This window comes from Peromyscus maniculatus, chromosome 20, assembly GCF_049852395.1.
Source record: "Peromyscus maniculatus bairdii isolate BWxNUB_F1_BW_parent chromosome 20, HU_Pman_BW_mat_3.1, whole genome shotgun sequence".
NCBI lineage: Eukaryota > Metazoa > Chordata > Mammalia > Rodentia > Cricetidae > Peromyscus > Peromyscus maniculatus.
This window is the reverse complement of record NC_134871.1, coordinates 12242293-12386471: the sequence shown is the minus strand read 5'-3', so window position 1 is coordinate 12386471 and position 144179 is coordinate 12242293. Positions and strand designations below refer to the sequence as shown.

At 38.9% G+C, this 144179-nt stretch overlaps 1 long non-coding RNA gene across 1 annotated transcript; it reads right to left on the bottom strand.

Annotated features, from left to right (window-relative positions):
• Positions 1 to 46399: 46399 nt before the first annotated feature.
• Positions 46400 to 121058, bottom strand: LOC143269663 (uncharacterized). The gene is made up of 3 exons (XR_013046247.1): positions 120861 to 121058; positions 103352 to 103506; positions 46400 to 46998 (listed from the first exon to the last, which is right to left on the bottom strand). It is a non-coding gene; the product is annotated as an uncharacterized LOC143269663 (long non-coding RNA).
• Positions 121059 to 144179: the final 23121 nt, after the last annotated feature.

The window sequence follows — 144179 nt, the reverse complement described above, 5'->3', positions numbered from 1 at the left end:
GGAAGAGAGAGATTCTTGCTATTAAAACTAAAGGACTAGAAGTTCTTTTAGTCAAATCTTAGTCGCTCATCTTAATTTTCAGATCATATCATACACATCACTCTAAATATATTTATATAACAGAGTGTCTATAAAGGGCTGAGGGGACACAACAGATTTCCAGAGGATTCAAAGCGACCTGAGAAGCAGAAGCAAAGCCATAGTGGTGAAGAGAGAGTCTTCTTTGGACTCAGATAACTAACCCTGCTAGGGGTCTGCTGGAGGTACAGCTGTAAAGTCAAAGGTGAACTCCAGGAGTGACATGTGACAGAGGCCAGAGAGGGGGAGGGCAAGAATAGGTATGTAGACAAATGGCCAAGCAGATGGACAGAGCAGGTCCAGACAGGTGAAGGAGCAAGTATGCGGAGGACAATTTGAGCAGCCCATGTCTACAGTGGGGACAGGCTGGCGGGAGCTATTGCCATCACAGTGTTAGGTGTCTTCCTCTTTAGGAGAGACTCAGACCCTTCCCTCCATCTGACATGTCTAATAAATTCTCAGGGCTAATTTTCCCGATATTACTTTAGTATGCAAATGTGCTCCTATAGTCTTAATTTATTTTGATGAATTTATGTACTAGCACCTTGTGAGTAGTGTTAGACAGATGATGTTGTCTATCCATGCACCTTGGTACAGAGTGATATGGCACTTCTCAGGGCACACTAACTTTTGGCATGAAAATGTCTGAAAAGCCATTGTTTTATACAGTATCTAATACCTTGAGCCAGTACCCAGCCTCTTCATAGCATAGGCCAATTGAAGGCTCCAACATGACTTGGTCTTTGGTGATCCCTGACCTACAGAAAGAGTGTGGTTATCAAGTCACTGACTGTTAGCATTTCCCATTCACAGTGGCATGTTACTTTCATTCACAAAACCACCCAAGCCACACATGATATCTAACAAGGAAATAACAAATACATTTAAAATACAACAAAAGATAATTGTATCACATACCTCAGAACAAAGCACTGTTTCTGGAAAAAAAAAAAAAACTCCTAATGTAGAACACTTGCCTCAAAAAAATAATATTTAGGAAAAAGTGAGGGTACTGATTCCTGGCTGTCATTACAGCACCTGGGTGGCAGAGGTAAATCTTCAGTTTAAGGTTTGCCTCGGCTGCAGAGTGAGACCATGTCTTAAAGCAAAACAAAAGTGAAAATAATAGCAAAAATTAGAAAAAAGGCAAGTTCCCACATTTAAGTATTTGGAAGAACCACTCCAAGAAATAAGAGAAGTTGTGGATGAGATAAAAGCCAATAAATTGCTGGATGAGACAGAAGGCATTGGGAGATGGGCGCATCCGTTTCTAGTGGAACAAAGGCAACATGCTGTCAGTATTTTCCTTGGGCATTCTCAGTGCATATTTCAGAAAAATAAATGAGGCAGGAAGTGGGATTGACTCAGGTTTGCACTTGAGCCAGAATGAGGTCACTCACCCAGAGAAGTGAGTCTATCTGTGACAAAATAGGACAAGTTCTCTTTTGTCAAAACAAATTGTGATGAGAAACTGACACACAAAGGAATAAGTTGACTTGAGAAATAGGGAGAGGCAAAGGAATTAGGGGTCATGATGATGTTGATGGGAGGGTCAAGTGTTCATAAAAGATCAAGAGAAATACAAATTTCTTATAGCTTTCACAAGTTGAGAGGCAGGTTACAGATCTTCCAAAGGCACAAAAAGGAGAAGACCTCTATATTAAAAGTAAATGAGGAATATATAGCTAGTCTTTGGCTTCATTTGAGCACTTCTCTTCTGTTTTAGATCCTGGGTTTAGTTTCCATTTAGAATTTGTGCTCAACTGTACCATCACACTTCAGTAAAATAGATGTATTTGAATTTGAGACATTCAGGCTTTGGGACAGAAGGCCTGACTTAAATCCTGCTCTAACATTTAGTGATGAATTATCATAGGTAAGTAATTTTACCTCAGTTTCTTCATGAATAAATATACAGTTGGTCCAAAAAATACAGATTGCTCATCTGCTTAATACTGTGTATTTATAAAAATAGCTATCATGCTAGGCATTTTATTTAGTCTCAAAATCTGAACTTGCAAATATAACACTCTTGTCTTTCATCGTGAAGCCCCAGATGAAAAGCTGAATCCTTAGACTTCTTACAATATGACACAGCAAAATAATCTTCAATCTGTACAGAATTCCTGTTATTTTAAAGGCATTCAACCACCAGACTCAGAAGCTGAACCATGATTGATGTCAACCAGTGTTGTCAATTTGGTCCTCTTTATCAACAGAGACAGCAGAGGAGCACAGTGCAGGCCAATGAGATGCAATTAGCATCATCTAGAAGGGTTCTAGAAATCCTTTCCCCGATGAAAAGAAAAATCCATGGCCTGGGGACATAGCTCAGTGATCTAGCTTTAATTCCTAGATCCACAGGGAAAATTTAAGATGGCTATGAGAATTTTTATTTCCCCCCTTGCCTCTTTTTTTTTTTTTTTTACTTATTATAGGCTCTGTCACAGGAAATCATGATGAGCTATATCAGCCATCTTGAAATTATAACAAAAAGCCACAAAAAAGGAAGGGATATCTATTGACTTTTCTAATGTTAATGAATGGGTGTATTATACATTCACAGCCAGATTTTTTTCATTTGTAAAATAACTGAGTGCCTTTCAGATTTAGAGAATTAAGATTGGCACACTGATGTTCAAAATCAAGTCATGTAAAATGATAAATCGTGATAATTAACTTTGCTCTCTTTGACATTTTATTTAGCTATTTATTAACTTGCCTTTAACATTGTTATCTGTGCTTTCTCAATAGAGAATGTACATTACTCTTGACTATTTCTTGTTTTTCTACAAGAAAAGAAGCCCCTCACTCTCTCACTTCATAAAATGATCTCCATCCACCCAGATCTGCAAGTCTAAACCTTCATTATCATTCTGAATTATTCAGGTCCCTCCTAGTCACATTCAGTCTACCTCCAAGACCTATAAGTCCTATTTCTCAGATGTGTCTATAATCCACTGGAGTTGGAGTTTTCATGTGTCCTGCCCGGCTTTCTGTGGCAAGATGAAGTTGGACATTCAAGGGTGAGAATGGGCCATGGCTGTTGTGGACAAAAGTACTTTTCATGATATGACTTTAATATGTCATTGTCCATGTTTGGTATTAATTTATTTGACTGATCTATAGGGTGATACTTTTTTTAATTTGTGGGAATAAGCTATTTATGATGCTGAGCCTTGTGATAGAACTAGACAGATGGAGTTGTTCATGTGTTCAAGGTACAGAGTCATCCTGCCTTTGCATTTCTACTCAAAATGAAGCCAGAGGCTACTTGTAAAATAGAATCACTCAGAGCAAGACAGTGCCCCAAATTCCATGGTTTTACACAATATGAAGTAGCTTAGATCAGGGTCTTATCTTAATGTATACAAAATGGTAAAATATTTTCACATTACCAGGACATAATCCTCTTAAACACTTGAAATCATCTCTAGATTACTGGGAACACCTAATGAGCTAAATGCTTTGTGAATAGTTGCTGAACTATATCAGTGTATAGGTTGGTCTGCACATTTTCAATAGATACAACTTTCCCCCCACATGTCTGCTTTTTATGGATGGTTGACTCTGTAGATACCGAACCAATGGATGTGGAGAGATCACTGTGCATCCATCTCATCCAACTAAAATAATAGTTTCACAAAAGCAAGTCTTTTCTAACTGGTCAGCTGCATTGTATCCTAGCGTTTGAAACAGTCCCAAGTACACAGTAACTGTTACTCCATTCACTTTCATTCTCCTTGTCCATCCCAATGTTCGAAACAGAGAATTGGGCTTTCTGGCTGCTCAATAAGTATTTATTTGTTCAAGATATTTTGATTTAGTATGGGTGGGGGTGATTTTTTTCTATTTAATTATCAGCAAAGTAGTTCTGCCCAATTACATAATTTTCTCTTAAGAATCTTTGTATTGGTACGTAAAGTAACAAATCGTACCATAAACAGAGTATTCATCTTCACCTTTTGCCACCTTCCTTGTTAAAAGACAGTGTTTTTATATGAAGAGCTTTCTGTAGAGCACCAAGTCTACCCTGGTGGCAAAGAAATAATTAAAAGCCTGTTTTCCTTCCAGCTATGTGGCAAAATATTCAGGGAATCCCTGTCTACCCTTGGTGTGTTGAGAGGTCCTGGTTTCTGCTGTTTTCCAAGGTATGAATATAGTTGAAATCCAAAAGAGCTTGGATTTTTATGCTTAAAATGCATGTACTTTCATTTTTTTAATGTCAAATGAATCACCACAATTTCAGCACTTGATGGTCCTTATTATCGTGAAATATTCTGCAATTAACGAAAATATTTAGACAACATTCATTTGTAGAATCATAATATAAAGTATTCTCTGTTTTAAGATGAAATTTTGCCTGAGGCTAGTTCTTACAGGAGTTCTGTGCTTTCACATTACACATGCGTTAATAGTTTGTCTGAACTCGGCAATGAGTTTTAATCCTTGGCAATGCAAATGTTCCTCTTCCATTCATGAATCTCAATGATCTTCTCTAGCTGTTGATCTCACGTCCACAGCCTCTCATCTCTTTTTAACACTGCTTTCTGTTCTAACTCCTGTTAGCTCCTTATTTCCAAGAGAATCCTTTTTTGTTGTTGTTGTTTTGACTAGCTGTTCTCCTCCAGTGCTAGTCATCTTCTTCAGAGAAAGGCAGAGATGTGATGTGAAACAGGAAGTGCTTCCCACTGACCTCAAATAATCTAGAGGCTGCCATCTTAACAGAACAGAGGACAGAACTCAAAAATGTGAAAATGAAAGAAAAATTCATTTTTGTTACTCTTTTTAAAATTTATCTGTAACAGTACACCCTATATAGAATATACATGCAGAAATCACACTATGACTTTGACATACTTCCCTCGAGTGTGTCTCTTGTATATTTCTTGTCCCATTGATCGTGGGCTTGGCCATGACAAGTCTTTGGTTGACTGAATGTTAGTGGGTGGGTACGACCCAGATATAAACATGCTTGTGTGATTTGCTTGATCTTTTGTGTTACAAAAGCACAAATAAGTAATCACTCCCCTTTATCCAGATCAGAGAATAAAACACAAGGGCCAGGCATGATCCTATGAAACTTACACTTTAGTTTGGCGCAGATACAGCAAGCCTGTGACAGCCAAATTATAACTGCCTTGGAGGACTGTGAGCACATAAGTTGATGTTTGTGGTAAACAGCTGAAATCTTGAAATAGTTTGTTACATGCAGAATTTGACTTCAGCTTATTTAAAACTCCTCCATAAAGAATTTTGTGTTCTTTATAATGTGTTCCCATGGTATTTTGAATCTACATCTATTACAGTGTCTCTAAATTGGTAAAGTCTCTTATTCAAATGTGTTTATTTCTTAAACACTAAGTAACTGCCATAAGACCATGTCTCAATGCATGTCCTCAAACTGGCACATGAAGTGGCTGAGAACAACTCCAGTTCCTTTGAGTATTTAAAGGTAAGGGTATACAACAGACTTAGAAACAAATCCAATATATGAGGTTGTAGAGAATGCATATTCTACTCATCATAGTGCTTTATTTCAGGGTTTTAAAAACATCTCCATCTGAAGAATAGAAAAGGAGGATAAACATTATGGTTACATGTTTGTGTCACTACAACAACATTCATAGGTTGAAATCTCAGTCTTCATCAAATGTGGCTATTGGAAGAGAATTGACTCATGAAGACAGTGCCCAGTGGGGTGACATGTTATATAAAAGGGACCACAGAAAACTCTTTTGCTCTTACTCCATCACAGTAAGTACAAGGAGTGAACCCTCTTCAGCTCAAAACAGGGCCCTTTGTAGAACACACCCCTGTGATATGCAACTCATCCATTAAGCTTCCTGCTGTGAGGAAGAAATTTCTATTGTCCTTGTCTCTTCATTACCCAATCTTTGGCACTTGGATATACAGACCAAACTAAGACTAAGACACAGAAGAGATGAACTCTGTGATATCACAACACAAACATTAGGTAGACTTCATGAAGTTAGTATTGCTTTTAAATGCTAAACAAATCTTAAGTTGTTATCATTTATTACAGCCCACTGAAAAGCTACTGATGACTCTAGATTTATATAACATAGTTTTGATATTACTGGGCAAGTTCTCTTTAGACATGAGTTTTTATCTGTTTGAACCATGTTTAAATTGACAAAAAGCTGTGATAAAAATAAGACCCAATTCAGAAGCTCAAGTTACTCACATGACTGAATAGGTATAGATAAAAATACAAGCTAGCATGAAAATGTTGAATTTGTCTATACTAGCTGAGAAACTGAGTCTTGAAGTTATGATTAAAATATGATAATACATTCTCATGTATATATACATGAGAATTTGATTCACAGCAAAGCAAATATGCTAAAATTCACAAAACATTCAGACCCTGCATTGTCAGGGAGGATAATTTGCATTTTTAAACCTGTGTCTGACATTAGACTATCAGGCATGAGTCTCATCTTATGAGAATTGAGAGACAATCTAGTATCTATTGTCACAGTACATTCAAACCCACTGTCAATGAAATAATACTGTTAACTTTCCATAAATGGTAGGAGGCACTTGTCCACTGAGCACAGTGCCCCTTTAGGATTGTGTAATGTGCTTCTGGGTATTTTCTTCAACTGAAGGAGACCTCCTCTTTCAGGTTTGAGCTGCCCTTCTCTGTGTCAGCTGCAATGAATCTCTCCTGTGGGTGAGTAAAATTAAAGACCCACACCCAAAGAAAGCTGTTCTTTCTAGGGATCCTGTGTTTGCATTGCCCATGCATTCATAACTGTCAGAACTTGGAAACAAATGTTCATCCTTATAATACAAGGGCATCTCTTTTTTATTATTTTTGGAGTTAGTATAATTACATCATATGCCTCTTCCGTTTCATCTTTCCCATCATTCCCATGCACCCCTCCTATGACATCAGGCCTGGCCACTTAGTATTAAATAATCAATTGCAGGGGGTGGGGTGGGGTTTGGTTCTTCCCTAAGTAAGATTGTTTCTTTCCCTGTCAACAAGGGATTCTTTTGCATTAGGGAAACTCAGTGAACTTTTATGGTTGTTTAAGTCCATAGCTTCTCATCTTATAAATGCGTCTTTTCATTTTAAGTTCATTGGGACAACTCTATTAGGCTACTTTACCTCTGTATCTTCCATGAGGTGAGCTGAGACTTCCACTAAGCATGAACTACTCAACTTGTTCCTACAATAGTCCTTCTCCCCTCTACCATATAAACTAATCCTTGGAGATTTCCTATTAAAGTACCTTTGTATGACTCTGTATCTCAGTTTTTCTGTTTTGTGGGAACCTTCTCTAAAACACAAAGGATGTCCAATTAATGTGAATTACAATATAGTCAACTTTAATTGAATTAGGTACTTGGAGAAATACAAAGACAAAAGAGTGGGGTCTTATCCTACAAGGGTTCTAAAAATGAAGCAACCTGTGAACATATGGTTAACATATAATAGAAGCACAGTGAGGAAAGATTCATTGGTTGCAACCCCCTCTTGTAGTTGTGATTTGTAGAAGCACCATTGACTATCCATATTTTCTCTATCCCTTTGTAGTTTTTCAGGAATACAAGACAAGCTCTAGCCAATGCAGCAAAAGGAGAGTGGGAAGGATGTTTAAGCTGAAAGCCATTGCTTTTCTTTTCTATTATAACAAAGTAGAAGTCTCAAGTCATTTAAGCAATATGAAAAAGTAGCAGTCATCAGAGTCACCAGATGTACCCCACAATGGCCTTTTCAAAAGGAAGAAAAGTTCTTATGTATAAATCTGTAAGGTAAGAGATTTGATTGTATGATACTCCCTAGCCCATCCTGGTGACCATATGACATTTATCCAGACCAATTTCAAAATAAAGGTGAGAATTTGTGATGATTTGAATGATAATAAACCCATAGACTAATTGATTTGAGTACTTGGTCACCAAGGAGTGGCACTATTTGAAAGAATTAGGAGGTGTGGCCTTATTGAGGAGGTGTGTCACTGGGGCTGGGCTTTGAGGTTTCCAAAAATCCCATTCCAAGCCCAAAGTCTCTCTATTCCTGCTGCCAGTGGATTCAGATGTAGAACTCTCAGCTAATTTCCCAGTGTCTGTCTGCCTGTGTGCCGCCATGTTCCCCATCAAAACGCAATAGGCTAAGCTTCTGTAACCGTAAATAAGCCCCAATTACAGCTTTCTTTTATAAGAGTTACCATGGTTATGGTGTCCCTTCACAAATATAGAACACTGACTAAGACAGACTTGTAGAAAATATTTCAGACCTGTGATGTTTAAACTGAAAACTGAATGACTGTGGATTGGTTCCTATGCAAGGAAGAGAATAAGTCTTTATTAGGAAGTGGAAATGGACAAAGAACTCATCAAACCTGGTGAGTCAGAAGGATTAAGCTGTGATAATGCATAGATTTTGTGTAGGGGTAAGCTTTCCTAGGAAGGGAATCACTGAGAAGGTTGAATGCAATTCACATGAGATGGAAATAATGGAAGTATGAAAAAAGAAACATGGATGTAGCATGTACAGAGTGTTGTCATTTATGTAGAATATTCAGTGTGACTATGAAAACAGTACCATGAAATTTCTTCTTAGTTCATTTTCTTTGTTTACTGTTTAGCCCAACATAACAAAGGTACCTCATACTCTATGGGTATAGCCCAATGTCTATAATGTGGACCTTAAGATGTTCTAGAGTTTTCTACCTTGTTCAGCTACAATATATTAGTATTTAAACCTTTAAGAACATAAATATTCTTGTGCTACAAATTATTGGTGGTGTCATTATCATCTTTAAACTAAGGGTAATAGCACCACTTACATGGAACATTTCCTAGGAAGATGAAACAAAGAAATGCATACAAACTATTTGTACCTCAAAAAGGACTGACTAGGTTTCCAGTACCGATTTCTTTATTTGTGACCAGGCCTTAAGTCCAATTAGAGAGCTGTTGGTTACCACCAAGGTATGCATGCCATTAGTATACCATTTATGGTTATTGTGCCTTGCTGTCCTTGCTGTGATTCATAGGAATTATACCTGAGTAGGACTGTTAGGTGCTTCTCTCCAATGGAAGCTTGCATGGTACCTTCTGACACATGGTACCCTTCTGGGGAGGAAGCTTTCAGATCAGTGAACCAGCAACCCAGGCGAGTAAAGTCACAGATCTTAGGAGAGAACCTACCACCACCACTGAACAACATAATCCCTAACTATTTGTCCTTATACCCACAGATAAGTGTAGTCTTCTCCCCTCATCAATGAAACTTCTCTTTGGAACAGATAGGAAATGTTAAAAAGCAACCACAATTGATCAAAAGTCATAGTTGTGGAGTCTAGTCCCAGTGGATACATCTACAAAACACTCATGAACCTAAGACTCAAGAGAACTTTGTGGAAGAAGCATCAGAAAATGGTAAGGACCCAAGGAACCAGGAGTTTGCTGTGAGATAGTGTCTCCTGGAAATGTCAGAAGCTATACCCACGAAGTCTCACCTATGTGACTTCTTAAACATGAGCTGAATAAAGATGACACCAACATTCTAACTTGGATAAGAGGAAGACTCAATCCCACACAAAGAATTACAAGCAAATAAGGAAGGCTGAGAAATGATCTTTCCCAGGGGAAGAGGGCTTACACACTGACCATGACATATGTGAGGTAGAGATAAGACAAGTCACTCTTCCCTTCTTCCACCATGGGGCCTCAGGGATCAAACTCAAGTCCTCGGGCTTGGTCACAGGTACCTTTATCCACCGAGTCATCTTAGTAGGTCTTGTATTTTTTTATAGGACAAATACCATGATATGAATGACCCAAAAGACAGAAAAAAATCAATAAAGCTGAACATGAAAGTGATAAATATAAAAAGGCAGTAAGATCAGGCTCTAAAATCAGTGTCTGGATTTAGGCAGAAGGATGGATACTTGGCTTCTGCTAACACTCCAGAGCCCCAATCTGGGGCACAAGACTGGCTGACAAGAGAGTGTGGTAGGAATTCAGGAAAGTCTTCCTCTTTACTTTCAGAGTCTTTGTGAAATAAGAGAGGAAAAAACCCTAGACTTTCAGAGTTGCTGTCTAGGCCCCAGCAGTTGAAGTAAGTACACAGCTGACCATTAATTGCCATTTATTTAGGAGAGAGCTTATACAGCACAATTAGTACTGTTACATTAGTTTCAAAATGAAAGATGCCCCAACTTTTGTTATGCTTTGTAGTATGACATCTCCGCATCTCCTGGCACATTTATGATTTCTATAAGAACAAATGCAGAAACTGTCTTGAAGATTGACACAGCCCATCTGCTTGAAAATAGCTGGTGTTGCAAAATGCCATATTTTCTCCTAACATTCTCTTACACTGAAGCAGACTGAAAAAAAACAGGTATTATTAAGAAATGATCTTTTGAAAAAATTTAATTAATAAAAAAAACTAAATTAGTTTGTTAATAGTAAATTAGCTAGTTCAAGTTTTCTTCCCCCAATGGATAATTGTTTGAATTTACCTGCTGAGGCATACCAATTCTTTTTTTTAGGAATGAATCTAAATTTAGTTTATAGTAGCACATGACAATAAAAAAACACAACCTCTGTTTTGTAAGAATGGCTTTTTATTCCAAAATTTAGAAATGAAATTAAGGACTGAGGCAACTAAAGGAAAATATAAGGGTTTTCTAAATATTATGCAGGTCAGAGATTTAAAAAAAAAAAGGCTTCCAAGTGCACAGGATTTTGTTGTTGTTTGAAATTTGACATCCATTGTTTTCATGTTTCAGGTAAAGCAGCCTCATGACTTCTGTGCAGACAAGCCACTCGCATTTCAATTTAAAGTAATGGTGTGAGCAATTTCACTCCATTACTTCTGTCTCCAATAGGTTCACAGCATCCATGTTAATGTCTACCAACAAAACATGAAAAGAACAACGGCTTCTCATTTGTATAATGGGCTTGAGTGAGATGGTGGTTGTTCTCATGGATGAATACACTAAGTGATTAAAATAATTGCTAGTACTCAGACACGTATGGTCGAACAGCATCCCATGCTATCTGATAGCAAATGGAACAGAAGCAAAACCCTTTATATCATATGGGAAGTCTCTTATCAGTGCACTGGAGAAACTCATTCTTACTCCATGTTTACCTTTCCAAAGGTCTCAGACATCTTTGACACTGAATCTAAGTGTAAGGAAATGTAAGGTTGAAATTTCCCACTAAACATAGTTTGTAGGACTCTTGCTACTAATGATATCAATTAAATGAATGTTTTCAGAGTAAATGCAAAATTAAATATCTGAAAGGTCTAAGTACATCAAAAGTCTGTGACTGGGTAGGTAAGTGTATATAGATGCATAGTAAGTATTGTGCCAAGATATTTTACAACTTCTAAGAAGAAATCTGGGTTACTTCAAAGACTAACACTCAATTAATATTCTGGTACATGACTATATATCTTAGTAAATGAATAAAAATACATAGATAGATATCTGCATAGTTGACTTTCTACATTCCATATTGAAATCATTGTGTGTTTTTCCTATGATGATTACTCCACTCTTTGAATACACAGTACACATACTTGTTCTTTTTAGTCAAAAATATTTTTCTTCCTGATTTTGATATTGAAGAATGCATTTTAAAATTCCTAAAGCAACAAGACCTATTGTTTATTATAGGCAAAATAAGACATTCAGCACCAAAGATATGCAAGTGTATTTGATATAAAATTTTTAAATGAGAGGTTAGCTCCTGGGAACCAGCCTTGCTCCACCATCATCAGAGTGGCTTACTCCTGCAGAAGATGGGAAGAAGTACAGAGACCAACAGCCAGACAACGCGCAGACAGTGAGAGATCTTAAAACACTCAGCCCTAACAGGATGTCTCCATCAAATCTCTCCCATCAGGGCTCAGGGAACTCAGCTGAAGAGGAGGTAGAAGGAATGTAAGGGCCAGAGAGGGTAAAGGACATCAAGAAGTCAAGGCTTCTGGACACAGCAGGGTTCGGTCACATATGAACTCCCAGAGACTGTGGGAGCATGCACAGAATCAGCAGGTTTCTACATCAGATGGGGTTCTAGAGCTGAAAGGCCAGGTGGACACATGTCCCCATTCCTAACCCAAAAGCTATCTCCAAAAAGTTAGTTTTCTCTGAAGGAGTCTCACTGGGGAAACAAACCATACCCAGGAAGCAGATGAGGACCCCATGATAAGCAGCAAACAAATGTAATAGCATCTTTGGAGGTTCCTTGTCTCATAACTTTAAGCTAGGGTATTTTTTCTACCCTACAGATCTTTTGCATACATATTTTGGTTTCCAGTTTTGCGGATACTTGTACACCCATTTTTTATATGAAGATTTTTTTTACATTTTATTTTTTTAATTTATTTTATTTAATTAACACTTTTTTCATTTATTTTACAAACTCACCACAGTTTTTTCTCCTTCCTCTCTTCTTTTTCCCTCTCATCTACCCGGCTGCCCATCTATGCCTCCACCGTCTCCATTCAGAAAGGGCCAGGCCTCCCATGGGCTTAAACAAAATATGGCTCATCAAGTTGAGGTATACCCATATTTTTAACAGCTGTATTCAGAACAGCAAGCGAATGGGATCAGTCTAAATGTCTAGCAACTCATGTATGGATAAAGAAGATGTGGCATATCATATAAACAATGCAATTCTGTTCAGCCATCATGAAATTTGCAGGAAAAATGGATGGAACTAGAAAACATTAAGTGAAGTAACCTGGACTTAGAAAGACAAATGCCACATGTTGTCTCACATAGGTGGATTCTAGCTCCAAATGCTCGATTATATGTATTTATGTGGGAATGAACGTGGATAGCAGCTATCAAACTAGAAATTGGAGCATGAGAGGCAAGAAAAAAGCTTGAAGAAAAGAGTTGGGGAGGGTAATAGAACATGTGGGGCATGAAGGTGGAAAGGGAATGCTAGGGGCAGAAGAGTCCAAAGGAGGGGGAGGACCAGGGAAATGAACAAGGGTAAGAGGTGTTGAACCCAAGTGTGTATGAAAATGCCACAAGGAAACACAATACCTTACTTGGTAATTAAGAAAATACAGCCAATTTTTAAATCCTATTACCTATAAGTGTTCAGCTTTCTATAAGAACAAAGTTAGGTTTTCTAAAAATTATAATCTGAAGAACCAAAATCTCAGACTCAGATATCACAGCGATTAAAATGGCCAGAAACAGATTTAAAAAAAAAAATAATAGTGTTAATATGTTGAAGGTTCTAATGGAAAAACCAACCAGTAGCAAGATCATGAGGACAGTACACTGAAATAATTGAGAGCAATTACTGGGATAAACCTGTTGCAATAAAATGAAAAAAAAGAAAGAAAGAAATGACTTCCACAGTTTTCCAACAGTCTTGACATAGCTAAACAAAGGATCCGTAAGCATGAATATACATCGAGAGCTATGCTGAAACTGAGCACAAGGAGAGGAAATGGTAACAGGGAGCAAAAGCAGAATTTATAAGAAATGTGGACACACGTACAATGTATAATTCACACGTAATTTGAATAACAGAGAAATAAGAAAGACAACACAGATTAAAAATCAATGAAATATTACTGACTGTTAACTTCCCCAAATAAACAAGACACTTAAAGACCAAAGGATACCAAGAATGTTAGAGAAACTCAAACAGGATAAATTAAACCAAACAAAACCAAGTGTCCACCCCCAGGCATGCCATGTACCTATTGTAAACAATCAAAGAAGAGATTATCTTGAAAAAGGCAGAGATATAGAGATATGGAAACCTCTTTAAACAAACAAGAATGGAGGATTTCATTATTCCTAGGCCAGCCTTGGAATTTGTTAAAAGAAGTTTTTCAGAAACAATGAAAATACTGTCATAAATCTGAGTCTTTATAAAGAAAAGGAAAAAAATCATAAAATAAAACTGGAAACTTTCATTCTTATTCTTAGCTGACTTAAAAGTCAACCTTACTCAACATTAGCCATGTAATTAGATAATTATGACATAAGGATACTTGGAAGTCATATTATAAGGAAGGAATCAGGAATATTCTGACAGACAATTGCAGCAAAATATGAAAACAGTGTGTTATGTTTTAACACTGGATTTTTAAGTTTTAAGATGGATTTAGGTTCATTAAAATGTGTGTTGTAGCTAGGCAGGGGTGTCACTTACTTTTAATTCCAGCACTTGGTGGGCAGAGGCAGGTGGATCTCTGAGTTCGAGAAGACCAGCCTAGTCTACAAAGTGAATCCCAGGATGGGCCAGGGCTATACAGAGAAAACATGTCTCAAGAAAAAAGAAAAGAGTGCTGTAAAAACCAGGATCACAAATAACTTTTTCCTTTAAACAATGTCATTTATATGCTGAGAGGATAGACAAAAGGAAGAAGAAGGAGACAAAATATACAAGGAAAACAGACAGTTACAAAAATGGTAGATACTAATCCAATTATGGCAAACAACTAATTTAAATGTGAATGGTCTAGACATTCTAACCAAAAACCAGAGATGAGAGTCAACTTAAAAGAAAAGGGGGGAAGGGAGACTGCTGGAAAGACAGCTCAGAGGTTAAGAACACTGACTGCTCTTCCACAGGAGCTGGGTTCAATTCTCAAGGCTCAGAGGTTAAGAGCACTGACTGCTCTTCCGTAGGAGCTGGGTTCAATTATCAGCACCCACAAGACAGTTCACAACTGTCTCTAACTCTAAGATCTGACACCTTCACTCAGACCTACATACAGGCAAAACACTAATGTACATTAAATAAATAACCTGTTTTTTAAACTCTTAAAAAAACCTAAAACAAGAATTCATCACTTATTATCTACAAGCACCCAACCTAAAGATAAAGACTAGAGTAGACAAAGATGAGAGAAATGGAGTAGCTACTTCTTGATAGCTTTATTAATTTATTACAATAGAAAGTATTGTCAGAGATAAAGGCTTTCTTCTTTCTTATTTCATTTATTTCATTGTTTTTGAGACAAGATCTCAATAGTAAGCCTTGTCTGGCCTTGAATCTGTGGCAATGCTCCTGTATTCACTGCCCTCCCCCCAAATTCTGAAACTATAGATATGCATTATCAGACATGTTCTTTTCTTCAAAAGCAAACTATCATAGTTCACACAGAAACATTGTCTGAATTGCTCAATGTTTGGCAAAGGAAGAGACTTACATTTAAACACTTCAAAACATGAGTCATCACACACAGATGTTTGATGTGTTGATTCTAGAAAGCATTTAAGGAAGAATAATGCCAATTCTTCATATTTTGTCCCAGAAAAGAGGAGCAAAGAGAAGAAACTTTCAATTCACTCTATGGAACCAGGATTTGCCAAAACCAAATAAATAAATAATTAAGATTACGGACCAATACATCTCACAGATATAGATGCAAAAATCCTCAATAAATTGTTAAAAGAAAAAAATGCAACAATGTATATTTTTAATTGCACATATTGACCACATGGGATTTATTCCTGTTATACAAGACTGGTTCAATAAGCAAAATTCAATAAATATAATCACCCTATCAATGGCCTAAGTATAGATCAATCCATATAGAAAGCACATATATAGAATATATATATGTGTGTGTGTGTGTGTGTGTGTGTGTGTGTATATATATATATATATATATATATATAATGTAAAGAAAGTAACATATTTTGTATCACTTACTTTCTTCTTGCTGTGATAAAACATCATGATCAGGATAACTATTTTTTTTTTTTTTAAAAAAAAAAGAGAATTTACTTGGGCTTATGGCTTCAGGGAGGCAGAATTCATGACGGTGGAATGAGGATATGGTGGTGGGAACAGCTAAGGGCTTTGTAAGCAGGAAAGAGACACTACACAGAGGGAACCAGGAATGGCAAGAGGCTTTGAAAGCCTCAAAGTGCACCATGGTCCAACCCATCCAACAAAGCCACACCTCCAAATCCTTCCCAGGTAGTTTCACCAAGGACCAAGTATTCAATCACTGAGCCTATACGGGCCATTCTTATTCAAAGCACCACATGGGGAAATATCCTGTAAGGAAAATAACCCTTATTTCATTTAATTATTAACAAATGATATTATTTTCTTAATAAAAATTACCATGAATCTATAAAAATATTCTGAAAATAATATAGCTGGAACATCCATGTAATTACATTCAAGATTAGGAAGCCTGTTGTTTTCTGAAAGGAAATGAAGGAGCAGTGGACCTGGGGGAGAAGGGAGGTGGGGGGGGGCGGGCGCTGGGAGACAGGGAGGCTGTAGTCTGGATGTATTGTATGGGAGAAGAATAAATTTTAAAAAATTATATGCACACAGACATACACAAAAGTCAGGTTGTTAAATAAAAATCTGTGAATTCACAAAATTTGAAATTTAAAAGATACAATTTATAATAACACCAAAAAGGAAGGGAAGAAATACTTAGCTACAAATATATCAAATGTAAAGGAGTCAAAGATAATATAGGATATATTCTATGATCATGGATTGGAAGACTAATACTAATCTGTCAATAGTTGATTTATGGATTGCTGCAGCCACAGTGAAAGCGTTCCCATGCTAATTTTCATATATGAAAAAAATGATTCCAAAGTTTATGTGGAAAGGAAACATGTAGACATAACAACATGGCACTAAAAAAAAGAGAAAAATTGGTAAACACACATTACCTTTTTTGAAAATTTACTATAAGACAACAATGACCATTGTAGATAGAGTGCTCTTGGTTAAAAAAAGAAAAGAAAAGAAAAGAAACAGAGACCAGAGGAATTGGACCTATATAAATCTAATCAACTGATTTTGGCAAAGACTGTTAAGTAAAGAAAGGATAAAAAATCTTTCCAACTGAATCTAGCACAATAATATGAGTTCATATGCATAAGTTGAACCTATGTAGACTTTTACTGCATACAAATTTGAGTTCAGAATGGATTGTGTAAAAATTTTAAATGTCTAGAAAAAAACATAGGAGAAAAACCAATGTGGATTTATTTTGGTTATGGGTTTCTATGTGTAGGACTAGAAACATGATCCAAGAAGTAGAAAATGGTAAATTGGTGCTTATTAAAATTAAAAATTATAAATTATAAAAGTCATTACTGAGAAGACAAAGAGAGAATCTAGACAATGGCAGAATCATTAGCAACAATGTATGTGTATCTACAACAAGTCTATAGCTAGGTATATAAAGAATTATTATAATTCAGCAGTAAGCTGATATAAAAGAAAGAAAAATAGGGTAAAACATTTTTAACTAACACTTCACTAAAGGAGAAACATGAATGGTCAATAACTAAATGAGAAGATACCATTATGCACTTAACATTATAACAAAGTAGTTTTAAGTGGCTCTACCAATACTGTGAAGAAGGCTGTGCAGCAGAGTCTGTCACTGCTGTGGAGAATGCAAAATCATGTTTTACTTTGTTCCAGGTAGTTTTTTATGAAGCTGAAGATAATCTTAACACACAGTTTGACAATTGCAGACCTGGGCATTCAACCAAGAGATCTGAAAACTTATATTCACACAAAGACCTGCATTCACATCTATTTAGAGAAGTTTGTTCATAATTGTCCCACAGTGAAAGCAGTCAGGATGACCTTGAATGGATGAATGGCTTATCATAACAATGGAATATTATTCCATGGTAGAAAATGGCAGGAGCTATCCAGCAACTCCAAACCACATTTGAACATTAAATATATATTGTTTAGTAAAAGAAGCCAATCTGAAAAAAGTGATATATTGTATAAATCTATGGGGTATTTTATTAAAAAGACAAAACTGTAGATACAATAAAGAGTTTATCATAAACTAGGCAGTCAGCAAATGAGGAAACATTTAAATCAGAAACACAGGGATTTTTCTTTTTAGGTCAGTGCAAACATTTTTAAGCTATTATATACCTTTGTCGAAACCCATAGAATTTTCAAGCACAAAGACTGCACCTTAATTCATGCAAATTTAAGAATACCAAGTGGGAAATCAAGAGATTCAAGAAGAGAATGCAGGCTGTGCCTAAAATAATCTAAATGTGTTATAAATATATAAACTAGCTTCACTGAAGAAGGTGACAGGAACCAGAGGAACAAGTCCTAACCCAGAGAAATTTAGGAAGATTTAGATTTTTAGGAAAATATGTAAGACCCAAGACAAAATAAAATGTGTATAATCATTCTGATTGATTCCGTTCTGTCCAATAGGTATGAATTAAAGATCAAAGCTTCTGAGAACTCTTTCTATCTTTCCCTCCACCCCTATCTCCTCTTAAAACTGAAATGTTAAGTAAATGAATGATCTGTAGTAGAAACCCAGGTTCTTTTTTCCCCCCAAGATATGGTTTCTCTGTGTAGCTTTGGAGATGTCCTGGAACTCACTCTGTAGACCAAGCTGGCCTCAGACTCACAGAGATCTGCCTGCCTCTGCCTCTCACGTGCTGGAATTAAAGGCATGTGCCACCACTGCTTGACAGAAGCAAGATTCTTTTTTTTTTATTTTAAATTTATATATTTCATTTTGCTTTCTTTTTTATTATTAGGATATTTTCTATTCATTTTACATACCAACCACAGATCCCCCTCTCCTCCCTCCTCTCCTTCTCCCCCACAGCCTTCCCCCCAACCCAACCCCAATTTCCTCCTCCTCTAAGGTAAGGCCTCCCATGGGGAGTCAGCAGAGCCTGATACATTTAGTTGAGGCAGGTCCAAGTCCCTCCCACTGCACCAAGGCTGTGTAAGGTGTCCCACCACAGGCACTGGGCTCCAAAAAGCCTGCTCATGCACCAGCAACAGATCCTGATCCCACTGTCAGGGGGCCTCTTTGACAGTTCAAGTAGAACAACTGACTCACCTATGAAGAGGGCCTAGTCCAGTCACATGAAGGCTCCACAGCTATTGGTTCACAGTTCATGAGCTCCCACTAGTTTGGTCTGGTTGTCTCTGTACATTTCCCCATCAGGATCTTGTAGTGGGTAGTCATTCCAGCTTGGATCTGGAAGCTCCAACCCCCATTGAGACTCTGGCAACTGTCACGCCTACGAGGCGGGGCGAGGGGAGGTGCTGGAAACCTGAGAGCTGGATGGGCAAAGGCTCGCTCGGGGCGCGCTCTCTGCGCCTGGACCCTGGATGGTGGAGATTGATTGTGCAGAGCTCCAGAGAACACCGCTGGATTGCTAGACGCCTTCCCCAGACCCCCGCGACCTATCCATTCTTTCATTTGTAAGTCATCCACTAAATAAATCTTCCTTTTAACTACGTGGAGTGGCCCTTATAATATTCTCCAATAGGATCTTGATGCCCCTTGCTCATAGAATCTCTCTTCTCTCTCATCAACTAGACTCCTGGAGCTCGGATTGGTGCTTGGCTGTGGATCTCTGCATCTGCTTTCATCAGTTACTGGATGAAGGCTCTATGATGACAATTAGGGTTCACCAATCTGATTTCTGGAGTAGACCAGTTCAGGCACCCTCTCCACTATTGCTAGGAGCTTAAGGTGGGTTCATCTTTGTGGCTTCCTGGGAACGTTCCTAGCACCCTGTTTCTCCCTATTCCCATGATGTCTCCATTTATCATGGTATCTCTTTCCTTGCTCTCCCACTCCTGTTCTCTTATGTTCTCATCCCCCATTCCCTGTCCTCCATTGCCCTCCCCATCCCCAGTTTGCTCATGGAGATCTCATCTATTTCTCCTTGTCAGAGAGATCACAGAAGAATATCAAATGGCTGAAAGACATTTAAGGAATCCCTCAACATCCTTAGTCATCAGGGAAATGCAAATCAAAACGTCTCTGAGATACCATCTTACACCTGTCAGAATAGCTAAGATCGAGAACACTGATGACAGCTTATGCTGGAAAAGATGCAGAGCAAGTGGAACACTCCTCCACTATTGGTGGGAATGCAAACTTGTACAGCCACTCTGGAAATCAGTATAATGGTTTCTCAGAAAATTGGGAATCAATCTACCTCAAGACCCAGCTATACCACTCTTGGGCATATACTCAAGGAACGCTCAATCATACCACAAGAACGCATGCTCAACTATGTTCATAGCAGCATTATTTGTAATAACCAGAACCTGGAAACAATCTAGATGCCCATCAATTGAAGAATGGATAAAGAAAATGTGGCACATATACACAATGGAGTACTACTCAGCAGTAAAAAACAATGACATCATGAAATTTGCAGGCAAATGGATGGAACTAGAAAATATCATCCTGAGTGAGGTAACCCAGACTCAGAAGAACAAACATGGTATGTACTCACTCATTAGTGGATACTAGATGTAAAGCAAAAGCTAACCAGACTACAACCCACAGCTCCAGAGGAGCTAACAAGCAGAATCAAGATTCTTGATATCAGACATGTAAGTCAGACAAGCAAGGGGGAAAAAATACCTACAATGAGCCATTTGCACACACATCTAAGACAACAATTAAGGGAAAAAGAGGCCATTAACTTGAAAGAGACCAAGGGTTTGGGTTTGTAGGGAGGAAAGAGAAGGAGAAAAACAGGAAGATTGAATCTTCCAGACTTAGAGAGTGTCTTATGATTCCAAAAAACTTTGAGGGAGATACTTTGCTTTGTCTAATTCCCTCCATCCAACTCACAGTAGTTCTAACAACTACTAGAAAATAGACTTTAATGAATCCTGGCTGAGGGACTGTCCCAATCACTGCTAAAGTGCCTGAACTCTGTGGAATTCATGACACCCACAATGACTCCTTGAAGCTTTAAAAGGTTCTTGGTGATAGTCTGAAAGTTACACATAAAGTTAATGAACTGAGATAAGAGTAGAATCGCTGTTACATTAATTTAATCTCAAACAAAACATGCATGATACAAGTACTCTTGGAAGAAAAGATATGTAATATCTTTCCAAGCCAAATGTATATTTTAAATTTTTAAAGTGTTCTTCTCATACAATAATCTGTCTGTGTTTATTTGCTTTAGAAAGTGAGCAAAGACAGGAAAGAGTAGATTGCTATTGACAAATGTCACTAATTTTATTTCCTCCAAACATGATCAAATCATGAGTAATATGTTCATATTCACAGGAACCACAAGATAGCAGATTTTCCCTAGGCCACATTGCCCTTACAAAAATAATTTCAACAGGCTAAACTGTCGCTCAGTTTAGAGCAGTGCAAAATACATTTCCCTTTTGGCAATCAGCAATTTTTTCATTAATAGACAAGATTGATCATTGTAAAATTCCTTTATCTTTTTATACAGTATTCCACAGCTCAAGGTAGTATCACAAGGTCAGAATAAATATAAAACCCACTTTATTCAAAATACATTAACAAAGACAGTAGGAACATTCTGTGCATAGCCCAACAATGAACACACCAAAATGTCAGAACTGCTTTAATTATGTGAGAGCACCAATTGTTCTCAACACAAATCAAACTTGTAACAAAAGAAATAAAATTACTTTTAGCTTCTTCACACACCTACTTATCTCACAAAATTTACATCTTCAGAGGCCTTGAACTCTCAAAAGTTTTTTTTTTTAATTTAGGCATGAGAATATGTATCTTCTCATGCCTTTTCCTTTTGAAAGGCCCTTCATTTGGCCATACCCACAGTGTAACTCCATTCTCTCAAAAATGGGTCAAATAAATATAGAATATTTAGCCAAATTCCTTCTGGCTCTATCTTTGTTTTCCATATGTAGCTGTAAAAAAAAATCAGATGTGCTCAGACAGCATCCACATTTCCTTAGCTTCTCCCAAAGGGATGGATTGACCCAGAATGGCAGCGGCTCGTTATTTCCAGAAATTATCTACACACATGCAACATCAAGTCTGGAAAGTCAAAGGATATATATAATTAATACTCTAAGTTTTAGTTCATGAACCAATAGAAAGTAGAAAATGAGAAGAAGCAGCCAGGCAGAAAGTCATATCAACAAACAAAAATAGGAAACACATGTAACTCAGTCTGCAGCAGATTAGCACTCTGGTCATCCATTTTTATTTCCAGTTTGTGTCCCCCTTTCTGGGGAATTACATCACAAAGAGGTGAATGTTCAGACAGGGAGTAGCTCGGTGGATGAAGCATGGCCTGTGTAAGCTGGCTCCCCAGAACCATGTAAAAGGTGGTTAGTAAGGCATGGCAGCCACCTGCATTCCAGAATGGGAGAGGAAGAGGATTCCACTGGGCAAGCTAACTCAACTAGGCGGAATTGTTAAATTTCTGTTCTGGGTAGAGACCTTGCCTCAACAGATTAAAGTAAAGAGCTGTGAAAGAACACTCCTGAGGACAATTTCAAGTCTTCATATATATGTTCACACATGTGTATCTTGCACACAGATCTATCTCCACACATTAAACTCATATATACATGCATCAAACACAAAAAAATTCAGAAATAAAAGCATCAAATGTTTAAATTTTCACCTTCTCTTCTTCCTCCCTGACTCATCCAGCTCAAGTCCAAGAGAGGCTAGGACCTTACCCTTTACCAGTATAATGTAAGAAGTTGAGACATGGGTTAAAACTTAGAGGACTTAAAGTTTGTATAACTGTCAGCAGACATAAAGTCTTAACTGGTAGATTCTAAACATATTTTTTATTTTTTAACCTAGTTTTATGTGGTGTTCAAATTAGTTTCAACCTAGAAAAATAAAACACTTTTAAATACATTCTTTCTTCCCTTGTGATCTGCATTCTCATGTATGAATGGATAATCACAGAAATTAATTGGTTTTTTTTTTTATGAGATTCTTTAGAACTGAATCAAAAACTGTTTTCCTATTTGGGGTTCTTCAAGTTTCTTCTCTCAGCCCACTCCTGCTACAGTCAAAGCAATGGGACCATTCAAGTGTTTGCAACAGCACATTTTGTTATGAAATTCAAAGACAAATATGTCTTTATCTTTCCAGCTCTCCAATTTCGTTTGTGCCAAAGAGTGGTAAAAGTGAAAAGGAAAATATTTGCTGGAAATTGGGTGAAAAATATTGAGAAACGTAATAGATACAAGTGGTATTGGTCAGGTTTGGATTTCCCAATGCCAATGTGGAAATTTTATTCAACTAAGTTTACTAGCTAAGCTACTTCAGGGATACCTTACACAGGGTGCTAGTTTCATAGCCTAGGGCTAACCTCAGCTTTATATCCCTGAAATGTGATCTTTATCTGTGCCACGTTAAATAAATAGGCTTCTGGGGACTGACTCAGGCTAAGAATATGCATGGAATACTTGCAATACAACCCCTGCTCTTAAAGCCCAGAGAACATCGCAAAAGAGGGAGTGGAAAACTTGTAAGAGCCAGAGGAACAGGATGTCTGATGTGAGATAATGTTATCTATATTTGACAGGGAAGATGCATCCACAAAATCTCAAGAATATGATTGCCTCTGTCCTGCTTGCAAGATGGGCTGGGGTAATAGTGGTGCAAAACTTGTGGGAGTGACCAACCAAAGACTGATCTAACTTGAGGCCCCCGCCTAGAGAGGGAGTCCACATCTGACACTGCCTGGATGACTAAGGACCAGAGGCAGGGCAGCCCAGAGACCCAGGATAGAAGTGCATATGACTTGAGGGGAAAAGGCAATGAAATGATTCCTAATGCTATTCTGCTCTACTCATACATCGGTGCCCAGCCCAGTGTCATCAGAGAGGATTCATCAGGCAACTAACTGATGGGAGCAGATGCAGAAATACACTGTGCCTGATTGTATGGCATTATGTTAGGACATATTTGTTGGTTATTCCTGGGAGGCCTGCTTTTTTTTTTTTAAGAGAGACAGAAGACAAGTGGATCTGGGGGAGAAGGGATGTTGGGGGAGGGACAGAGGGGAATAAAGGAAGGGGAAACTGTGGTTGTGATGTAATCTGAGAGAAGAATAAAAGAAAAAAATAGGATTGCCTAGACAAGACCTGAAAAATGACAATACCAGTTGGCATGCCAATGTAGATGGGTGAAATCTCACAGGACCACACCCCTAGATGAAGAGTTACAGGAAGTTAATAGCTGCTGAAGGAAAGAAAAATGGATCTTCCCCATCAGCAAATACGCTGATAAGTTATCCAGTCTCAAGAAGTCAGTTTTAAACACATAGACATAGGGAAAAAAAAAAAACAAAACAAAACACTGACAGCACCTGGCATGCTATGTTTATATCTATACTTACGTCTGTCTTTCTGTCTATCTAGCTATCTATCATCTATCTTTTTCTATCTATCTTCTATCTATAATCTATCATCTATCTATGTATCTACGATCAATCACTTATCTATCTCATCTATCTATTTTCTATCTATATATACGTTATCTATAAAACAATTATTTTAAAAGAAGTCCTGAGTTTGGTGGGAGTCACACAGGAGTTGGAGGAAGAAAAAGGGAAAGTGAGAATGATGTAATTATAGTACTTTCGTATGAAATTCATTCAAACATCAATTTTAAAAGGGCGCCTGGGAACTGATCAAAGCTAAGCATATGTATAGAATACTGACCAGAAAGTTAACAAAACATTGAAAAAAGAAAAAGTAGGAACATCCTGGGCTCCTGAGTTCCATTGGCTCTTTGATATATTGGTGCCTTAAGGAAAGAAATCTGTAAGAAAAATAAACTCATACAGGAAGACTACTCAATGAGCATGGGAAAGGAGCAGGTGAAGCTAAATTCAGTCCAGTGTTGTCTCCTACCATAATACAAATACTTAGAAGCTCTTGGTATATAGAGATGAATAAAACTCTATACATAGGAAGGCCATTTATGTAGGGAACAGGAACTTTACCACATCATTTCATACCAGTTGGAGACAGCTGTCCCTGGTCATCTAGTGGCTCTAACTTATGCTTTCATACTTTTTGCAATGTTCAGCAACGTAAGTTCATGCAGAGTAAGATTACTCAAGCAATAATGGAGTTGTTAGAAAGTAATTATTAGTCCAATGAATTATTAGGAAGGATTATATAAGAAGAAAAGATGTGTCAGACCTCATTGATATTACCTCCAAACAAAACTTGTACCCCTTGCTCCACCTGCACAATACTGAACTGTCCCCCTCCTCTGCCATCATACTGCCAGCAATTTAAGATGTTTTCAAACAATGCGAATTATTTCTCATGATACCTGTCACTTTTAGACAATCAATTGAAGGACCCCAGGTAGACTGCCTGTGTGTTCTGTCCAAGAGAACCTGATAAGCTAACACATGGTATTTTCATTTTTTAAAAATTCTTCTCATACATTACATCCTTACCACAGTTTTCCTCCCTCCATTCCTCCCAGCAGCCTCCATCTCCCCTCTCCCTCAGATCCACCCCTACTTTGTTTCTCTCTCTCTCTCTCTCAAAAAAAAAAAAAAAAAAAAAAAAAAAAAAAAAAAAACCAGATCTCCCAAAGACAAGGCAATCCAGTAGATGATACTTTCAACTTCTTGAGGCCAAATCTCTCAATATATGCATTTTTCCTTAAGACATAATCTCACATATCCCAATCATGTAGTTATACTTTCTTCATAGTATGTTCATGATTCACACACATAAATCCACATAGACATTTGCTGTGGGATGGTCTGTATGCCAAATTGCTCTGATTGGTCAATAAATAAAACACTGACTAGCCAGTGGCCAGGCAGGAAGTAGGTGGGACAAGGAGAGAGGAGAATTCTGAGAAGCAGAAGGCTGAGGCAGAGAGACACTGCCAGCTGCCGCCATGACCAGCAGCATGTGAAGACGCTGGTAAGCCACCAGCCATGTGGCAAGGTATAGATTTATGGAAATGGATTAATTTAAGGTATAAAAACAGTTAGCAAGAAGCCTGCCATGGCCATGCAGTTTGGAAGCAATTTAAGTCTCTGTGTTTACTTGGTTGGGTCTGAGCGGCTGTGGAACTGGCAGGTGACAAAGATTTGTCCTGACTATGGGCAAGGCAGGAAAACTCTAGCTACAAATGGCACCCAACGAGTTGGCAAGAGTTTCCACCTAAAACCTGAGAAAAGATTCTAAAACAGAACTAAAACCAGCTTTCTAATTGTTTCTCTCAAATGAGCAGCAGCTGCGGGTTTGAGTTACTGGCGGGTTCCTGGCAGTATGGCGGGAATGTGGCCTCTGCAAGTGACCCATTAAGCTGCGTGGTGGATTTAGCCTTTGCTAGTACAAAACAAAAAGAGGTTTCTGGGCTACACGCTGCTTTGATAGAAGCATAGACCCACTATTTCTGAGAATTGATGGCTCCCAAAGCTGACGGAAAAACGTACCACCGCCATGTTGGGAAGCTGAAGTGGGAGGAGCCAGCAGCCACAGCGCCTTTTCAGTCTTAGAATGGTGCAGTTTAAAGCAATAGGCTCAAGGTAATATAAAACATAAGCCACATAAAGATGGCTACCACACAGAGAATCTGGATTATGTTCTCTTTGATATTCGTAACTAAGAAAAACATTTGATTGCAAAAGCTGTTGAGTTATGCCAAAATGTATATTTTAAAGGTACCTTGACTTCAAAATTTGGCTATAAGGATATGTTGCTTTGGAAAAGAGGCTCTGCTTTTGTTTCTACAGAAAGCCAGAGGCTATGGATTTGTTCCAGATTAAGATACATCAGGTTTGACCAGCCAAGACCACTTGAAAGGTCTCCGATGACACCATGGGCCAGATGATCAACATCCAGAATCGTTTCAAGGCAACTGGCTCAGATGATACAGTCTCATGGACTACTCCATGATCCTAAAATTTTCTTTGTGTCCCCATAAGATACAGCGCCCCCCTCCAGCAGGAAGTAGTAAGAGAAGCTACGCCCAAATTCCCAAATATACCAAGCTGATTGGCCAGTGGCCAGGCAGGAAGTAGGTGGGACAAGGAGAGAGGAGAATTCTGAGAAGCAGGAGGCTGAGGCAGAGAGACACTGCCAGCTGCCACCATGACCAGCAGCATGTGAAGACGCCGGTAAGCTACCAGCCACATGGCAAGGTATAGATTTATGGAAATGGATTAATTTAAGCTATAAGAACAGTTAGCAAGAAGCCTGCCATGGCCATACAGTTTGTAAGCAATATAAGTCTCTGTGTTTACTTGGTTGGGTCTGAGCAGCTGTGGAACTGGCAGGTGACATTTTCTTTCAAAATCCATCACAATTTATCCATAAGATACACTGAAAATAGCTCAGCAAAGCATGACTGTTCTCCCATAATTCAAATTTACAAAGCTTGTGACAGGCACATGTAACTCTTCCCCAAATTTTAATAAGAAAAATATGCCTAGAGTAAAAGTACCCCAACTCTACCCACAACCAACAAAATCACCTGTCTGTTGAATCTCAGCTCTCTTCCTAGTCCAGATTTCTTCTCAACTGGAGATGGAAGACCTTTATGAATTACATTTTCCAAACTATTTTGTCCAGTGGCTATTTTCTGTGTTTGATTTTTGGTTCTTGGTTGGTTAGTTGGTTAGTTAGTTGATTGGTTGGTTGGTTAGTTGTTAGTTGGTCGGTTGGTTGGTTGGTTGGTTGGTTGGTGTTGAAACAGGATTTGTCTATGCAGCCCTGGTTGTCCTGGAACTAACCATGTAGAGCAGGCTGTCCTCAAACTCACAGAGATCTGCCTGCTTCTGCCTCCAGAGTGCTGGGATTAGAGACATGTGCCACCACTGCCTGGTTTATTTGCAGATTTTGATGGTAAATGTTGACAAAAATTTTAAAGGCAGAGAAACAAAAGGGGTGTTGTTTTCTCTGACATCTGTTTCTTCTTTCCTTCCTTCCTTCCTTTTTTTTTTTTTTTGTTTGTTTGTTTGTTTGTTTGTTTTCCGAGACAAAGTTTCTCTTTATAACAGTCCTGGCTGTCCTGAAACTCACTCTGTAGAACAGGCTGGCCTCTTCAAATTCACAGAGATCCGCCTGCCTCTGCCTCCCAATGCTGGGATTAAAGGCATGCGCCGCCGCCGCCGCCGCCGCCGCCGCCGCCGCCGCCGCCGCCGCCGCCGCCACCACCACCACCACCACCACCACCACCACCTAGCTCTCTGACATTCTTTTCAACTTTGTAGATTAATGATACAGATGATAGTGAGACTCGGATGATACTAGGGCCCCACTTCCCTTTCTTGCTTCTTATCAGCAATTGTTAATATATAGAATTTTCATTGTCCTCTAGTTCCCCTTGGTTCCTCCATTATGATTGTAGCCAGTCACCTCGGTGTTATATTCTCCCCATCCAACTATTTGACACTAATCATATTTTCCCCAACAATAATCAATCTTTGATCAGTTCCATTTTTAACAGTGATATTTAAATTCCTGATGGAAAGAAATGAATAAATGTTGAAATTGGAATGAAGGATAAAGTAAAGCATTAAATGAAAAATAGCAAGTCAAGGGCATATGTGCAGAAAAGAGAAAGCTATTGTAAACTATCCAGAAATAATCACTTCGGATTTAAATTCTTTTATCTGTGTATCTGTGAAACTATTAATACTAATCTACAGTTGAAAAAATATAGCAAAAAGTAAGCTAGAAATAAATTTGGTTAGCTAAAGATCAGAGCCGGTAAGTTGTAGAAAAGGATAGATGTGTGAAAACGGAAAGCCTGAAAAGGGAGGAAATCATGATGAAACGACCATTGTGAACTGTATTCCATTGAAAGGACTCAAGGCCTGTGTTCATTTGCTATCACTAAAATAAGCAGCAAAGCAGCAGGAGAGGATACAGCAGTTGCTGAAGAGATTAGCATTTACAGGCAATTATCTGCTTTCGTAGCTACGTGAAGTAGAAGAATCTGGCCAATGTTGAGAAGACCGAGTGCTTCCTTTAAAAAAAAAAAAAGTTGCCAGGTGGTGGTGGTGCACACCTTTAATCCCAGCACTCGGGAGGCAGAGCCAGGCGGATCGCTGTGAGTTCGAGACCAGCCTGGGCTACCAAGTGAGCTCCAGGGAAGGCGCAAAACTACGCAGAGAAACCCTGTCTCGAAAAACCAAAAAAAAAAAAAAAAAGTTGACAGAACTATTTATCCATAAATTTTGTGGCTGTGTTGGGGGGGGCATCCCCCCCCATTTCCCCAGAGTTTTATTGGGTAGGAGCAGCAGGAAATATTAGATAGAAGGATAGAGGGGAGAGAAAGAGATAGAAAATAAAGGATAGCCTCAGGAGGGCCTGGATCCTAATCCATTGGACCTGACTGTCTCTGCCCCAGGGTATTTAAAGGAATGCCAAGGGGTGGCACAAAAGACCTCTCCCCAGCACAGCCAAGTGCAGACCATCTCAGACACCTGCACTCAGGCCCATGGTCCAATTATCCTCTCTATGCAGACCTGCTAGGTAAAACCACTAGAAAACCTGAAAATGGGCTCCAGCAGATGTGACTCTGGGAATTAACTGTGAGAGCAAGGACTTTCTAAAGATTCCACGGATGGTAAAGTACTTACTGTAGAAGCATAGGACCTGAGCTCAGATCCCTAGCACCTATGGCAAATCTGGATGTGACTGGACATGCCTGGACCCCCCAGCACTGGTGGGGCAGGTGGATCCAGAGGCTCCCTGGCCAACCAGCAGCTTAAATGGTTAGCTCCAAATTCAGTGAGAGAACCTGTCTCAAAACATAAGGTGAAGTGATCAAGGAAGCCAATTTCAACAACCAAACAAAACTCAGGTGCACAAGAGGTAAAATTTCAGCTAAAATTTTAAAATTTGAAAGTAGTGTAGTGAAATACAGACAGGAAAAAAATAGTTCTTCTGGATATGATTCAGAAGAGAGCCAAGAGGCTTGAATAGTTCTAGAATACAGGGGTTCAAGAATGTATCAAAAGAAGACCTGAACACTGAATTAGGGTGTTTTGTGTACCAACACAAGAGGTTTAGAAATGTCTTTTGATACAATCAACAATACAATAATGCAAACAGATCCTAGCTGCAAAATCTAGACTCTGAGTTACTTCTGCTGTGTGGAGATGGCCTCTTAATATTAAATATAAACTTGCTGTTTTATTTAACTTATTTTTCTTTCTAGGTGGACTTGAAATTTTTCTGTGATTAAAAAAAAATCACTCAGTATTAAATTGGCTTTAATAATCTCCAAACTTACAACTTATCTTGAATGAGGCAGAAATTTCTCTGAGGCCAATGGTACATGTTTCTGCAACCACACCAAGGAAAATGTTCTTTATCTTTTCATTACTGAAACTTATGTCTAACGTAAGTGTGGAGTTTGAAAACACACTTGTAGCTTACGTAACTTGGTATAGTGAAGCACACTTGGTCTTGCCCGTATGAACTACATCTGTACATTAAACACATGGAGATAACAGAACAGGATGATTACCTTTGTGATCCTAGCTGCTTTGGCACGTCTGTCAGGCAAGAATACTGCTGTTACAGCCACATACTATAGCTATTGTTAGAAATTCTGACTGTCTGCATTCAGCAGCTGGGGATATGGAAACAAACGTCCTTCCAACTTAAACAATAGAAGAAACAACCTTTTTAATGAAGTAGTTGCTTGCTCTAGTGAAATAGTGCATACCACTTGCTAAATATGCAGTCATTTCAACTTGTATTTTTTCCTAACAAAAAGCCATTTTACACATCTTTAATAGAAGTCTCTTTTTAAAACTCAGACTACTTGGCAGTCTTTGGTTCCCTGTGCTCATTTATTTATCTTAAATGCCATATCTTTGAGACTTTTACTAATGTCATATCTAAGAGGACCAGAAAATGGAGGGGCCTCAGGGACCCACAGGACTTGGGTAGGATTCTCTCCAGGGTAATGTTCCTTTGGATTACTGACCACACCTGGCTGAACACAGGGATTGTGTCCAAAGTCACAGTGATCTCCTTGTGTTTCCCAGCCAAGCTTTCACAAAGACTTGGGTGGTGAGCTTAACAGCAAAGCTGGCTTAGCTTGGCTGGCACTTGCTATTTTGAGAAAATACTCAAAGGTCCTTCCCGTCATAAAACACTGGAGAGAGGAAAGCTAGGAAAAGTCCAACATTAATTTCTTGAATTTGCACTTACAAAAACACACATCTTCACCAAAATTAAGAAGACTTGAGAATTTGGCTCTCAGCAAAATTCCACTCCTGGGATAGCAGGATTGAATGCAGATTTCTGCTGTGGGCAAAACCTCACTATTATTTCTAGACAATGGGCTTTCTGTAGTGAACATGGTGGTACTCTGTACACAAAATGGCTATGAGCCAATTCCCAGTTTTCTCCAGTGAGTTTGCCAGATTGGCTTAAAGGGGAGAATATTTTCATACAGACTGGTAATGTGTCTGATGAAACCTAGGGGAAATTATTCTAGTTCTCATTTTCACAAAGAGTGAATGACAGTCTGAGGGTTAAGAGAAAATACATTTAATTGCTTCCAAGAGATTTGACAGTGACCCAACATTTCTTTAATATCTGTAGATACTCTTGCAAAAGTTCCGTGTGCACTTTTGTGATCACCAGGACTTAGATCATTACTTCCCCAACTTTAACTGATTTGTGAATCACTTATTCAAATGAAGAATCTGATTCCGAATTAACGGCCTGGGACCTAAGACTCTGCACTTAACAAGCACTATATGCATGGTGTTGAGATGGCTGGCCTTCTTTGCACACTGTGAATAGTAAGGAATGAGATGACCATATGCAATTTACATGAGTTATTCATCAACAAATACTCAGTACATTGAACTGAAGGGTACAGATGTGCAAACTGGTATCCACACACCATGGAATTGTATGAGTCAACAAAGCATTGATACATAAAAGAAGCCGGATAGATTTCCAGGATATTATGGGAAGTGGAAAAACTCCAATCCTGAAAGTTCATACTCTTCAACTGCGTTTGTATACTATGTGTTAAATAATCATCTTAGGAATAAAGGGTGGGTTGTGAGTGAGAAGATCTAAGCCCCTAAACACAGTGTTCTGCTTTTAAATGTGAGCAAACAATAAACAAACAGACACATTCAGTTTCTCGCTTCTGCAGGACTAAATCATCCTTAACTTCATCTTAACATTCAGTTAACTTTATTTCCAGTTCACCCTTTCAACTCCCTCACATGGCCAATATAATTGACTAGGATCTCTGCGACTATAAAGAATCTTTAAATTTCTAACTTTATTTATTTAAAATAAACACAAACATAGTTGCTTAAAACCAACCAAAATTCTCTCCTGTGAAATGTAACCGAACTCTCTAAGTATTTTCAACTTGTGGGTAATACCTCCAAATCAAGAATACTGTCAAGAGTGAGCTACTATCTTATGTCATCTCTTGCAAGGGAGTTTTGTAAAAATGCCTCCTCCTTGGTGCATCTACAGACTGCTGCATGGTTAATGTTACTAGCAGTATCCTCCTTCTCCCCTTGAGCAGCATATAACTTGTCCTGGTAGCAAAGTGTACAAGATTAAGCTAGACAGGTCAATCTGCCAGACAGTTTCATTTACCTACCCACATACATTCTTTCTACTCCCTCCCGGTGTTCTTCACACCATTGTGTTGACCTCTGTAGAGAATAGCAATGGACTTATTATGGACTTATTTGTTACTTGACTTTTCAATTAGATTCAGCTGGGAGTTGAACAAAGGGGCCCTAACAAGATAGGTGTTGTCTTGGCTTGTTCTCTCCTTGTGGAATCATTATGCCCTGGTTATCTTAAATGACCAGAGACTACATTCCAGAGCATCTGTAGTGTATTGAACTCACAACTTTTTTTTCTGGTCCTTCAGTAGTTACTTCCCCACATGTCCCTTCAGAAAAGCATGAAAGTGGGAGTCCCTATTCTTCCAAGCACTCAGTAAAAACTCTATTCTTATAGTTTTTCTATACTTCAGTCAGATCATTGCAAGTTGGTGCTTTCTTAAATGATTTTGAAATTGTTCATTTTGAGTGTGCCACCTGCTCCTGGCTGATATATAATGTGGGGACATATTTTCTTTTTGTTTATTGCCAGATGTTTACTCTCTTTATCTCTTTTTTGTCTTAAACGTATTTCAGTAATCTGTTCCTTCCTAATGGACCACAGGGGATGTCAAGTAAGGGTACCTGGGATTGACTAACTCCCTAACAAAAGACATCCTTAAGACAGCGGCTTATCCTTTCCCCTGCTTTCATAATTTAGATGTTTTGGGTAAATGGGCTTCTCCAAGTCAAACATCAGCCTTAACTAGCACCCAAAGAAAGAAGAGGGGACACAAAACTGTCAAGAGCCCGGGCTTGGATGACACCACTGGTCAACAGTACTACATTAGACTGTTGCTATTTAGACTTCTCAATAATAATGCAATGTGCACCAGGAGGCTTAAATTTCTGTTAATCGGGTTTTCTTTATCTGCAACTAAATCATTCCAAGCTGGTGGAGCAATCTATCTTTATTGCAAATATAACCTTGCCACTTTCAGGCTTAACATATGCAAGTGATTCATTGTCAGCTGCAGAATAAACTCCTAGTATGGCATGCAACATTTTGGGGATGCTACTGCAGCTTCTTCACTTACAGCATGCTTCACCTTGCATGCCACACTTTTCCTTCCCAGCTCCTGTAGTTTCTCACAAAGCATGTTGTTTGGTCCTGTGTTTATATAAAAGGCTTTCTTGGGAACATCTTTCTCTTGTGTTTCTCTTACTCATATTTAAGAACATATTTAGTAGACTATGTCTGCTGATTTTTAATCACCAAGAATCTGGTGTGAGCTCTTCTGGCAGTATGATTTGTGCAATGGATTTTGTGTGGTGTGTTGCTGTATTATGTATCTGTATAACAAAATACCAGACGCTGATCTACTGATAGCAAATTTCACCTCCCACTTCAAAGATAGGGCCACACCCTCAGATTGGAACCCATTTCCCTTCTTAATCCCTTCCCCCACAAAATTATTTCCAGCAAATTCATCCTTTGATTGCTGCACTTTGGAAGTACTGAGTAAGAACCAACACTGTTCTTCCCAATGTCTTGATCCCATCATGATTTGGAGATGACTAAAAGGTAGATTTAGAAGTCAAAGAAGTAGAAAATTCACATCGATGCTTAAATTATTAGGGAAAGTGTCTTAGGACTAAGGCACCATGGATTTGAAGTTTCCATCCATCTAGTTCACTTTCCTTTCATTTTTAGTGAGGTTTCTAGAAACCATCCCTACTTCCTCAGCCCCCACACTCTTCTCTGAGTAAGGCAGTGCAGTGTGGCTTCTGATCCAGTTCTTCTGGTGACACTGTTCTTCCAGATGTTTCCAATTCCCTCCACAGTTGCTCAAGCTCAGGGATGTGTGCCAATCCTTATCTCACTTGACCATTGAGCATTCCCCAGGATGGACCACTTCGTCCTTTATGCAATTCCCTTCTGGTTTTTTTCTTCAAACTTTCTTGGCTGATTTTTCTTAGCTTTCCTAGACTCCTCTAAATATTTGCATTTCTTGGATCCTCATACACTCTCTTCTCTTCGTGTTATCACTTCTTCCTCCACATACTACCCTTGGCTCATACTCCCCAATCCTGAGATTTCTGTCACTATTTACATATTAGCTCATCTCCCAACTGTCAGTACTGTCTGTTCCGAATACAATCTTCAGGGGTGATCTTTGCACAAGTTGTTTGTAATCTTGTTTAAAACTTCTCTCACAATCCTAGAATAAAGGCTTACAACCTCCTCCTCATGTTTTCTCATAGTAGAATGTAAACTAGTCTACCCCTTCTGGTAAGCTCTCACCGACTCTCTCCCTTATTGCCAAGAGCGGAAGGGTGATTCATTTATCCTTGTTGAACTATGACTTTAGAATCCTCATCTGACTTCAGAGACACGCATTCCATGATCCTCTCCTGCCAGGTGGAAGGTCTCTGCCTTTATGGGAAAGTTTGAAGTTTCAGAGAAGGTTTGGAATGTTAGCAGACCACATATGCAAATCATCTACCCTGGGCTGAAATTAGCGGTCTAAAGGAGTGAAGACACAATTGCATTTGCACGTTCCTGACTCTTGGCTCCCAATAGAGTTAACATTGATAAGAAAGCCACATGCCTCTCTAAAGAATATTTTCAAAGTTGGAGAACTTTGAAGGAAAGTCTGATCTCCTATGACTAAGTATGATGGTTAATCTCGATTGTCAACTTGACATCACGAGAATTGCCCAGGAGATGAGTCTCTACCCCGCCTGGGAGGGCTATTCAAGGTAGGGTAAAGGGTAGGCAGTATCATTCCATGGGCTTCTGTCCCCAGGCTGGATGTTCACAAAGACAGAGCAAGCTGAGCCGGGCAGTGGTGGAGCACGCCTTTAATCCCAGCACTCAGGAGGCAGAGGCAGGCGGATTTCTGTAAGTTTGAGGCCAGCCTAGGCTGTAGAATTAGTTCCAAGAAAGGCACAAAGCTACACAGAGAAACCCTGTCTCAAAAAAAGAAAGAAAGAGAAAAGCAAGCTGAGTAGCGCTCCTATGATTCTCTGCTTCCTGGCTGTGGATGCAATGTGACCAGCCACCTCACACTGCTACCACCATGTCATCCCTGCCATGAAGGACTATAACCTCAAACTACACAGAGTCAAAATAAACCTTTCTTCCTGAAGTTGTGTTTGTGTGTGTGTGTGTGTGTGTGTGTGTGTGTGTGTGTGTGTGTGCCTGAGGTTTTTGTCACAACAATGGGAAAGGTGTATCATTGCTATACACCCAGTTCCCATTGAGAAGTTCCTCTTACCCCCTGTCTTTGCTCTATTTCTATGTCTTTACTCTCTAATGAAGGGACATCAAATCACCAAGTAAGCAGACTTCTTAAGACAGATTAAATTCCCAAGATATTGCTTTTACTGAGGCTTTGGATTTAGTTGCCAGGAGAAAAGAAACCCAGCCTGCCATTCCATGCAGGAATATGCCCATCCTTGTAGGAGATTGCAATTTAGAGTATCTGTTTACCATGGCATAATGGTTCTCAACCTGTTGGTCTAAACTCCTTTGGCAAAACTCTATCTCCAAAAATATTTATATTACAACTCATAACAGTAGCAAAGCTATAGTTATGAAGTAGCAATGAAAATAATTTTATAGTTGAGCATCACCACAACATGAGGAATTAACTGTATTAAAGGGTCGTAGCATTAAGAAGGTAGAGAACCGTTGACTTAGCTGCAGGAGTAACCTTTTCTACAATGTTTCTTAAAAGACAAAATTAACTATTTTGTGATTCTCTCTGCTTTCTATAGAGTTCCCCTGAATGATTTCAGGCACAGATGGGAAAGAAATGTCACTTCTTAATCGTGGAATGTTTCCGTATACTTCAAATTGGAAATGGGAGATGGCTAAATTCTAAAATAAATTACTATGGAAGCTTCCAAACCTCAATTTAACTCTAGTATCTTTTTTAAAAGCTGGGCCTGACTGTGTATACCAGTAAATCCCCGGTGTTGAAAGGAAAGTCATGTGGATCTTGGGAGCAGGTTGGGTCAACTAGTCTCACCAAAACAGTTAGCTTCTAGTTCAATTAAAGACCCTATCTCCAAGAAATAAAGGTGAGACTAGAGGAACACGTTTTATGTGGCCACTAGTCTACATGTGGCCATGCAAACCCACACATCCATGAGCACATACTGCATGCACATCACCCTCCCTCACACACATCAAAAATTTAAAAAGAATGGTAATATCAAATGCCATGGATTTCTCCTAGCATGGTTAACATGAGGTACAAAAACGCTGAAATCTCCATAACTCCATAAGATTCACCGCTGGGTTTCCAATGGCATTGCAGTGCAACTTGAGAGTGTCCTGAACACTGTAGTGACCCAGCACAGTCACCAACGCAGGCACAGCAGTCAGTGCTCATCTCATAGAATTGCAAGACAAAATCATATTGATCATCTTAGCCATGGTGCTATGTCTATTTCATAGGCCACAGAAAGGTAAATCGGATCTTCACCTGGATCAAGAAAAGGGCTCAGAGTAAGTAAGTTGTCTTATAATTCTGTTCAGTTAATTTTCATCCTATCACTGAAACGTGGCCTCAAATAAAATGGTGATTACAAGACTGCAAAGGTCTTTGCCTCTGAGGAGATGATTTTAAGGAGAGGGGCACCTAGTTGGCACAGCACAGCTCAAGCCAATCACCAGCTTTGGAACCAGCCATTGCAAGAAGGTTTTTGGGAGTTCGGGAAGCACACTAAAGGACTAATGCCTAAATCTGACTGAAGTGGACTCTTTTCATTTTCTTTGTGTTTCTTTTTCAAATATTCTAATTTCATTCGTGTAAAGAAAAAGTAATCAAAACAGGTGATGTGACTTTTTCTATGTCTTAAATTTTAAAAGTCCCATCTGTCACTAATTACACATTTATTTCATTATGCAGTATGATGAAAATAATTACTTGAGGTTTTTTGTTGACAATTTAGAGTTTAAAGTAAATACTAATTATTTTTGTTATAACTATGTATTAAATTAAATAATTCACTGCTAGACATTTTCAAGGCTCCAAATAATTTTATTAGAACCACATAAGAAAGCAATTATATAATTGGTGACACATATGCCCATCTTACAAATCCGTCTTATAAAGTTGGAAGACTTCTTTTTTCCTTTTCCTTTTTTCTTCTTTTGGAAGCAGAGATGGCTACTTCATGTGAACACTGCAGCATTTTCTCATGATGTATGTGGCCTAGCAGGCCAGCTGTTTGGCTCAGTCATTCTACTAAAGTAGTCACTCCTCACTTAAGACGTAACTAGCATGGCCTTAAGATAAAAACAATGTAGCTTGATAACTGCTAATTTCTACTTTCAATTCCTCCAGAAATTAAAATCTCTCTCCCCAAACTCCAACCAGAAGTTGCTGTGAACTCCATTTGGAACTTGTGCTAATAATAATATTTTCTGGAATAATAACAACAGGTTTGGATTTAATTAAATATGTTGCTCACAGAAGCATCTGGTTAAAACATTCATCAATGGCAGTTCCTATGGGATGTCCAAATGGGAGTGTTTTCACTCCACGACACCATCCTAACGTGTGTTTTGGAATTTTCAAATAATTAGTTGGGCTTTGTTTTGGGAGAATTAGCCAGGATGAAAAAGCAATGCTTTCCTCGAATTACAGTGATAGATGGAAGCCAGTTAGGGAGGGACAATCAGTCACATAAGCAGCCTTTGAGAAGCTGTTATGCAATGCACAGTATTAGGAGTCAAGTTTTTCTTCATGTTCACACATAACTCCTATTATCATTCATGAGCGTTATTCACTTATCAAGCTAAGGGCACATCCCTTCCCAATTAGACTAAGCTGCTATTGGCAGAAAGCCACAAAAAATAGCAGACATGGAGCTCCAGAGTGTATGACTAACCTTTCAAGAACTGGAAGCCACCTTTGAAGTAGCTATTATTAACATGGTTTGACTGAAAACATTACAGAGAGAAAATTTCTGAAGCTGTGACTTGTTTTGCACTCAAAGCAAATGATGACAAAGAGTTATTTGTCAAATGTCACTAATATTTTAAAAATTATTCTTATTTCTTATTATTGTATGCGTGTGAGCATGTGTGTGTGCAGTCTCGCATGTGCCACGGTATGTGTGTGCAGTTCAAAGAACAACTTTTAGGAGTTGATTCTCTCCTTCCACAATGTGGACCCTAGGATGGAACTCAGGTCATCAGGGTTATGAGGCAAAAGCTCTTATTCAGTAAGCCATCTTGTAGGCTCCAAGTGGCACAATTCTAAGGTTTCATTTAAAGTGAACTCCTAGACTTGAGTTCCATACAATTATAATTGAGTATTTCTTACCACTGTATCCTTAACATATAGACTAGCACAAGGTTTAGGAGGACATAGCGATTGAAAGAATGAGTGGTTAGAATATGCAATTCAATAAGCATTTGTTTTGAATCTACTAGGGGCTAGATACCATTAGGGACAGGATAATCAAATATCTACATTTGCATATATGTAAATGTAAATGAGAAAGACTAATTCTGATGTCAAGGTGTTCACAATATCTTTTTTTATTTTATTTTGAATTTTTTTATTATTTTTTTTATTTTACAACACAATTCAGTTCCACATAATAGCCACAGATTCCCCTGTTCTCCCCCTCTCGCCCCCCTCCCCCTCCCCCCAGCCCACCCCCCATTCCCACCTCCTCCAGAACAAGGTCTCCCCCGAGGACCGGGATCAACCTGATAGACTCAGTCCAGGCAGGTCCAGTCCCCCCGTCCCAGACCGAGCCAAGCGTCCCTGCATAAGTCCCAGGATTCCAACAGCCAACTCATGCAACGAGCCCAGGACCCGGCACCACCGCACAGCTGCCTCCCAAACAGATCAAGCCAAATGACTGTCTCACCCGTTCAGGGGGCCTGATCCAGCTGGGGGCCCCTCAGCCTTTGGTTCATAGTTCATGTGCTTCCATTCATTTGGTTATTTGTCCCTGTGCTTTATCCAACCTTGGCTTCAACAATTCTCGCTCTTATAAACCCTCCTCTTTCTCACTAATTAGACTCCCAGTGCTCCACCACGGGCCCAGCCGTGGATGTCTGCATCCAGATTCCTCAGTCCTTGGATGGGGTTTATGGCACAACTATCAGGGTGTTTGGCCATCCCATCACCAGAGTAGGTCAGTTCCTGCCGTCTCTCGACCATTGCCAGCAGTCTTTTGCGGGGGTATCTTTGTGGATCTCCGTGGGCCTCCCTAGCTCTCTGCTTCCTCCCCTTCTCATGTGGTCTTCATTTACCATGACCTCCTATTCCTTGTTCTCCCTCTCTTTTCTTGATCCAGCTAGGATCTCCCAGGCAAATGGATGGATCTAGAAAAAATCATCCTGAGTGAGGTAACCCAGACTCAGAAAGACAAATATGGTATGTACTCACTCATAGGAAGATGTTAGATGTGGAACAAGGATGACTGGACTGCTACTCACATCACCAGTAAGGCTACCTGGAAAACGGGACCCCAAAAAAGACATGGAGAAATGGATGAGATCTACATGAACAGCCTGGTCATGAGTGGGAGCAATGAAGGGCGACAGTCGAGGGACACAATATCTTAAATGATGCTAGCTAGCATAGACAAAACTCATTCATTATAATGTTGTCAATACAGTGATAAAGGAATGCATAAGATGTTAGGTAGGTGGACTTAGATTAAGTCCTATAGGAAATATGGTACATGATGTCTTAAACAAATTGATCTACAAGGAAATGTTAAGGTTTTAATCATCACTCAGATAACTCAAATGAGCAGATAATTCTTCAACAATTTCAACATCAAAATTGGCTTGCTGATTTTGAGAAATACATTTCAAAAGAATTAATGAAAACACTATTTGCACAATTAACTGAAAGAGGAGTAGACAGTTACTGACTCTTTGGGAGTGTAACGGCTAAATTCGGGAGACAGTGATCAACTGGGTGATAATGCACAGGAACTAGACAGGGGAAAGCCTGGGCCTCTCTCTTATTATCTCCTTCCTTTCCTTTTCTTAGAACCACTCTGAATACAGAGTCCTCCCTTAAGGCTAGATACAATACCATCTTAATCTTTTAAATTCTTTATTTAGCAATAAATTAAGGCACATAATAGATGCTCAAGAAGTATTTAGTAAATGGGGAAAGAAATTAGGTGTCATTTTTGTAATAAATGGTGAGGATTTTTGTATTTTAGTGACTGAATTAATAATGTAAGACATCGTCCATCTATAACAATTGCAGCTTTCCTCAGAAGACAAAGCCTTCTCATATGTAGCAGTAAAAACACATACACTCACTTAATCATTGGAAAAACTATGGTGCCATAAACATAATAACAATAGCATCTGTCATTTGCTGAGTGTTTTTTATATGGCCAGCATTTTAATTGGATTATTTCATTTAATCCCTACAGCAATTAGGAAGTAGATACTAAAGCTACCTCTTCAGTTTGAAAATAAGGAAACAGAGTAGTTAAACAACTTACCTTAAGTCTCAAGTCTCACAGCTAGTAGGTAACTCAGCCAAGAGTTGAATCCATGACATTTCTTTCTGGAACTTGTATTTCAACATTGTGGCAAAAACATGTTTGTTTTCTACTGTGTGTCAAATGGGTTCTTTCTCTCTCTCTCTCTCTCTCTCTCTCTCTCTCTCTCTCTCTCTCTCTCTCTCTCTCTCTCTCTCTCTCGTGTGTGTGTGTGTGTGTGTTGGGTAAGCTTTCCTAGTGGCCATGTTGAGTAACTCATAGCCCTTCTCTATCTGCCAAGATGATTGCACCAGCCATTAGTGCTCGATCCAAGAATAGCCACTGTAGAGTCTGGTTACATCCTCTCAGCTCATCTGGAGCCAGGGCTCTGTCTTCAATGGTCAATGGTGTTTAATAAAAAATCATTAAAATTCTTTCCTATAGTGTAATTATAATGCTTAAGAATTGTAGGCAGAGAAAAGGAAAAATTAGAATTCACCCCAGGAAAGCATGTGGCAAAAATAAATAAATAAATAAATTACCAGAACAATGAACAAGTAAAGGACAGGGTACAAGAGCTGGCTGGTTCTGAGATTAGAATTGAAAAAAAAATGGAGAAAAGCAAAGCTAGTGAAAGTCAGACTTGCAGTAGTGACCAAGAAGAGTGAGTACCAACAAAATGCTACTGCAGTAAAGGCTGGGAAGGTAAATGAAAGCCAGAACAGTGGCAGAAGAAATTCTGCTGCATAAAACCTCAGGAGAGACTGGCCTTCCTGGACAGCTGGGCAATGTCATGGTGCTTGGATATCAATACTCTTTAATTTATGGATGGAATGCCCACAATCTTACTCTTACATGTATTAATTTCCTTTTATAGCAAACACATAGATTTAAAGACTTCAAAGATCGCACACTCATTATTTTACATTTCTCTAAGCAGAACTAGAAACAGTTCTTAGTAAATAAAAAACAAGGAATTGGTGGGACTGTACTCTTTAAACACTCTCTCAGAAGGAGTTTGTTTTCCCTATGATCTCTTCCTTTTGAATCCATTCCATGTGGCATATTCAGGTTTCCAACACTGACTCTTCTCTCTCTCTCTCTCTCTCTCTCTCTCTCTCTCTCTCTCTCTCTCTCTCTCTCTCTCTCTCTCTCATTCACTCATCAAGGTCCATGTGATAGCAATGGTCCATGCATACAATTCAGAGCATTCTCACTGTCTTAAGGACATTCCACTTAATTCTACTTAACAGAAGGATCAGCCTATTGCCTTTGTGATATGACTTCACATATGCACATTCCTGGGGGTTTAGGAAGTTGACATCCTTGAGCAGCTGTTATTGTCCCTATCATACCACTTATATTCTTAACATAAAATTCACATTACTTGAGAAAATCTGAGTAAGTCATTTCAAAACCACAAAATGACATAGATTATCCTCTGATAATTGAGTAAAGCTTCTGTTAAAATAAGTAAAAACAAAAGTCTTAACTTATAGGGTTGCATTTCCACCTAATGATTCAATATTAGTCTACTTCCTGGTCTACCTTTTCTTCCTCAATCTATTGTTATTTCACTGCTTTAATCCTCTATTGTGAAAATTCGGCTCACTCAAGACAAGTGCTATGATGCAAGGCAATAAAGAATAGGCAGTAAGCAAAATAGGGACAGAAACAAACCCATGGACTCTTGGAAGGATTGCTTAAAGGGGATGTGTTCCTAAAAGGGCTCACAAAAGATGAGGTAGCACTGAGGACAGTTCTGGTCCACAATGCTGAGGTTATGAGTGCTGAGGAGACTTGGGCCTAAAACTATACTCAAGTCAGCTAAGTTTTGTCTTTGATAAGTTTTCCATATCTGTGATTATTAGAGTATACTTCATGGTTGAACTTACACCCATTGAATGAACAGAGTTAATAAATGAATAGAAGTAAACAACCAATAGATAAGAAAATGAGCAAATTAAAATGGCAGACCCAAAGCAGATAGAGAAATAAACTAAAGCATAAAACATCAATTTCTCTCTCTCTCTTTCTCTCTCTGTCTCTGTCTCTCTCTGTCTCTGTCTCTCTCTCTCTCTCTCTCTCTCTCTCTCTCTCTCTCTCTCACACACACACACACACACACACACACACACACACACACACATACACACTGGAGTTCCGGATCTGTAAAGAACATCATCTTGTATCCAAAGAAATTCCATAAACCTGGATGTTTTATTAACCTTTTATGCCTCATATTTTTATCTATATAATGGGAATAATGACTGCCTACTTATTTTATAGCAGTATTTCAAGTACAAACTAATATACTAGAAAAAATTGGAAATACATGATGAGTAGATAGGTAGGTAAATAACTAGATAAAGAGACAGAATGTTAAATTGTAGTTACCATTGATTTTGTGATACTATATGTTTATTTTGTCTATTATGTGATTAAAACCACCTTCTTATGTATCCTTTTGCATAATTTAATTAAAGATAACTAAAAGCAAATGTGGAAACTGAGAAATCTGAATACAAGATTAGTTAGTCATGGAAATCAAAGTGGATTCGCTAATATGGATGAGGTATGTTTAAGAGGTAATGAATGCTAAGATATTTCTTAAAGACATTAACTCTCATTATCAAGGATTTTCTAGGTCTCACTGTTTTCTGTTAAGATTTATTATTGTTGACATTCTTGCTGATGTCTGGTTTTATAAAAGGAATAACATCAAGCTCATAGGATTTTGACATAATTGAAAGATTATGAGTGTAAAATGCTTAGTGTAGCACATGACAAATGGTTGATGACTTGATCACTACTTTTAACATCACGGTAAGTACCAACAGAGGACTCTGTCAGTGTTAAGCATAATTTCAATCATTTAATTATCAACTGAATAACATTATCTTTACAAAAGTCCTGTGAAGAATGGATAATTATCATCATTTTCTGGAGGATCTAGTTGGCAGAATAAGTAAAGGGTGAAAATCTGACTGGAGGGCCAGGAGGAGGGCTCAGTGGATAGAGTATGTGCCCAGCAACTGTGAGAGCCAGAATTTAGAGCCCCCAAATGTATATAAAAGCCAGGCCAGCATGCCAGCTAATTGTAACACTTGGGAGGCAGAGACAAGACCTTCAGGGCAGGCTAGCTTGGCTATCTAGACTCATGATAAATGAATTCTGGGTTCAACTGAAAGATAAAACCTCACTAAATAAGGTAAAGGGCAACAGAGGAAGACACTAACTTTACATTTCCATATGCACAAGCACACACGTACCCTTGCACAAACACTCAGCCTGATTCACAAGTCCATATTCCACATTTCTGTTAAAACAAATGTCACCATTACTACTGTTGCTGCCATCAACATCATCAAACATGATGTTAACTAGTAATGATAGTCATATAGACTCACTGGTTGCGCTCTCTCTCTCTCTCTCTCTCTCTCTCTCTCTCTCTCTCTCTCTCTCACACACACACACACACACACACACAAACACACATACACACATGTACTGCAAGAGATACTATTATTATTTGCAAAGCATTTAGTATATACTCAGGAAGAATGAGTTAATTGTCCGGAATCTCGTGGCTCATAATTCTTAGAGGCAGCGGGTATTTTCAGGATTACCACTGGGACTACCATTGCATCAGAGCAACAGTGAGTGTTACTTATTGATTTCAACAAATTTGTTTATTAGTTTTAGCAAAGAGCTGAATGTCAGATCTGTTGGCCAGAGATTTGTCAATCTGGCTTCATGACTCTATTCCAGTGAAACCTGAAATTATTTTTTTCTGAAGATTTATTCAGATTTCACTCAAACCACTTCAGTGTTAAGTTGCATGTTCTATTAACTGATGTTAAAATTAATTTCTAGTAAATAATCTTAAAGCAAAATCATGGGTGCTAATATAAGCAAGGCTAGTGAAAATAATCCCAGGACTATGTGCTCTATTTTCTCACTTAGTTATAAAACAGTATCTATAATTGGCATCAGGCAAATTTTGTTTGAGTACTGATAGAGTTCTTAGTGTTTCTTTATCCTGAGCTATCATGAAAGCACTTCTTTGTCTTGAAATACACTTTTTTCCTGTTGTATAAACTATGTTATAATAATTATGTTTATTTGCATGATGATTGTATTAAAAATTTGAGAAAATAGCATGTTATGTTTAAGTACAGCATTTATGATAGCTTATTCAAAAATAATATAAATTGTGATATCAACCAAATGTACCTTTGAATCCTAATCAATTGTTTACCAGTTTCAGGCATGATATTTTTTTCCCAAGCTTGAGGTCCTAATTTATAAATGGAATGTCATCAGAAACATAAGATGGCTGACATAATTGGAAGATGATAGATATAAAATGCTTAATGCAGCAGATGACACATGATTGACAAACACTTGGCTAGAACTTGTCTATGCAAATTTATTTATAGATATTTTCTTTAGTTTCAATACTCAGAACTTTCAAGTAATAAATTAATTCCTTGGTAGGTATTATTTCTTTAAATTGAACTACTATTCACCTATGTATGCAAACCAGAACCTAGCAGGCCATCCTTTACAATCCCTGTCCATGAATCCCTTCTAGATAAACTATATCACAAGTCTTGTGATTCTGTCCATGGCATGTAATTGAGTACATTTATATTCCCTCTCTCCATTAATACCACAAAACAAACATTAGCATCTGAATAACTTTTTTCATAAAAAATAATTTGAAAATTATATTTTCCTAATATAGATTTAATATTCAAATATCACTCTAACAAGTAGTTCCTGATGTATATATATACATCAAAACTAGTGTTTTAAAAAACTAGTGCAAGTTCAAGCAATATATATATATATATGCCTGCATAGAAACTTAATTCTCTGATGGACAAATACTGGGCCTCAAAATTACTATATACTTCTATCTGAATTATAACATTTCCTTTATTTAATTGTATTTTGATAATACGTTCATTGGTTTACTGCTTGACCTTAAATCAAACAAGAATATTGTGCCAATTTGTGGCAGTCACTATTTTACCTCTGAGTACTCATCTGAGTTGCATTCAATTTCCATAATATGAACTCTAGCTGCATAAAGTTTCAAATTATTTCTGAATTTTATAATAGAAAAATGCACAGTCCTATAATGGGAGAAAATTAGGCTCATCTTTGATCCCAATCCACAATTCCATAATTTTTAATTTTAAATTGAAATAGAGAGTTCAGCTGAGATAGCCATAATATGTTTTAATTGCTTATCCCTGCTCTTGCGTGCTACAGACACTTACTGGCTTGAGCTCATTTACACATATAAATATCCATATTCAAATACATGTAAACAACTATAGAGCTTTTGGGAATACAGCTTACCAACCCACTACTTTGGTAACTTCTCTTGTGAGTTTCTCAGGAAATTAAGCTTGTAAGAGCTAAGTGGTAAGGAAATGAGAAATGATCAGTAACAAGCGAAGTGATGTGCTAATTGATGGAAGAAGCTTTATTGCATGTACCCCCTCCTAGTAATGGAAGAGTGAGGAGAGCCCAAGTTCCCCCCACCATCTTCAAAGAAGTCTTTGTTGATTCAGTGACAATATACTCTTTATGATGTATAATATAGTACAAAACAAAAGCCCTAAACTAGACTCGCTGTGCTATTCAAGCTTCCAAGAGGGTCCAAAATTACACCTAATTTGGATCCTTAAAGTTGCTGGCAAAAACACAGATGGGCAGCCCAAAGACTTGCCCTAGCTTTGCTCTAAAGCTGTAAATTCTAAACCTTCTGGGGAAAAGTGGAGAAAGAGTGTAAGCAGGAAGAGAGGAATTGATGAAAGAAGTTCTTGAGATTAGGTGCCATGAAATGGCTGGCAGAGCCTTCTGTCTTGATCTGTTTTCACCTTTGATCTGTCTCTTGTTTCTTGGTCCCTCTTCAGCATTTCCTTTTGAGTTCAATATCTCCTGAGAATCTTTACATACAAAATTTTCTTCAGTAGTACCAGTTTCTTACACGGTTCATTTGACTTTTTTTTACATCCTTAAAATTCTCACTTCTTTCTTTTCTTAAACTGTACATAACTTGTATCTGTTGAAGAAAAATATGTATAACTCTTGTGTTTAATTAGAAAATTCCATTAGTCATTTAAGTTACTTTTCCTCTTGTCCTTTGAAATTAAAATTAAATGATGCTTCTTGTGCATACTCTCCCCCACTCTATATATACATTTAGTGTTTTCCAGAAAATACATAGCGACTAATCCAGATCTGACCTTCTGTTTGCACTTAAATTATTTTTCATGTTGAACATATTACTTTCACTACCTCCCAACACCAAGGACAAAAACTGACTTTAGTAAAAATATTTGAGGCATTGATCTTATGAGGGTAAATAATTAGCTTACAACTTCATTTGTGAGTTTTGGAGTGTTAATTTTATTTGTAATTACATGTGTGTATGTATAATTTTGGGTTTGTTCATGTGATTGCGATGTTTACAGCAATCTGAAAAGGTGTTGTGTCTCCTGGAGGTAAAGTTACAGGCAGTTGGGAGACCCCGATATGGATGCTTTGAATCAAACTCTCATCCTCTGCAAGAGCGACACAAGCTCCTAACCGCTGGGCATTCTCTCTAGCCCTTCATCCTTGCGTCTCAAAGTTCTTGAACTTATAAATGGTATTGTTCAATAACACACTTTGAGTGCCTGGATGAATATATAATTGAGAACAATGATTTATAATACATACATTGTAAAATTATATTTCTTATAAGGACCAAGACACAAAAAGTGGAACAATATTTTCCCATAAAGAAAATAAGTCCAGTACCATTAGGAAAAATAAAATATAAGAATGACATTGTTGGGCTTGTGAGTTATCTAAGGGGGTTTGAACATTTGTTGCCAAGCTAAAGGACTTAAATTCAACCACCCAAACCTACACAGTGAAAGCTGAGAACCATCTTTCACAGATTATCCTTCATAAGAACACCTCTCTCTCTCTCTCTCTCTCTCTCTCTCTCTCTCTCTCTCTCTCTCTCTCTCTCTCTCTCTCACACACACACACACACACACACACACACACAAAATATATTTTAGAGGAAGATAATTATCACAAAAAGTGAGTCATGAAATTTCTCACTCTTACCAGTTTCTGTCCATAAATAATTTCATAATTTTTATGGATTCTAGAAGTTAATATAAAAATATAACTCTACTTGTATGTGAAAGCACTTAAAAGAGGACCATAGAAGAATCATCATTGTCATCAATGGGACTGTATTGGGTTAGCATAATGAAAGAGATTTAAGCTGTCATAAAAATTATTTGGATTGCATATGTACTTGTGCATATAGTGGCACAAACCTGTTAACCCAGCAGTCAGGAGGCAGGAACAGAAGGACTGAGATTTCAAGGCCAGCCTGGGATACAGAATGAAACCTTTTTTCAAAACAAGCAAAGTTATTTGGGAAAGTGTGGAGATCCCTTCCACAGTCCAGGCAAGATGCTAGTAACAGAGAGAGAGAGAGAGAAAGAGAGAGAGAGAGGGAGGGAGGGAGGGAGGGAGGGAGGGAGGGAGGGAGGGAGGGAGGGAGGGAGGGAGGGAGGAAAATAAATAATTATGAGGAAATTTGGAAAATTTTCTAAGTGAATTTTGAAAAATGATTTCTAATTGAAACTGTTGATGAATATTCTTATGGATTCACTGGTAAGTCAACTAGCAAATCAAAACTTGGGATTTCTCAAATGTCTGAAGCTAAAATATATTTGATAACAAGAATCCAATTACATTCTGCCTCCACTTATGATTATGGCCCAATTCAAAGTAAAACAAATACATTGCATGTTTTGTTTTCCAATGTATTATTATGTTAGGCTCTAGGACAGAATGCCACTCATTTTTAGTATTACCTGTAGGTTTTAATTTGCTGATTTGTATCCATAAATTGAATTAATTAAATATGATGTTCACTTTTGTGGTCATTTATGGGTTAACACATTACAAGATAAGTCCTAGCCATTACATATTTTGTAAATGCCACAGGTATCTGAGGATGGTGGATCATTAATGTAAACATTTATGAGCAAGAGATTCACCCAACTATAATTATCATAACCCATGTAAGATATGAAAATACTATGAGCAAGATGGTAGGGTAGAGAATGTATGTAACAAAAATATTCAAAAGCTTTTGAGAGTTAAGAGAATGGGATTTGGTAATGATTCATATGTGGTATTGAGAGAACAAAGTTCAGCATGCTTCTAAAGATATTGAAAGGGTGAGATATGAATATTGAGAGACCGAAAGTGGATCCTGGGTTCAATTTTAAACAAGTTTATACTAGATGATTATTCAACATTGTAGTTAGAAATATCAGACAGATATTTATTATAAATACCAGAATACAAGGGTAATATAGGAGCTTCAGATATTTCACCTGGAGCCAGGAATTGGGGTGAAAATATCACCACTCCAATCTCCACAAACTCAGAGAAAACTATGCTTAGAAACACAATAAACTTCTGAAAATGAAAAATAAAGCAAAATAATGGAGACAGTAAAGTCTACAACTCTGAATGTTCCCTATTCCAGGAATACAAGGTTGGTTTTCTGTTGAAAAAGTAAGCTCAAGTGATTAGTTTAAATTACAGGACCAAAATGATATTTTCAGAGACTTCTCTTGGAACGGGTTTGAAGGAAAATATCAGGGAAAGATGAAGGAAAATTTGAAGGAAATTGCTGTTTGTTTAAAAGGGAGGTGATGAATCTGTCATGCAATCGTAGCAATAGGAATGAAGTAGAAAGGGTGAATGCAAAACACACTGAAGGGCAAAGTTCAGCTAAATGGATGACAAATTGAATGGAGGTGACTCACTCAAGATGATTGAGTTTCATTTTGAGTTGACTCATTAAGTACTGGCAAAATGAGTAAGAATCACGGGCTCAGGGAGAAGGTGGGAGAAGCTGCTGAAGTTAGGCAGAAAAGTGGTGAGGTTTTTCTCCACTCAGATGTGTTTTAATTAGTGGTGGAGCTACCCAGGAATATTTACCATATGATTACATTTCTGTGATTATAGCCGAGCAGAAGGCATGATCAGAATATGTAATTGATATTAGTTATCTGTCAAATGTGTATCCTTTTTTCTAGACACAGAATAAACTATCAGCAATGACCCAGTGAGAGATAAACACTTACCATGGAACTTCAGTGACCAATACAAACTTGTTAGCTGTGAGCTGGAGGCAGGGGGAAGGCTGAAGGATTGAAGTGGAGGCACTGTGTAGAAATAAGGCATTCAGAGGTGTTGGGGAATGGCATTTTAACAACAATATTGGAAACTGTTTGATCATTTGCCAACTTGCTTAGCTCGATAGTGTACACAGACTGAAAAGTAAATTCAAGCATAAAACAGTATGACAGATAAAGTGGTGGCTGGGTCTTCTTCTCTGGACTTTTATGATTAAGAAAGGCAGCGTTGCTGAAAAGAGTTTAGGAGGAACATTGGAACCTGCTGAGGGTTAAGGATCTACTTTTCCGAGAAGCTTTCCAGAAGATTCTAAAATAGAGAGCTCTTTTTGCAGTGACTAGGAAAGTTACTTGGGCTCTGCTTTCATCCACATTAAAAAAAAAAAAAAAAAAGTAGATGGAAGAGTCACTCCTCACCGTCAAAAATGCACACCTGACCACAGACCAACGTGAAGTTGCATTATTTACATAACACAAGCTTCTGTGTCTAGGGTTGCCTTCCCACCATGTAGAACCCATGTGTTGCATAGTAAATATCTATGACTAGTCGGCATCTCAGGAGCCCATAAAGATTATGAACTGTTACAAACAAAAGCCAGTGAAACAGTGGTGGAGTAGATTGCCTTTGCTTTCAGGGTCGTCTTTTCCCAAGTCTACTCCATTTGAGTCCTGCAGCCTTTTTGACATGGTGAAGGAAGAAGACCTCTGTTGAGTGTGATGCTATGTTTGTATATGGTGTAATTAAAACACCTCAAAAGAGCAGAAAATGCTCTCCCTATTCAAAAGTGTGCAGATGTACTGGAGCTTTATACAGTCTGAGTCAATTTCAGTGGAAATAAAAACACTTAGGGTGTCATAGAAATAACATTTGCTAAGGAAAAGTTGAGCTGGCAGGCTGATTTAATTCTGATAAAAAAAATATTGGTTTGAATTTACAGGCTAAAATGGTTATAAACCACTCTGTGATCTGCCGTATTTTGCCTAAGTGGTAGTGCTTTTTTTTGTTTTTTTGGTTTTTGTTTTTAACTTAAAGGAGACCCAGTCCTGTGACTAAATAGTCTGAATCATTTAGCAGGTCTGGGCTAATGCATTAGCAGAAGGATCCATAGGTACGACAGTACACAAGACTTGCATTTGTGCTGTGTACCTAAAACATAACCTGGGAATTTAACAAGAGCCCATCCCACCATTCAGCAGGAAATACCAAGAAAGCCTGTTAGAATCACTTAATACCACCTAAGAGGAAGGCCACACTTAAGGACTTAGGATTTTCAGGCTGCTGTTCCCAAGGTGCCAAAAGCTTATTGGCTCCATCTGAATCAAACAAAACTGCCAACCTTCCTGTTGACTCTAGCACTGCTTCCAATCTGCTTCGTTATGAGTGTGCAATGCAATTTTGGAAACATAAACCTCCCCTGGAGCAGACAACCAATGGTCTAATCGTTTGTTTTTGTTACAAGAATTGAATGTATGGAAAAGGCTCTCCACTACCCCCGCCCCCACCACCCCTTCTGACATCTTGCTCCACTTGACAGCTGACAAAAATCAGTTTTGTTCATCTTGGCAAATACAAAGAAAATAGAGAAAAAGTCATTGTAAAAAATGAGTTTCACCAGACTTGGACAGCTCCCCTGGAACCTTAGGGTTATGCTCAGACCAGGCTGGAGTTGAAGAGTCTTATGCTAATGTTCTCCTGGAAGTTGTAACACAGAATAGACTCTTATGCATTCCTCCATGTTCTCTGGGACACTTCAGATTTCTATACACTTTCCTGGAAAGTGATAATGTTTTGTTGCTGTTCTTCTGATAACATGTCAACCTGCAAAATATTTATTATAAAAGAGCCTAAATTAATTCTGATATAAGTCCTAAAACTGATGTATGCATTCACTGACATGAGAAATTACCATATGAACAGGAATAAAAAGGGAGTAGTATATACCCAATAAAGAAAGCAGATATCTTAAAATTAGCAAATATTTGTCATTTGTCCTGTGGGTAACAATTGCCCCAATGACAACACCATTTTGTGAGGAAATTCTTTTCCCTTGAACTTGGAGGAGGCACAGAATTCTTCTCCTTGAAAAGCCCAAAAATGTCACAATTAATCAAAATTAGTAAGCAAAGTAAGTTCAATGTTTAATCTTCAATAGTCTGTAACTGCCCTTAAGAGAAGATATTTGGAGAGGGGCGGTGGTGACGCATGCCTTTAATCCCAGCACTCAGGAGGCAGAGCCAGGCGGATCTCTGTGAGTTTGAGACCAGCCTGGGCTACCAAGTGAGTTCCAGGAAAGGCGCAAAGCTACACAGAGAAACCCTGTCTCGGACAAAAAAAAAAAAAAAAAGAGAGAGAGAGAAAATATTTGTTTGTTTGTTTTATTTTTCAAGACGGGGTTTCTTTGTGTAGTTTTGGAGCCTATCCTGGATCTCGCTCTGTAGACTAGGCTGGCCTCGAACTCACAGAAATCCGCCTGCCTCTGCTTCCCGAGTGCTAGGATTAAAGGTGTGTGCCACCACCTGGCAAGAGAAGACATTTTCATTGAATTATCTCCCAATTCTTTTCTATCTGACTCTAGCTAAAGCACAAAATATTACAGATGAAATATTTTATTCATTTATTGAGTAATTCTGATGATTTCTAGAATCTACAACCTGTTGAGTGTTAAACCAATTGGAAATAAATTGATGTTTTTAAACAAGGTATCCTATACTTAAATGAAATCAAAACAAGAAATTTGAACACTGTAAAGTAAAAAAGAAAAACAGCCATGTGGTCTAGAGTAAGTCATTACATACGCAGATTTCTATCACTCTTCCTTCTTTTAGATAAGAATCAAAAACATTAATACACTCTCAGTATTTTATCCAATATATATCCTAAGTCTGATAGCTAGCCGACATTCATGTTATACCAAAGAAGACAAAGCATGAGATTCCTGACAGTCTGGAAACAGTGTGATAGAAAAGATGCAAAAAGAACTCTGAAAGGGAAGTCCAGGCTTGTGGGTTATGACTGTAATTTCTGCTATTGATGATGCAGAAGAAGAAAGATCACAAAATCAAAGTCCAAGAGTTCCCTGGAAAATTTGGCAAGACTGCATCCTAACACAAACAGTAAATAAAAGTCTGGAGATGTAGTTGGAGTGGGACATACTTGCCTAGAAAGCTGTGGGTTGAGTTCTCCGTGGAGAGATGAGAGAGAGAGAGAGAGAGAGAGAGAGAGAGAGAGAGAGAGAGAGAGAGAGAGAGAGAGAGAGAGAGAGAGCTGAATAATCTCCACTACTATTGCAAATAGACCCCTTCCAGAGGACGGGCAACTCTGTGCTCAAGCCTGGAGTCCCTTTTCATCTTCATGAGCCCCAGTGTGTCTCCCACAGACCTACCCTACAAACCTAATCTCATGCTGGGGTTGAGTAAGTACTTGACAAATGGTAGCTATTTTTATTACACGATCTCCATATATTTACGGAGCCAAAAATGAGTGGAAAAAGAAAACTTCAGATACAAGCCATCTGTCTTTGTCACTGTGTTTTGCCCTTTAGCCCGTCTCCCTGCCCAGCCCTTCATTACACAGCTTACTATGGTCTGTGCCTGCAGAAAACCATAATAAATGAGGATAGAGCAGAACAGAAACAGGGTAGTCCTGATGATAGCATTTTACTGCCAGATCCAAGGGAACCTTAAGGAGTCATGGAGGTTTGAAAACACCAATATCGACAAGCTCCATTTATATTTAAAATCGCTTAAGCTGTGTTTCTTTTTTGCCAATGAAAAAGTCCTTACACTCATATAATGGTTGTTCTTGATTCTTCTCTTATTGACAAGCAGCCACAGTTTTTAAAGAATACTATCTTTTATAGGCTATGTATTGATAAAAGTCAATACCATGCATTTCAGTTTTTGATGTATGCCTGTGGGTGTTCTGTTGTTTAATTAAGTTGAAGTCAAAAGTAGACCTACTAATGAGCAAGAAAAGGAAAAATAAAATTGAGGGCTAGAGTAAGATCAAACCCAAATTTGATTATGTCATGACAGAATTATAAATTAGGAAGTTCATTATTAAAAAAAGAAAACTATAAACAAGTATGAGATTTGACTATTTCTTGTGTGTCCAGTGTCTGGTTTCTTGCTGTAAGTTTCTATGAAGTAAATGAAGCTTGGCTTTTCATTTATTTGGTTTTTGGTTTGGGTTTTTAAGTGAAAAATCCTAAGGGACCATAATGACCACTCACTCCAATATAACACTCTTAGGGGAGCCATAAGGTTCTTTTAATTTAGTGACTGTTCTCTATGTATGTATTGCCATATAAATCAGTTTGTTCCTAGTAACTTTCAACATGCAACACCTCATCCTCTCTCAAAAAGTAGTTATACTTAGATGGCTCCAGAAACTGAATATGTTTCTCTTTGTAAATATTAGTCTATGTGGAAACCTTTAATTCCAACTTTTACTTGTATATAACTCATAAAATTTTAACTCTCGTCTCTAGTCTATGTTTCAGCAGGCTGGCAGAAACATCGAAGCAGCAGTTGTGGACCACAACCTGCAGCATTTTTCCTGCTAAAGATGCCAGCAGAGACTCTTGTCTATGTGATGTGGACCAGCCCAGCCACATATAATTGCTCCCTGCTTCTACAGCTGGGTCAGATGACCACATGCCTGGGTTCCCTCCTTACCTTTCACTAGCCAGAGTCCTGACTACTCACACCCTGTTTCAGTTTGAAGCAGTCTTGAGAATTCAGTGCCCTTGTTTCCCCACTTGCTTCCCTAACTCACCTCTTTTTAAAATAATCAAAATGGAGGAATATTAATATTCTGATCTGCCCCTTGGGGGCCACCCTGCATCCTGATATAGAGGAAAAACCCCTCCCTTTCCTCTCTCTCTCTTCTGCTCTCTCTCTCCACTCCCATAAGGTATGCACACCTCGACCCCCCTCCTCTTCCTCTCTCTCTCTATTCTCTCTCTTTCCTATCGTTCTCTTTATCTCTCTATTATAATAAACTCTCCACATGGATGCAGCACCTGGGTGTGAATGACTTTCCATGCACCGCCCCCACTGCATCTGCCCAGCGTGTCTTCTCTCACACATAGTCCCTGGTCTGGCCAGCCTTGGGTCCCCCCTGTGTGCATAATTCATAGCAACTTACATATACTGTGTTCATCAATTTTATATATTACAAATTACTATATTACATATAGTAATTAAATTACCTAAATGTGAAATGGAAAGTGTATATTAGTTTCTATCTAATTTCTGTTTATTCATTTTTATAATGTTTTGTCATCTGTAACACCAAAGTCATAGAGTTAAAATTATGCTAATAAATTTATATGTCTAACCAAAACATGAACAGTCTAATTAATTTTAAGTTTCTTCATAATGAATGCAAGGAATAATAATGAGGATGATGACAGGTAGGAGTAAATAAAGAAGAGAAGGAGATTTTAAGTATTACTCCATTAGATATAATGGAGATCTAATGAATTATATGATTTCAACAAAGTTTGTTGAATGTCATAGGAGAAGCACTATGTGCTCAGCTCCCGGAAGGGAAGCATCCATGTTTGTTTAAGAATACTAGAAAGAACTAGAGTGGCTGTGTTGAAGAAGATACCCCTCACATGGTTTTGGAGCTCCATCAAACTCCTTTAGATCCTAAAGGGCCACCATTATCTAGGGAATGGTCCTGGCTTTTTGTCTTTGAAGCCAGTCTAAACGAGAATACCAGGTCCAAAGTACAGCCACTGTCACCATTTAATCATTCAGGAATTTTGAACAAAGCACCTGAAACTGGGAAACTGGAAGAGGTTTTATATTATATTTAATATATTTAATAATATATCTAATCCTATTCTATTAGGTATAATGGAATATATCTAATGGAATATATCAATACAGATATTATTAATTTCAAATCACAAAAAGTCAAATCTGAATAAACTGAGCAAGAATATGGCTTTGTTCTTCATGAAAGAAAGACTTTAAGGACACTCAAAAAGTAGTTGCTAAGCAATCATCCTGAGTGTAAGTGGCCCTGGATTTTGTCAGAGATTCTTCTAGAAATATCTCTTCAATACTAACAATGGCAGTTATTTTGGTCTTAACAGTAAATGAGTAATAACTCTTCAACACATCACATCTATAATGAATTCCTTTATCCTTCATGTTTTGTTTGAGAAATTTCACATCTTGTTTTCCCATGGGGGAAAAAAGATGAACCCTAAAGATAAAGAGGTTAAGTAAATGTTCTGGGTCTATACAGTTCAGCGACAGCAGAGGAAGACACTGAGCCTAGCTGGTGTGAAGGTCAAATAACATAGGTCACTGTATTGCTGTGCAACTCTCTTTAACCCCATCCAGTTTCCCTAGATAACTGTGGCCCTTTGTGATCTCAAGGAGTTTGACGGAGCTCAATAACCATGTCAAGTGGTATCCTCAGCACATTTACTCCACTTCTGTCTAGTCTTCCTAGACAAACATGGATGCTTCCCTCCCGGGAGATAAGCATATAGGGCTTCTCCTATGGTATTCAACAAACTTTGTTGCGGTGATAAGCTTATCTACTGTCACCTCTAACAAAGCTCTCCAATGCAGAGAGTTTTGCTTTTCTCCTCCATACCCTCTGCCACAGCTCCCAGTCACTGGACTGCAGTTACCAGTGGTTGAATTAATAAATCATGGATGGATGTGAAGAAAACAGAATTCTTTCCTTTTTCCAACCACAAGTGAAGACCTTGGAGCCACATGGGCAAATGCTAACTGAAGGGATAAAAAGTATTTAGGGAGTAAAGTATGATCCCTGTATTCTTTTAAAACCCAACACATGAAAATGCCATTATTTTTAGCTTCAATTTCATGATTCAGCCTGCCCAGTGTAAATAATTTATAAGAGGCATAAGACAAATACCAGTTTATGGGAAATGTAAATTAATTTGAAGCTAAAATTAGAAGAATCGTTCTAGTAGACAGATGACGAGGGGAACAAACAGGATGAAAAGAAACTGATTAACACAGCAAAGAAACTGTAGAACCGCAAAACCCAGTGGGCTGACGGACTATTGATAAAGGAAGTATGAAAGTCAGATGTACAGGGTGATCAGCATTTTATGCAGGGACAAATAACATAGAGAAATAAAAAAAATATCAACAGATATAAAAATTACCAAATATTTACCCTGTAGACCTGGCTTAGGGAGACAGTGGGCTTAAATCCTGCTTATACAAATCTTCCATTTTGTGCCCTTCAATTCCTGGAATTTCTTCCAGCCTTTGGGTATCAAGGAGCCTTGTGGTCTGAAGGTTCCTCTAAGTCCAACAGAAAATCTATCAGGTAGTGCTCACATGCAAGCTAATGCAAATGAGGCCTTGTAGGTGCTGCCATTTTTCAGTTGTGAAAGTAGAAGTCTAACCTCTATTGCATGAATACATAGCAACAAAAGACTGGACAGGATTAGAAGGGTTGGGAGTTCTGACCTGTCCATCATCCAACACCGGATCTTCTTGAAAAGAACTCTAGACAGAAAAAAAAATGCATGTTCATCATTAAATTCTCATCTGGTCAGAAAGAACAAACTCCTATTGAAATAGAATATTCTATTTTGTTCCTGCTAAATCCTATGGGATGGTGTGTACTCAGTACTATGGGATCTGAGTACTCAGGGCCTTACTCTTTATAAGTTTGAGTTTTTGTTTCAATAAAAAGTGACCATCAGGCCATTTCCTATAGATGCAATTAGACAATTTGTAAATGTCCCTCCCACTGTGTGGCACTTAGCGCTCCTGAGGTAGTAGATGTTACTTTTACAAGCAATATAATGATGTCATCGTTGTAACTATTTTGGGTGCATAGTCCCCAACGTAAGATAAGGATCTTTACAGTTCAGCTAGTATGTGGGTTTACTGCTACTGAGATGAGGAATGATATATACAAACATATATCAGTGTATTGATAGAAATGCAAAACTTGAGGAAAAAAGAAATTCAACATTGCTGCTTTTAACACTGACTGATGCTCATGAGCTTCCCTGATTTCTGTATCTTCTGCTCTTTCACCCCATGGAAAGAGAAACTGATGGCTCTTGAGACAGACTGGGGGTCCTATGGCCTGAGAAGAAAGTTGCTATGGCTCCACCCCACTTTTGAACAAAACATACAGTAACAATTTGTGAATCACCACTTTGAGATAGTTTTAAAACTGACCACCAAAGTAAATCAGTGGTTTGAATAAAATTGAAAATAATAATAATGATTTAAAAAAAAAAACCTTTAAATGACTTTAGTACCAAAAACCCACACAAGTTCAGGAAAACATCATGAGAAACCATCACACTCCTCCCATGGGTGCATTGCCTGGACACTGAAATGGTAAAGCTGGCGAGAGAGCAGACAGTTAGAAACTGAAAGCTAAGTGCAGATCTCACCTGTAATCCCAGCACTTGGGAGGCTGGGACGGGAAATTGACTTCAAGGTCAATATTAGCCTCAGCTACAGAATAAGATTCTAGCTGGAAACAAACAAACAAAAAACAGGCAAACAAAAGCCCCATTATTATTAGCAATATACATTCATAAGTAGAATAAGATAAATTTATTTTAAAAATGCTTGTCATCCCATAATGTTTCTATTTTACATTATATTTGGGTTAAGTATTCAAGTGCTAGAGATGTAGTCTTGAAACTGTGTTCGGGATGCAGCCTTTAGTGAGAAATGTTTAAAAGACACTCCATTCCTTGCACCGAGTCTCCTTCCTGCACTGCTGGGTTCCTGGAGTCAATAGGAAGAAAAACAAAGCTCCTTCAATTTATTCTAAAGACTGGTATGTGCAAAGATGAATATTTTATCCTCAGATAAAAGGAAAGGAATGATGGATGTTTCTCCGTTTCACTCAGTTTGTTATTAAATGCAGGGAGGACCCATAAGCCCAGTATTCATCCTTCACCTCCTTCCCAGCCCCTTGTTCCTCTACAGTCCCAGAGTATCACAGCGTTGGTCCTCTCGCTTCTCACTTCTCAGCAGGCACCAAGATGCTCTCCAGAGCCCAGGAGAAATCTGGACATGGAAGCCTGAATTCATTCCTAGCAAGTAAATGAAACAGCACTAAGACATAAAAACTGTATTCACAAAATTATGCCAGAACAGTAGGTTCCTTTTGGATCACTTAATATTTCAAAATTCCTATTTATTCTTAGAAATCTTTCTCATTCTCTCTCTCTCTGCTTACCAATCAATCAATTGCATGATTGTTCTATGTCTAGCAAATTATTCACTTATTTTTTTAAGGAAGCTCGTGAGATTTGGCAATATAGTAGGTGTTTGGTGCTGATGCACCCCTAGGCTTATTTTACGGCTCAATAAAAATAAAATGCATTAGTAGTTTTGTTTTAAGGCATCACTACGCAAAGTTGGATAGGATTTAAATTAATGTAATATTCTAAACAGGCATTCATATGCCTTTATCCTTCCAGCCAACGCATTAAAACTCTCTTAAGCCAATCCTACATTCCTGAAGCCAGACAATGCTTTCTTCTGCTGGACAGATTTGTGAAGCAGAAATACCCTTCTGATTCTGTTCCAGAGTTGACTGACCTTGAAATGGGAACTGCTGTGTGTTAATTTCTCCTGTGAGCTTAGGACTTTCCATCCATCAAATAGGCACCCTAATGGTACTGAAATGGCTCATGTGTTTCTGAGGTCCAAAGTGCGGCAGAATTCTTGGGTTTTCAAGAGGCAGGCAGGCAGGCCATGCTGCTAACAACACCACTGATGCCAGTTCCCAGATGGAACTCGGGAGCTACGCTGAGTTCTCCCTTTCAAAATCTGTTCGCAAGTGCTCCCAGGGCTGGTATGGGCTCTGGGGCTTGTTGTTTTTCCTGGTCACCATGGAGCTGCTAGTTTCAATCTTAGCTACAAGAGCATCCCGGGGACTTGGAAAGAATAGTGAGTGCCAGAACCCTCTGGCTGTCTTTGGAGAAGCTGAAGAGCGAGTAGCAGGAAGCAGTAAACCAGAACCCATGGGCTGCCAATAAATGACCTAGATGCTGTTTCTTGGCGGTACTGTTGGAGTTCTTTGCGTCTAAGCAAATGAAGACAAATGGGGAGAAAAGGCAAAGTTTTCTCATGGACCTATCAGGTATTAAATGAATGGAACTGGCAGGGTAGCACAGATGGATCTGGGTGGGCAACTGGCTAGGGAACTGACTCCAACTTTGCAGACCTTGGTTTCTTCTGGTCTATAAAGCAGCTAAGAGAATCTCTACCCAATAGAATTGCCAGACGAGTTTGCTACAGGACTAAACACATTCACGATGGAGCTGGAGGGAGCCCCAGTCAGTGGAGGCAGCTTTCCTTGTGGACGCCCCTGCGAATAAGACTTCTCAAAGTTGACACAAGCACAGACAACCAGATAATAATGTAGAGCTGAGTTTCGAGAATTCCTCTCTACTTCATTTTACAATTATGAAAAAAAATGACAATAAAACTGTATGCTTCTAATAGTATTTAAGTCTCCAAGCGTGTGAAACTCCAGCATTATGTAATTTTTGTGGCTGAAACACATAATAGGAAAGGTGATACATGTGTTTTTACAGAAAATCACTATAATAGCATGATTGATTTAAACTGCCCCTGTGCTCCTAAATGGACATTACCCAGCCCTGAACTGTATTGAATGATCAGACTAGGATTAATGATACAAAATTCCCTTGAATAATAGTACATCAAGTTTCATAAAGCTACAGGAGAAAGTTCCACAGGATTTTGACTTTGGAGATTCTGAGCCATGACACTTTGTAACCAGAATTTTCTTTTGTAGGAACTGCTAGAAGTCATTGCCCATTACCCAGCACTACTGCCCATCATTCCTTCTCTCTCCAGCTCCCCAGAGCTGCTATCAGCACTGACTAATCCTGCTCTGTGTTTGGAAGCTTTGTTTCAGGGAAACTGGAAGATGACTTTCCCACCATTTGAAGTCTCTGCTGTCACTGAGGTATGCTGGCCCAGGGACTTAAAAGCTGATTCTTTATTTGTCGTGGTTAAATGCTCGATGAGCAGAAAAAGGTTTTGACATTCAAACTAGCCCATTCTGGAGCCTGTTAAAGGAAATGTTCACTGCAGTTTTTTTTTTTTTAATAAAACTCAAACAAAAACTTTCTGGATTTAATAATTTGAAACAGAATAAAGATTCCTTTCACTCAGAAAGTTCTCATCTGCTTTGTTGAGATATCAGTGAGGTATAGAAACAAGTCAGAAGTGGATGGGGTTGGCTAGGCCCTGCTAGATTGTTGGAAACTCATGCCTCTTCTCTGCTTCTGATGCCTCAACAGAACAATTGGAAAGTGCTCTGACAGGGAAATTCTTGGATTTGCCTACAGTACATAGAGGATAAATGAAAGTGTCCTTCAATACATAGTACTGTTTCTGGGATGGCTGAGAATTCAATGAACATGTGATATATCCTCTAAAGAAGTCTTCTCCTTCTTCTTTCTCCTCCTCCTCCTCTTCCTTCTCTTCTCCTCTTCCTCCTCTTCTTCTTTCTTCTTCTCCTCTCCCTTCTCCTCCTCCTCCTCTTCTTCTTCCCTTCCTTTCCCTCTTGTTTACCCATCACTCCACATGCCAGAAAGTCATTATGAAATCAGGCACAGGCTGATGGACTAGGTTGCAGAATCTATGTGGCTGGTGCTAACTGCAACATTTCAACTCTCGTTTCCTCACCTAAAGATCAAAATTCAAAAAGCTGCCAGCAGGGCCAATGGCTTATCCTCCTTTCTGTTTAATACAACCCTATAATAGCCTTTCCTAGAATGCCAAACATTTTCTGTGTTTTAGAGAGCTGAAAATTTACTTAAATGTATAATGAGAGAAAAGGCTAATATATAACAACCAACCAAATTCATGTCAAAAATAAAATCCTTTTCGAAGGCACTGGGACTGGTAAGACAGTGAAGTTTATATTGAACAGAACAAAAACAAAGGTAACATTTCCAAGCCATGAAGTGTGTTTTCTGAGGGATTTCAAAACAAGAGTTTTCCTAAACAGAATAATGAAGTTTTAAATGCTTTGTAACTTTGATACGGACTGCCACGCCCATGTGGACAATCATAGCTACTCCTTGCGGACTCTGACCACTGTGATGTCTCAAAGAGCTATTTTTCATGTCATTCATCTCCCTCTGCAGCTGATTCACTCACTGCTGCAGATCTCACTTCAGATTTGAATCCAGCATTTAGTCTTATTCCTGGCACACTGTATAGGCAGAGAAGACCTGGGTTTTTGGATCAGTGTTCTATACATCTTGCACATCTTCCTTTTCCTTTAGTCTAATAACACAAGACAGTTGGGCACTGAGTGTCGCCTGTGTGTTCAGTCATTGTTTTCCCTTCTTGAGTTATACATACATGGATTGCTCGTCCACATTAAAAGCCAAGGAGAAAGTGCTTTTGATCTCATTTTAATTTACACAATTGAAATGAGCTTACAAGTCCCCTTTCCCCTCTCCACAATCTTCTTGCTTACATTGCAAAGACTACACTAAAATAAAAACACAAATGTAAAGAATTCTTGGTTTAGATGTTTCTGGCGTTCCTTTCAAGCCATCTTTTGATGTTTGCCTCTACAACTCGAACGTTGCAGCCCCCACAGCTTGAAGTATTTCCCTGACTGCTAGTGCCATTGCAAACATTCTCTTGGTATTAAAACAAATCAAAATCAGGAGGCATCTAATTGTGCTGGTTTTGATTTTGTTAATACAAAGTGAAAGATTAAAATGGTGCAGTAACAGCAAAAACATTTCTTAAAGCGACAGTCACGGCAAGTCTTTCAAAGGCAAATGAGTTTAAAAAAAAAAAAACCACAAAAGCCTTGGAAATATTTATTTCATTTTTAAATGTAGAGAAGTATAGTCATTACAGAGGCTGATTCATAATGTAGGGTTTTTTTTGTTTGTTTGTTTGTTTGGCCAAAAGCACTACTGTGAAGACTTTCAAATAAATCATAACTGTTTTCCCTGGAATATTTACAAGGTCCTGTATTATATTTGTCACTCTTTGTGGCATTTGGGGAGTTCTGTGGTGGTCTGAGCACTTCCCTGACACACTCTATGTTCTCTATTTATTTCTTTTCCTCTCCCATGTCTCTCTTATTCTCACCTACCACTCCCCCCGGTTGCACTGTGTGGTTCCCTGTTGACCACTCCATTTTTAATTCCTCTGCAGAATGGTGGTCCTAGGTGCCTTCCCTCCAAGAGCCTTACAAAGTCTTGTGCTGAACATTGTGTGGGCCAAAAGGATCCCAAGAGTCATCCTGATTTCAATTCTGAAGCTGTATAGTACTTCTGTTTTGTAGACGTCATCATTTTAAACAAGTTGCTGCTCTTTAAAAGTAGATTCAATCATCTACCCTTTCATCCTATCATATCCATATCCTACATTTCTATATCATATGTCCCTTTCTTTTTTTTAGAAAGAGATTGACTTGACCAATAACAATTTGTAACCAACAACCTAACAAAGACAAATATGCATAATCCATTTTGGGGGAATGTGGGCGTAGTTTTCTAGGCTACTTCCTGCTGATTGTGGGCACTGGTAGTCTTTTGGGAATCCTGAGAAAATTCAAGGCAATGGTCAAGTCCTGAGAAGACTGGCTATAACCTTTGTTGATAGGTATCATCTGTTAAGGTTCAGGAGGTCTGGCTGGGGAGAAGCAGAGTTAGACAGTGTCTTCTAGATATGATGGGGCCACTAAACTCCTGAACATACCACCATTGTGTTTGACCTCACAATCTGCAAAAGATCAAGCCAGTCAGCATTTTAACTGAAGAAGTATTGCTAGTTGATGGCTTCTGGGGTAGGGAGAGTTGGTTTTCCTTAAGGTCAACCACTCTCCAATTCATGGCAAATTGGGTTTGGTGGGTTATAAAAACAAATCAAGCAAAAAAGGAAGCCATGAAGTTCAGAGGAGGTGGGAAAATAGCAGGTAGTTGATGATTTGGGAGGAGTTAGGAAGAGGAGTTGGGGTGAATGTTCAAAATACATTGTGTATATGTATGAAATACTCAAAAATTAACAAATATATTTTAAGAGTAAAAACCAACCAAACAACAACCATATACAAAGAGAACAAGCTAAAACAAAAACAAATTCAAAAGGGAAGCTAAATTTGATCCAGGGAGGCCATCCAGAGGTTAAGCCAGCATGTATCATTCTTCCCTGGGTTCTGTGTCGAGCTGCTGCTTGAGTTCTTTTCCCTGACTCCCTCAAAGGTGGACTGTGAGATGAATGCCTAAGTCAAATGAACCCTTTCCTCTCCTAAGCTGATATGTTTTTTTTAATTATCATTTTTATCTTTTGAAATTATAATTATATCATTTTCTCCCTTCCCTTCATAGTGTTTCATCTTAACAACATGATCAAACTAGAACTTGAAACAAAATCAGTTTTGCTTCTTATTTATAAATGAGTATGTGTACATATTTGTGTGCATGTGTGGGCAGATATGAATATGACAGTGTGCACTCTGTGTGCGTGTGTGTGTGTGTGTGTGTGTGTGTGTGTGTGTGTGTGTGCATGTGGAGGGGAGGACAGAACTTTGCTGTCATTCCTCATACACGATCTACCTTGGTGGGACATCAAATTCTAGGAATCCCTTTTTCTCTGCCTCTTCAGTGCTAGGATTTAAAGTATGCATTACCACATTGAGTTAGTTAGTTCGACTGTTTGTTTTGAGAAAGAGCCTCTCTGTGAAGCCCTGGCTGACTGACCTAGAACTCATTCTGTAGACCAGGCTGGCCTTAAACTCAGAGATCCACCTGTCTTGGGCTCCTGAGTACTAGGATTATAGGTGTGAACCATCATGCCTGGTTGTGATATTTTTCTTTAAACATGGGTTCTATAAATAGACCCTAAGTTTCTATGCTTATGAGACAACCACTTTGCTAATTGAACTATTATCTAGGCCTCCCTTTTAATTTCTTAGTAATTTTTTCTGTATTAAACTTTCAAAATCAGTCACTGAGAATGATCTGAGATTTTATAACAATTTTATATTTCAATTTTTATACAATTTGATTTTATTTCAGTCAAATCTCTTTTGGTTATCCATTTAACTATTTAGAAATTTTGTTTTATTATCATCAGTTTAATTGTTATTTGTTTTCAAGACAAAACTTTGCAGATCTATACATTGTTAACAGAAATTGACAATTTTCAGTTAAATATAAATAAGACATTGACAAATTTTAACAATTGTCAGTTTTATTTCATGTTAATTATTTCTATAAATTCTATTGATTATAAATTGGACAAAATACTATGTTTATCCTTTTTGTCAACTTAAAGTACAAGAAAAAATGACATGAAATTATTGTCAAGTATTACAAATCATCCCTATCCCTAGTATCTTAATTCCTTTAAACTATGGGAAGCTTTGCCCTCAGAATTCTGCTGGTCCAATACAATGTGGAATTTCAGTAAAATGCTGTGTTCTCTTGTTTAGTGACTGTAAACCTCAAACATGTTTAATACATAAAAGAAACAAGAAGACTCCAGAATCCTCCAGCAATCAAGACATTCAACATCATGTCTTCTCTTTTACGATTAGTTACTACTACCAACAGTAAAACAAAGAGCATCTTGCTGGACAGACATGTAGGGTCTTGGTGTATAACAGGAAATATTAATTCCTTGTCCATGGCCACAACAAAACATCCGACAAATGCAACTTAAGGAGAGAAGGCTTTATTGTTAGTTCACAGTTCCAGGGAATGAATCCATGGGGCAATGAATGTTTGTGTTCAGCTCATTTTCTTCTTTTCATTCAGCCTGGGACCATATCCTATGGAATAGTGCTATCTATATTTAGAGTGAGTCTTCTAAACTCAATTAACCTAATCTAGATAATCCCATGCATACATAGTCACTGATTTATTTCCATGGTGATTCTAAATCCCATCAAGTTGAAAATCCAGATTGAGCATCATGCACACTGTAAGGCACTAAATGTTGCAGTTGTGTTACTCTCATAGTAGTTTCCATGCTTGAGACATCATCCAAGTGCTATATACACACTATTTAATCCCTAAACAACAATATGGGTTAGATACAATTATTAATAAAGATTTTTTTCATATTAAAATTTAGCCTTGGAGGGTTAACATCATGAGATCTGGATTTCTGACATCGATGAAGTAGAATCAGAGCCTTTTCCCTGGTTACATTACACTTCTAAGAGACAAAAAGTGAAACATGGAAACTAGCTCTAGGGTTCACTCTGCTAAGATGTTGGGTCTCTCATTCTCTCTTCTCACTGTACCACCTCATCCACTCAAGCTCTTCTCTCTTCTTTCTCTGGTAATTTGTAGTAGCTTGCCTCTAAAATGCACCATAACTGTTAGGTACAAAAGTGTTCTTTCTCCTGTCATTTCTCTAGTTAAAAACTTCAAATGTCTGTTAGTCTGTCATCTATTTATCCATCGTCTTGTATGTCTATCTATCTCTCAGTCAGCCATCTACCTATCTATCATCTATCTTTCTCTTTGTCTCTCTCCCTGTCCTTCCTGCTTTTCTTCTTTCATCATTGTAGTTCTTAAATGAAACCTCTTCCAAACCATGGGGAAACTTGGACTTAAGCTCATTCTGTATAAAGGAAATAATTACATTAAATGTTTGTTTATTAATATACTTCAAAACTTTGTAACTCGGGATGGAATTTCTGTTTGAGAAACAAGCCCTAGAACAGGAAGGGCATAGTTACTTACATCATTCATCTTAGGCTTTTTCATGTAATTAAACTTCTGGTAAGGACTGTTCAGCCAAGTGGTTGAAAGTAGAGCAGCATCTGTTGTCAAAGTCTAAAGGTATGCTACTGTGTACATTAATATTATCATCTTATCACTCCTCTTTCATAAAATGCATACCTCACCTAGAAAAATAAATGTTGCCTATATTTCTTTTACTTAAATCTAGAAGGAATACATACCTACACCCTTTAATTAAATTTCTCCTTCCTAATACTTTACCTTTTGGCAAGACATGATGAGCACCCTCCCAAAATCTGCCCCACAACACAAAGAATGGATTTATCAAAAGCCAAAGTAAACAGGTGTGTCTATCATGTTGTATTAAAAAAATATCATCCTATCTGCTTATGGGATTTCTACACCATTGTTTAATCCCTATAAACACACTGATTTATATGCTCTGGTTTCCCCCTTCCATCAAGAGGGATGGGTGCCCAAGATAAGTGGCTTCGCCTGACTTTGAAGAAACATCCCCTCTCACACATCACCTTCATGGGCCTCTCAAATGACACTCTGAGAGCAATTCCTGCTAAACAGGTCTATGGCACCCTTCTGTATTGCTTATTCTGTGGCGGAAGCCCTGTGAGCTTTGACTACTCACCAACCAAGTCCAATCATTATTGAAATTCAAAACAAAACTCTGTTCTCTCATGTTCTAACCTCAGGAGTAACAAATGCTTAAGCCACCTTTTCATGCATTTAAAAACAAAACAGAATGTTGTAGTGGCCTGATGTGAGATTAGCACAATTTCTCATTGTCTCGCTAGGCAGAATGGAAATGATAGAAAGCCAGGGGCTGGGGCCGGGTGAGGAAAATATGCTCAGCCATAACTTAGCCTCATTGGATACGGCACGGAGAAGACCTCAAAGATCCTGCATGCCTTGTAGAGATGAGCTATGAGGTGAGAATGCTGGCCGAGGGCTCCCCATGACAGGTGATGCCAAGTACTCTCTTGCTGAAGGATGCAGAATTGAAAAGTCCTGACTAAGGGAAAACGGAAGTTACCAACACATATTGAAGATCGGCTCATAGAGAGAAGGCCTGTTACTCTGCTCAAGCGCAGAGAAGTCTGTTACCTTGAGTGGCGGTGAGCAAGAACCACCAGATCATAAAGGAAAAGTCAAAAGAGACCATGGAGAACAGGAGGGTAGAGGGTACCTTGCCGGAGCTCTGTGCTGTCTGGAAAGAAAGAAATAAGAACATGAAGTCGACGTCTCTGAAAGCTACTTCTTTCCAAAGACAACATTAACCTTGAAGAGACCAAAGGAAACCAGGAGTGATTTAAATTATCTCCAATTAAAGTTGAAGGACAGTGACATTATATTTTTACCCTCTGAAGCTATAACTATAATTTCAAACCTTTACATAACTCTTAGTGAGATTTTTGGCCTCAGTAACCAGCAGGTAATTTTTGCCAAATGTATGTGGTTTAGATTTTTAAAGAGTCGGTTTCAGGTTCTGGGTATTTTTATCATTCCTTCCTCCCCTCCAAACTTACTTCATCCAAATGCCCATTCAGACATCATCTCATCAAAGAAACCATTGTCCAAACAGATCACATCTCTACCACTCTTGCTTTATTCTTTCCCTGAGCATGTACCTCAATATTTCATTATGTTTGTCTCTTCCCTCCATGAGAGCAGGAATTTCATTATTTGGGTTATAATTGTTCCTGTGTCACATAGTTGATACTTAACGTCTTTTGAATAAATAATTAAATTTTGTATAAATGCTTTTCTGGACCCTTGATTGCTTTTTTAAGTTATATGCTGCTCCTGATATAAATATTCATCTCTCAGAATGAGAAACAAGAGAGAGTATACCCTAAAGGTATCCTATGAAGTATAAACCTGAAAGCAGTTGGGAATGTCTTTATTGTTGTCATGGAAATGTTTGACTCAGAGTTCCAAGTGCTATCAACAAAATGCAATGGTGCCTATGTCCAGTGTCTGTTGTCCCTTTAGTGTTAATTAGCAGTAAAGATGGAGGTATTTTCTGCTTTCATTCTCTTCAGTATATGGATTACTACCATTGCTTGTAAGATAATGAATGATGCAAAGTCTACCCATTTCTTGAAGTTCATTCAATCTCATTCTTTTTGGTACCTAGGACACAGGAACAGTGACTTTCTGTCTCTTGGGAATTTATTTTAGGTATGTGTCTATGAGGAGTCATTATATTCTTCCTTTGAGCTAGAAAAGCTTCCAAAAGATCTTCACAAAATTGTTCCCTGTAATCATTTGAGTTGGTTCAAATGTCTAGCTTCTGAAATGCCTTTTCTGGCTACTCCTGCTCAAGTCCTACCCATGTTCTTGCTATCAGAAATACAAATGCAAGAGAAAAAAGTACCGTGTGAAAGAAGTGTGAGTCTAGACATGGCTTAGATTAGATGATATTTCAAGTGACACCTGAAGAATATTAGAATTGGGTTGTTAAACAGTAAAGAAGATGGCTTATAAGGCAAGGCGGGCTGGCAGAACCAAGTCTCTAGCACCGAAGAGCTTGCACATAGTTTTACTTTACTATTTACTTATTTATTTGCAAAGGAGATCTCTTGTAGCCCAGCATAGCCTCAAGTTGGCTGTAAGATAGGACTGGGCTTAAACTCCCAGGCTTCCTGCCTCCCCCTTCCAAATACTGGGAATACAGGTGTTGTAGCACCATGATATTCTTAAACGTGTACTCATTCTATTTGAGAAAATCACCGCGTGTTTCAAACCTGAGCTTAATCTTCTATAAAATAGAGAGGACAAAGTGAAAACACATGTGATAAATAAAATGAATCACCATTTGTTAAAATGATATAAATCAAGTCAAAGACCCCCTAAGTATCATAAGGCTAAAAGAAATACTTTAGTAGTTACTATTAGACTGATATTTCTACAGATAAGAATTATAAAAATTGGAAACTTAAAAAAAATAAAATAAAAATAAAAAACATTTGTTTGAATGTACTAGAAAGTTAGCATCAATAAAAATTTGGAGAGTAGAGTGTAGAAAGCAGAAGTGAAAAAAATGGGCTTATTTATATTCTTTTTTCTTAGTTTTCATAAATAGCTGCAGTATCTAGACAGTATAAAAATCTGAGTCAATGTCTGATTATATAAATTTCCATAAATTAAGCAATGAAAGAAAAACTTATGTTTGGAGAATAAAAGCAAATCAAGTTTACATAGACTAACATCCAACTGATCAATTTTTAACATTTTTTTTTTTTTTTTTTTTTTTTTTTTTTTTTTTTTTTTTTTTAGAATTTACCTTCCTGTCATCTCAAATAAACTTTTGGTCACACTCAAGTTAAGAAAGTATTCTGCTGTGGATATTGGTTTTTATACTTCTCATTCTCCTCAAATTAGGCAGGAGGTAAGTCTTTCATTTTATAAATGAATTTTAGTGCAGGGGCTGCCGATGTAGCTCAGTGGTAGAGAACTTACTTAGATTACACAGGTCCCAAGAGCAAATAATATGCACTGTACACATATATGAGTTACTGTGGATGTGGTATGACTAAGTTCACAAGCTCCTGATATCATGATTTCTATCATGGACTCTAACTTAAAATTGTGAACCCAAACAATCCCTTCCTTGCTCACCCTGCTGGCGTCAGGGTACTTTATCATAGACTCAAGAAAACAAATTAAGGCATCGTCCCTGTGAGGGAGAAACTGGAAGGGACTAGGCTGAACTAAACAAAAAAAAAAAATCATATACCACCACCTACATGCAGGCACCATAGAGATCATGTGAATTTTGGTAACAGAAGGAGACATTTTTCTACCACTAACATAAAGGTATTCATGTACAGTGACCTCTGTCCACCCCGACCTTTCCTCCTGCCACAAATGTTGGAAGAGAAAGATAACTATCATAAGTATCAGATGATTTGGTTATGGGTCACAAAATGCCAGAGAAAAGTTTGAATTGGGTCACATTATCTGGATGCCTGTTATCCCCAGGATCCACGAAAGTAATTAATTCATTTCATAGTTTCAGTTCAATGAATAGATTCTTCAATAAACCTCTTATATACTGCATAGTAGACTATGCATGATCTTTAAAATCAAATTATAATAAATTTATTTTGATATTATCTAATTAGGAGTTAAAAGGTATATGTTTAGTTAGATTCCTTTGGTATATACTGAATGGGAGTTCCTTCAAATCTTCCCTTGGTCATCAATATGAATGATACCAATAATTATTTTTCTGGGAAGGCATTCTGGTATAGAATATTCAAGGAGATAGCTAAACTTTTAAAGATGATGACCTGTATTCTTGTAAGCATCTCTGAATAAAATTCTATGAAAGTAACTTTAAAAAGACGTTCCATTTGCAATAATTACACTTGAGTTCTCCATAAGGAATAATTTCATTCCGTGAAGGTTGCTTTTTTGATCACTTTCAAATAGAATCTTTTATTTAAACTAAAATCAATCAAACCCATCATAAATATTGAGATTGATTTTTGAGACTATTGAATTGAATAGCAACCCTACCACAGTTTGTGAAGAGTTTAAATGTATTTTGCATTTCAATGCATAACTTAATATGCATGTACAACTAAAATAACATAAAGATGGAGAGGTAAATTGAAGTGTGTCTTCTACTGTACAGTGAATTATACACTTAATCTAAATTTAGAAAAGTCCTGAAAGCTTCAGTATTATAGACGTCATTCAGAAAGGAAGATAGCCCAGATAGAGAAAAGTGAGTGAACACTTCAGTTTAGAATTCAGATTGACTTGCTCAGCATCCTGTCAAGTGTGAAATAATCAACAGCTGCAGATTAGCGGAAGAGCCCGTGTTTTGTATACACAGATGTAATTAGGAGACCTAGGTTGTGTCTGTTTCTCTGTTTGGCAAAATATGCTTATGAAGTCATGTTAGCAAAATCTCACAGGTGAGACTCTCTAGCCAAGAATCTGTTTCTTTAGTGTGCTGAGACCCAAACGCATCCTCTTCTTGGAAGGTGTGCTTGTCAGTGTTTGTGGAGAAAGCCCAACAAGAAATTATCTTTCACTAAATGGTTCTATAATTGCTCTTCTGTAGCATGTGTTAAGACAATTTATATGTGGATGATGCCAAAGACGATGATGAAAATAAAAAGAAAAAAAAAAACTGTCACTCATCTGGATAGTTAGTGCTGTGAGACAGGAAACCAGGGCCTGCTGTACTGAGAGTTATGAGTCCTGTGTAGTTCTGAAGGCAATAGCTGTGTTATTATTTATTTTTGGATAATGTCTCTTTTTCCTGAACAGACTTAGATTACATGGCTTCCCTCAGGCAGTTGCTGTACTACACAGATTGCACTCCCTAATCTCTGTTATCTGCCATATCCTGCCATACGTTGCCAAGGCACAGCCATCCAATGATAGTAATCCGGGTCTTAGTCCTCCTGTATAACAGAAGGAGAGACAGTGTGTATCAAAGCCAGGAAGACAACTGGGGCTGGTCCAACTGTGAAAAGCTAATAGAGAGAAGAAGGGGGTTTCATTGTCTGGAAGGAGTATCCAAAGTTACTTTCACTTGTTCTCACAGCCTAATTTTCTACATAGAAACTCAGAAATAAGGATCCCTTTTGAATTGTAAATTGAAAAATTCACCAAGTATGCTTCTATCATAACTTTATAATCTCTTGTTAAGGCAACACATGTGCCTGCTTCCCTTAACTGAAACATCTTTTTCTTATTCTTTTTCAAATAAGACCCATAACCCATTTCAGGAGGAGTAAGTCACATTGGGAAAGGGCAAAGTGCGTTTGTGCACGGTCACCCACGTCCACTTAACTGGTGATGGCCAACAAAAGGTGCACACACGTCCTGTCAAGAAACCTAGTACCCAAGTGATTTGTGTGGAATCTGAACTAGCTCCCACAACCAAGCAAACCAGAGAACTGGCAGTAGGACCTCAGGATTCAATTCAAAAGAAGCATTCAATTCAAGTCAAGCCATGGCGATTATTCAAAGATTTGCATATTTCTTAGTTCTCAAAATGCTGGCTCTTTTCGAAACTCTCATCTGTGTAGACTTATGTTTTGTCTTGTCAATTGCAGAACTTGAAAAGTGTTCTATCATACTTTATACTTCAGCACAGTTCAAAGAAAATAGTAGAAACTTGGGATCCCCCATTTTAAATATTGAATTTCTGATTTTAAAAAGGACAAAATAAGCAACAAGGTGTTGAGATATATGCTTCCATCCATCCAGTCCAATGTAGAGTCTAGTTGTTCACCAAAAATAGGTAAATGGATACCTAGGAAACACTGTCATTTTCTCCTTTCTTTACACTCTTGTGAGCTATAGGAAACATGAATCATGGTGGGCCTGGGGTACATGTGACATTATCCAGGTCAACACAGTTTAGATCCCTAAGATAGCATGTTAGTAAATTTAGGGAGCAAATAACAAGGAAGTCCTACAGCAACTTAGACTTCTATTTTTTTAGAAAAGGAAGGTGAATCGGGGAATAAAGAGGTTGCTGTGAAAACATTTAGGACTTCATTTCAGTCCAGCTCTGTAATACCCCAGTGCAAAGCTGAGTGTGATGTCTAATACCTAGTGGAAAGCTGAGTGTGATCTCTGATACCCCAGTGCAAAGCTGAGTGTGATCTCTAATACCCCAGTGAAGAGCTGAGTGTGACTCCAATACCCCAGTGTAAATCTGAATGTAATCTCTAATACCCCAGTGAAAAGCTGAGTGTGATCTCTAACACTCTAGTGAAGACCTGAGTGTGATCTCTAATACCCCAATGAAGAGCTGAGTGTGATCTCTAATACCCCAGTGAAGAGCTGAGTGTGATCTCTAATACCCCAGTGGAAAGCTGAATGTGGTAGCACAAGCCTGTAAGCTGGCACCTGGTGGAGACAAAAGTGTCCAAGAATCTCAACAGCAACTCCAGCTTCAGTGAGAGCCTTTCTTTCTTTCTCCAGGTTCGGTGAGAGCCTTTCTTTCTTTCTCCAGGTTCGGTGAGAGCCTTTCTTCCTTTCTCCAGGTTCAGTGACAGCCTTTCTTTCTTTCTTTCTTTCTTTCTTTCTTTCTTTCTTTCTTTCTTTCTTTCTTTCTTTCTTTCTTTCTTTCTTTCTTTCTTTCTTTCTTTCTTCCAGCTTCAATGAGAGCCTTTCTTCCTTTCTCCAGGTTCAGTGAGAGGCTTCCTTTCTTTCTCCAGGTTCAGTGAGAGCCTTTTTCAAAAGAAAGGTCTAAAGTTATATAGAGGAAAACAGCCTGTCACCAACTTCTGGCCTCTAGATATGACTATATAGGCACGCGCGCGCGCGCGCGCGCACACACACACACACACACACACACACACATACACACACACATTTTTTTAATTGGCTAACTTCAGTCTATCAAGTAGCAACCACTAACCATTAACTGGAATTAATTAAACTGCAAACAGCAGCTAAGCTCTGTAGCATCAGAATAGTAGCTACATAAGAAAGAAAGAAACCACCAGATCCAATTTGCACGTTTTTCTCTCCAAAAGCTTCCATAGGGAAGTTGCTTTTCACGTGGAAAAGTTGGAAGAAAGGCAAGAGAAACCAGTGAGGACTATGGGCTGCATTATTTTTTTAAGAAATTTTTTTTATTCATTTTACATACCAATCACAGATCCCCCTCTTCCATCCTCCATCCTCTGGCACCTCCAGCCTCCCCTCCCCAAACCCACCACCATTCCCTCCTACAAGAAGGTAAATCCCCCCTCCCATGGGGAGTCAGTAGAGCCTAGTACATTTAGTTGAGGCAGGACCAAGCCCCTCCCCCTGCATCAAGGCTGTGCAAGGTGTCCCACCATAGGCACTGGGCTCCAAAAAGCCAGCTCATGCACCAGGAACAGATCCTGATCCCCCTGCCAGGGGCCCCTCAAACAGATCAAGCAACACAACTGTCTGGCTTATATCTATTAATCAGGCTTTCCTATACTTCCTTTGTTTTGAGTAAACTAGCTAATCCCTGTCCTAATGGATACTACTAAACCTGGTGAGTCAGCCTAACAAAGTGGCCTTGTCTTAGGAGTCAGAAACACAGTTGAAAGCATAGACTATATTCCACAAATAAGTTTTTTAAGAGGTCATTTCTGTAAGAAAAACAACATTGAAGACTTTTCCATCCTGTAAGGTGGAAAACAGAGAATCCATGTCAACTGTTATGTATTTCAGCTAGTCTTGCTCTGAGCGCTGGTTTAAAACACGGATGAAGATATCATCAAGGTACGCAGAACAAACCCACTTTGTTGGGAGAAGAACAGCTAAGAATAGGGCACGTATCACACACATTCTTGCTAACATCTTAGTTTTAAATTTGAAAGAATGTTTTTTTCCTCTTCCCATGGACTATTGTGTAGTAATTAAAGCCAGCAAGTCCCTGATTAGTATAAAAATGTTACTCCATTATTACATTAAGAGCAATAATGTCTCTCTACACATAGACCACTAAAACCTGGAGGATCCTCAAGCAGAATGCTTGTGTGTGGTAAGAGAAACCCATTGGTACAAGAATCAGTCCAGAGATGCCGAAAACAGTGGACTTTCCAAAAAGCAAGGGTACCCCACATACTTTGGGAATTGGCAAGGCACAGGGACTATGAGGGAAATATGCCCAGGGCATAAAGAACTGGCAAAAACAAACAAACAAACAAACAAACCTATAATGAGATGCCGGATCTGCCTGACAGGGAAGTTATGAAGCCCTATTCTTTAAACATATGACTTAATAACTAAACAAAACACAACTGGTCAGTTTCTGACGCATAAGTCCAAGCTAGTCAGTCAACCTCCCTTATTCTCACTTAGTGCAATTGTTCTTGCTCTCGCAAAACTACTAGCAAGTTAGTGTACTTGGTGGTTGCAGACATCTATGGAGAGTTTGTCGGATGCAATGGTATTTTATCATGAACATTTTTTTATGTTCTGATAACCTCATACCATACTTTTCATGGGTAGGGATGTGACTCGTGGGTAAAGAGCTTGCCGTGTAAACATGAGGATCAGCGTTCAGATAGCCACTACCCACAGAAATGCAAAGTGCATGTAACAGGGGCAATGAAATTCTAGCACTCAGAAGGTAGAGTGACTAGCAATGTCTGTGAGTTCTGGGTGCAGGTGAGAGATCCTGCTTCAAAGTATAAAATGGTAGTGATCAAGGAAGATTCCCAGCAGCAACCTTGGACTTTCACTTGCACATGCACCCGTGCAGATACACAAGCAGACACACACACACACACACACACACACACACACACACACACAAACACACACACACACGAACAAAAGTAGATCCACATGAATGCACACCACACAAACATTTGATAAAAATAAATGGTAATCTTACAAAGAAAAATACTTAAAAACCATGCTATTGGGTCAGAAAAACTTATTCCCCCCCAAAACAGTGGTTGTCAGCCTTCCTGATGCTGTGACCTTTTAATACAGTCCCTCATACTGTGATGACCCCAACCATAAAATTATTTTCATTGCTACTTCATAACTGTAATTTTACTATTGCTATGAATTGTAATGTAAATATCTGATACACAGGATATCTGATGTGGGATCCCTGTGGAAAAGTCATTTGACCTGAAAGCAGTTGCAACCCAAAGGTTGAGAACTGCTGACCCAGAACAGTTATCACCTTCCGCCAACTATACTTGAATATCATCATGTATACCTCCTTTAGTTTGTTTGATAGCCAATGTTCCATACAGCCTCATGTAGTTCTTTGATGTAACTGTCACTCTGGTCCATAGGAGGTGTACAAAATGACTTACTGACTAAACAGATGGCTAGATTGCCCACTGGATTATTTTTAGCTCAGAAACACGCTTCTACCAAATTTCATGACATATAAAGTGCGGTGGAATGTCACTCTCCAAAGGCTTATTTATACAGGATCTTCACACACCTGTGGCACTTGTTTTCCTGGGTGTTGTCCTTGACCTAAGAGCTTGTAGAGAAAATGAGTTATGTGAGCAAGTTCCCAGGGAAGGTAAACAATATTTCAGAGAATATTTTGCTCACTTGAATCAAAATCTTCTTAAAATACTTGGAAGCTATTAGCCTGGATTTATATTCCATGCCATTAGCTCCATTTTAACCTAATTCGTAAATCTACCCACCCCATCTAGGACTCTACTTTGTGGAGTCACCAAAAGGTAAAGCTACATCTCAGGAGACACTTTTTTTGAACTCGCATGGCCCCCTTTTTAGCAGGCCCTGAGTTAGGAAGGTGTTCATGTATGTCTATTTAGGTATGTGAAAGTATTTCTCAAGGGGAAATAAACAACCAATACAGACAATCTTGGACAAATTGGAAGTGGGAGTCAAATCCTAATTTGGGACTCTCTGGAGAAGATGACATTGAAAATGAGCTTCATATCAATGCCCCCATTATAAAAACACCATCTAGTTAGAACTCTGGTGTTGGAAGAAGGACCAGCTTATAGAATTCATGGTGTGTAGGGTACTAGAGTCTAAAGGGGGCTGGAGGAGTGCCCTGTTTTCCTGGCAGATATGCACAAATGTATGATGAATAAGGAAATCAAAAGTATGATGTGTAAACAGAACCATTAGAATTGCATTAAACCCAGAAGTTTTTATTCAATTGACTTCTGGCTTCTCCTTTTCTAAGTGTCCTATTTTATTCAGAAATACAGAAAAATAACATAAAAGCAAATATGGTTTATTTAATAAATGCTATTTTAACACTGTAGGATGCTATAACGTTTACTTATGGAACAGGCAACCAACAAATTGGAAACTGCACCCAGAGCATAGTCGAATCATTCTTTTCAAATAAAATCTGTTGTGCCTGAATCCAAACACTTTCAAATAGGTGCTGGTCTCAGCAAAAGAAAAAAACAAATGAACAAAACAACAACAAAAAAAAACTGAAAATATACAAAGTACTTGGCATGCATAATGAGGATTTTTGAAACATCATCTTAAATAACAAAGTGAGAACTATTTAGCACATACATCTTAAGCATATAGTTCTGCATACAGTGTGAGCAAACTTTCAAGGGCGCACAAATGAAGTCGGGTGATTAACAACAAATAAGGGATTCTTAGGCATTTTGGTGGGACGGAAAAAAATCTACAGTGGAAGTAAACAAGGGTCTCCATTTTTCCCTAGGACCAAGCAGGAGCTCTGGGGGCTTTGAAAAATGTAAAGGAAAAAGAACAAATTTGTGGGCATCCGATCTGCCAGCTGGAGAGGCAGTTCCTAGTAACAAAGGACCCCGCTACCCAGAATGCTTAAATTGACTTGGGCTGTGTGGAGTAGCAGGTCTTGATCTAAAGCCTGGGAGCATGTTCTTGGAGCTCACAGAGGACGATCTCTTTGTTATTTTTTTCTTCCTGCTTGTCTTATGTTGTGCTCTGCCTTCGATTTAAGAACAAATAAATGAAAAAGACTGTAATTGAATTAAGAACAGCAAGTCTCAAACTGCACAGCTCTTCACGTGAGACCAAAAGAAGATTTGGTTTTGATCTTAGAGCAGCCAGATGCCGCACTTTATTTAATAGATTTCCCTGACTTCATATGGGTACCCAGCCCCTCCTCCAAGAAATCCAATGTAACAAAATTAAGCGAGAGCGGGTAAACAGAAACACAACAAATGTTTCCCCTTTTCCAAGCGTGGGAACAGAAAGCGTCCCCCTTTTGTTTGTACGGATTTGAGGTAGCATGCAGGGAGGAATCCTTGATGCTAAAAGTCAGAGGCACAGAGCTGAGAGATAAGTCCGATGCGGATCGGTTTGGGCAGATGTTAATTTGTTATTCTTTGAAGTTAAAGGGAAGAGCAATTTTTTTCCCAATCACTTGGATGCTGTCACATATGTGAACATATTACGTTAAGTGGATGTTTGTCAGTGCTTAAGGTATTCTTTAAGAATTAACAGGGGCCTTGCCTTCCCTGTAATTTAGATGCTTGGATAGTTATTATCGAGAGCCGAGTTCTCACGCGGGCTTCTCCCACCGCAGTATTGATACCTTTGTCCTTCGTGGGCCATTGTTTCTTCCCATTCCAGGGTTCTACACAGTAAAAAAAGAAAAAAGTCCCCTTTGAGGAGCAAAGTGTCTGTGACTTCGAGTTCTTTCTCTGGCCACCTTGTCGCTTACCGTAGTTGATCTTAAGAGTTACAAGCTGTGATTCTAAGTAAAACCTCACCGGAGGGAGAGATCTTCCTTTCGTAAAAGTCCAAGAATGATAGAGACGAAAAAGAAAGCAAAAGCAGAATGGAACGGCGTAGGCTCTAATGAGACAGAAACAGATAAGGCGAAGAGTCCCCCCCCACCCCTCCGCCCTTTCTCTTTGCTCACTGAAACACATCCAGAGAGCAAGCATCAAGCGGGGCTCACAGGTTCCTTTATCAGCAACTGCCCAAAAGTTATTTAGGTGGTTTGGTGGATCCCTGCTTGCCCTGAGTGGTTTCTAAACCAGTGTTTTATGGGTGTGAAATCAGATGAAACATGTTTATGAGGGTTTGACCCACATATTCCCTTCTAAGTGTTGCCAAGACATTATATGCTTGGGTCTTTTACCATATTTGCTTAAGCAGATAAACTGAAGTTGAATCCAAACTTGACAGGAAAGATATATTGTACCCTCAAAATCAAGTGCATGGAGCTATGTGTGTGCATGCCTGCATGTGTGTATGTGTGTTAACATTCATGTGCATGTGAGTTTGTGTGTTTGTGTGTTCCTAAATGTGTGTGTGTGTGTCTGCACCTACACATGTGTTCATGTGTATGTTCCTCGTGTGTGTGTGTGTGTGTGTGTGTGTGTGTGTGTGTGTGTGTGTGTGTGTGTGTGTTTGTGCTAGTGTTCATTCTTACTTATCTTCAGATTTCCTTCCTGGTTTCTGATGATGCATCTTATTCACTCAGTGATGGGTACTTGGTACTACCACAGCACCCCCCTTCTGTCTTATCTTGTACTTCAAACTTCATGACCAAAATTTACAAACAAATGCTGAAATCTAAGCCACTGTCAATGATTAGTGACGATAAAAATGTTTGAATTCTTAATATCTTTGGCAAAAGTTATTCAGAGTCAAAAACTAGAGTTTGTTTGTTTGTTTGTTTTCTAAATGATGTGGATTGTAATGTCCAAAGTTTCTAATAGGAACTACTAAGCATTCTACTTGTAACTTCAGTCATGTCTCTTCTTTTTGTTTCTTTCTTTGTTTGTTTGTTTTTAATTACTGGATCAGATTTAATCCATATACTTTTTAATAGTATTAGAACTTGAATAATTCCACATTATTCTGGTCCATATTATGCTTCAGTTTCACATCACCGTATTTCCACAATCTATTCTTTTAATGGTCTTTTTTATTTTAATAAACTAATTAATATATTTATTACAGCCTAAAGCATTTCACACGTTAATATGTGCTATATCACAGTGAAATGCTTAGAAGTGCTGTAAGCTCAACATTAATTGCTCAAACTTCCCTCTAGCCCTAGACCTTATGTGGTATCAGTCTTCTCGTGCTGATGTAAGTCATCTGATAGGCATCTTAACAAATTTTTTAACAGTCAAATATAGGAAACAAAGAATTCCTTAACTGGTAACTCTATAAAAAAAAACCTTAAGTTCTTATCAGATAAACTACACAAACCAGAGCAAAGATGTATAGATTAGCATATTGCTCACGAAGCCTGAGCAGCGCTGTAAGGTCTCTGGTAAACCACTTCCTTTTCTTCAGTTTATAGGATAGATTAATTAGTGCTTACTTACTTTGCGCTTCACGTTGTGTTATGTAAATCTGGCCTAATGGTGTCATGTCTGCTGAATATGAATATGGCAGAAAAACCTAACTTTGAACCAAGCTCAGCCCTTCTTCCCATTCCGATGTCTGCTTTACCTAGCTGCAAACTCTGCACTTTCACTGTGTCTTCTCCTTCCTCCAGATCTTGCAGGCAAGTTGTAATATGCTTAACTCGATATCATAACTGCATCTCGGATAAGCATTCTTAAACACTAAGTGCCTAAGTAAATGAGTAACTAAATGGTGAAATAAACAAAACATTAACCCCATGAATGAGCAATAAAGAAATTAATATTCTCTGTAGGCAATGACATTTCAGAAGTTCTGTTCATTTAACATCATTCAGAAGTAAATGTTCCAGTATATAAATAGTTCAAGATACGTTGAGTCAATCAATACCTCATCTTAATACATAGGCCACTTATGGTTTCACTATTAAATCTAGCATGCTAAGAACATGCTTGTAATACAAGAACACCATAGACATGATACTTAGCAAGCTAGAAGAAGTCAACAAAATGGAAACACGTTGGTTATATGTAGTTTCTTCCAAAAGTTTTTGGACTGATTCACCTCCTAACAGCTGTGTCCAAACTTGTCAGTTTCTCTGTCCTCTTCTTGCTCATACTTGTTAACAGAATTAAAAATAACAATCACCACCATCAAAGTGCATTGCTTTAAGCTATTTCTTTCATTCATAAGAAAATTACACTGAATATTTTTCAGTTTGGCCTAGCTTTGGATAACTAAGAAGAAAGATTTGGAAACAGAAGTCCCTATAAGATGGGGGCTTGTCAGGGTAGAGCTAGGAACTTGGTGTGGGTGGAAATGGGAAGACTTTAATGAGAAGTCAGTACAGAGAGAGTAGATGTCTCTAAGAAAGTGGCCTCAGCACTGAGACACGGCACTCTTCTCAATCACTGCTTACTAATATGCATGAGTAAAAAGCTAACATTTCCACAGTACCTTCCCCCATACCAAATACTGGTAATGATAGCTAAATGAGAGGCACTGGACCAGATGCTACTTGGCATGTGAGCCAAGTGTCTGCCTGCCCGCTGTGTGTTTCCAAGTCATCTACATTTAGAAGTCATTCTTCTCTGTACTCTGGAAGGAACAAGGCTTCCACTTTTACCACGGGCTGTGAAACCCTTGAAGCTTACTTCAATGTATCTAAATAGGTATTACTAGCAGCATTTGTTTTACTGTAGAGAATAAATAATGGCTTTCATACATATATATCATGGTATACAAATGTATATACAATATATATGTATCTATCTCTTTCCCCCACCCTGCCTTCCCCTATCCTCTCTCATCTGCCTCTTTCGAATTCTCCTCTTGTCTCCAAATAGTAGTCCTAGTCTTCTGCTTTCTACACACACACACACACACACACACACACACACACACACACATACATACACACAAACTCATAGGGAATTGCTGCTCTCCTTGGCATCTCCTTTGTTGACTTTTTCACTGTTGTCAACAAACATGGCTTTTGTGTTAAACTCAATATAAAGGAGAATTCAAGAACAGCTCAGTAGAAGAAAACAGCTAATGCCAGTGTTAATTGTCACTACTGAAAACATTCATCAGTCATGTTGACTTGCTTTTCTGGTTTTATTCTTCATCTAACACCTTGCTTGTGGTGTTAAGTTCTGAAGGACAGAAATTACAGGGGGGAGTGGCATTTCTATAGAAATGAAAACTTCAAGACCATCTTTGTGGGCCAGACTCTGATATACTTCACAGATATAGGCATGACAGTAGCACAACAAGGCGGGACAGTCTTATAAAAAACTGAGTGCCATGCCAGGTGTTCATAATGCCTTCTGACGGGTAGTGAGTTTCAGCAGAAAATTCCTAGAGGGGCTTCATATGACTCAATCCTACTGCCAATAAGACACTATAGAAGTCAGAGGATTATGACACACTGGCGTCAAAATCTTGCTACAAGTAAAATGTCTCCTAAGAAAGCAAGATATAGACTCAACAATTAAAAAAGGAAACTCTAAACCAGCTTTGCCACATTGGGGCCATGTGGAATAGTTGGACAGATATTCAAGAGGATCAGCCTTGGTCCCGTCATAAAGAAATACAAAGCATTGTAAATGACTCTTACAAGTTAGACTGAACGCCGTTGAGAATAGTGAGCAATTTGGAGGTTCCCTTTAAGTGATAGATTTAAAAAAAAAATTATCTTCTATAAAAACGATCAAGTAGACTTTTCTTTAGATGCTTATTGGTATGTCTTGTGAAGTTTAAAAGCATCAAATTCATTCTATCAAAAAAAAAGGCAAAATAGAAATATTCCTTAATCTGAGTTTGTGTTCCTCTGCCCTTTAAACTGAATCCAGAACTAATAGTTTCAAGCTATCGTATAAAGAATGAAAGTGTTCTGCAAAAGCTCCCAGTCATGTTCTTTCCCTCCTACCACTGTAGAGCTCTCCACATTGATCTTTCAGTTCTTCTGTTCCTGAGCTGTTTCCAGAGTTCTAGAAAGAACATCTTGATGGTCAGTCTTTCTTTACCACAGATTTTTAACTAATACAGTGCTCTGAAGTTGATATTCTATGTGCATATGCTACATAGGCATCTTTTGGAAGATCTACATTAAGAGAGAGAGAGAGAGAGAGAGAGAGAGAGAGAGAGAGAGAGAGAGAGAGAGAGAGAGAGAGAGAGAAAGAGAGAGAATCTCCAAAGAGCCATGCTTTTAAGCCAATGAGAGACAGAAACAGATCAAACATCTTGGATGGAGGCTAACGCTGTCAGGTCCTTCAAATTCTTGATGTGCATGAAGAAGATCTGTAGTTCAGACTTGAAAATGGAAAACTTGAAAAACCTGGTTCTTATTGTGGTGTCCTAGCAGGAAATTATTATAGTTCTGTGATGAATTTATGCAAAAGTAGAATCATTGCAGTCACATCACAGGTTGGAAACTGAGTCCCCTTAGAAGCCTCCAGGGCCTCTAAGATAAGTTTGCAAGTCATCAGAGCCCTTCCCAGAGGACCAAGTTTGTCAACCAGATTAGGTGTCACCTTTATGTAGACCTGTGGCACAAATTAGTTTTCTCTCCAGCTGCTATGTGGTTTCCTGCCTTTTATTTAATGTTTCCAAGGTGATATTTCCAAATGGATGAGACACAATTTCCTGAGCCTAAATGTGAACAAAATTGAAACTGCATTAACTAGTCCTAAGGGCTCTAGCCCTGGGCCGTAAGCATTTATAATCTTGATCTTGTCTCCAGGGTATTAAATTAGCTCCTGTGATTAGCAGCTAGAGAACACGGTTGCAGTTTGGCTGTCTTTGATTCTGGTGTAAATGTATCATTAGAGCTCACAGACCTCAAGCTCTTGACATAGGAACACAGAAAAAAAAACACCCAACTATTGGAAGAATGAAACAATGGCTCCCAGTCACTGGCTTTTGTCTTCCTGCCCCTATAGAGCTCTCCATGTTGATTTTTCAAGGCTTCTGCTCCAGGATTATTTTCATGTTTCTGGAAAGAACATCTTCCTGCTGGCTTTTACTCATCCCAGATTTATACTGCATGCCATCCTCTGAGGCTGCTGATCTTCTATATTTATATACCATAAAACTACCTTAAGTTCTCTAGAAAACAAAATGTTTGCGACCCTTTTATATTTTACGTTCTGGGGTTTCTTTTCTTTTGTTTTTGCACTTCCCATTATGGAGATTTTTCTTTTAACCTGATGAAAGGGTTTTAGTATCTGGTCTCTTGAAAAACATGTTAATAGAGTTTTACTGAAAAGAAACACTGTAATTAGATTGCCATATAAACTTCGTTAGCTAAACCACTCGATACTTGTTTGAAACAAGCTGGTATTATTCTTATAATAGCATTTTTATGGATGCATGAATGAATAAGGGTGAAAGGGCCACATTAGCGCACGTTACCCCATATCTGGTATTTACCCAGACAGTCTGGAATCTAGTGTCTTGGTCTGGTGCCTGAGATGAGGAAATCCAGGAATGATAGTGGTGGTAGCCATCTATGAATTGCCATTTTTTTAAAACCTTTTCTTTCCTTCACTCCCCCCCCCCCCCCGCCCCTGCTTCTCCCTCCCCTCCTGTAAATTTTGAATATTCCATCCAGGTGAGGAAATTAAATAGCCAGAGTGTTATTGGAGACACTCAAGTCGTCCTACCAACCTCCTGCACTAATTGGGAAATCTTTCGGCAACAGGTTATCAAGGCTTTAGAGCTGGCAAGCTCACCTATGGACCAGTCTGTACCTGCCAAGAACCACTGATTCCTTTACACCTCGAGTAATTTTGTTCTCATCAGCTCAATTAGAAAAGGAAAAGTCGAGTCAGGCCCCGTATGTAATTCCAGCATACAGGAAGCAGGAGGCAGGCAAATTGTGACTTCAAAGCTAGCCTGGGAAACATAAAGAAGACATGCCCCCAAACCACATGAACGAATGCTAACACAGTAACATCAGATACTGTGTTAAGCAGGTACTGAAGAGTTCTGTTGAGCAAGTTATACTTCAATTTGACTCTCTCAGAAAATACATAGTGTGTGTGTGTGTGTGTGTGTGTGTGTGTGTGTGTGACAGTCACTCCGGTTCATGGGACAGCAACTGACAAGGGACAGATGTTCACTTCAAAAACATCGCTGATTCCTGAACGAGAAACACCTTTGTCTGATCATAAGAACAAAAGAGAAAAAAAGGAGAAGCAGGGGTGTGAGAGAGGCAGAAATGTCTGAATTAGAAGCAGAGAACACTTCAAAAGAAAAGTTTTTTCTTCTTTCTTTTCTTTTTTTTTTAATGTAGGAAGGATCAAGAAAAGAGAAGGAGAAACAGGGTACAGAACTGAAGAGAAAGTAGCTTGCAAGTCTTTGGGAGAAAGAAGATGGCATCCTGAGGAAGACAGAGCAACACCGAGCAATAGGAGTAACTTTAAAGGTCTGCTCCCATTCGCCATGCATTGTGGTCTTTTGTCTGACAAGGTTAAGGGGCCACAGTAAAAATTTCCATTACTTTCACATCCAAGGTTGGATTTTACTTCCTCGGGATTCAATAGAGTATTGAAGTTTGCTCGTGGAGTGCCTCAATGCTATGGGATTTCTCTTTCTGGGCTGCCTGTGAACGGTTTACTGATTATTTTGAGTAGATCTGTTAACTTCTAAGTAAGATTCGATCACTCGAATATCACACTTTTGTTTCTAACTTCTCTCTCTCTCCCAGTTACATTTAATTTTTATAACATCCTCTCTCTCTCTCCTTTCTCTCTCTCCTCTCTCCTCTCTTTCTCTCCCCTCTCCTCTCTCCTCCCACCCCCTCTCTCCTCTCTCCTCCCTCTCCCTCTCTCTCTCCTCTCTTTCTCTCCTCTCTCTCCTCTCATTCTCTTCTCTTCTCTTCTCTTCTCTTCTCTTCTCTTCTCTTCTCTTCTCTTCTCTTCTCTTCTCTTCTCTTCTCTCTCTCTCTCTCTCTCTCTCTCTCTCTCTCTCTCTCTCTCTCTCTCAGGTCTTGGTACTCACATCTCTTCCTCATGCCACAAGGAAGGCACAAAGGCGTGCTCCCCTAGTCAGCACTGGAGACAGAGACTAACCTCCCAGAGTTCTTTGAGGATTTTCCTTAAGAAATCTTGTACTTATAAATGCTTCCTCTGTCCCTTTGATATGGAAATATTTTTAAATGCCTCTTATTAGCTTTACCACCCAAGGCCACCTTTCCCTTAGGTCCCTGAGGCTACCCCTTTCAAAGGCAATCATCAAGGTAAGTAGTGTTGCTCAGCTCTTCCCTAGGTTCTGCAGGAGGCTGAGGTGGAGGTGGGTGCTGTGTTCCTAGCTATAGAATTAGCCCATGGAAAAGCTTACATTTGGAGGGTATGATGTTAATCAATAGACAAAGTTGGTCTACAACATCCCCTTCATCATAGTCACTAAAAGCCATGTCGCCCTTGGTTTCTGTACTTACTTTTATTATTTATTATTACTTATTATTTGTTTTCAGGACATCCCAACCAGTTTCTTCTCCCTGGACTCCTCCCAGACCCACCCTTACCTTCCCTCTTCTGGATAGCCTCTCTCCAGTTCCCTTCAGAAAGGAGCAGGCCTCCCAGGGATATCCACCAAACACTGCATAAGATACAGTCAGACCAGCCCAGACCCTTGTATCAAGGCTAGGTAAGGCAGCCCAGTAGGAGGAAAAGGGCCCCCAAAAGCTGGAATATCTCTCTCTCTCTCTCTTTCTCTCTCTCTCTCTCTCTCTCTCTCTCTCTCTCTCTCTCTCTCTCTCTCTCTCTCTCTCTCGCTCTCTCTCTCTCTCTCTCTCCTCTACAGTGGTCTTGACTAGTCTTTTGGGGGGATATGTTTAATTTTGTTATGTGAGATTCTTAATTTGGTACTGGACCTACAAACGCTTTGTTTTCCCTTGTATTTGAATATTGTACAAAGTGCAAGAAAGGCAGACATCAGGCAGAAGTGTGCTTTGCTGTGCTTAATTACATCTTTTGACCCTTTCTAATGCTCTGTCAAGGCTTTTATGAAATGTTAATCTCTCTCAGGACTGCATTTAGTCTATTAATGGATCAAAATTTCCTTCCTTAGAAGTTTGTGATTGTTTGTTTGTTTTATTGTTTGAAAGATTCACACACTTATACCTCATATTTTAGTATAAGCAGAATTGCTTGAATAAGAGAGAGAATGAATGATCTATCTCAGATTCATGCATTAGTTAATAACAATTATTGGTATAAAGTGGAAGGGAATATGGCTTAACCCTCCTATGTATCTCCAGTGTCTATGAGTTCATCACTTTCCAATTCATCCTTTCTTTTTCACTACCTCCTCTCTATAATCTTCAGAATTTCCCCCTTTTCTTCTCAACTTTGTATCTGCTTTTCAGGTTCCTTCATGACATGGTATTGTATGCACATTAGTGCTGATAACTCTAACGGACACAGCCTGCATTCTGTCTTTTGTCCTCTCCTCTACCCACCACTATATACCTTGTTCAGTCACGCCTTCTTACTGCCATTTTTCACTACTTTTATTCTTTTTATTTCAAATAATCTTTTCACTCTGTTCATGCTGCATTGAAGCTTTAAGCAATCAATTCGTTCTGTACAGACCTATTTCTTTCTTGAACCTTAATTGTAGTCGTGGTCAGCACAATTTATCCATCAATTCTTCCCTAATTGTTACAAATATGTTAATCTTGCTTCCTTAAGGATTGTACCATGCTATAGGTTCTTCACAGTAAGCTGATGCAAAAGACAGATAATAGGCATTTAATCAATGATCATCTTTTTAGACAGAGTTAGCAATATACTAGAGTGAAGAAAGTAAATGGAGGAGTTTCACCCTTTCCCTTGAAACAAATTGAGTTTATCTAAGAATGCTTGAGAGGTTTGTTTTCCTTTTCACATTTAATGGGATTTACACGCTAAAGAGAATTCTTCATCATAGGATGAAAATTCATTAGTTTTCTGATGCCTATACATCCTTAGAATTGCCCTAGGCAGCAATGATAATTAAAATAGTTTTGTTATCCAGTCAAGAGGGTGAAGTAACTTGTTCAAGGTCACAGTGAAGAGGTAGGATCTATATGTGCCTGTCGTGTTACCTTGGACCCCTGTAAGTCTGCTGCTACCTGAGGTAGCAGAATACTGGCCCTCCAAAGATGCTCATATTCCAATCTGCAGACTCTAAAAATGTGTTACAGTGCATGGGAAAGGTTAAACTTAAAGAGTGAATTTCCATTTGCCAAATAGCAGCTACACAAGAGAGATTGTTCTAGACAATCCTAGCAAGCCAATCTAGTCACCTTGTCTTTAATTGAGCACAAATGACAGAAGAATCAGTGTTACAGGGGTGTATGTGAGTGAGGAAGGCTTGGCAACCATTGCTCACGTTGAGTAGGCTGTAGGCCAAGGAATCGAAAGTATTAGTTAAAAATGGTAAAAGCAGGGAAATGCATCCTGTGGCCTCTAGAAATATAGACGATGACACATATTGGTTTTAGCCCAGTGTTATCTATTTTGGACTTACGATATCCATAACTGTAAAATGATAAATGTGCTGTTTTCAAATGCTGCATTTGCAGAAATTCGTTAAAGCAGAAATAGGATATCAGTTATATAAAGCATTTTGGTTGTTAAATTATTCTTAAATGAATGAATTCAATAATGAATTGTTAGTGAGATAGTATATGCTAAATAAATATTATTTGTTAACTCAATAATAATGAATGTTAAATAATGATAAAGATAATCAATCTTAATTTCAAAAGACTCTGGTAGATAAAGTTTAACCAAAAGGAGATTAAGAATCTGGGCATTATTTGGAAGCAATATTTCTTAGAATAGTTCATCTTCTATAGCTTCAAGAACATTAGAAGATTGATCCAGAAGTGGTAGTGCATACCTATAATCCCAGGACTCAGGAGGCTGAGGCAGGAAGATCACTGTGAATCCATGGTAATCCTGGGCCATAGAATATGACCTTCTCTAAACACAAACAAACAAAAAGATACGATGGCAAAATATTTAGTCATCTCAAGGCAATAAGAATGGTTGAAGCATCTACTACACATGCTTACCAATGACATAGCTTTTATTCAGCACTATCCATCCCTAAATTAAGAGGTCTCTACTCATTACACAGGATCGTCTTTTAATGTAATACATACTGTCTTACAGAAGAGTGTCTAGAGCCCATCCTAATATTATAAGACAAAGAAACATGCCATGCATGTGTACAAATATATTCTCTGACTTGTACAATTACATAGACCAATCTATGTGCTACATACAAGTAAAAAAAATTATAAATACAACTTAAAAACCTTTTAGCATAGCCCCAAATCTAACAGTTTCACTCATAGATGCTTGGAGCATATCAAGCATTCAATCAATATATTTATAGAAAATTTATATTTCTTGAGAATCAAACAAATATTTTTCTTAAATCTGCTTAGCTTCCATTCTACACAGCATGTCAAGTTTCCATAATTAGCCACTACTAAATTCTACCATGCTTAGTTACACTGATATTTGGTACAACAATATAAAAATAGTTTGTAGGGTCTCACAAATTTTAGTTACTGGAGACTATCCTTTACTACCTAGGTCAAATGTTCAATGAGCTTCAATGTTCCTTGTAAAATGTCAATAATAATCTTTATCCAACAGCACCATTCACTGGAAGTTGTAAGTGCAACTATCATATTATATAAATAAATAGCAACTAACTCTGTACCTAATATATATTCAGCATCCAACAATGATCATTGCTACTGTGATCTTGAAACAAAAGGCAGATATGTCCTTCTGAAGTGAGGAGGCAATTCTGCCCCGATATTACCTTGCTTCTGTATAACATAGCTGTCTGCACCCATAATTAGAAAATCCAACTGACTTTGAATAAATTGAAACTGTATTGTTTGTGCTTCTCATAAACCTTAGCCACCTGCCTATCTTATTTGCTGTAAAGAATGTAAACTTGCAATTGAGTGGTAAGGAGAATTAAACCTCCCTGGACACAGCCCACGGGAGAGCCGGTTCCGTGAATTCCAGTCGAGGCCCGTTACAGGGACACCTAAGGATGCCTTAGGTTAAGACCAGGCATTAGGAAAGTACCACAAGACCACGAGTTCTGGAGCAAACTCTATAGTCTGGGACAAAATTTTGGACATCAGGTTGTTTTATACACTTTAAAAGATGAAGAAAATAGTTGTTCTGCCTTAGGGAAAATATTCTGAGCTCATTTTTGCAAACAACTAGAAAGGGAAATTTTAAGTACTCGACACTTAAATATCATTAATTAATGTGGTTAATAAAATTAAGAAAATAATATAATTATCTGAAGCCTAAATCAATATGTTCCTATTGTTTATGTACTGAGTCTCTCTCTCTTCCTGCTTTTCTATTATTCTCCTTATTAAATTTAAAAGAACATTTTATTATTCTAAAACAATGAAGTCTGTTTTCATGTGCATATTTTATAAGCAAGTAATTATTAGAAATGTTTCATTTCTACTGGCAAGTTTAAGTAGACCTTTTTTTTTCTATCATACAAAAGGTTAACCACAGAAACATAAACATATTTATCATCCTTTGGCTGGAATAATAGCTCCCTATTGGGACACAATAAATAATCTCTTCTGTTTATTTGATCAATAAATAATTAAATCGGGATCTGGAGGACAGCACATTTGGAGCCAGAATTCATGGCACTAGCCATTCAGCCTCCTTGCGCACACTTCCCAAGTGGAAGCACACACCTCATGCATGCAAGCTCTGCTGTGTTGAACAGAGAGGCTCTGACAGGGTCCCAGGTGACAAAGCACACCTGCAGAGACTCAGCTTCTCAGCATGCCTCCTCTTGACACTAACCAGAGCAGAAAAGAGGTGGGCTAGAATGCAGGAGGAGGTGAGCCCTGGTCCCAGGAGCATAACTTCCCCTGAACAACATGCAAATGATTTAATACCAATTCATCCTGCATTGTGGACTAAATCATTTCCCTCTCCCACACGACCACTATCAAGCTAAAAATGTGTTTGGCCACATGGGATGCATATTGAAGATACTGACATTTTCAGATGGAGATTCTTGGATATGTAAGGTAGACAAAAGAATGTTTTCATTCAAAGCCATCATTCCCACGTACCTTTTTCCCCCTGTAACTTAAGAAGACTTTATGTTTGTACTGTATGGAGGAATTTTATATGATGGGATCTTACACCTGAGCTGTTTAGCACAGCACCATCAGCAGAGCCTGACTAATAAGAGCGATGTTAGAGAACTAAACTTTTAGTTTAAGTAATAGTCCTATATGGCTAGTGGCAACTGAATCAGACAATGTAGTTCTTTATATTTATGACAGCATTTCAATTCAGGCATGGCTGTACATGACTGTCATTCCCTGATTCAGGGGACTGAAGAAGGAGATTTTCTTTTAACCCCAGGACAAACCCTTGGGCTACAAAGTGAAACCCAGAAAGAAAGAGAAAGAGAGAGAGGGGAGGGGGAGGGAGAGAGAGAGAGAAAGAGAGAGAGAGAGAGAGAGAGAGAGAGAGAGAGAGAGAGAGAGAGAGAGAGAGAGAGAGAGAGAAAAGCCTGGAGAAGTGGGGTGTGAATTAACCAAAAATATTCTGGAAAAAGAAAGTAAAATCATTACTTTAACTATAACTTATAATATAGAATTTAAATCCATAAGTAGCAAATACACATTGGGCAATTTTATTGTCCTAGTCAACTGACTATTTTAATTAAGTAGGATTAACTGTACATGATGAGCTGCTGGTTTTCAAATGATACTACTCAAGTAAAATGTAGTTTCTAAAAACTACACTCAAACCAAAATTGTCAAGAATCAAAACATTGTACTTATTTGCATCTATTTCAGAATGATGGAGATACGGGTGTATTTTATTTTGCTATGCAACATAACTCATCAAAATGATTCCATATTCCCTTCCAATCACAACTTAAAATAAGAAGACCACAGAGATACTCGGACTGCAGCATCCTTGAAAATGATGTCACTGAGCAGTGTTGTTCTTGGATTATAAAGCAGAAGAGGGGAGAGGAGGGAAATAAAGAACACTCCAGAGGAACACACATTTCCTCTGCAGAGGGGAGCAGAAGGAGGAAGAAGCTGTGTCCAAAAGGAGTTTGTTTTGTCCAAAACAGTCACAGAAGGTCTCAAAAATGAGCATGCACTGAGATAAGGAAGAAAGTGGGAGAGAGTGAAACAGGGTTCGTCCCCGTAGATAATACAGTTCAGTGTAATACTGTGCTCCAGCTGGGTCTCTCGGGAGTCATTCCTCAGAACTGGGGACCTATAGGAATGGGTGGCTCTTCTTCCTGGGGATCATTGGCTGCACTGATTGGTCCATGATGGTGGAGGGAGCAGAATCTGGGAATAGGGTTAGGATGGTTGTGGATACAATGGAGACAGCCAGCCCTCTGGGAGACAGACTTCGGTGAATCAGCTCAGCTTTATTCCAGAGTATAAGGAATATATAGGACTGAACTAACCTTAATTCGCATTAATTCACTATTACAAGGCTTCATGTGTGGCAGCAGGGTCCTATCAAAATGGTTAGAGCACATGCCTAAATACCATGTGGGTCATCTGGGGAAGAGTTTTTGCAGGTAACTGTGTCAAGGGTCACCCTTGAGATAAGTCAGGCATCCTGAGCCTAGAGACATCCTCCAGATAAGGCTAGGTAGAGAGCAGGAAGCCTTTGCTGGGGGCAGGGAGTCCTCCATGTTGCTGAGCTTAGAGAAAGCTGCCAGGCTATGGTAGATTCTGATCAGCAGAGCCTCTCACCAGGAATGCATGTTCACTGGCCTTACCCTGAACCTATATGTTTTTATCTTATTTATAGTTTTCTTCTGCTTCATAGTAAACTGTCCCCCAAAATTGCTGGGTTTTTTTTTTTATTACTACTTACTTCTCTTAAACACGAACTCGGTGAAATCAAGTTGTTTTTATTTCATGCAGCATGAGCTGGAGGCAGATACCTGGAGGCTATAAGGCCCACTTTCTTCCATGCATCATGTACCTTTCTGCATATTGTTACAGTTGTATCTGAAGTGAACATCCCCAAACATAGCATTGTTTATGACCTGTCATCAAAAATGTATTTCCATGGTAATTTTTTTTTTATTTCTACCGGCAAGTGAATCAGAAACATCTGCACAAGTTCAAGGGACAAGCAATAGACTCACCAGGATTTGATGATACAGTTCTGAAAAACCACGAGGCAAGAGATACTGTGACCATCTGTGGGAAGTACTATATGCTAATAATCCTCTATTTGTCCATCATTCACAGCTTCCCCACATTTACCTCTTCTCCAAAGAATTCCCCAAAGTTTCTTTTTGCTTATCAGCATCTCATGAACTAAGTCAGATACAAATGTGAGTGACACTCCATGGTCACAGTCTCAAGTCCAACTTATTCAGTAGTATTGCTCTCAGTCCAAAGACTTGTCAACTGAAGAGTGTCTTCACTTGTATCCAACAGAGATACATGGGAGAGCAGAGCATTATGCTAGCTGACAAACTCATCCAAAAGAGAGGCAAATCCCAGATGTGGGTTCATTATAATGCTAAGATCCAGCCAATGTTGTCTATTCCTAGACTGGAGCTTAGCCTTAGACTTAGAGTGGGTTGTCTTACTCCTACTTAGGCACTCTAGAACCTCAATTCTTTTGAGTGTTACTTTATTTCCCACAAAAAGTAGCCTGCTGGCTGCAGAGAAAACTCAGCAGTGAAGAATATTAGTTGCTCTCCCAGTGGACCTGGGTTTGATTCCCAGCACCTACAAGGCAGCTCACAACCATCTGTAACTACAGTCCGGGAGATCCAACACCCTCTTTTGGCCTCCGTGGGCAATACATGCTTGTGGTGAATAGGCAGACATGCAGGCAAAATACCCATACATATGAACATAAAAACAAAGGTTTAATTTTTTCTAAGTAGCTTATGTGTGGAGCTGTGCAGTTCAACACTTGTTTTATACACATAGAAACAATAGGGACAAATCTTTGCTTCATTTTATACTGCTAAGATTATTTTTAGAACAAACCTATATAAATCTTTTACAAATGTTGTGTTTCTTTTATATCACTTACAAGCATTATCATTTAGGTAAGTCACAGCCACAAATTCGTAAGTCGTGTTTAGTGAGCTTCTTGTCTGCCTCAGGATGTCACAGCTGTGGGACAACACCCTGAAGAGTTTTGGGCTGGGGTTGTAGCTCAATGGGAAGGTGTAAGCTCAGCATGTGCAAGGTCCTTGGTATAATTCCCAGCAAAGTGAATAGGGAAGATTTGTCAAGCACAGCCAAGACCCACAGGAGCTTCTTTTTTATTTAACTACGAAGCATTTATAAGGTACAGTCTACAAGCTTGGTGAGTTCTTAGGAGATGGTGTGACATTCCCTTGAATGCCTTGAATGTTAAACACCCCCTTTTAGTTACAATCTTGCCATTATAGAGGCATTTGATGGGAAACTACTGTTTTTAAATGTACTAAGCCCTGAGTATTTTTTATTAATAGGCATCCATGAGCTCATTTCTCTTGTCTTACATTTTATCACAGGTAACAGGATGGAACCAGCTGGGACTTTCTGTTTTCTGCCAAGAGCTCACTACATCGCTGGGATCACTTCCTGTTTTCCAGGTTGCCACAGGCTCTAAGATGACCAACCTTTGTACCACTGCATAACAAAGGCCTCCATTTCTCCAGCTTTCCCTGGATTCTTTTGATCTTTTATTGGCAGTCTCTGTAAGGCCACTTGGAATCCTGAACTCCACACCCAAGTCCCTAGTCTTGCCTCCACAGTCTCAGAAGACTAAGCCTCCCCTCCCCCCCGCCCCTGTTTGCTCTACTGACATATATTTTAGGCCTTTGTCCCAGTAACACTACAGTTTCAAAAAACAATCATTATTCACCCTATTGTAATAGTGATACAGGAGCAGTTAATAAAAGGTAGTCAGTTAATGAAAAAGGGTCTGTACTGAACACTGCAAGTTGCTCACGTATGTTGCAGTGATAAGCGATGCCAAGATTAAAAAAAAAAATTAGGGGTTAATATAGCAAAGTCTAAAACTGGGGAGCAGGAGATTAACAAGACATAAAGTTAAATATCGGATAACCAAACTGACCAGAAAGAGGAAGAATGGGGTCCGGGGTTAGTGACAGCAGGCTCCCCCTAAATCCTCCCTTCCTCAAGGAACCTATGCCTGATATTTTTGTTTCTAGTGCAGTGATTACAACAGACAAAGCAATTACAGCTTTTAAGAATGCTTCTACCCATTCCAATAAAGAGGCCCCAGAACGTCCTGTAGACAGGGAGTTAACTAAAGTAGCTATGCTAATTCTTGGTATCTGTGAGAACGAGAATAATTAACAGCAATTGAAATACATGCAAGACCAAAGGTAGGTACACTAGTCAATGAGCAGCAGCTAGCTCTGAGTCATGGTCACAACTAAAAGAGCCAGAGTCAGAGGTGGACCAAGGGAGATTACAGCCATCTATAACTGGGTGGGCAGCACATGAACAGAAAATGGTCACCTTCCTGGTAGGGTGAGGGGGACATGTATGGATTCCATAGATCCTCCATTGGTTCTGTCTATGACAGCCCAGAGAAGCAACCAGCCCCTTAGAAACCATATCAGCTATTTTACAGTTTCTACCATAGTCCTATGAGAGCCACTACACAAAGGAAAGCTGTTTCCTTTCTTGAGACCATCTCTCACTCTCAGGACTGTTTACACTTTGACCTAATTTCTTTAAATAAAATATGTTTCAGCTGTGTTCACTCCCACACGTGTCCACATCTTTAATCTTCACCCTCGTGAGACACACTGCTCTTCAGTCACTGTCTTCAGTTGACTTTTGGGGGCTGTTGAGTTTCCAGTACCCTAAGTCACCAGAGCAGCAACGCTGGGCCAAGAAAGGTCCCATTACACCCGAGACTGCATCACACTAAGAAATGTCGGTGTTTTAAACCAACAATTGTTTGCTTTGCTCATGAATGTGCAGTTTTGACAGTATGCGAAACTGGCCCATCTCTGAGTCCCATGACTTCAGCTAGGGAGCCCCGGGTCAGAGGCTGGAAGGTCCAACAGCAGAATGGCCCCTCTCATGAACGAAAGTCTGAGACGGTGCTTGGAGTTCAGGTAGTGGGCCTGGGAAGCAAGTACACTTCTCTTTGGATATCCCCATGGGCTGATGAGGTTTGCTTACAACACAGTATCCCGTTTTTAAAAGCAGCGGTGCCAAGAGAGATGGATAGAAGTCTATGGCATTTTCTTGAAAAATCACAAATGTCTGTCACATAAAGTCATATATTGTTATTTAAGGCTGGCATAGGTTCAATGAGATGTTGCTTCTTTGGAGGGAAAATGACAAGATTCTTACAAGGATCTGTTGTCGCCACTACCTAGACAACAACATTACTAGCTGACTTTCAGAAATGAAGATTCAGAAATATAAAGAATATGAAAAATGTGAAGAATTTTCAGAAACAAATTTTCTTTTCAGAGGTGTCTCTGAAGACAAGATATAATATCTAGCTGATAAATATTCTCTGAAGTATTCTCAGATATAGACTGATACTAGTTTTGAATACCCACCATTATAAGGCTCCTTTATCAAAAGGACAGAAAAGCTAACGTGTTAACACTGTGGCCTGAGCAAAATGCTGATGAAAAGCTCTTTGTAGTCGTTAGCATTCTCTCTCTCCACCTCCCCCAGACTTACATTTGCACATACACTCATGTGCGCACACACACTTTGCACACTTGTTGCCATGCTAACCTAACATTGTTCTTTGTGTTTATTCGAAAGTTCCTCATTCTGTTCAGCCTATGTCCAATGCTCTGTAATACAGGAATGACTGAAGAATGGTCATTTTAACTTCACAGTCTTGTGGAAATCACAGGAAATAGTGGATAATTCTAATATTCTCTAGAAGGAGCTTTAATTATAAATTATCATCAAAACCACAAATTGAAACATATAAGCTAAAATATGGGTTCTTATCTACTTATTTATACCAAAGTGAATTGAACAACTAAGTATGTATGCTTGTTGAGCTGAATTTATTGACAAAGAACAAAATTACCCAAAAATGAAGAATCTCCCAGTATATATGGTCACCACATTAACTAATAAAACTAAGGAATACTAAGTTAAACCTGAATTTCAGATAAGAAGTAAATGACCTTTCAGTATGTGCATTGCCCATGAAATTCTTGGTACATATTTATGCTAAGATATATTTGTGGTTTACCTGAAGTTTGAATTCAGATGAGTGTCTTGCACTTTATTGTTCAACCCTACTTATTGATCCCAGGATAAGTAGCTTCAAAAAAAACAGAAATAGCAATAATGTCCTAAGAAGATCAATTTAAAAAAAACTGCCATAGATTGAGAATATTTCTTGCTAGGTCCACTACATACTGGCTGCAACCAAAGATCAGTTGTTTAGGCTAATAAAATCATGTTCTTAGAACTGGATTATTTTTAAAGCATACAAATATACCCTTCAAACAATCAAACTTTACTCCTTTTTTTTTTTTATCACTGGCTCCCATGTTTTGTTTCTGCTTTCTTCTGTAGCCTTCAAACAAACCACCTCAGCTAGTAGACAGGCCTCTCCATGTGAAAAAATAATGGTCATTGTTACCTTATTTGTTTTTCTTGATCAAATCTGAGCAAGAACAAGATATGTAACAAAATTCAGGGGGAAACTGACAGATTAGAAATGTGAAGGGATGATCTTGAAATCAAACAGAGCCGGATGCTCTATCTTATGGTTAGAAATGGCCTACACTCTGGAACCTGCTTTATTTCTCCACATGAATTGAATTAGTGAACGATGTCAGCAAATGGTGGTTTTCTAGATTTACAGCATGACAGAGATATCAAGTGGCTAGCGAAACAAAGCAAGGCAAATGAAGGTGAACACAAATCCACCTTGACTGCTACCCGTCCCAGCAATACGAAGTTGCAGCCCTACTGTAATTCCTTTGGCTTTTCCAGCCAAGAAAACCAGAAGTCTTTACTGGGCCAGTGGTGACCTGATGACCCTCTGCACGGAAGGAGCAAGTCAGCACATATACAGTGGACATTAAATTAAAAACTTTTTAGTTTACTTTGAATTAACAATCACATGTATTTGCTACAACCAGGAACTCAGGAGTGTGGCACTCTCAAGTGATTGCATCTATTGTAATGGCTCCACGAGAAGCAAAGTAGATGTGAAAGAGTCAATGATCACAAATTAGTCATGATATCATTTGCCGATACTCTTGGTGCTCAGGAGGCAAAGGTAGGAGGACTTCAGGAATTCAAGGCCAGCCTGGGCTATGCAGTGAAATCCTACCTCAAAAAGAACAAAACAAATGATAATGAAATAATAAGTGGTTGCTATGATACTGAATCTGTTAAGCCGAGGCCATGTGACACAGAGTAGCTGTGCCCTGTAACACAAATTGCTAAATGACCTTATTAATAAAAAAACCTGGAGCCAGACATTAGGGTGAAAGCTGAAAGATCAGAAAAACAGAACAAGCCACAACCAACCTCACCTCGTCAACTCCTCAGCCGATCCTGCTTCTACGAATCCTCAGACTGAAAGCCTCTGAGTTCTCACCCCTGAGGCTCTCAATTGAACTGCTGATTAGTTCCTGTCTCTTCACACCTTATATGCCTTTCTGTGTCCTGCCAGATTACTTCCTGGGATTAAAGGCATGTGTCCTTCCCAAGCAAAGACATGAGATCTCAAGTGTTTGGATTAAAGATGTGTGCCATCATGCCTGGCTCTGTTCCCAGTGTGGCCTTGAGCTCACAGAGATCCTGACAGATCTCTGTCTCCTGAGTGATAGGATTAAGGGTGTGTTTCATGACTGTCTGGCCTCTATGTTTAATCTAATGGTTGGATCTGACCTCTGATACCCAGATAAATTTATTAGGATACACAATATATTGGGGTACACAATATATCACCACAGTGCCCTAATGCCAGAACCCTCTGGGTAAAATTGGGGAGAGGCTACAGATAGTTCAAAAGTAAATGTGAAAGGACTATAGAGATATGAGATGTTAGGGAGGCAAGAGATGAGCACATATAAGTTATTATCATCATATTTTATAATTTTTCTCCTGGGTTCCAAACAATGAATGGAGAACAAAAAAGGATATAGCCAAATTAATTAGAGTTGTCTACTTTAACAATGCTGCAGAGGTATTATCTCAGAAAACATTAGCCTGACGTGGTTAGAATCATCAAGAAAATGAAAAAGAATGAGACCAGAGAGACTTGGAGAGTTTGGCCAGGATGAGATTTAAAAAGTATAGTCCTCATTCCTCATCAAAGAAACTTCTCTTCACGACAGAGACCATTATAGAAAACCAGTACCAATCAAGATGCAGAATTGTGGAGCCCAATCCCAATGGATACATCTAAAAAACAACTACTGATTCTAAATCTCAATCGTGGCCAGAAAGACTGTAAAAGTAAACACCTTGAGTTTTCTCTGAGACTATATCTCCTAATAATAACAGAAGCCTCCATAAAGTCTCACCAATATGACTACCTAAACATGAGCCAAGCAAGGACAATAACAATAGTCATGCCAAAGTGGATGGGGAAAAGACCACTGTAGGCAGAGTTTCTCTGTGCCTCAGCAGCCTCTCCCAAATAGCCATTCAGAGACTACTGTTAATTATAAATGCTGGACTGATATCTCAGGCTGGTTACTAGCTAACTCTTACATTTCAAATTAACCCATATTTCTTATCTACCCTCTTCTATATGGCAGTGCCTTCTTTTAACACCGCACATTCAGCTTGCTTTTCTCTGCATCTGCTTGTGATCCCTGAGACGACTCCTCTTCCTCTTTGTACTCTCTTTTTGTCTGCAAGTCCTGTCTAAACTCTACCTGTCCAATTATTGGCCATTCAGCTTCTTTATTAACCCAATCACAGTGACATATATTCGCACAGTGTAAGGGAATATTCCATAGACCAGCAACCCTCAACCCTATACAAAGAACTATAGGCAAGCAAGGAATGCTGAGAGCAGGAGAAATAGTCTTCCCTAGGGAAGAGCACAGCAATTCATTTCCCAATACCAAATGGTCAGCTCTGAAAACATATATACAAGTAACAATATACAGATCGAGCAGTTTATATTTAAGAATAAATATGTATATGTGTATGTATGTACACACACACACACACACACACACACACACACACACACGGCCAAAATGGCAGGGTTGTGTGTGTGTGTGTATGTGTGTGCATGTAACAAAAATTAATGAAAAAAGAGACCATGAATTTGAAACAGAGCAAGGAAGGGTGTGTGGGAGCATTTGTAGGAAGAAAAGGGAGTGAGTAAGTGATGTAATTGTATTATAATCTAAAAAAAATAAATTATTAAAAAAATAGGAACAATTGCAGGGTCATTTGGAAGATACTTTTCAAGGAAATACTAAAAGAATTTGTTAAATGGTTTGGCCAGTGTATGTAATGTATGCCCCATTTGCCGTACTTCAAAAGAGCTTATACCATTTATTAAAATAAGTGAAAAGTATATATACCATTCAAAAAAGATAAGGAGAATGTCACATATATGTAATGAAACAAAATAAGAGTGCTGTAATGTTTAAGTTGTGGGAAATCAAGGAGCCTAGAAAAATCATAAAAATAAGAATCATTGGTGTCTGATTTAGGTAGAAAAGAACATTCAGAAAAATACACAGGTGAGCTTGGTATGTCCATGTTCCCTAGACAAGACTAAAGACACTGACATTCAACTTGCACTGGACACTTTGACTACTTTTCATGGTTTAATAAAACTGCATAACGTGGGGGATTTCAGCACCAATTGTATAAAGTGAGGACATGACCACTACAAGGTATGGCTGAGGAGGTTCTTTTTATTGTAGATATGAGGGAAAGTGTAGCCAGAGGCATCTGGAAGAGTTCAGATCAGGGGCAGAAAGTAGTAGACTAGCAGGGCAGTGGTGGTGCACATCTTTGATCCCAGTGCTTGGGAGGCAGAGGTAGGTTGGATCTTTGAGGTTGAGGTTACCCTGGTCTACAGAGTGAGTTCCAGGACAGCCAGCAATACACAGGAAAACTATGTCTCAAAAACAAACAAACAAACAAAAACAAAAACAGAAACAGAAAGAAAATAGTAGACTCAACATGGCCAGTAGACTGAATCAGACCATGAAAGGAAAGAGAGAGGAAGAAAGCAATCGAAGAAGAGAAAGGGGGGGAGGGGAGAGAGACGGGGGGAACAAGAGAACCAAAAATTGAAATCTGGAAAGCCAAGAGGGGGCAAAGAGGGCACATGGTCAAAATGGCAGGGTTATATAAGAATGAGAAGCTAGGAGAAGGGAAGCACATGAGCTGTAAAAGTGTGGGGTGGGGGTTGGGTGAGAAGAACTGAGAGAAGCCAGGATGCCAGCATGGGCAACAGGTGCTTGAGAAGCTGAGGAGAGCCTGGAGGCCAGCAAGACCTTGGTGTGCAAATAAGCACCACAGCTAACTCTGTCCCCAATTTCTTTCGGACCTGACGAGAACAAAATCCCATTTCCTAGCATAGTTTCTAGACTTCTATAACCCAATCCCCAATTTCTCTTTCCAAGTAATCACACTAGCCTCTGTCTTGTCTCCTGGGATTGCTGGAGTCGGCATCTCACTCAGAGAGGAAGTCGAACGTTAATGTGGTGGTATTGTGTTCCCCAAAATATTGTGTACTCTAATAAATTTATCTGGGGTCAGAAAACAGATAGCCACTAGATACAAAGGCTAGAAAATGGTGGCACTCACACCTTTAATCCTAGCATTCCAGAGATAGAAATCCCTCTGGATCTCTGTGAGTTCAAGGCCACATTGGAAATAGCCAAGCATGGTGACACACGCCTTTAATCCCAGAAAGCCAGCCTTTAATCCCAGGGAGTGATGGTAGAAAACAGAAAGATATATAAGGCGTGAGTACCAGAAACTAGGAGATTTTGGCTGGCTAAGCATTCAGGCTTTTGAGCAGTAATTCAGCTGAGACCTATTCCGGATGAGGACTCAGAGGCCTCCAGTCTGAGGAAACAAGACCAGCTGAGGATCCGGCGAGGTGAGATAGCTGTGGCTTGTTCTGTCTCTCTGATCTACCAGCATGGACCCCAATAACTGGCCTCGGGTTTGATTTTATTAATAAGAACTTTTAAGATTCCTGCTACAAATTTCCTCACCCCTGTGCCCCAGATCTACCTCTCCCCTCTATCTGACATGAGATCAGAGAGGCAGTGTCTGGACATACTTGAGCTTTCCACACTAGGCAGCTTTTATTACTCACAATTGTGACATGGCCTTTTCTGCCTTGCTTCCATGTTCATGCTAGACTCTTCTCATCAACCAAAGATGAGCTCCAGAGAAAATGCAGAAATGAGTGAACAGTGAAATTAGCAGCTTGCACCAGCAGAAGATGTCTACGTCCAGAGAGGTGAATCTGTCTAAGTGAAGGTTCTGTTATGTGCTGAATTATATTCCTGCAACATTCAAACATCCAACATTTGACAATGTGACTATATTTGGAGATAGTGTCTGCTCTAGGCTGGATATGAAATGTCCTTAATAGACTCACGAGTTTGAACATTTGGTTCCCAGTTGGAGAGAAATTGTGTGACCTTTAGGGGATGGGGCCGAGATGGCAAGAGTGGGTGGCTGATGAGTGGGCCTTTTAAGTTATAACCTGGCCCCAGTTCTGGACCAATCTCATACTTCCTAAATGACAGAGCCAGCTGCCTTAAACTTCTGCTGCTCCAGGCACACATTGTTCCTCCTCCATCCTGCTTTCCCCACTCCCTCTCTCTCCTGTGTCCACTGAAGCCACGAGACAAAAGAAGTCCTTTCTTGTGTCTTTCAGACGTTTTGTCACAGTCACTGGAATACTAATTAACCGGGGATTTTCAAAGTGATAATTAAGAAAGAGTAAGATCATTAGGGTGAGACCTACTCTCCTTCACGAGCGAGGTACTTCTAAGAAGGGAAAATTGGTGGGAAGACACAAACAGACGAACAATGTGAAGATAACAGAAGTTGTCTACTCACAGCCCACAGACAGCTTCAGAAGACACACGTCCTGACTGCTCCTTGATCTTGGGCCCGTACATTGTTGTTGTTTCAGCCACCTAGCCTGTGGCATTTGCTATGGCAGCCCTGGTGACATAATCCAGGAACATGAGCATCCACAAAGCAAATCAGACCTAGAAGGCAGGAAAGTGATGGGGGAAACTAAGTAACAATGGCTATAATGATGCACATGCTTGTTGGGGAAGAGGCTGCTTATATCATGATCTGGTCATTTGGAGGAGAGAGATACCCCACGCCCCCAGTGGGAGACGTTCACTGGGAGACACTTGCTCTGAGAGTCCAAGTAACCAGAAGTTCTTCAGGTTCCTGAGCACTTGGAGGTCATTGTTATGCTTCTGGAAAATCTGCTGCAAAGTGGTAATTAGCCCAGAGAAGGGGATGCACAGGACACTCTGCATTTTTAAAGGATGCTCTCCCCTGAGTCCTTGCTTAACTGTAATGGAAGGAGAAAGATTCCTGGAGAGTGAAAAATAGGATCCTGACCAAAGACTCAGCTCCTGTGGATTTAGGGTGTCCCTCCTCAGCTTCCCATTTTAGTTTTTCTAAAGGTAAATTGCAGCTCTCATCAGCCAGAGGGTTTGTAGAATTTCCCTGCATTCTGCTTGTTTTTATGTTTTTAATATCCATTGGGCTTGGTTATTGAGTGGAACTCTTATTGTAATTCACTAGAGTTGTTCCAGATCCTCAGCTTCCAGAGCAGCCAAGAATCCTGTGGGTTTTTTTTTTTTTTTCTCTTTTCCTCTGCTGTCCCATTGTGCACTTCTGGGGACCAACACGATAAAAGGCACAAAAGCCTTACACATAGTTTCAAGCAAAAATTAATTACCTAAGGACAGGATGAAAGATCCATGACTGCACTGTACTTCCTGGGAGAAAATCAGAAGCCTGAGGCTCTAGACCACAAGTTTAGCAGAAGCCATAAGCATGATGCTACTGTGTTAAAAGCTAATGCACACTCAGGCTCTAATGAAGAGTAGAACATTGCTCAAGGATGAGAAGTGAAGGACTCCATGTGTTTGCCCTCCTCAGACCACAGCTGTCTTATTGTATTCTCAGGATGGAGGAGAGTATCCAAAGGAAAAAGGCCAGGATGTTGAGACATCTGGAATCCAAACCCAAGGATGCTTGGCTCCAAGAACTAGAGAGATTTTTGATGGGATGGGAGGAGGAGATTAGGAAGCCTCCAAGGAGCTCCTTCAAATAATTAAAACAGTCACAAAGGAAAACACCAAGGAAGATTGTCTTATGTTCTGTAGTAAAACGTGAAACACCTCATCCTTCACAATGGGAGCAGTGAGAAAGAGAGGGTAATGGTTGAGGCTTATTGTCAAAAGTGCTGTTGAGCTATCACTAATGTCTGACAGATCGGCTACATCCAAAATACTGAGCTTCCTTTCTCAAGAGATATTCACACACACACACACAAAAAAAATTAAATGACAGTGTTGACACCATCATAATATGGCAAAAAATAGCTTACGGGCATTTTCTCTAACACAAGAGCATATTCTCAGAATCTATGAAAAATCTTCCAGGAATAACTATTGTGTTAATGGAAAGGGAGATAAAAATCATGTATTTTAGGTTTGTTTATTTGCCCCTGTTCTCTCTTTTTTCTCCCTCCCCACACCCATGTGCGTGTGCATGTGTGTGTGTGTGTGTGTGTGTGTGTGTGTGTGTGTGTGTGTGTGTGTGTGTGTGTTGCTGGGAATTGAACCTGAGACATGATATAAAGATCTAATAGGCAAGGACGCTGGAGGTAAAGCGGGGGAAGGAAGGCATTGCCTTTTAATTTTGCAGTTTGGATTGAGTGTAAATTGTTCACTAAGACCAGCCTATGAGCAGTATAGAGAAAAATTGTTCCCAGTTAGCAATCACTGCTTAATATTTGTTGATTCCTTTTCATAGTCCTTTTTACAAAATGTTTTTTTGCCCTCACAGCCTTCTAACCCATATGGACTATAAAACTGGATTTTTGAAAGAACATTGACAAGGCATGAATTTGCTATGCTAAGAGAGCAGTGGCTGTGTGCAGTAGGCAGCAGAGCAAATAAAGGGAATGCTCAGACTTGAGAAATCAGAAAAGCTTCTAAATCGAAGTCACTTGTCCTAGTTTAAGCATAGAGCTTGACAATTTTGGCCTGAGCAGGAGAAACAGTGAGTTAGGGTGAGAGCAAAATTGTGAAGAAAAATGATGATTCAATATGATGCCTGTAAAGTTAGAGGTGACATTGAAAAGCATGTATAGACATGACCCTAAGAAACCTGTAAATTTCTTTATACTAATTTTCCTGAGGACTACAAAAACTAGAGAAGTAAATTATGGCAGATTAAAAAGTAAACTTTTTTAGTGGCAACTGTAGAGTTGCCTATGCTTCTCTGATGAATCAAAAAAAATCCTCAAACGTTTTTGCAGAATAATCAATATAGGTCACACTGAAAATGGAGTCATATAGATTGCCCAGTTTAAAGTAAAAGAGGTAGCAAAAAGTTTTCCCCATGTTGGAAGATTGAATAAACAAGGAAAAAGTTTTCAAAGAAAAGATCCAGTGTGTATGCTTCTAATTAAAATATTATGAACAAATGTGCATAAATAAAAACAGAGGTTTTTGAAAAGGTCCCAAATACTAGCGATGTATGCAGCGCATGGTAATTGTGGAATTTTTTAAAAATAGAGACTAACTTAACAGGAGCATTAGTATCTAAAACCAAGTGATTTGGATCAAATAATTACTTTCATATTTAATTTAAGGCACAAAGGAGAAAATATTCAAAGTGTTTATGGATATTATTGTACTGTGAAGTATTGTTGCTATTAAGAACTACACTTTCTGAGACAATGGATCAGAGTTTGACATACACATCAAGAAAAAATGCATTTCACCTTTCTTGAAAACATACAGATTATATCCTAATGTTTAAAAATTTTATGCTTGACTTGATTGATAATCTATGAAGATGTTACAATAAAGGAAAATATTCTTAAATAGTGCTTTACAACTTCTTCTTATGCAATCAGATGACCCATGAAGCTTTGTTTAAAGATTTCCTTTGTGTTCTGTTAAAATGTATGAAAGATGGTGACAAATAGGAGAAATTAAAACTTATAGTTACTACAACAGTGATTACTTTTTCGTGTATGAAGTTTGATCTTTGATGGCAGCTGGCAGATGATGAATACTTTCAAGTGACAAAAGCCCTTTGGGATGGCGAAGTTTTTTTAAACACAACTCCTAACTTTAAACTGGTCTAGAACAGGCGGTCTGAAACATTCTTATGTTCCTGGTTTTGCTTCTTTGATGCCATTTCTATAAACACAAGGGTCTCCTGATGTCCTGGAGTAGATTAGTGTCACTGCTATCATCCATGAGTTTTCCAAAGACAGGAAGAAATTCCATAGGGAAGAGGAATCAGGATGAGGGAGAGTATGTTCTTCAAAATGAAACAACCCCTTGAGTGCTTGTGCAGTTTTGAGAAGACAAAGAAAAGGATGGGAGTTTCCAGCAGATTTTCCAGCAGAGTGATGCCTTTGGAAGAGAGTTTTTGTTTTTGTTTCTTTGTGTTCTTTTTTTTTTTTTAATTAAAACCAAGCAGAGTAAACAAGTAAGTTCAAAAGTCAGAATGTATAGTCTCAAAACAATGACTTTGGATCATTAACAGCTACAGAGTATTACAGTATAGCATGCTTTTAGCCACTTTCAGGAGAGAAAAATATGGCAACTCATTGAGCCAAGATGAACTCTTCACATTTGGTGGAGCAATTTAGAGAGTCTTGTGTTCAATATGAATTTGAACACAGATTTTTCTCCACTTCTCTCTACTCTTTCTTGTTATCTGTAACTGAAATTGAAGAATCACAGCAAAGCCAGAGTATGTTCAGAATTTTGTGTATCAAGAAGAAAAGAGACCTCTCTGAGACATTGCCAAGGTTTACACCCAAGAGCTGTCACTCACCTACAAATGCAGTGGATGAGAAGATGAGAACAGTTCTAACCAGTTCTTCTTTGACCAGGAACTGCTTGTGTCAAAAGAACTTGGAGCCACTGTCACAGGAAAATTGGTGGGCCTTGCTGGAAAGAGAGATTCAAGGCTAGAAAACCTCTACTGAGCTGCAAATCTGATTGTGTCCTTTTAAACAATGAAAAGAAGCCTCCTACCTCATGCTTAAACATACTGGGTGGTACACTGGTCTTTCAAGTCACTAATACTGATGGTGAATTGTTGTGAACTGAATTGAAAAGTTTGAGGCCAGTAAAGGATTTATGAATTCACAGAACTCTTCTGAGGGTTACTCCCTGACTTAATAGCCAAGTGACAAAAATGACAAGATATCTAGAAGCAGTCACACACAGCTAGGAAATTACTTTTAAAACAATTAAGCAGAATGTTTGTCTTGTGCACACACTCAGGTGGGAATGCCACCAGGAAGAAAATTAGGACACTCTCTGCACTACCCCCTACCCACCCACCCCCAAAGAAAAAGAAAAAGAAAAGAAAAAAAACATATTCATCTGTATTTTCTGTATGTACTTGTATGTGTGTGAGCATGCATATCATAATACGTGTGCAGAGGTCAGAGGACAATTCACAGGAATCAGTTCTCCCCTTCAATTATGGGGGTTCAGGGGGTAGAACTCAGGTCATTGGGCTTAGGGGCAAGCACCTTTACCTGCTGAACCATCTCCTTGGACTACTTCCTTCTCGCCAACCATTTCTACTATAAAAATTTCTGTGCATCCCTCTTCTCCCAAGTAGGAAATGCACAGTAATAACAATACAGCTTGTGGCTGAATAGCAGTGTTCTTGGCTCTTTTTCCCCTTCCTGATTATGAGTCCTTATTTTTTTTTAGTATTTCAAATTTAATATTTTTTAGTATTGTGCTCATTGGCTAAAACACAAATGGAAATCCTGTCCCGGAAGAGCATCTTGAAGACTGGAAATGATAGATAGATAGATAGATAGATAGATAGATAGATAGATAGATAGATAGATAGATAGATAATGAATAAATTGATAATAGCTAGACTTATTAACCAGGCCAAGATTACAATCAGATTTAATGATTTCTGACTGGGAAGAAACCAAAAGCACCCCCTTCCAAGCAAAACACCAACAAAAGCCACAAAAGCCTACAATAACCAGCTAGCTCACCAAACAGCAGCAGAAGCAGGTCTACGTATTAGGGTTTGTTGCATATGTTCAGCATTGAAACTTGAGTAAGAAATGTTAGAAAACCAACAGGAAGAAGGTAAACATGGCTACACATTTAGTGCAGACTATTTCTTTTTGTCCTTAGAAAGCTAGTTCTATAAACCAGAACCTTTTCTCCCTATGGCCTAGATCAGGGCTTTCTGATGTAATATTCTACAGTGATAGAATACTGTCAATGCTGTACAATATGCCCCTATTAACCATAAGTGTCTACTGAAGCCTTCATCTGCTAATGTGAGTGATGACCAAACATTCAACAAATCTAAATCTAAGAAGCCACATATAATGGAAATCATTATATAAGACCACATAGCTGTATATTTGTAGCAAAAGGTAATGCTGTAATGATGTTAGATGTAAGCAATATGGGGTCCCAGGAAATCTTAAACAGAATGAGAGGATTTCCTGATGGGTTTTATCAATGTGAGGTTCAATGTGAGATGATTGCCTCTGTTCCACCTTCTTAAGTCCTTACGCTTACCTCTAGCTGCTGACCTCTCTTACTTACATGTAGAATTGTTCCCTTCTTATTTTGCTTGTTGGTGTCTCCCAGGCCCTCCCTTTGCTGAAATCATGGTCAGTATGTTTGCTCCAGACAAGAGTCCTACAAATCTAAGCAAATCTTGCTTTCCATGTATTGGTGGAAGTATTCAGGCAATTCCACATAGTTAAAAGGGAGGTTTATTTTGTGGGGGAACCTTACAAGTAAGGGGATAGGTTACAGGGTCCGGGAAAGGTATAGAGAAGTCCAGCGGTGTTCTCTGGAGAACTCTGCTCACTCTACCTCCAGCATCCAGGATCCAGGAACCAAGAGAGTCGGCACATCCGGATCTCGGGTCTTAAGGGCTCCTGTCTCAGCCTGCCTCCTAGGCATGACAGTTACCACAAGCCTCAATGAGGGTAGTACTTCCAGGTCAAAGGTGAAACTGCTACCCACTACATCCATGCTTTTTTGTTTTTCTGTAAGTTTTATACACTTCTATACTATTCAAATATGCATAACCACATACATACTATACATAAGTATGTATACTAATTCATAATTTATATATTAATAAGTTATCCTATATACAATTTACTACTATATAATAACCTTTTTTTCAGTTTTACATTATTTTATATAAATTGATATTATTCAGATGCAGGCTTAATCTTTTCTTTTGATTTTAGTACTGCAACATAAGTCAAAGAAAATTATCTTTATATTCCACATCTAGAATAGAGGAAGGCACATAAAAAACTGTACTTACATTTATTTCCATAATGCCTCTTTAACAAATTCTAACTTTTCTTTACACATAAAATACTTCAAGAATCCATTGAGAGACTCATTTTCTAAATTGCATTCTGACTCAGGCAAGAGGCATGTGGCTAGGGAGGCTTTGAGCTAACATGCTCCAAAAGGAAGACAGTGAGACAAGAGGTGGCAGAGGGCTGATGAGCAACAGGAGTCTTGACTCCATCCTTGCTTTTCTTCTCACTGTTTTGTGACATGAAGAAAGTCTTTCCAATTTGAGTGACAATTTTCTATAATTATTTTTATTCGTGGTTACATTTACTTATATGTGCTCTTACAAAAATTGTAGTTAGTTTTCCAGACAGAGAAGATCCCATGTGAGTGGTAAAATGTAACAATACATCTATAAGTGCTTCTCTTTCCACAGCTGGGACAATAGGAAACTCCGTTATCACATTAGATGGCAGGGATTGTACTGTGGTTGCTACACTATTATTTCCCCATAGGGTCTGCGTAGAGCCTCAGAAACCTTCTTAACATAACTCAAGAAGAAATAACCAGTTGATTGTTTTTAGTATGTGGCATTTGATATATGTAATTTCATTGGCATATATAAAAATTTTCCCCAAATGAATTCCTTCTGACATAAGGTTACAAGCTCCAAGGCTTAAGGCAACCTTTGTCCTCATTGAAGTCTTAGTTCTGAGAACTAGTGGGAAGTTTGGAGTGTCTCTTCCAGGAGGCCCTTTGGGTTTTCATGAATACACAACTTTTGGCAGTCTGCTCTGGCGCGACGGAACTCCTCACACATTAGTTGAGACATCCCTGCAGACTTGACCAGACTAGGTGAGAAATCCTTTGTATTAATATTGCTGCTCAACACAGATTGAAAAGGTCTCTCATTCATGATTCACTGTAGACAAGTGTTTTGGGCTTTTTGTTTTGTTTTGGCTCCTAAAAAGTGAGAATTTTCTACCAGGATCTTGCTTCATTCCTTAGCTATTTTAGAAATGGATTTCAGATGCTGCTCATACTTCAGACTCAAGATACAAAACTACAGCTGACCTTTCTGATCATCTAATTTGAGAGCTAAATCTAATCAATGAATTTCTAGTTGCATATGCCAATCTCTCATATTTTGATTCTAAACACAGATACTGCAATGCACTATTGGCTCCCACAAGCTCTATTCCTTATTATGCTTCCCTGTTCCAAAAGCAAGAGTCAAAGGAGGAAGAGAGAGACAGACAGAGAGGCAGAAAGAGAGAGACAGAGGCAGAGACAGAGACAGAGAGACAGAGAGAGGAGGAGGGAGAGAATCAAGACAATAAGGAAAGTGTAGCTACTAAATAGTGCCTTCCTTCTTTTCTACAGTTCTTGAGAACCAAAGTTCAAGCCAGGAGCCCATGTTTTAGTCATTCAGTTTTCTGGCGATTTTATCATGTCTCCCTCACCAGTTGTGAATATTGCACAATTAGCACATTTCTGAAAGCCCCTATGGCCATGTCCTCAAGCTTCCTCCCCAGTTCCTGGAATTTCCACTGGAGGACCTCAGCCCTGTTTCTGCCCCGTGGTTTTGATTCTGACTACACAGGCGTCCCCACTCCTTGGCGAATACCTTCTGCTCCTTGTGGTGATGTTTCCAGTCCATCTTGAGGAGTCATAAAGTGCTATTAAAACAGTCATCCCTCTTAGTCTGTCCTGGGGAACCATCACACAGTATTGCTATTGTCCAACGGTTAAAGGCTGAGGCAGAGGCTGGATCGGAAAGTTGGTTTTAGCATCCCAGCAGGGCCAGGGAAAATAAATCCCTGTGTGTAAATGTGGCTGGGTGTCAAGCAGCTGGAGAAGCAGCTGTGAACAGAATCCAAGGGAAGATTATTTGGGTGAGTGTGCATGGCTACCAGACATCAATTTCATTTGACTAATATGTTCTTTTCCATCCAATTGAATAGATTACGGCAGTGTCAAATAAATAATATGTTGCCACATTTGGCCCAACAAGAAAAACACTGGGTATCAATAAGCAAGTGTAAGACCACATGAAAGCCCAACTGTGTTTGAGAAATGCAGGGAGTAAACACTCAGGTATCATGAAATGCAGACATTTTTCTTGTCAAAATGTTCTAGGAGCCAAGTTTGTGGGGTCCCTGCTGCTGTGACAACACACTGGTCTCTGAAGCTCATCCAACTCAGCCACAGTCCCAAATTAAACCTTCGGTGTTTGTCAAGGCAGCCACAAAGGTGGGTCAAAGGCTCATTACCCAATTCAGAATGCATTCAGTCAACTTCTCCAGCCTGCTGTCTGGTGGCCAGGCTCAGAGGAGGCCACTGGAGGTAGAGGAAAGGATAAGGAGGTTCCAATGGATTTTTCTTCTTAAAAAAGGGACACAGCAGACACTCCCGGCTTATAAGCCCATCGGGAACCCCAACGGGAACACAGGCACATATCCAGGTAATTCTTGTATCACACTGTCACAGCCTCTCCTAGAAATACAGGCCTAAGACTAGAGAGAAAAAGATAGCAGTAGCTTGCTCCATAGGAAGGCAGAGGCCATGAGATGATTTCAAATGGCCATGACATTTTGTTCCCTGCCTTAAAAAGTGCTGTTCTAATGCAATGTTAATTTCAGGATATATGAAATATACTGCAATGAACTCTCCAAATCCTCTTCACTCACAAATTAGCAACATGAAATTTTCTAAGTGAGTTATAGAAAACAATAAGAAAAGGAAGGTAGAGATAATGAGTGCCATCCTGAGCCACTTCACATGTGCTGGGAGGTTCAGTTCTCACATCTCAGTGCTGTATGTACTGTTCATTTCTTATAAAAGTAGAAGTAAAGAAAAGAGATGTTAACTAAATTATCCAAGGTCACATTGAGAAGCCAAACACCAGGCTAAGCGGTCTAGATGCATTCATTCACTGTTTTCTCTCAAAAGCTTTGCTCTGAGCGATGTTCAATTATCTCAGGTTAGAGAGTTGAAGAGATTAAGGACCCAGGGTTTAGACCATGCAATCTTCTCTCAGAAAGATCTATCAGATAAAGTACAAATGATGGTCATTGTCCCAGAGGCAAGGAACTATGTACACAGTATATTTAGGAAAAGCAAACAGAAATACTGCTCACATGAAAGGGTTGAAATTTATTTTCTAGAAATTGGGAATTATTCATAAAAATATTTTATGAGTTGTTCATAAGGAAAGCTATTGATAACCATCATCTCAATGAACTCAGTCAAGTTAGTAGCCATGAACATGATATACTGGAGGTAGAATCAGAAGAATTTTTAAAGTTGATTATTTTGGAGATGATGAGAGAAATGAAAGGCCATTTCGCAGAATTTTCACTTTGAAATTTACTGGTGATACCAACCAAGATGAGAAATGCAGAATTGGTAGGCTTCATTGAAAAACCTATAAGTGATTTGGTTGCAGTAAGTATTAGATGTAGAGGCAAAGAGTGTTCTAACAGATGTGTTTCAACCTTCCCAGTGATTTTATGATAAAGGCACTTGAGAATCTCAACTCAAAGATGTAGAAACTGTCTACACACACATCCACAGGAAGTACAGGCCATTTCCCACATAACACAAGGTCTATCATGGAGATTCTCCTCTCCCTTGTCAGCATTTCCCATTTCCAAGATTTCAAACTTTTGGAGGTAGAACTCCTTCCGTATATTTGCTCACCTATTCTATGAAAAGGAAAGAGGAAATACATGCTGAAAAGCAGGCAAGAGTAGGGGAGATCTCGCACTGAATAATTTGTACATGTTTGGATTTCTAAATGTTGCACACTTGCTCTTGACTTGAAGAGTCTTCCAAGAAAAACCTACCTGGGCTTTATTTTCATTCTCTGTGCTGCGTGATGATAACGATGCTGGCTAAGGTGGTTGGAAGGATTCGTTAAGTTCACATGCCTAAAGTACTTGCTCCTAGCATAAGCACATGTGGCAGAAATATTAAATAATATGACAATCACTATCACAAGAATGGCAGTGATGACAAGAAGACAGGTAACTCTATGGTATGTTCTTTATTAGTTCAGATAAAATTGCTAGGAGGAGAGAAAGGGGATGGCTAGTCAAGATTTTAGGTTTAGGCAGCTTGGGAACGAGGGAAGGTAGTACTATTATAGCAATCTGAGGAGAAAACTTGGACTAACCATAGTCCTAAAGACAGACAGGCTTCTCTCGGTGAGCCGCTAACAGCACTATAACAGACTATTTAAAAAGCATGTGTTCTTATGATACAGGAGTAAATGGACACAGAAACCTGCTGTTTGGCCTGTTCAGGACCAGCAGGAGGTTGGACTAGACTATAACAGGGCAGGTTCTAGAAGATCAGCCCAAGCGCGGGCCAGCCTTTGTCTGGACTTGTAAAATCAGGGAGAGGGAATGCCTGAAACATAAAAGACCAACTTGGACCATCTGGTTCTGTAACAGTCCCCATCAACACGTCTGCACTTGATGAGACCGATATAATAAATGAGGATAGACGTGTTTCACTCCTGTCAACAGCCATACGCTGAGAAAGATAAGAGAAGCTTTTGAAATTGTAGAGATCTTTTGGCTTTAACTATTCCAGAGGCAATTAGTTCCATATGGGAAGCAAATCCATGCGGATGGATTTAACTATCCATTCTGTAGCTGCTTATCAAGAGGCAGTATATTCTGTATAACACACACAAAAGCCAGATCTCGTTACTGTGACACCTGCCGCTATCAATGCTGGACAGCAATGAATTAGCCTCAGGTCTCTGATAGTCTACGTGCCAACTTGTTGGAAAGGAATTAATTGATTACACTCAGAATCAAAGTTAATAACAATAAATTGCTTTTTTAAATAAGCTGATTTAAGAGATGTTACTTTCCAGAGGCCCCGAGACACTTAGAACACAGCATCCCAAGAGCCTGGATTTCCTCTTATGCCATGGTAAAAGCTAAGCCGTTTAGGGAAAAGCTTTCACAGTTTCTGTCTGTGCTGGCTAAATTTAAAGAAGAAAAATTATTGGACAATGTATAATTCATTCTGCCAACGCTCATGAGCTTCCCTGATGATCAGCATGCTGGTGATAATTCTTCTTCTTAAGAAAATAGATTCTTAGGGATGAGGAAAGAAAAAATAAGAAATAGAGAATCAAGGGGAAAAGATGAAGGAAAGCAAAAAGAAAAAGAAAGATTGAGGGCAAAATCCCAGCATCTCTTCCCATACCTACTTCTGCCAGTTGGCTTGGAACTTAGAACTTGGTGACCACACATCCACCACACCATCTGGGGAAGGGCACAGGAGCAGGCGTGGCAGGAGCTGGCTTTGACAGGTTAACACGATTCTCAAAGCCAAGCAACCTCAAAACCCATGGGCTTGGTGAAAATGTCTATAGGACAAACCTGTGGCCTTTGGGATTTGGCAAAAAAATTGAACCCATTATTCTAACATTTTTGTGCTAAGCCAAGTGCTGTGCATTGTCAGGCAGTTCTCCCTTAATTTCCAAACCCATGTGTATTTCCCAGGGAATGTGATCCATATGTTTCTAATTCATTTACATTTAAATCATCATAATGCTGTTTTGCTGAGCTATTTGATGTCCAAGAAGCCTATGAGGCCTTTTACAAGCCCTTTTAAAGGCTGTCTCCTTTGAACCTGCAAGTCATGGTTTTCCTGTACAAAATGTGAATTAAAATAAAGAAAGGTTATAGTTACTCTTCAAACTAAATTCCTCTGAATTTAAATGGGTAATAATAATGACAACCATTAAAATAATGTGATCTCAGAGGCAACCTCGCTTATAAATTTAGGAAAAAATCTATCAGTTGGGGAAAAAATGTTCCAGCTTTTCCAGTGTATAGCCATGAATCCGAGGGGCTGGTCCCCACCCATTTTGTAGATTATGTTAAGAAGATGATTCACTTTTATAGCCCTCTGAGTTTTCTAAAGCCTGAACTAATTTCTTTCAGACATTGATTGCATTCATGGACAATAATTGTAGCTATCCTGACATATTAGATAGATTAGATATATAGATGATAACAGATAATAGAGGACAGAAATAAATATAGATGGATAGATGGATAGAAAGATAGATAGATAGATAGATAGATAGATAGATAGATAGATAGATAGATAGATAGATAGGAAGATAGGTAGATAGATAGATAGATAGATAGATAGATAGATAGATAGATAGATAGATAGATAGATAGATAGATAGATGATAGAAAGGAAGATAGATAGATAGATAGATAGATAGATAGATAGATAGATAGATAGATAGATGATAGATAGATAGATAGATAGATAGATAGATAGATAGATAGATAGGAAGGAAGATAGGTAGATAGATAGATAGATAGATAGATAGATAGATAGATAGATAGATAGATAGATAGATAGATATAGATATAGATATAGATATTTTAACAGGATGTTTAGACATTGGCTGATGGCTGGCTTCAAGCTTGCAATGATCACTAGACCTTTACTTCCTGAGGGCTAGGATTGTAGGTATAAACCACACCATGAAACAATCTTATAATATTACTCATAAAATGTTTTGGATGCTTGTGGGCCAGAGTTGGTAGGCCCTTGAGACTTGAGACATTTATGCACTACCACAGAACTATTCCCTATTTACTGAACAAGTTAATATGGGTTGGACAGCACATGGAATACTTCACACACAATCCTATTTCATGTTTCACATGGGCAAAAATTCCTCAAATCTCTCATGATTATTTCTCATTTCTCAAGTTGCAGAAAATAAAATTTTAAAAAGGTGTATGCTATAGATAATTTAAGGAAACATGCTTAAATTCACAAAACTGGCATGTAAAAACAGACATGAGCACACAGAGCTCATACTCAGTAGTTAAGTGGTTAACTTCTACTCCTTCTGTTTCTAGGGTAGCCACTCCGTAAGACATGAATGGAGTAGAAAAGTAGAAACGTCTTTTGTTTGTCAAGATCTTACCACAAGCAAGGCAGAGTGTGAATTTTAAAATGATCAAAAGAGTTTCCTTTCACTTTTAGAGCTCTGGGTCTAGTTCTAGAAATGTGTAATTGTCAATGGAGTACAATTTTGTCCTATAACTAGACACTGTTTAAAAAGGCTTGAGAATGGTAGGGGATATACAGCTCAGTTGATTTTACAGGCTCAATAGTGCATATGTATCAGCAAGAGTGAGCCTTTCTCATATTTTGTAGTCAGTAGACATTGGTCTGCTTCCTTGTCTTCCTCTTTCTTCATCATATTCCTTCTCCTATTCTCCTGTGATATTTGGAACTTATCCTAAGACATGGTCTAGATACATTGTTTTCTTGCAAGATGGCCTTGACAGGAATGCTAAGGATGGATTTGGAAATAATTGCAATGCAGGGAGGTCAATAAGGAGTTCTTTTAATAATTCACTGTTAGATTAAGACAGTGGTCCTGGAAGAAGAAATGACCTTTGCGAGCCTTGAGCTTTCCATTTTCATAGTCAGTTTTCAACATTTGGATGTTCAAACAAAGCAAATCCCTTTCTGTGGTATTTGCTGAAAACTCAAATTTCTCCCCAGTTCCCAATGTAGTGTCTGTATACCCACAGACATACATATCCTGTCATTTATAATAAACACTGACTTCATGGCCATGTAAGCAGAAATGCTACTTTCTGAATAGCCATTTCAACATCATTAGGATTTTACACTGGACTTTGTATCTCTCTATTGATATGGAGAGACGGTTCAAGTATACTGACTTCCCAAGAGAAAAAGGTGAGAGAGGCTTCCCACATAGAAAAGGGTTAGAATTTCCTACATAAAATAAGGACTCCTTTTCCAATTTAAAAGTAAACTTTCATCATCAATGCCAGTGTTACATGCATTGAGGATAGAGTCATTCATTTGACAAGTGAGATGGCCCCAAATGTCTGTCCCTCCAGATACCTCTCACTAGTTTGGATTGTGTCTAACTACTCTTAGATGACTACTTATGATAGGTCTTTTGAAACAGAGTTTTGGTTTTGAAGGGAGAATTATCTTTGAAGTCCACCATTATTATGTTGCTCAGTATTAGCAATATGATAAGGAAGATGTCATCAGATATCTTATTTTTCCTCTTCTAGATGCTACTTGTGGAGATCACTGTACTTTTGATGTTTGCTCAGGTAGACTCTTCAGTCTCATTCCCATGATAGGATTGCTCACATGATCCCTGTAGTAAATTTCCAAGAAATCTACCAGGTTTCCATTTCCATCATGCTCTAATTTCTTCTCTCATGTAGTCTTGGATTCACAGTATAGATTTTTGTCCAAAGTCTTCCTTCATTTTGAAAATGCACTGGTCATTGAAGTATTATTAATAATTTTTAAAAATTAAATAATGCCCTCACAAAAAATGAAATGCTTCGACAGCCATTCATTATTTCTCATTGTGCTTATAGTTAGATTACATTATGGGGTTATGGCTCCAGTGAAGTCCCCACCTCACCTCATTTATTTTTTTCTCAGTTAATAAGCTCCAGCCATCCTAGCCATCCTGGTCCGACTGGGTCCTCAGGCTTAGATCTCACTCACAGGTCACTTCCTTGGAGAGAATCTCTTCTGTCCCTCATATAAAGCACTAAGCTTGCTGAATTACATGTAGGAGTGAGTTTTTTAAGTGGTCATGAACAGAATGTGATCGTCACACCTTCATGCATGCTGATATGTACAAACATGGACACATGAAGAGAAATCAGAATTTGCTAACGTTCACTTGAGTTAACTATCAGTTCGTTTCTGAGTAGGAATGCAAACATGTATTTTGTAGGCCAGCATCATGCAGGTGACTAGAGTTAGAGGGCCTAAAAACATGCTTGTAAACTTTTACATGACCTTATCTGTTTCCTTTAATGTTCTTTCCACAAACTGAATTGTGCTTTACTGATGGCTAAGCCTGTTTACCAGAGGTAAATACCTAAAATAAAAAGCTGTCTTCTCTTCCACATTGTGTTTCCTAGAATAATGCCTGAAAGATTTTTTTTTAATTCTTCTCTCACACAATACATCCTAAACACAGCCTCTCCTTCCCCCATTCCTCCTAGCCTCCACCTTCCTTCTCCCCCGGATTCACTGCTCCTCCATTACTCTTCAGAAAGAAGTAGGCTTCCCAGTGACATCAACTGAACACATTATAACAAGATGCAATAAGACGTGGCACAAACCCTCATATCAAGGCAAGATGAGGCAACCCAACAAGAGGAAGAGGGTCCTAAGAGCAGGAAACATTCAGAGACACCCCCACTCCCACTGTTTGGAGTCCTCCAAACACCCCACCCAAGTTAAACAACCACAGCATGTCTGCAGAGGACCAAGTGGCAGACCCATTAATTTGAAGATTTTTGAAAAATGTAAGGACCTATTTTAGATGTTAATTTGGCGAGGACACACAATTTAGGTATATTGGTCAACTGTTAGTCTAAAATGACACTCTAAAGACATCTTATTTAAAGATGAGGTTAACATCTATTTCAGTGGCTTAATATTGAAACAGTGTTCTTCCAAAATCCAGGGGGTGGGGGTATCTTTTAATCAGAAGAAGGCATTAAGGGAGAAAGACTGAGATGCTTAGCAAAATTAAATAGATAGATAGATAGATAGATAGATAGATAGATAGATAGATAGATAGATAGATAGATAGATACTGTCTCCATGCTGCATTCAAACTACAGACTTCGGCATCACTTCTTGCTGCAAGCTGCAGAAAAACGTAAGGGAATTCAGCTACTATCACAAAAGCTACTACTTGCAAAAGTCAAGGACTTTTCCAAAGGTCAAGCCATGGCTTAAGAGATCTTGTTGATATTTTAGCTTATATATCACACACAAAAGCTGATTCATAAAATGATTTTCTTGTGTTCTTCCAAGAACTCCTAACAGTGTATTTATCAAGAATGCCTATCAAGCATCCGAGGCCAAATGAAACAACACCTGTCTCCTAGGTCAGGCGGATAGCTTTATTTCTTGTGCAATTTAGGTTAAGATCCTCCTTTCTTATAGAACCTTATTAATAGACCCCTAAGTTCTTACCTAACCACTTCTAGGAATGTAGACTGAGCACATAGATCCCCTTTTTGATATATTAACTGGTCATTAGCACTCAGTTGACCTCCTCTTTTACTACTCCCATTTTGGGTTGTAAAACAAAGCCTGATGATCCCTGTCTGAGGAAAATTCTTACCTACCTTTATGGCCACATAAGAATTCAAGCCTGGTGACCTTGCTCAGCCAGAGGATTGCTATTGCTTGGGTTTATAACTGGATTCCTGACAGACTTAGGCAGAACAGAGAAAATAAGGAGACGAAGAGGAGGAGAGAAAGAGAGGAAAATAGAACAGAAGAACTACATGGGTAAGAACTGGAGAGGAACAAATTAGACGGGAAGAACTAGGTTGAAGGGCTAAAAGAGAGTACTAGAGGAACAAGATGGAAGATGGGGAAGAGCCAGATGGGGAAGAACAAGATGAGAAAGAAGGAGATGGGAGAGGAGCTAAGAAAGGAAAAAACTAGATGGATGAGAACCTAGATGGGGCAGAACTAAGATGAGAGAATTAAGATAGAACTTAGAGGGGACAGCAGATAAATGTAGAGAGAAATCTGGCAAGAAGGGAGTTAGGCATGAGAGCAGAATAGAAGCTGTGTAGAGAGAAAACTGACTCAGAATAATAAAGTGTATGGACTAAGGAGTTTCATGTACATAGATTCATTTCTTTCCATCAAAGATTAAATTATCAGTTGGTTGTAGATTCTTCCCAGACCCTGGAAGGGGACTACAGAGAGGCTGGACCCCCCAGTCCCCGATAACTTCTCCCTCAGGTCTCTGCCTTTCAGCCTGCTCTGCAGGTTTCAGCTGAAATCACGTGAGCCAGTTGCTTAAAATCAATTTCTCTTCCTCCCCACTTACACACACACACACACACACACACACACACACACACACACACACACACACACACACACGTGTATGTTATGTTCATAGGTGTGCACAAACTCACCCTGTTGGTTTTGTTTCTCTGGAGAACCCTAAGAAGTAGAAGCCAGATACAGCCATAATTAAGCTTGCTAGTACTTGCTTTTGGACAGTTTACTAATACTTCCTTTTAAACAATTCTTCCTTACACAGGACTCCAGGGGAATGCAGGAGCTAAATCTATTATTTTCCCCATAGCCCCCTTCCTCTTCCCATACCATCACTCTATTCCACCCATTGTCCCTCTTTTCACCTTGCTCTATGAGCTTCTGGCCAGACTTACAGGATTCCTTCCTGTCTTTCAGGTTGCTATAGTCACCAAATGAAAAGTCTTTGCCTTCAGAACTTTTTGTTGACCTCACACATATTAATTCTGCTGTTTTGACTGCCTTTTCCCCAAAAAGCTTCTGGTGGGTAAACTGTCCCGTGTTGTTTCATACATGTCATACATGTGTGGATTGGGAATAAAACCAGAGAAATAGAACAATGAAAGTGCCATTAAATAGTAGGATAATAAGCAGATGTGTTTTTTTTCTGTTTGTGTCTTTTTAATGGTGTCAAATAGTCCATAATAAATTTTTTAATTTAAAAGAAGTTATTAAAATTATGTATTAAAATTATGAAATTTAAGAGAATTTGAGACATAACTGGAGTTTAAATAGAAGGACATGATTGAAAATTCTCTTTAATGAGCATGTGTGGTCCTCACCAGCACTCTGAGCACTCTTGATTTGATTGTACTTCTGATGGTTTCATTATCTTTGTCATCAAAAGGACAATGTTTCAAGCCATACTATGTGATGAATGCTTCATAATCTGACAGCCTTTGTTAGAAACAGATCCCTGTGGCTGACAACTATCTTTTCCAATCATGTGATTTGCTCCTATTGGTTATAAGTTGCATACGGAAAGAATTACAAGAAACTTAAAGGAGTATCTAGCTGTGTTTATCTCTTAGTATATGATCAGTAATTGTCATGTAGTCTGTGAGTTACACATTTGATTTCCATAGCACATGGAAACATGTTAAGTGCACAATAAAGTAAACTAATGGACTGGAATGCTGTGAAGTCAAACTGAAGGATGAGGCAGGACTGAGGGAAAAGGCTCTTGTGTATGAACAAAAGGATCACCAACTCAATAAAACTAAAATGATTGTTTATATCCCCCTAAGTAGACTCTAGAGCCTATTTCTTTAGTTGCCACATTTATTTTCAAAAAGAATTCAAAAGTTCAGATTACTTTATCTTATTGGGTTTTTTGTTTTAGTTTGGTTTAGTTCTTTGATTTTGGATTTTAAGAAAGAGAAAGCACGCACGCATAGTTGGGTGGGTTGGGAGTTGGGGAGGATCTGGGACAAGTTGGAGTAGGTGAAAGAATATGATCAAAATATATTGTATAATGTGTCTTAATAAAAATTAAGAAGTTTTAATATATTATAAGAGAAGTTTAAGTGTTGGTTGTTATCCTTATGTCTCTCTCTGTCTTAGAGACATACAATGCAGCATGCTCTCAATGCCAAAAATTCAGGGATTTTATTTTTCAAATGCCTGTTTTTTAAAAAAGAAGACAGGCAGAAACAGAGAGAGCAATGGAGAAATAGAGGGGGGAGTAATAAAACCAGAAATTACATAAATATTTCAGAAATTTCACACACAGTAATTCCATTTAACTCTCAGTTATACAAATATATAATAGAGTTATACAAATATGTAAAACGTCCACTTATGTCACCACAGGGTTGCATAATACATTCCATTATACTTCCCCCAAATCATTTCAAGAGCTGAGGTTGAAGTGTTAAAAGTTGAAAATACATTCTAAATGACCTTTATTGAATATTTAGTGGAAGAACCTTGCAGAACAAGTTAGTGAGCTTATGGATATTGCACATGGAAGAGTCCTGCAATTTATATTTGCTTTAAATACTTAATTAAGCATCCATATGTCAACTTGTTCCTATGGAAGTTCAGAATAAACAGAGAGTTCCCGAAGTTAAGTGCTCAAACACATGAGGTTATTGATTTTTCTGGAATCAGGGTTATCATTTATCTCTCCAATGGCATCTAGAGTCCTTGAACCAACCATTCAAATCTGTCTCCAGACATGAATTAGTACAAATGAGTAAAGTCATCCTGTAACTAGCTTCCAGATTGAAAAAAAAAAAAAGAAAGAAAAGAAATAAAAACAAAAAATCAAGATTTCTTTTACATTCATTATTTCTTTACATTGTAGCTAGTTTTTTCTTAAATTAACAGAATATTAGCAAATGTGTTTATCTTAATTTTTAGTTACATAAGAGAAATAAGGCAGCATACATTTTGAGGATGGCCAACGAATGTCTCTGTTAATCCTTTAAGAGCAGCTGGCTAGGCACATTGGTTCAATCAGACTCCATGTCTACATTAGCCAGCTTCTGCTTTTGAACATTACTGTGTAGAGTAAAAACATCATCATCAACACCAACAATGGCAATAGCAATAATAGTCAACATTTCCTGTATTCTAGACACTCTGCTAAAGCCATTTCACATGTACTTTCTCAGCAAATTCTTAGAAATTGCATATGATGGCTATTCTAAATTCCACATTTTATACAGTAGCAAATCAAGGCATTGAAATATGGATCTGACAGCCTGAACCCTTTGAGCAGGCCGGGGTCCAGAGAGGCATAAATTGTCCCACAGATAGTGTGATGTTCCTTGTGTTTGGCTAGAGTTGTAGCTAGGTCAGTTGTTAACATCAATGGCAAAGATTGGTCAAACAAAATTTAGTTCTTCTCCCCAATCTAATAAACCAATATGGTTAATCAAACTGACCATGAATGTAGTCTACAGAATCCACCCATTATGAATCTGAAAACAAACTATCAAATGATTTTCAATAGGTAGAGTTCCCTTTTGTGGACAGCGCCTGATGGTTTTCCCAAAAGTGAAAATCAAACAAAAGACCATGTATGTCCTTAACTCCTGGAGACATCAGGAGGGAACTCTAGAGTGGTCCAGTTTCACTAAAGAACTTCAACCAAGTTTCACTATTTTCAACCCTTCTGAAGTTTCCCACACCTTGTGGACATATGAAAGGGCTTAGTATTTGGGAGATTTTATTACCAAATCATAAATATTTTATTTACCCAAACCAGTAAGACAGGAAGAAATGTGAGGGGAATTTGGGCAGCTTTCAGAGGAAATCCTTGCCAACCCCCATTTGCATTAACTTTTCACAGAGCTCAAAAGTACTTTTGTTTTGTTTTAAACACTTCGTTCTGTGGGAAGACAGCCATCAGGTATGTGGTACAGATAGTGTCACCTGCCAATATCCGGGTTTAAATCTGGAAAACAAATAGTCTAACAAGCCTGATTAAGTAACATCTTCATCCTCCTCTGCCCCCTACTTTTGAGGATCCCTGAACAGTGGGATCAATGGTGATGCTATCCTTAACAGAGATGGCTTTCTGCCATGTGGGCATCTTTACTGGGATGCTTTTTCCTACAAATAAGAAAACCGGTCTTTGTTCATTCTTAAAAAAAATTCTTATTTTTTGAGATTGTGATATAATTACATCATTTCCCTTTTCCTCTCCCTTGTCCAAGCCTTTCTATATACCTGTTCTAGCTGTCTTTCAAATTCCTGACCTTGTTTTTTCACTTATATATAATATATATTATATATGCAACCTACCAGTCTTTATAATATTACTTGTACATATGTTTTCAAGGCTGACCATTTTATATTGGGTAACCAATTTGTATGTTTCAAGGAATAGTATTTCTCTCACTCTTAGCATTCTTTAATTGCCTATAGCTTTTGGTGTAGGGTTGAGGCTTCTTGTAATTTGCCCATGTTTACCATGTCTATTATTGTCTTTGTTGATCTACGTTTAGGCAATTAAGTCTCTGAGACTTTCTGTGTATCACATCTGACATTCATAAGAGACACAATCTCACAGCAAACTCTTTGGTCCTCTGGCTTTTACAATCTTGCCATTCCTTATTCCAAAATGATTCCTGAACCTTAGGTGCAGTTTTATTGCAGTTGTGTTCACTCCTGACAAAAATTCCAGTGTGTGTGTCACCGGAAAAACTTCCAAGAATAAAATGTTTAGGCTCTTGCTAACTGCTCGATATAGGGGTGAATAACTTTCCAAGTGCTGGTTCTCACTGACAGTCTAATCAGGTTCTACCATCCCTGTGGCTAGCATTCTGATTGAAAAGACGTTCTTTCCACCTGTCCTCCACATAGCCTCCAGATTTGCTTTCATAAAATGAAAACCCATCATGTTATCCCCGCCTACAAACCAACTTCTTATTTCCTACAGCAAGGGCCAGTCTCAGTTCAGCTTCCTGATTGATGTTAATTTCAGTTGTTAACAAATTCTATTTTCACTATTGAAAAACCAAGAGTTTTTATGCATTTCTGTCTTGTAATAAAAACTAAGAAAATTGCATATTTCAAACTTAGAAAATAAACAGAAGGTGGTTCTTACAGAAAATCCAATAACCATATTGTAGTGGGTAGCCGTTCCAGTTTTGACCAGGAAATACCACCCCCTTTGAGGCTCAGTAACTGTCATGCCTACAAGGCGGAGCTGAGAGAGGACCCCTGAAGACCCAAGATCCAGATGGGGGAGCTCTCTTGGTTCCTAAGACCCTGGACACTGGAGGTAGACTGAGCAGAGTTCTCCAGAGAACATCGTAGAACTGCGCTACACCTTTCCCAGACCCTGTAACCTATCCCTTCACTTGTAAGTTACCCCACAAAATAAGCCTCCCTTTTAACTACATAGAGTTGCTTAATAATTTCATCAATATCATATTACTTGCCTGGCCCACATAGATCTTTGAGTATATATTTCTTGAAAAAAAAAAGTAAATGTAATTCAAATTACTCAAAATGGCATGTAAATACCCTCACAATCAAACCTCATTCTTAATTTCTTACCTATCACTTACTACAATCCAAGTAGCCTAATCCTCATGCTGTTCCTTGTGCCGACCAAGTACTTCAGCCATGTGTGTCCATGTCTGATGTTCTCTGTATCTGGAATACCGTTGGGTTCCCTCCCACACCTTAGCAATTCATTGTGCAAGCTTCTCCAGTGAAGCTGATCAGGAAACACTCACCTCTGCTTCCTAGCCACCATTCTAAGTTATAAACTGTGAGCTTTCTGAGGACAGGAATTATACTTTCTTCATGCCAGTTTTCAAAATGCCTCAAATAGATACTAGGGCCCTTGTAAACAGTGACTGAAGACAAAATATGACAGAACACAAAAAAGAAAGATTTAAGTTCCATTATTAAAAAGCAAGTAAACACATACTAACATCAGCATGTAATTCTCCTTTTAAAATAACTTACTTATTTTATATACATGGCGATTTTGCATTTGTGTGTCTCTGTGCACCACATACATGGCTGATGGTCACAGAGGCCAGAGAGGGCATCTAATCCACTGAAACTGTAGTTGCAGATGGTTGTGAGCTGCCCTGCGGGCTTTAGGAGTTGAACTCTGGTTCTCTGGAAGAGCAGCCAGTGCTCTTTACCACCGACTCCTCTGTCCCAGCCCCTGGAACTCCACTCTTAAGAATTCTATTTTTTACTTTTTTTGATATCACTGGATTCTAAATTTAACTACTAAATCCTATTTTGTAGGTGCTCTTGATCCATACTCTTACTTTCCATGACACAACAGATGCTAAGTGAGAAAGAGCCTTTATCCGTAACCTCTGATTGGCTGTTATCATCACTAACAAGTAGCATGGTCTCATAAATGCAAGTATAAAACTTTATGCACATAGTTGCTGAGAAATGAGTATCGTTCATGTGACACTCAGGACTATACAGATCCACAGGGTTTAAATGGATTTAATTCTACTCATGTAGCAGTCAAACAGTGGTGAACTAATGAAATGACAGACTCCGGGCTATCCTAGCTCCAGCTCCCAAACTGGAAAACAGAAAAGGCACCTAGGCAACACCAACATCATACTCAAACTGTTCAATTTTAACTAATATTGTTGCCTAGTACAAGGGTCCCCAGAGTGTTTCCTTCTTGAATGTGTTTAAAATTATTGACAGTCCCAAGGAGAACATGTTTATTTATGTAGGTTATATCAGACAATCTCTGTTTCTTGTATTCAAAATTAAAATGGAGAAAATTTTAATCACAAGTATACACAAACACACATACCAGAAACCCTCAGAAACATAATTCCATTGAGGCTTCCTAGACACTGGAAAACTTCATGACATACTTGTGGGGAAACGAGAATGAATAGGAAGCATCACTGCCAACATTATTATGGAAATAAATTTGACCTCACAAGTCTTCTGATTGGGACCTGGGAACTCCTGGTGTCTGGTCCATATTTTAAGTGCTGCTGACATAGCACAGTAGGTATAAGTAAACAAGCTTGTGGAATAAATTAATCAGGGATAGAGTAAGCTCACGGACGCTGTTTATGAAACAACGATCTTTGATGAACAATGGCCAAAGCCTGTTTCTTGTTGCACTTTTATTGCCATATTAATCAATCAGTTTCAGTAACTAGCCAATAGGTTATAAAATAGAACACCCAACAAGGGAAAATGCTGTGAACGGACAACTTTTTGCCACATTTGAAATCTTTTTTTTTTTATAGTGATATGGTGAGATGAGATACAGAGAAAGTAGTGAGGGGAGAGTAACACTTGACAGCTTCCAGGAAGGTTGAAATTAAGACCTCAGCAACCACTAGACCATTGATCGTTGTCCTCCACTTCATACTATTATGTGATGTAGATTCAGGGCGGGGGGGGGGGAACGCACACATTGGTCAAATGTTAATATTTGTTGCTGAATTTCAAAGTCGTCCATTTCTCAGAAAGCTCTTTGATTCTTACACAACAGCTCTGAGTTTTTCATGGTTGGAGTCTGTTTCATTCATCTTCTAGAGGTAGTTTAAATGTGACAGATATGCCAATACAGGCATGAATAAGTAATAATAATGCTTTCTATTTCTAAACATTTTAAAAATATATTTTTAACCTGACACTCAGAGCACAGGGAAGTAATATTCTGTTTAGAGAACTGTGTAACTGTTCTTTGGGCAAGAATTTAAATCTACATTCTTTTTAGATAAGCAAAGCCTATTTTTCTTGATCTCTTTTTCCTTTGTTTCTTTCTCTTCTTGCTTTTTCTCTGAGTGTTCTTTATAAGTTTTAGCCTGTTGCCCATTTCAAGAAGAATAGAGAGTCAAATAAATCATTCCAGTAGAGGACAATATTAAAATGAAATGTCTGTTGGGGAAATAGGTTTTCCATTTATTAATATTAATTTTTCACTTTACCATATGTTCTGTTCATTTTTCCACCTCTGAAAGTCAGGGCTCATAGTCTGCATGTGTTTTTCTGAAGAACTGGAAGAATGATTTTTATCCATCCAGTGGTCAGTTTATAACCTTCCCATTCCCAGCTCTCTATCCTGATTTTAACTCAGTCCCAGGTATGACCATATTCTGGTAAATCCCTTAAGCAAGAAATACTGTAGCCAACTCAAACAAAAGAAAGGGAGGGAGTGTTTCTTGAAAGGCAACTATGCCAATGGGAAAAATGAAATCAACTGCTTGCCAATACTTTGTGGCCTGAGGGTTAACATAGTGTCCAAATTGAACTTATAAAATGAGCCTTGAAACCAAGGAATCACAGAGTAGGAAAGAAACAATCAATTCTAGATACTGAAGTGTTTTCCTGTCCCCATACTGCATCTTACGTTCAGAAAGTCAGAAGAGCACAAGATATTCAAAATCAGTTCTGTAATATATTTTTCTAAAACCAGACTGACATTGAGAACAATTTGAAATACAAGTTGCTTGTGAGCAGATGTACTTTTGTATTAAATAAATTCCATAATCTGACACGATGCAGTGAGACCTATTGACACTGATCATCTGTCGTCTTAGAAGAAAACATTCGAAATTGTCAAATAAGTGTGAGAGTGGGATCTCAAATTAGTTTTCACACACAATTTTCTTCAGTAATCTGTTGGTTTAGGCAAAAGGAAGACTGTAAAGTATGAGATTTTACAGTTGGCAATTGTTCTAGCATTTTCTCTTTGTAACCTGCATTATACTTTCCTCCTTTATCTAAAAGTGCTTTCTGAAAAAAAAAATCACAGGTGTAGGAAAATAGACATCCAAACAGTACCAAATATCAGTGTTCCTACTCACTGAAGCAGTTGTTTAGGATCATAGGCTTGGTCAATGTGACGTTTAAAACCCTAGGTTATTTTATTATTTCTTCATTTTAGTTTTGAAATTATAATATAATTACATGGCTTCTCCCCTTTCATTTCCTGCCTTCAGTCCTTCCCATGACTCTCCACCCTTGCTCCCTCTCAAATTCACGGATGCTTCTTCTTTGTTATGGTTACATATATAAATGTATACATATATAAATGTGATTTAGTTCATTTAGTCTTATGTATGTGTATATGATTTCAGGGCTGACCAATTGCAATCAGATAACGAATTGGGGGCTCACCCTCCCACGATCCCTTTTTACTTTTCTGGTTTCTGCCTTAATTCCAGGTTAATCGCGTCTGAGGATTTGGAGCTAGTAATCTCAGAGGAGAGAAAACCCTAGTTTAAAAGCAGATATATACAATATATTTGGGTATTCCATTAATGTTAAAATTATTACATAATCATCTTGGGTCTTCTTGGGCTGTTCTAGACTAACAAAATAATGCAGGCAGCTGTTTATTCCACTGAGACATTCAGTCTTCACACTAATTCTGCAAGGTAAGATGTTTGGATCTGAACCTAGGTCTTTCTCCTTCCAAACATTTCACTCTTTCTGTTAAACTGCAATAGTGTCTAAGACACTATCATCTACGCGGGAGTATGTATATATTCTTTATTGGTACCTCTGACCTCCATGCCTCTCATAGTAGGATTAGTAATAGTCAGGAAGGGGGTTCAGCTTGGAAGAACAAGAGAAAAGAGATTATATTCCTGCTAATTGTGTCCAAAATATTCCATTAACAACCAGGTGACTCTGTTTCTGGAACAATAAGGCCAACACAGAGAGAACACACCATGTCTTTCTCTTGCAGACACCAACACACTCTTGCCACTATGTTAATAAAGCAGCCTTGTTTGCTAGGTTTTCTTGTATTTGGACTGGACGAAGACCAGAATCAGGTGGGAACTGCATTTGGTGGCCCTGGAAATCGCAGTGTTTGTTGTTAATGAGCCATAGCTGGAAGATGATGTTCCTCTATTCTTTGACAGAGATGACCTAAAAAACAAAGGAAAGACTGACTGAGAAGCCAAGAGACTAGGTGTATCACATCAACATGACTCTCCTATGAATGAGCTCTTGCGCTGTGCCCTGGCATTTACTCAGGATCAGTTTGCCACTTGCTTCTCAGTCTGGCAAGAGTTGGTACTAGCTTCCCGGAAAGCAGGCAGGAGACGATCCCTAAGCCATTAGTGTGTTAGTTGAAAATAAGATTTGTCTGTAACATTTCAACTTTTTATTTATTTTTAAGTATGAAATGATTTTTATTTGTCCTACAAGAAGGATAAACAGCCAACTTAAAGTATCCCCATGAAGGCTTTTGTGCAGGGATTTAATGACCTGGAACTCTCTAAAGGGCTAGAGTAAAATGTATTCATTTCAACATATTTTAAGCCAAGAAACTTCAATATCATAATTAATTTTTTTTTATTGAGGTCCAATAAGCAAAACAGATAATGGTGGGACTGGTTTAGTGAAATCTGATTGGGAAAGTAGTAGAGACCCTCCCCCAAGCCAGACATCATGTCTACCTCCAACCACTCTCTTAAGATACATGATAGATTGCTAAAGAGACTGTGGAGCTTAGTTACCTAAAGTGATCAATTATATGATTGATTGATTTTTTTTAAGTCAAACTGGAAATCAGTGGTATGGGAACCGCAACCACATAGTGGTTAAATTTTTAAATAGTAGGAACACCATGAGTCACACAATCCTATGAGTGCTGTCCACTTTGGTATAGTCCAGATTGGCAGTGTTGTTCCACTCATGATGACATTGCTCAAAATAGTTTTGGAATGTCACTTTAGCAACTATTCCGACATCTTCATCCAGATTTTGTCAATACAAGCAAATAAAAATTTGTCTTTTGAAACCAAATATGATCTTCTGGAACTTTCCAGATCATTCATAATAAGTATTGTTGATGGCAATAAATGGCTTTTTAGAGCAGTATTGCTTATTCATTTAATTTATTTAAAAATAAAACTGGCATGTATCTATAAAACACAATTATGATTTCCTCATTCAGCTTAAAAACTTTTTAATAAGAAAAAAATTCAGAAGCTACCTAAAAGAAGTAAAATTTTAAATAAATATAGGATTATATAAAGCATCTATTTCAAAGATCTTACAAATATATAAATTCTAGCTGAGCAGTTCCACTTTTAAATAAGCATTTTTCATACAGGAATAATCTACCACTACAAATCTTGACGGCTCAGTGTTTCCCATTTCAAACTACAGGGAAATGTACTAGCTCCTAATTTATGTGAAAGGTTATGATAAAAATTAATTGGTTAGTTTTTGTGTGAAACACTTATGGCCTTGGAAATGTGCTCTAAAAAAAGACATCATGCTTGAGATGAAAAACAATTAGTGTTAGAAGGATACAGGAGAGAATTTCAGCAAAACTACCTCCGTGTGGACTTACTAATTTTTTTACTTGTGTTTTAGTACTGTTTAATATGGATTTTTTTAATGACGATGCTTTTAAAGGGAAATAACACCAAATATCAAAAGGCCTTGGCACATCAACAGAATCATGTGCCTGGAAAAAATCTGACTATATTTTGGAAAGTCATTAAAGATGAGGACTCAATGAAATGTCCAAGGGTGTTTGCTCTGCTCCAAACACTTACACAAACTTTAACCCATTCAGTTCTCAGGGGAGTCCTGGGAGGCTCATAATATCTCCATATTAGGAGTGAAGAAATAAAGTTCAGGGTTTTGCCCTCAGTCAGATTCTGGCATAATTTTCTTCTGGTTCTAAACCTAATGCCCCTTCCATGACTTCATTTCAACTCTGTGCCTAAAAGGCCAAATTCTGACCATTATCACTAGGAGAAAACCAAGGGACAATGGGAGCCTGGTGGCATAGAATCCAAGCTGAGGGTGGCTTTAGGATCTACTTACTTGAACAAACACAATGCTGGCAGAGTCAGACTCCATTGATGACTATAAAAAGTTTATCAGTTAACATAAACAAAATAGAGCAGATCCAATAATGAAGATACAGCTTCCTTGAGGAGAACTAGAGACCATATGGGAGAAAGCAGGATGAAATTGGACACATCCCCTGTGGCCTGGCCCTTCATGAGGATACCATTTGAAGTCTTCAATCCTCTTTCTATGGATACCTGTTCTCTCTTGGGTAGAGAATCACAATGGTTTCTGATGTTCTGCTCTAAGAGTGAGTTGAAGCTCCTGAGGAAGAGCTCTCCCTCAATTGGCCTTGCCAACTGTCAACATGTCTCTGTTTGCATATCATTTCGGTTTTGAATTTTTGCCTGGCAGAAGCAATCACCAATGATTTGGTGCACATCATTAGTCCCAGAGTAGCTCAGCCAATTACTGTGTGAAAATAGTTCAGATAAATTAATAATGCTAAATTATAATAGGGCACTCTAAAATTTTAATCTAATGGATAAAATGCCTTCCTCAACTGTAAGTCAATAATGATTGTAATGAGCACTCAAGGTAGACATTTTTACAAGTAAAAAATTGAAGAGATTAATACCTGCACAGCAACAGGAGCACCAAAACTAGTATTTAAATGTACGATGACAGACTTATAAACACCTGATATTTCAACTCTTCTTTCTTTTTCAGGATAAAACTAAACACAGACATACACACACACACACACACACACACACACACACACACACACACACACACACCTTGGCTACCACTACCAAGGGAACAAATCTTAAACTTATATGGACTATAGTTCTTTCACAATGAGGCAGTTTTAAGATCATCAGATTTTACTTACTAATCTATAATAGATATGTACACTGTAATGCATTAAATACTATTTGTAGTTGTTCTAAATACACAAAATGTGCCACAGAGAAACATTGCTGTAATGGCCTGACCTTTCTGCCTTTTCACTTTGCTTTGGTTGGAGTATCTGTCTCCTATATGACTCATGCTGAAATTTTAATTCCTTTGTAACAATATTATGACAGCAGGGGCTTTCAGGGTGGTTAAACCAGGAATGTAGTACCCTCACTGGTGCTGTTGGTACTTATATAGAAGTAAGGTTGATCTCTTCTTGTATAGGTTTCCCTTCCATCTTTTTCCATGGAATGGCACAAGAAGACCCTTGTAGGAGGCCAGCCCCTGGACCCTGAAGTTCCCAGACTTCAGGGACATAAACTAATAATATTGTATTATCACAGATTAGTCTCAGGTGTTTTGTTATGGCAGAAAAAAAATGAACTAAGATATCTTCATGCAAAATGTCCTACGTAAGATTTTCATTTCTTTAACAATCCAAATAAAAATACTCTACTGAAATGGTCTGTAACTAGAGTTTTCCTGCCTTGCCCACAGTCAGGATAAATCTCTATCACCCAACAGTCCCACAGCCACTCAGACCCAACCAAGTAAACACAGAGGCTTATATTGTTTACAAACTGTATGGTCATGGAAGGCTTCTTGCTAACTGTTCTTATAGCTTAAATTAATCCATTTCCATAAATCTATACCTTGCCACGTGGCTCATGGCTTACCGGCATCTTCACATGGTGCTTCTCATGGCGGTGGCTGGCAGTGACTCCCTCCGCCTTCCTGTTCTCCCAGTTCTCCTCTCTGTTAGTCCCATCTATACTTCCTGTCTAGCCACTGGCCAATCAGTGTTTTATTTATTGACCAATCAGAGTAATTTGACATATAGACCATCCCACAGCAATGGTCTATGTTTCTAAGGCAAGCTTGGAGTCTGCTAAAAGATTCAGTTTTATTACAGAAAGTTTATCATTTTAGATTTGGTTATGAATTTGTACTATAATCTTTCTTTTGTGATTTGAACTAATTAAAACTACTACCATAAAAGGAAGAATTTCCATCATAATGTAATCCTGTTTGTTCTTCATGTCTGTTGAATCTTGTTACATTTCAGCAAGGAAAGACCATGTACCTAAATTCTGAACACTAAAAAGTCTGTCTTCCCTTTTCCCCAAGGCTACAGATTATTTTTCCTTTCTGTATGATGTGCAACTTTCTTTCAAATTATATTATATAAATACCACAGACATGATATTTCTACCCTACACCTTCTTACTTTGTAGCTCAGTGGTGAATACTTCCTGATAAATGCATGCATATACTTATTTCTCAAGGTCATGGTATGACGATGAAGACAAGATGCTAATTTCTTGGCCAATGGAAATGTGTGTATATATTCATAAAGTTCTTGTTGCTGTATTGTTCTTGTCTTTCCAATCAATATTAAAATTAAGAGGAAGTAATATCACATACACTCTCAGCCCAGAAAGTTCCCCAAAGTTTCTGCACTTTATAATGTTGACCATTAGCAAATGTTTCATCATCTCTGTGGGAGAGAAGGAAAGGGTGAAGTGATTCACCTCTCATGCTAGATCTGGGGGGATACGCAATTCGCATAATTGCTCCTGCAGGAGGAAAGAGACAGAGCAGCTTCCAAAGACACCAAGCTGGTCATAACATAGCAGCTTCCTCTGGTGATGCTACTGTTGTTTGGGGGTGCTATTTTCATGTGTTATGATATTCAATTTTACAGAGGACATGAGGTGACAGCAAAGTGTTATTAGGCTGCGATTTATTCATTTAAATCTCATCTGTCTAAGCACCTGATAGAAAAAAAAAGAGACTTCTGTGCTTTAAGTTCATGTAATTTCAAAATTCCAAAGGATATTGGCAGTAATGGTCTTAATCATTCTAGCTAGTGTCACAATGAAAAGGGGACTCACAAGAGTGGCAATCACCCACATGGTACTCCATCAGTCACAGCTGGAAGGAGCCAGTGAGCATGGTGGGCTCTGTTTGGAAACAGCTCTGAACAGGGTGAGCAGCAAACTACGAACATTACAGCTCCCGGGTCCTCGCCTCTGCCTAGCAGTGCCAACATACTCAACCGCAGGAGAGTTCAGGTGTGAGCAATGAGCTAATAGATACAACCCCCTGATCTGTTTCCACTGCCACAGTGGAGGGGTCAGACGTTTGGAACCAAATGGGATACATCTTTGTTATCTCTGTCGTAAGGGGGATTCCCAGAAAGAAAGAAAAAAGCCAACTTTGAATATGCATATGTGGGGGGCAGCATGGTTAATCACCCCACGGCACAGTGCAAGGGATCAAGCCAGCACAATGTGCTTATGCGGAGAGCAGAGCCTGTTCTCCTTCTCCCAACCCAGGATGCAAATTACTTCTGCAAAGCTGACTTCATTATTAAGAACTGTCACCTAGGGGCAGCGACCTGTCTGATGTGCACACCAGCTTGTCTTGGTGCTGAATAATGCATAGTTATATTAGTGTTGTCGTTTAAATATCTCCTGGCGTTTAACTTTCTGCCGCTTATTTGCTATATTTAAAGAAAAGTTACTCTCAAATAGCGCAGGCATCGTGAGTAATTTTAATGCAGTCATGTTAGAGTTTTAGGTTTCTAAGGAGGATGATATCAACCTCAGTCATTGGGAAGGAGTCATCCGGGAATCTGGGACAGGTTACCTCACCATTTTGATCATTCCTAAAAGATCGTTGCAGTATAGGTTCTGACGAGCCTTGAGGGCATTTCATTTTTTGTCAAAAACAGTCTTGGTAATTAGGAAATGAACTAAGTTTTTAGAAGATTATTTAAAACTTCAATCACATTAATGGGATTTTTAAAAACCCAATAAAGACGTCATCCCGATTTAATTACACTGACTATTGGTTTATTAAACACTTTGTTGATTGCGTCTTTATACACCATGGGCTAATTCTAAGTGACAGTAAACATTCAAAATAAAGAACAGAAAAAGTGAGTGTTTCTAAACACTCAATGATAGAGCTTAAAAACTGACAAAAATAATTCTCAATGACGTATGATAGTTACACCCCAACTTATTCTCAGATACTGTGCTGTAATTCAAATATAGCCTTGGACATTTCAAAGAGATCTTTAGTATAGGGATATTTGTGCTGGATTTGGAGCCCAGAGGCACCAGTGACTCTTACTTCATGAAATGTATACATGAAGAGGCAGCTCCCTCTCTCTGCACGCCACTTCCCTAACCTAGAAAATGAAGGTGATGATGAAAGTATTGGTTTAGGTGTTCATCTCTCTGACCTCCTACTGCATCTCCACATCTGTTGGTGTTCTTCGGGTTACCGATAGCATTTCCCTCAAGTAGAAATTAAACTATGTTCTTTTTCTCATAGCTCCAAGCCTATGAAACCAGCTCAAAACCACATATATTCTCAGGCAATAGTCAGGCTTGGAACATGCCAAGACTGCCGAAATCTAAATCATCCTTTCTCTCTAATGAAATAATCGCCAGAAGGAATGTCGCATTCAGATGGATGAGTAAGAGAACACCCACAAATAACTCAGTACAACGTAAGACCACTCGAATTTTAATTCCATCATGCTAAAATCGTACAAGGCAGAAATAAGGGATGTTAAATTATAGCTGACAACAGTGTTAAACATTGAACTTTTAAAGTCTAAATTATATTTGGACAAAGTTACTGACATAAGTAAATTAATAATTCATCTCGGGGAGAAATCACACCAAAAGATGATTTAATCACAAAGACAACAGGGCCACTGTTATGTTAAGCAAAACAAACAGAGAATGCATCTAGCCTAGCACAGACCTTTTGATTTACAAAATTAATTACAACAATGAGATTAAGAGGTTTCAAAATGCAGGCTGCTGAATCAGACTTTGGTAGTGCAATTATATCTGGAAGCTTGTAAATGAAAAAAATTTAAAGCCTCCTATTTTCTTCTGAGTTTAATTAGTTGCTAGGCAAGTACCATATTGGAAGTTGCATTCATGACATAAGCTGTGGATGCAGATCAGTTTTCTAAAGGATTCACAGTCCTCCTTTCAATGAGATAGCATAAGTGCCACCCAAAACAATGCACTGAACTCCAATTTAATATAATTCCTTTTGTATGGTAAATAACAAAAATGGAAAGAAGGTCCCACAAGGAACTCTAAATTGCCATTTGGCTCCCAAACCACATGCCTGCTTCTGTAAGATCTACAAAGGGCTTCTGAGAATATGTAATACCCGCAATACCTCACACAACTCTTATATTTTTGGTAATACGGCCACAACTATCATTTCTGAATGAAGAGTGATTTATCTAAGGTGAGTTAAAACGCAGCTTTTCTAATGAGTTTAAGACCTTAAGTGATAATTTTATTGTGAACATGAAAGCTAAAATCATTCACAGCAAAAACTGGCTTGCGCCAGGCGATGGTGGCACACACCTTTAATCCCAGCACTTGGGAGGCAGAGGCAGGCGGATCTTTGTGAGTTCGAGGCCAGCCTGGGTGACAGGGCAAGATCCAGGAAATGTGCAAAGTTACACAGAGAAACCATGTCTCGAAAAACTTAAAAAAAAAAAACTGGCATGCAAGGATGCCCGGGGTAGTAGATATGGAGGAGGCCTCTGGTAAGAGCTTCCCTTCTCTCTTACACCCCTTAGGGAAGAGGGCAGTACCGGGAGTTTCATCTCCAGTCCTCAACTACTCCCGCTGCCGCCACATAAACTACATAAGTGATTCTGCTGAGGCCTTAGTTCTTGCCCTCAACGTGATTTAAATGGGGCCTCGTCTTTTTAAAGTGATTATTGTTAATGGAGCAAGCCCTCTGCTAGGAACTTTGCATGCTCTTAACAACCCTGTGAATATATTTATCACTAGCTCCTTTGAAAGCTGAAAAAACATTCGGTTCGGGCTAAGGCTACCACAGTTAGAAGTAAATTATGAAATCTGTACCGGAATACAAGTCAGTCTGATGCCACAGATCACAGAATTCTACCATCTGTACCCTATCCAAATGATGAAGAATGGCTTCTTCACTCTTCCTGGTATTACTATTCTGCACCCTAATGCTGGAGAATCAGGACCATATGCTCGTCTTGATTGAGTACCTTGGTATTCATCCATATACAAGACACTGAGAGCCTCATGTGAGTAGAGCAACTGTGTTCTTTCCCAAAGAGTCAGGAAACCCCGGAAAGAACCCAAACTTGATTATCACCCTCTCCACTATTGTACCGTCCTCTCCACCGGCCTCCATGTTTGAACAAAATATGTGTTATGTGTTCTCACTACCTCTGCTTCCTCCTTTCTCAACTCAAAACATTGTGGACCCTGCTTCAAGAGGTCAACGCCTTCTTCCTCCCTCTCTCCCTCATTCCCTCCCTCCCCCTCTCTCTTTTTATTGCTGAAGCACCCTAGTTGGCCTCAGTAGTGTTGTGACATTGCTGACCATCCTTCCTCACAGAACATTCCTCTGGTTTCTGGTTTTCCTCCTTCCGTGTTGGCTGCCTCTTTTCAGTTTTCCCAATAGACTCTTCTCTATATATCCTTAAAATGCTTCAAAGATCATGATTTACTTCCCAAATGCTGCATGCTCTCCCCAATGTCTCTGCTGAGGCCTCTTGTTTGAACTCTCTCCATGACTGTCCCATATTCCTTCACAGCTTGTGCATTACCTAGTAACTTTTTGTCTGAAACTAGCATTTAACTGAAGAATAGCTTTGGGGCAGAGATATTTTTTTTTTTCTTCTGAATACAAAGGTCACGTGTACCTGTAGGCTTGAAAAATAAAATGTCCCTCTCGGCCTTCCTGAGCAAAGACATGCTTGTCACCCATAATAAAAGATTCGGGTTCCCTAAATTTAGATTTCCACTCGTGTAATGCAATCCACTGAGTTAATAAATGCTATAAAAATATCTCTCTTTTTTTTTTTTTTTTTTTTTTTTTTTGGTTTTTCGAGACAGGGTTTCTCTGTGTAGCTTTGCGCCTTTCCTGGAACTCACTTGGTAGCCCAGGCTGGCCTCGAACTCACAAAGATCCGCCTGCCTCTGCCTCCCGAGTGCTGGGATTAAAGGCGTGCGCCACGACCGCCCGGCTAAAACTATCTTGATAGTCACCTGTGATGGGGCTCTGACTACTGCTATTGCTGCAAGTAATAACTTGCCATTCACTTTAAACTAGGAGTTTCATGTTTTCTCTTTTTAATTGTTAAAGCATGTATTGTTATGGTATATGTTTGTATGTTGGGGAACATGTGTGCCATTGCATGTCTGTAGAGGTCAGAAAACAACTCTGAAGAGCCGTTTTTCTCCTTCCACTTTATGTGGCCTCCAGGAATTGCATCCAGCTTGCCCTGCAAGCTCCTTCACCCTCTGAGCCATCTTGACGGCCCATTTTCATGCCTGGTGCGAGTACACACGGCCTATGAAATTGTGGGGAGCTAACTTGTTAGTTAGAAAGGAAGATAAAATATCAGATGGTTCAAAGAGCTAAACAAAGCCCTGTATCAGTTAGGACTTCATAGATTGGTAAGTACCAAAGAGAAAAGGCAGAGGGAGAGAGGGTGGGCAGGAGGAACACAGAAGGGAAGAGGTAGGTAGGAGGTGGGCCAGTCTTGGAGAGTGTGCAGGTTTGTGTGGATTTCCTCAGCCTCACTTCTAGACATTACAGGTGCATCAACTTCCTCCAAAAGACGAAGGCTCAGAGAAGGGTGCCTGCCAGAAAAAAAAAATCTGAATACTTTTATTAATTGGCGGGGGGGGGGGGGGGGGGGAGTGAGTCAGGAAAGAAAATTAAATTTGTGTTGAAGTCCTGATTCCAGGTATATTCCAAACGAACATTTTTTAAAATTTCTTCACAGACATCTCTATCTGGTTGTTTCATGGAGTTGCCCAAGTCAGCCAGGTTGTTTCGCTGCTCTCCTTTTCTCGATGTATTTCTGCCTCGGTAAATAGCAACATTATCTATAGAGTAAATCAGCTCAAATACAAAGTCATCTTAATATTCCCATGCCTTCTACACCCACAACTAATCCATTACTAACTCCATTTGGTTCAAATTCTAAGTAATTCATTGAATTATCTTCTTCTTTTTCCATTACCACCAGAATGCTCCTGCTGCAACCCATTCTTTTTGCCCTGGGTTACCACAGTATCACCCCAACTGGTATTCCTGCTTTTATTTTTCCTTTCTCTAAACTATTATATGCTATCATTGTACTGCTAGACTTTTAAAGGAAAATACAAAATCTTAATTTGTCTGAAATATGTTTAAAACATAATAAAGATAAAGACAAGCTCTTCCATGTCTCCATTTATGACTGACCCTTGAAACTCTAGCCATTTGGTACAAAATTTTTCTAAATTACCATTGTCACTAATGCCAACTTGGCCCAGGCTTTCCTCTCTGCCTGCAATGCCTTCCCCTCCAATGTAGTCAAAGTCACTTCTATAGGCTTGAGCTGAATTCAAGTTCCAGGCAATACTTGGTTTTCTGACTCCAGATGAAAGTGAACCAAGGGGCATATCCTCTGAGCTCTGTCTGTCTAAACCTGTAGCCTCAAGCCTATGCTGATGTTATTGTACTTGCATCCACGTTTTGTTATTGATGACTTCATTTACTTCTCTAATAGTAGCAGAGGTCTATCCTGAGCACCAGTCATGCACAGAGTAGCTGACCCAGAATGGGGACTCATTGTCACTGAACGCTAAATGTGTTGGGGATAGGTGGTTCCCTATACAAAGCATTTTGACAGCCAGCAGCCTCAAGCCTAAAGGGCAAAGGAGCCCTCAGAGAGGAGGCTGCTGATAGCCATTAGGGACAGCAGTAGCCCTTTCCATGCCCCATGAGAAAAAACAAAAAGCAGCAGACTGCCTGCTGCAAAGGTGGCTGTATTAACCAGGGACAAGCAGAAACTTTTTCATGCATCTCCCAAGCTCTACAGAGACAGAAACTGGTGGACTTGACTGTGAATTTCAAGAAGCTTTTGGGTAGTTACGGGTTTTCCCCTATGCCCCTTTAACGAAGTTTGACAGCTCTTTTCTAATTGATTCCATTTCTTCATGTTATTTGAATACTGCACCCAGCCAACCAGGGACCAGCTGGCACCCTGGCAGCTCTATAAATTCAGGCATTCTGGGGCAGCAACTCCAGAGCTGCTGCTGGAGCTCACAGAAAAAGAAAAGAAGGAAGACTTGCTCCCAGCTCCCAGCTCCCAGCTCCCAGCTCCCAGCTCCCAGCTCCCAGCTCCCAGCTCCCAGCTCCCAGCTCCCAGCTCCCAGCTCCCAGCTCCCAGCTCCCAGCTCCCAGCTCCCAGCTCCCAGCTCCCAGCTCCCAGCTCCAAGCTCCCAGCTCCCAGCTCCCAGCTCCCAGCTCCCAGCTCCCAGCTCTGGCAGGGAGCCCAGCCTCCAGGGACTCCTCTCTTTAGAAGAAGAAACCTGAAGACATAAGGATCTGGCTTCCAGCTGAGTTGCTCATTAGATAAGGAACACTGCCTTCCAGACTGGAGGTGGGGGAGTGGTAACAGCTAAACAAACTCCCTGGAAGCTCCCTGAACCTCAGGTAATGAGCTCACAGGAGCCACACTCCAGGACATTTCCAGAGGCTGCAGGAAGAGAGATTCGTTTCTTCCTCAACCTCGAAGACTCCATACTCAGTGGCCCTGTGCAAGGAAATTCATCCCTGTAGATGGTCCCAGCTTCTGAGACCCAAACTTTTGGAGATCTAGCTCAAGATTTTGGAATCTGCTACTGCCAACCTGCAGATTTGCTCTGTAAAGATCTGCTCTTGCCTAGGACCCAAAAATTTCCCAAATCTTTTGAGCTGTGACATCTTCTGGTACTGTTAACACTTCTCAGAGCTCAAATGGCTTTCTGCTAGCATCCTATTGCTACTCAAAGTTCAAATTGTTTCATTTAAATCCAGTGCAGCCATGGATGACCCTGTGAAGGAGAAGTGGATTAGATCTACATGAGTGGACTGGGTGTGGAGGAGTGGGGGATGAGAACATAGGGAAATGGGAGGGTCAAGCTGGAAAAGGAACAGAGTGGGAGAGCAGGGAGGAAGATACCATGATAGATGAGGACATCATGGGAATAGGAAGAGGCAGAGTGCTGGAGAGGCCCTCAGGATTCCACAAGGTTGACCCCACCTTGGTCTGATGGCAGTAGTCCAGAGGTTGACTGGACTAGTCCACTCTGGTGACTAGCCTAGCAAATAACCTAGCTGTCATCATAGAGCCTTTGTCCAGTGACTGATGGAGGCAGATACAGAGATCCACAGCCAGGCACCAGGCTAAGCTCTGGGAATCCAATTGATGAGAAAGAGGAGAGATACTGCAGGTGAGGGACGTCGAGATCATGATGGGAGGACGTGCAGATATGACCGGCCACGCTAGTGGAAGCCCAGTGAACTGTGAACTGGTGGTTGTGGAGCCCCCATGGGACTGGACTAGGCCCTCTGGATACGGAAGACGGTTGTCTGGCTTGAACTGTTTGGGGGGCACCCAGGCAGGGGGATCGGGATCTGTCCCTGGTCTATGGGCAGGCTTCTGGAGCCCGGTGCCTGTGGTGTGACACCTTGCACAGCCTTGGTGCAGTGGGAAGGGCCTTGGACCTGCCTAGGCTCAGTGTGCTGGGCTCTGCTGACTAACCATGGGAGACCTCGATTTGGAGGATGTGGGGATGTGGGGTGGCTTGGGAAAGAGGGTTGGGAGGTGGGAGGAGGGAGGAGGGGGGGATCTGTGGATAGCATGTGGAGTGAGTAGAAAATTTCTTAATAAAGAAAAATGAAAGAAAAAATCTAGTACAGCAACGTTTTGCGTTTTGAGTTTTTTTTTTTTTTTCCCATTTAAAGCTAGTAAACCTGGAGTTGACAGAGTATCTCCCATTTGTACTTTTTGCTGTCTGCCCACTCTATTCTTGGAGGAGCACAAGAAGAAAAACTGGTTAGGGACAGATGTCTCTACCAACTACTTCAAATGGACACTTTCCTTATGTAGAAATAATGTCTATACACAATGCCTGCACTATGTCAGTTAATACTTTTTATCTTCTCTTCTCAATATATGGATATTATGCCTAGAGATGTCACTTGGTATATAAGCTCGTTAATGTTGTGTGTTAGCATCTTATATTAACACCTAGTTCTAGGGATAGATTCCTGCTGATTCGAAATGCATTAGGATAATGGTTGTGTGATTTTCATGGAGTCAGTCTTGTACTCAGTTGTTTTGAATAAGGCTATCAAGGTAGAGTTTACCAAGTGGAGTTGTTTGTTGTATTTATTTCCTACAAATTGAAACCTTACCTTCCTGGGGGAGGCAGTAGGCTCACGAGACTTGAGATGGTAATAAAGTTAGGAGATTCTAGAAAATCCACAAAACCAATTCAGAAAGCTCAGAAAGCTGTAAGACTCACAAGGCCTCTCCAAGATTCCACAAGCAGTAAACGATTATTGAAGGAGAGGAAACTCAATGCTGGAGCTACCAAGAAGTAAGGCAAGGCGCTCTAGGAATGAAGCCTCTTAAGTTGTCCATCATAATGGGTGAGCTTTTGGATGATATACCTGCCTTTGAGGTATCTGTGCTTGAATAGGTAACCCCAATAAACTCATCCACTTACCAAGCTAGGCATGAGTTGAATAGTTTCTTTATTCCTTCATTATTGCCCTCTCTAGGATGAAGAATTTATGTTTGTCTACATGTCCCCAGGAAAGTCACATAACACAATAGTCACTGCCTCGGGAACCGACAGAACGAAAAAGAAGGCTGAAAAGAAGCTGTTACATGGCAACTGAGATGGATAATACATGCAACAGCTGAGAACGGATCACACATAGAAGCAATACCAATATGGCTACCTTTCTCCCTGTGCTATGGGAAAGTGTGTCTGCTTGCTGTATTAGCAATTGAAAACTCTTTGTGCTGGTATTGAGGCCTGAAACCAAAGCTGAGCTGCCTGTAGTATCCTTGGAGAAAAATCACAAGGTGACCGCCCTCCTTGGTGAATAGAGTCTGCCCTGTGAGTATGGAAATGTCTGCAAAATTACTGATGGACTAGAAACTATTTTCAGTCCCTGAAATTAGTACTTACAAGACAGAGTCGGGATTGTAAGGATACTATGGCAGCAGTTGTATGTTCATTGCTATGGCTGATAAAATATGCAATTAAGGCTGAACTTTCTGCCAAGAAACCATTCTACACAAGGGAGGAATTGCAGTAGGAAAAAAAATATGGATGCCTCTGGTTTAGCAGGAA